The sequence below is a fragment of the Tasmannia lanceolata genome, unplaced genomic scaffold (genome assembly GCF_043159265.1).
Source record: "Tasmannia lanceolata isolate RefF3 unplaced genomic scaffold, GAP_Taslan_0.1 ptg000019l, whole genome shotgun sequence".
NCBI classification, from domain to species: domain Eukaryota; kingdom Viridiplantae; phylum Streptophyta; class Magnoliopsida; order Canellales; family Winteraceae; genus Tasmannia; species Tasmannia lanceolata.
Genome location: NW_027518696.1, coordinates 1,221,581 through 1,331,610, shown reverse-complemented (window position 1 = coordinate 1,331,610; position 110,030 = coordinate 1,221,581). Strand labels below are relative to the sequence as shown.

General features: G+C 38.7%; 9 protein-coding genes and 1 pseudogene across 13 annotated transcripts; 2 read left to right on the top strand and 8 right to left on the bottom strand.

Annotated features, from left to right (window-relative positions):
* Positions 1-17,154: 17,154 nt before the first annotated feature.
* LOC143853522 (S-adenosylmethionine synthase 2) lies at positions 17,155-20,861 on the bottom strand. Its single transcript, XM_077363320.1, has 2 exons — positions 20,704-20,861; positions 17,155-18,668 (listed from the first exon to the last, which is right to left on the bottom strand). The coding sequence occupies exon 2, from the start codon at positions 18,656-18,658 to the stop codon at positions 17,477-17,479; it is 1,182 nt and encodes a 393-aa protein (XP_077219435.1). The 5' UTR covers positions 18,659-18,668; positions 20,704-20,861; the 3' UTR covers positions 17,155-17,476.
* Positions 20,862-28,368: 7,507 nt separating this feature from the next.
* Positions 28,369-33,767, top strand: LOC143853179 (uncharacterized). The gene is made up of 2 exons (XM_077362915.1): positions 28,369-29,251; positions 33,523-33,767. The coding sequence occupies exons 1-2, from the start codon at positions 28,369-28,371 to the stop codon at positions 33,765-33,767; spliced, it is 1,128 nt and encodes a 375-aa protein (XP_077219030.1).
* A 6,819-nt stretch (positions 33,768-40,586) lies between these two features.
* LOC143852949 (uncharacterized) lies at positions 40,587-47,287 on the bottom strand. Of its 2 annotated transcripts, XM_077362621.1 has the most exons (8): positions 46,971-47,287; positions 45,736-46,041; positions 43,388-43,596; positions 43,241-43,289; positions 43,068-43,157; positions 42,872-42,934; positions 41,175-42,622; positions 40,961-41,097 (listed from the first exon to the last, which is right to left on the bottom strand). In XM_077362621.1, the coding sequence occupies exons 1-8, from the start codon at positions 47,136-47,138 to the stop codon at positions 41,088-41,090; spliced, it is 2,343 nt and encodes a 780-aa protein (XP_077218736.1). In that variant the 5' UTR covers positions 47,139-47,287; the 3' UTR covers positions 40,961-41,087. The 2 variants fall into 2 exon arrangements, with proteins under 2 accessions (XP_077218735.1, XP_077218736.1); XM_077362620.1 differs by having other exon boundaries at positions 40,587-42,622; positions 46,971-47,282.
* A 2,480-nt stretch (positions 47,288-49,767) lies between these two features.
* Positions 49,768-55,823, bottom strand: LOC143852838 (small ribosomal subunit protein uS11y). Its single transcript, XM_077362460.1, has 6 exons — positions 55,668-55,823; positions 53,892-54,014; positions 53,716-53,761; positions 52,320-52,405; positions 52,088-52,217; positions 49,768-50,114 (listed from the first exon to the last, which is right to left on the bottom strand). The coding sequence occupies exons 1-6, from the start codon at positions 55,668-55,670 to the stop codon at positions 50,047-50,049; spliced, it is 456 nt and encodes a 151-aa protein (XP_077218575.1). The 5' UTR covers positions 55,671-55,823; the 3' UTR covers positions 49,768-50,046.
* Positions 55,824-57,380: 1,557 nt separating this feature from the next.
* Positions 57,381-60,036, bottom strand: LOC143852676 (pentatricopeptide repeat-containing protein At5g66520 pseudogene; annotated as a pseudogene).
* A 1,348-nt stretch (positions 60,037-61,384) lies between these two features.
* On the bottom strand, positions 61,385-68,776 carry LOC143852710 (ATP-citrate synthase alpha chain protein 2). The gene is made up of 12 exons (XM_077362269.1): positions 68,531-68,776; positions 67,346-67,522; positions 67,065-67,226; positions 66,896-66,976; positions 66,566-66,617; positions 65,928-66,042; positions 65,736-65,817; positions 63,597-63,692; positions 63,297-63,398; positions 63,062-63,178; positions 62,849-62,965; positions 61,385-61,638 (listed from the first exon to the last, which is right to left on the bottom strand). The coding sequence occupies exons 1-12, from the start codon at positions 68,627-68,629 to the stop codon at positions 61,567-61,569; spliced, it is 1,272 nt and encodes a 423-aa protein (XP_077218384.1). The 5' UTR covers positions 68,630-68,776; the 3' UTR covers positions 61,385-61,566.
* A 5,328-nt stretch (positions 68,777-74,104) lies between these two features.
* Positions 74,105-82,848, top strand: LOC143852867 (S-adenosyl-L-methionine-dependent methyltransferases superfamily protein). 2 transcript variants are annotated; one of them, XM_077362500.1, is made up of 10 exons: positions 74,105-74,408; positions 75,983-76,096; positions 76,190-76,258; positions 76,422-76,441; positions 76,516-76,568; positions 76,670-76,700; positions 76,823-76,894; positions 77,566-77,692; positions 81,628-81,767; positions 82,553-82,848. In XM_077362500.1, exons 1-10 carry the CDS (start codon positions 74,234-74,236, stop codon positions 82,580-82,582), a joined length of 831 nt encoding a protein of 276 aa, XP_077218615.1. In that variant the 5' UTR covers positions 74,105-74,233; the 3' UTR covers positions 82,583-82,848. The 2 variants fall into 2 exon arrangements, with proteins under 2 accessions (XP_077218615.1, XP_077218616.1); XM_077362501.1 differs by lacking the exon at positions 77,566-77,692 and having other exon boundaries at positions 74,111-74,408; positions 76,823-76,901.
* A 1,736-nt stretch (positions 82,849-84,584) lies between these two features.
* Positions 84,585-86,682, bottom strand: LOC143853317 (wall-associated receptor kinase carboxy-terminal protein). 2 transcript variants are annotated; one of them, XM_077363038.1, is made up of 2 exons: positions 85,755-86,682; positions 84,585-84,817 (listed from the first exon to the last, which is right to left on the bottom strand). In XM_077363038.1, exons 1-2 carry the CDS (start codon positions 86,527-86,529, stop codon positions 84,708-84,710), a joined length of 885 nt encoding a protein of 294 aa, XP_077219153.1. In that variant the 5' UTR covers positions 86,530-86,682; the 3' UTR covers positions 84,585-84,707. The 2 variants fall into 2 exon arrangements, with proteins under 2 accessions (XP_077219153.1, XP_077219154.1); XM_077363039.1 differs by having other exon boundaries at positions 84,585-84,814; positions 85,755-86,680.
* Positions 86,683-87,618: 936 nt separating this feature from the next.
* Positions 87,619-98,348, bottom strand: LOC143853434 (methyltransferase). 2 transcript variants are annotated; one of them, XM_077363196.1, is made up of 9 exons: positions 98,150-98,348; positions 97,977-98,042; positions 97,122-97,490; positions 94,742-95,009; positions 93,137-93,194; positions 91,579-91,662; positions 91,273-91,407; positions 88,609-88,747; positions 87,619-88,003 (listed from the first exon to the last, which is right to left on the bottom strand). In XM_077363196.1, the coding sequence occupies exons 1-9, from the start codon at positions 98,221-98,223 to the stop codon at positions 87,775-87,777; spliced, it is 1,422 nt and encodes a 473-aa protein (XP_077219311.1). In that variant the 5' UTR covers positions 98,224-98,348; the 3' UTR covers positions 87,619-87,774. The 2 variants fall into 2 exon arrangements, with proteins under 2 accessions (XP_077219311.1, XP_077219310.1); XM_077363195.1 differs by having other exon boundaries at positions 87,621-88,003; positions 91,579-91,665; positions 98,150-98,346.
* An 8,280-nt stretch (positions 98,349-106,628) lies between these two features.
* Positions 106,629-107,807, bottom strand: LOC143853178 (F-box protein SKIP23-like). The gene has a single exon (XM_077362913.1). It carries the CDS (start codon positions 107,805-107,807, stop codon positions 106,629-106,631), a length of 1,179 nt encoding a protein of 392 aa, XP_077219028.1.
* Between the last annotated feature and the right edge of the window lie 2,223 nt (positions 107,808-110,030).

Genomic DNA, 110,030 nt, shown 5'->3' with positions numbered 1-110,030 from the left:
ATACTTTTTTTTATTCTTTTTCCATCCTCTTTTTTCTCTTTCGAGTTGCAGCGATGGAGTGGAGATCTATGTGACAAAAGGCAGCACACTCAACTCAACTAAGTCTTCGTTCCAAAACTGGTTGGGGTCAGCATGTCACAAAAAGCAAGAAATTGAAAATATTGTGGAAAAAATCGTGAGATTTGATTAAATGATAAAAAATGAATTTATCGCAATATTTTTAATTTCTTGCAAGATATTGATTTCCTCATGACTTTATCACGAATTATCACAACAATTTTGTGACTGGACTCAAAAAAAAAAAAAATAAATCATCTTCTCAATCTAGTAGCTAGGGGATGATGAACAATGATACTATAACTGCTCACCTTTCCGCTATCTGCCTTTAAGTGGTAAGGGATTTAAACAGAAAGGCTTATAGGAGGGATGGAACTTTCGATTAGACGGCTCCCCTTAAAAGATTCAGAGGGAGGGTTGATCTCTTCTCTTTTGATCTTAAAGCTGTGACCGAAACTTAGCTTGTATGAGCCTATACTAATTAGGTAGGGGCGGGGAATGCTGGCTGGATTGTTTGATTGAGATTTTGCCAATCATGTAATTAATTCTTAGAGAGTGTGATATCACCCATTGAACACTAAGGATCAGTATCGTTGTTGGTGTCAGAAATAAAATATCATATGAAAGATCTGACCTATGATACTTGCCTCGGATCATGACAGTACCCCTTTTCCAAGGATTGTCATGGTCACCAACATGGGAAGCAATGCCAGGCGACCCTCTCATTAAAGGTGCTTTTGTCAGACGGAAGCGTTTAGCAACTGACCGACCACATATGAGCGAGAGCCGCCCCCACGAATTGATTGGGCGAGCCGCTCATATAAGCAAGTCGACCAAATCGAAATTGAGCAAACAAAAGACTCTATCTTTGGTTAGATCTTCCTTATGAATCTGGTCTTCTCTCCATAGGGGCTGCTCAGTCGACTGTTTTCACTCTAAAATCATGATTTTAGGAAACAAATCCCAAACATCAACAAACCTTCGACCTAAACCTAATTCCGGGTTAAAAAGTGTGTACATGTTATATTTTTAAATAATTTTACATTTACTGTCTTTCATATATAAATCCAAAAAAATAAAATAAAATTTAAAATATCCCAAGATTTTCCCTGGCTGAGAAATTCCTGAGAATGATATCTGTGAGAGATAGGTGCAGATGAAAAAATAAATAAAAATAATAATAATAATGAAGAGGAAAAGGGCATTTTGGTCTTTTGGACCGCGGGGGAGTAAAAACAAATATTGTTGCCATTCACAAGTTCTTTCCAAAATAAAATGCAATATTTTCGTATTTAACCCTAGAATTTTACCGTATTAAGATAGCCTGGCGGGGTTGCTCCTTCAAACAGTCTCTCTCTCTTCCAAGCCCTCGTCTATTTGCCCCCAAAGCTGCGGTGATCACTGTGGTTCGATCTTCTGGATTTAGGGCAGATCGATCACCTGCATTCCTCCATCAATTCTATAAAGAAACAGGTGATTTCTCTACCTTGCCCTTATATTTTCCTTTCCTTTTCTGTTTTTCTAGATCGAACTATGTAACGTACGACTTGATTTTTATTTGATGAAGAATCGATCTAGGGTTAATCTTTATCTTTATGTAACAGCATGGTCAGCCTACAAAATAAACCCTAAACTCTTCTTCTTCTCCGCCTCTTTTTTTCATTCTCCATGTAAAAATAGGGTAAAACCTATTCCTGTTTTTACAGGGTTCTTGAAAAGGGCATTTTCACTATCCCTATGATGGTTAAATGTACTTTGGTAACCACGAGATGTTCCACATTTTTCTCTTCTCAGTCTGAAAACTATGATTTATGCTGTGCTCTCTGATTCATCATCTTGCTTGATCCACCCAAATTTTGTGAACCATTATAGAATTTTTTACATCACATTGTTGGGTGTTCTGTTTGGATAAGTTCATCTTGAAATCTTGTCTGTTATTCGCCTATTTTTTTTCTGGTAATATTTTTATCTACGAATAAAGGTCGACATGAACGAAGGATAGCATTTTAGACGTAGAGACTTGATTAAATACTATTAAAGATGGATGGTCATGATGAGTCAGAGGAAATGATTTTAAAATCAGCAGCTATAGTAACTGCATCTGCAGGAGCTTTACTATTGATGGGGAGAAAACGCCGTGACCAAGACCGGAAGGGTCCTCCTTATGAGAACAACTACCTCACTCCTCGTACGTTTGTGAGTCATGTGGTGAAGTCAGACAAGGATTGTTTTAATCTTGTTAAGATGAACGTGGAATGCTTTCGACGCTTCGTCCAAATATTTAGGGATACGGGTCGGCTTGAAGACACTATCCATTGTAGTGTTGAAGAACAGGTGGCAATCTTCTTGCATAAAATAACACATAATCAGAGGGTGCGTAATCTTAGAGCATACACTAAACGATCGGGAGAAACTGTTGCTCGTTATTTCAACAAGGTTTTGGATGTCATTATTGATATGCAAGATTTGTTTATAAAACCTCCATCAACTGATACACCACGCCAAATTCTTGAGAATCCGAGTTGGATGCCATATTTCAAGGTAGACTCATAATACCCTTAACTATCTTCAATATTGGAGTAATAGGGAATGCTACATATATTTTTTAAGTTGTTGACTGATTTTTCGACGCTCATAATTTAGGATTGCATCGGTGCAATAGACGGAACACACATCCCTGTTAAAGTTGCATCACAATATGAAGCAAGGTTTCGGGGTCATAAGCAATGGCCGTCCCAGAATGTGTTGGCGGCATGTGATTTTGATTTAAAATTCACATACGTCCAAGCTGGATGGGAAGGATCAGCACCTGACTCTAGGATATTAGAAGATGCAATCACGAGGGAGAATGGGATTATCTGCCCTCCAGGTATTATATTTGTTCATAGGTCACTGTCTGTAATCAAATGTTCACCGCTCATTGTTGGTAGTCACATGTGTATATTCTTTAATTTTATAGGAAAGTATTATCTCGCTGATGATGGATACCCTCTACTGCGCCATTTCATCACCCCATATCAAAGCACGAGTTACCGCCTTAATGAAATTCAAGGCCTCACACCACAAACTCAGAATGAATTGTTCAATTTTAGGCATTCATTGCTCCGCAATGCAATTGAGTGCGCTTTCGGTGTTCTGAAGAAGCGTTTCAGCATACTCAACGAAGAACCCATGTATTCATTCGACAAGCAAATTGATATAGTGTTTGCTTGTTGTTGCGTCCACAACCATATTAGAGAAGCAATGCCAGATGATTCAATGGTAGATGACGTTGAGCGGGAGTTATTCTCACAAGTCGTAGAACCCGATGACCATGTTCTTGAACCACCTCAGGGTAGAGTTGAAGATGAAAGCGAAGGGAGTATAATTAGAGCAACAATTACGACGGAGATGTGGAATGACTTTCGACAAGATCTCGAGGATCATTGATTATAATTTGTTTGGTTTTTAGGTTGTCCTTGTTGTTTAGATTTTATGTTTCCTTTTCATTTGAGTTTTGAATTGTTGCCTGCTCCATATTTGAAGTTATGCTGTTTATGTGTATGACTATATTGTTCTTTGTACTTTAGCTCACATGTATTGATTAGTTGAAAGTAATCACTATGTCATACTGCTTTATTTATTACACCAAAGATGCTTGTGTTGATATATGGGATGCCTAATTTTTAATAATACTTAAGTGAATGAGTACTCAAGACATTCTGATTGCGTGAAACTACTTTATATAGTTCGTATGCATTGTAGGAAATGGATGGTGTGAGACCTAACATGATGGTGTGGGGTCTGCCACATGTGGGACCTGCTTCAGGTGTGGGTCCAAGTAGTTTGGGGGCCACCATGTATGGGCCCCTCATTATGTATTGGATCCACCATATGTGCACTTCACTTCACTCTTCACTTGCCCTCTACTTTCTCTGTATATCCAACCAAATGCACTTACTTCACTTCACTGTTTTTTTAAATGGCAGCCAATTTTAACTTCACTTCACTATTTTTCTGAAACTTTCCTTTGAAAACTGCAAGCTCGATCTAAAGTTCACTTTTTATCAACTTCACTTGACTTATATAGTTCACTTTCTCCCCTAAGCTCCGTCTGATTGAAATTCCACCGTGGAAATGAGAAGAAATCCCTAGCATATGATGTGACATCAAAGTGTAATAGTGGTGAAGTGAGGAAAAGTATAAAGTATGGTGTTTGGTTGCCATGGAATGTATAAGTAGATGGTGATGCATTTGGTTGGATGGAAAGGGGGAGTAGATTAGGTCAAGAGCACACTTGCTCGATACATAATTTGGGGCACACATATGGCCATCTACACACACCCTTGTGGGAGCCACATGCGTGCACCCATAACTATTGTGGGGCTAAATGGACCTTCAGCTAAAGTGAGCACCACATGTGATGTACTCTTAATTAAAGTGGGCTCCGCAATTGATAGGCAATGTATCACGGGACACACACACATAGTACACCTCACACCACATGTGAGGCCTTTTTCAGAAGTGACTAAGAAACTTTTTGGACCCATCACTAGGGTGGTCAATTGGCTGCTTCCGGACCTTACTTTTGGAAATGATCGATCACACTGAAACTTTTTGGACCCATCACTAGGGTGGTCAATTGGCTGCTTCCGGACCTTACTTTTGGAAATGATCGATCACACCCGATGAAGTGGTGAAAATTAACGCCAATCATCATGTGTTTAAAATGTTCTCTCACTTCATGGAAATGACTTCACTAGGGTTGCCTTACTCCACCCAAGGTTTTAAATTTCGGTTTCAGTTTTGGTTTCAGTCTCCACTGAAATGGAAACGCTTTGGTTTCGGTTGGAAATTTTGGTGGAAATACTGAAACGTATAGAAGCATATGCAGATGATAGGATTTTAAAATGAAACTTTAGGAAGTGCTAGAATAAGCATAGATACACACTAAGAAACTGTCACGTAAGCAAGACAGATATCTATAATTGTTTAATAACATTGAACGCCTAGTGACGTTATAGTTCAGTACATTCTGCATTTCACATGTGATTCATGTAAATATTTATACATAATGCATATATCACATTTCACATTGACTCCCTGGTCATCTTGAATGTGCAAGAGCATCGGCCTCTGAATCCAATTTCTAACAAGAATTAGCTCACCACCAAATGTGGTTGAAACACAACTTGATGACTCTCTAGTATGTCCTGAATCTTCTCAATGAGTCTGCAAATCGCCACAAATCTACCACATCGTTTCTTAGCCACTCGATCATATTGAGTGAGTCTCCTTCAACGATTGTCTGATCAAGCTTTGATAGATCCAAAATCTTAACTCCATGTAGAATTGCATGTATCTCCGCTTCATTTGCATAATTTAGATCTAATATGACCCGAGAAAGCCTACTTCTTGGAGCCAGTCCTTTCTCAGAAGACCCCCAACGCTAGCTAGCACTGGGTTGCTGAAACTCAAACCATCGAAGTTCATTGGAGCGAGAGGCTCCCACCTAGACCGCGGGCCAACCTTGGTGCTTCTACTCATTTTTCGTTTCCTCCTAAGATCTATATAATGAAGTTACATGAATTCTCCTAAAAGAAGATTTGTTGTCTGTTGTACTACCATCGAGAACATCTGCCTTTGTAAACTACGAACACCCTTTGAGGTGCTTTTGAACACGTTTGTTTGTTTTTCAAACCAGCCAGAGGATAGTAGCAAAAAGGAGGCTTCATTGTAAAGCTACAATGAAGAAATAGATGATCGACATACTCAGCTTCCGCAAGACACAACGAGCAATGGTTCTTGACAATTATTTTATGTCTGAGACGAAGATAGTCAAACAGAAGGATCCTATTGAGACTGGTTGTCCAGCAAAATGCAAGCACTCATGGCTATGCGAGAAATCCCAGATCGTACTAACTAATGATGGGAGATCTGGAATGACCCAGACGAAGATGGTCATCCTTGAGAGTTTTGTTGTCACACCAAATGTCAAGCTACTATCTAACTGTGCCCCCCTGCACCCAGTCAGAAATGAGTTCCTTTTTAGGAGGCAGGCTGCAGGTTCAGGACATCTCTCTAAATCATTACTCCTTTAGGCCTGTACTCATCAGCGGGAGTGCTCTTTTAGCTTCCAGCTCTAATCTCTAGAGGTGCCCCCTCACTTCCCCATACCTCCATAAGCATTTGCCCAAATGTGCACGATACATTAAATCCAACTTCATTAAACTCAGCTTCTGAATCCTTAATCCTCCCTTTATAGGTTTACACACTTCATGCGTATTGACTAGATGTTATTTCTTTTTGTTTTCTCTGTCATTCCGCATGAATTTCTCCAAAGTTGCTTTATCCTTTGGTTGACAAAGATCAGGCACTAGAATATCAACAGAAAGTATAGCGGGGAGGTTGGCCAAGACAGCCTTAATAAGTGTGATTCTGCCTCCAAGAGAGAGCAGGCTTTCTTCCACGACACCAATTTCCTTTCCATTCTGTTTTTTTTTTGTGGCTTTCCTTTCCATTCTCTCAAGTACTAGGTCCCATAGACTTCTTGAGGGTCTCCCTATTAAGAGAAGAAGCCCCATATAGGAATTTGGTAGGTCCCCCTTTTGCATCTCAGAAGTTTAGCGAAATCCTCAATCTCCTGATCATTCATATTCACCTCCATTAACTATCGATTTGTTAAAGTTAACTCTTTGACCCGACATCGCTTCAAAGCATTTGACGACTGCCTTGAGGTTCTTTACTTTTCAAACATTGGGGCTACTGAAAAGCAAGGTGTCATCAACATATTGGAGATGAAAACTTTTGACCCAAGCTTGGTCTATTTTGAAGCGTTCAATCAGACCATTTTATCTAGGCCTGTCCAACATTTTGCTTAGACCCTCAACTAGGATAGTGAAAAGGAGGAAAGGGGATCACCCTCTCTAAGGCACCTCGAGGTTTTAAAGAAACCAAGGGTGATCCATTGGTAAGGATCGAGCACCATGCGGAGGAGATTCAAATCATCATTCAATTCCTCCACTTTCTACTAATGCCCAATCGACTCATAATGGCATCCGCACAGCTCCAATCCACTCTATCATAAGCTTATTTTCATGTCCTCCTTGCATAATATTCCAAACTTGCTAGCTATGTGGTAGTATTCTAAGCATTCACTTGCACGGGGCCCTCCATCTAAGATTTGCCTTTAACAAAAGCGCTCTGGACTTTGAAAATTACCCCACCCGGCACCCTCCTGTCTGCCAAAACTTTGGCAATGATCTTGTATATGCTGCCAACCAGGCTCTTTTTAGGATTTAAGGCAATAAATGTGGCACCTATGGGCCTGCTTAGAGCCCTACCTGCAAAACACTCAAATAGATCCTTGATATCTTTTCATCCGATCCTATCCAACTTGGAAGAAAGCTAAGCAAAAGCCATTTGGTCCAGCATCCCTCTTTAAATAGAAAATAGCTTCCCTATCTTCCTCCTCCAAGAATGGTCTTTCAAGTCAAATCTTTGACTCATCCAATGCTGCGAATTGCGCGTTTTCTGGGAATGGATAGAATCAATTCTTTGAAACGTATATTTTTTTGGAAAAGGAAACAACTTGGGAGGATGTGGAGGCTTTATCCTCAACTCTCGTCTCATTGATCCTTAAGGCCATGATTCTGTTGCTATGTCTTCTTTAGCTAGTAAAGTTGTGGAAATATGCCATGTTCTTCTTATCTCTCCTTGAGCCAAAGGAAATGTACTCTGTTTCCACTTTAGCTCTTCCTGCAAAATGGTTCGGTTGTACTTTTCCTAGAGCCTGATTTTCTCCAAGGATTCTTGGGGGGAGAGCAGTCTCTTTTCACTTATGCCTTCAGGGACTGCGGGGTCACTTAGGGTAGAGGATTTTCTCATATCCACTTCTCCATGGACCTCCATGGCCTATATTTCTAGTTTTGAATTTACAAATTTTAGTTTGTGTCCTAAGTCCTAACCGAGTATCAATTGTTCCACTCGGTGCGACTACCCATGTGCATTGGTCGTATTGATTGGGTCATGTCTAGTCATAAACAAGATGATGATGTTTACAGCTAGTGTTTGCAAAAGACCAATAGATGTTTGTGATGATGACAAATGGGTGAAGACACCAATAGAAAATTTTTCAAGATGGATGGAAAACAAGCCAAGGCAATGGTGGGGATGACAACAAATAGGTGGAGACATCAATAGAAAATTCTTCAAGATGGCTGGAAAACAAGCCAAGGAAACGGTGGGATTTCTCGTGTTTCCATTTCTCAGAGAGAGAGAGAGAGAGAGAGAGAGAGAGAGAGAGAGAGAGAGAGAGAGAGAGAGTTGCCTGTGGATGGAGGAATGGTTGTTGAACTTATATTCTCTTTGCTTGTTCTTTTCTTGTTTCTTTTGTGCACTGCCGGATCATGTTGTGCTCATCAATTTTCTACAAAGTAGTGTCATATTGCAAGTGGAGTGTTGTTTCTTTTCATTTTTTGTGTTTAGAAATGAGAGGAGATCATTTGGAGGAGCTTCCAATCGGTAAGATGCCTATTTCTCATAGTGAAAGGATCGGATCATTGCCTGTTGATGGAGGAAAGGTTGTCAAACTTATATTCTCTTTGCTTGTTGTTTTCTTGTTTCTTTTGTGCACTGCCGGATCATGTTATGCTCATCAATTTTCTACAAAGTAGTGTCATATTGCAAGTGGAATATTGTTTCTTTTCATTTTTTGTGTTTAGAAATGAGAGGAGATCTTTGGAGGATGCGGTAAGAGGTGGTTTGAATATGGCTTTATACGAACCGGATCATGTTTGTGGTTTTCTAGAAAATTGGCAGCCATACAACATTGGATGGCATGTCAGATATGATCAACAATTATGATTGGTGCAGACCGGCATTGGTTAGACAATTAGTAGGGTTTAACAAGCGATCAAAAGATTCAAAACTCTTGAGGTTATGTTGGCTTTTTAATCATCAGAAGGTTGCCTCTTTGGCCAATGCTCAAATCTGACGATCGATGTGTTGACTTGTGTTGGATTTTGCAATTGGTGCAAATATCAGTAGGTGAACCAATGATTAACAATCTTAGGATGCCAATCATCATAAAGCCATATGCATTGACCGTATTGATCAAGTCAGGCAGATTTAATCACGTCTGACAGATTCAAGACTGATGATTCGATGATTTATGCAGCTAGTGATTGCAGAAGGCCAATAGATGTTTGTGATAATGGCAAACAGGTGGAGACACTGAAGAAAAAACTTCTCAAGGGTAACAGAGAAATAAGCCAAGATGAAGATTGTTGGCATTGGTGTCTTGATTCCACCCAAGTGGAGACTCTCATGCGGTTTCCTTATTTAAATAAGAAAAAAGAGGAGAGAGAGTCTTGAACTGTTTGGAAAATCATGAAATTTCTAGTGTTTCCTGGTTAAACTGGGAGAGAGAGCAACTAGTGTTAGGTTTAGGAGAAAACCTACGTATATGAGGGGTTTTTGTTATAACCTTATGTGTGTGGTAAGTGAGATCTTCTAAGGGAGAGAGATGAAGGAGAGGATTGCAGGTTGTGAGATTGTGATTAATCTCTTGTACGCTTCATTTTTGTGTTTCTTACTGTAAAAAAGCATAAAACCCCCCCTTTTATTAACCCGCTTTCCTTTAATTTTATATGTATTTCAGTTTTCATAGGGTTCTTGAAAAGGCCATTTTGACTATGCCTATGAAGGGCAAATGTACTTTTTACCATGAAAAGAAATTGATCTGAGGCCTTTGGGTTTTGCATTTTACTAACATTTTGTTTTTAGGGATATTTGCTTCTTTTCAGTGCTTCTCCTTTTTAAAATTTTTCTTTGAGCATTTTATCATCGACTGGTGGACTGATGTTACAGTTCTGCCTTCTTGAAAAACCATTGCTTCCTTCCCAGATAAACCGCCATTTTTTTACCCTTTTTCTTTCAATTGTTTACGGATTTTGGTTTTCATAGGGTACTTGAAAAATCCAGTTTTACAATGCCTATGATGATTACCATGAAAAATCCAGTCTTTAGATAAACTTTTGAGTGGTTACCATGAAGAAATTGTTAGGAGGCATTTGGGTTTTGCATTTTACTAAAATTTTGCCCTTCAGAGATGTTTGCTGGTTTTCAATGCTGCTTAGCTAGATTTCTTTGAACAACTCATCTTCAATTGATGGATTGAAGTTAGAGTTCTGCCTTGTTTAAAAAAAAATACTGTTTGCTTCTCAGAAAAGCCAATTTTTTTACCCTTTTTCTTTTAATTGTATATGGATTTCGGTATTCATTATGTTGTTGAAAAGGCCAGTTTTACTATGCCTGTGATGGGTTTAAATACTTCAAGTAATTGCCATTGAAAGAAATTGATCTGATTTAATTGGGTTATGCATTTTACTCTTAACATTTTGCTTTTTTTTGGGGATGATTGCTCGATTTCATCTACAGTTTCATTTAGTTGTGGTTGGTGATATAAGTACTCCAGTTCTTCCTATAGAAAGTAATGTTAGCCATATTGCTGTCTTTTCTCACAGTTTTCCAAGGCCTTTTGTGTTGGGTTTGTAGTTTGTGTTAGTTTGTGTTATAGTGTTGAACTTGCAAAACTTAATTAAATCAATTCTATTGCACCTATGACCTAATTCTATGTCTAGTATTTGTATTCCTAAAGCTTTTTTTTTTTTTTTTTGCACTTGCTGTTTCTTCCATTTGTCTCGCGCATTTTTGGTAACCACTGTGGTCAATTTTTTAAAATGAGATGTGCCACATTCTGTTTTTCTGAGTCTGAAAACTATGATTTATATTGTGCTCTGTAATTCATCAAATGATTTATATTGTGGTCTCTGATTCATCAAAATCCCTGATCCAACCAAATTTTTTGAACCATTATAGAATTTTTACATCACCCCATGCTGAGAAGCCCGCTTGGATATCCTGTTGGAATGAGTTCATCTTGAAATCTTGTCTGCTATTCCTATTTTGTTCTGGTAATATTTTATACCAGAATACGAGTCTATCCAATAATAGTGGGGATGTCAACGTGATCTGTATGTGTACCATGCGGTACATCGATACCTTCTCTTGTCATCCTTTGGAGTTTCTACTAGCGTATAATGCTATTAAGAATATTACAACTCAACTCAACTCAACTCAACTCAACTCAACTAAGCCTTTGTCCCAAACTAGTTGGGGTCGGCTAATGAATCCCTTAGAAAATTTTCATGAAGGTGATATTAGGAATATTACATATTTGATTTTTTATTTCCCTTAGCATATAATGCTTTACATAATTTTTGTTTATTGTGCGCATAATTATGGATACATGTACTGGGGAATAAATCATTAATCTATTTCTTACTTATTTTAGACCTAGAGACTTGATTAAATACTATTAAAGATGGATAATCATGATGAATAAAAGGAAATGATTTTAAAATCAGCAGCTCTAGTGACTGCATCTACAGGAGCTTTACTATTGATGGGGAGAAAATACCGTGAACAACACCGGAAGAGGGCTCCTTATGTAAACAGCTACCTCACTCCTCGTACGTTTGTGAGTCGTGTGGTGAAGTCAGACGAGCATTGTCTTAATCTTGTTAAGATGAATGTGGAATGCTTTAGAAGCTTCGTTCAGATATTGAAGGATACAGGTCATCTTAAAGACACTATCCACTGTCGTGTTGAAGAACAGGTGGCTATCTTTTTGCATAAAATAACACATAATCAGAGGGTGCGTAATATTAAAGCATCCACTAAACGATCGGGAGCAACGGTTGTTCATTATTTCAACAAAGTTTTGGATGCCATTATTAATATGCAAGATGTATTTATAAAACCTCCATCAACCGATACACCACGTCAAATTCTTGAGAATCCGAGATGGATGCCATACTTCAAGGTAGACTCTTAATATCTTTAACTATCTTCGATGTTTGAGTAATTGGGAATGTTAAATATATTTTTAAGTTGTGGATTGATACTTTAACACCCGTAATTTAGGATTGCATCGGTGCAATAGATGGAACACACATCCCTGTTAAAGTCGCATCGCAATTTGAAGCAAGGTTTCGGGGTCCAAAGCAATGGCCGTCCCAGAATGTGTTGGCAGCATGTGATTTTGATCTAAAATTCACATACGTACAAGCAGGATGGGAGGGATCAGCATCCGACTCTAGGATATTAGAAGATGCAACCACGAGGGAGAATGGGATTATCTGCCTTCCAGGTATAGTATTTATTCATAGACCACCGTCAATAGTGAGATATTCGCCACTCATTGTTGTTAGTTACATATGTATGTTTAATTTTATAGGCAAGTATTTTCTCGCTGATGCTGATTACCCTCTAATGCGTCATTTCATCACCCCGTATCGAAACACGAGTTACCACCTTAATGAAATTCGAGGCTTCACGCCACAAACCCAGAATGAGTTGTTCAATCATATGCATTCATTGCTCCGGAACTCAATCGAGTGTGCCTTTGGTGTTTTGAAGAAGCGGTTCAGCATACTTAACGAAGAACCCATATACCCATTTGACAAGCAAATTGATATAGTTTTTGCTTGTTGTTGCGTCCACAATCACATCAGAGAAGTGATGCCAAATGATTTAATGGTTGATGATGTTGTGAGGGAGTTGTTCTCACAAGTTGTAGAACCTGTTGACCATGTTCTTGAGCCACCTCTAGGCAGAGTTGAAGATGAAAGTGAAGGGAGTAGAATTAGAGAAACAATCACAACAGAGATGTGGGATGACTTTTGACAGCAACATCCTGATTGTCATTGATTGTAATTTGTTTGGTCATTAGGTGATGCGTCTTGTGTACATTTTATGATTTCCATTTTATGAGTTTTGAATTGTTGCATGCTCCATATCTGAAGTTTTGTTGTTTATGTGCATTTCTATGTTGTTCATTGCACTTAATTAACTCTCATGTATTGATTAGTTGAACGTATTCATTATGTGGTGCTGCTTTTATTTATTACACTACGAATGCATATGTTGATATATGGGTTGTCCAAATCTTGATAATGCTCAATTGAATGAGTACTTGAGACTAGTAATTCCAGTTCATATCCATTGCAGAAAATGGATGGTTTAGGATCTAGCATTCATTTATTGAAACCTTGCATACCAGGTGTGCGTCTACTGCTGCATGTGGTACCTACTTCAGTTTTGGGTCCATTATTTTGGGGCTCCACATTATTTATGGGTTCACCAATGTGTCCTCCTCAACTATCTTATTTCTTACAGCTACCTTTGTCAACCAAAAAGCAAAAACCCCATGTAAAGTTCACTTTCCTCCACCTTCACAGCCCTGCCACTTAAAATTCTCACCTATCCTCCATCTGATTTAAATCTCACTCTGGAAACGAGGAAATCCATTGGATATGATGTGGCATCTAGTGAAATAGAGATGAAGTGAAGGAAAAAGTATGGTGTTTGGTTGTGAAGTATAGGAATGAGCAGATGGTGATGCATCTGGTTGGATGGAACGGGGAGTAGAATAGAATATCAGGAGCACACTTGATACATACGTAATTTGGGGCATGCAATATGTGGCCGTATACTCTTGTGGGACCCACTCACAATGCGCCAATACCAACTGTGGTACTAAATAGAGCCTCAACTAAAGTGAGCCCCACAATTGATGGACACCGTACATAATTTGGGCAGCCCTTATGTGGGGCATTTTCCGAAGTGACGAAGGACCTTATTTGGACTCATTGGTGCTCGGTTTTCCGAATAGAATGAGAAGAGGAAATTGGACCTGCTAAAACTTAAGCTGTAAAATTGCCAAAAAATGAAAGAAATAAGTGAAGTCTGCATTCGGTTTTTTCTCTCATAATCATTTTCATTGAAATTACTACCTAAACATTCTCATGTTTAGGTAGTAATTTCAATCCCAGGCATGAAGAAAGGAGGATGGTTGGAGGACTGGCAGGTGAGGGAGGATGGTCGGAGGACTGGCAGTGCTACTACTGCTCCTACCACAACTTTAGTTGGCGGCAAAGATGTCCAAGGTGCATGCAAAATAAAGCAGAACCGAACCCTTCTTCTTTAATGCTTTCTGGGGGTGGGAAAAATTCCATTAGGAAAATTAAACTAAGGAATAGACCTGGTGTTTGGTTCTGCTCCCCCCCTGTAAATATCTTAATCTCAGGTGGCGGGATAAGTGTCGTTGGTGTCAACGGTCTGAATTCCCCTCAAAATGGGTTGCCCGTGGTAATTCAGAGCCTCGTCTAGAAGCTAACTGTGGGGTGGACAGCCGATGGCCCGATTCAGGTAATATCCATATACTTGAGGGTAAAGGGAGCTCAGCCCTTTCCATTTCCGGCAAGGAAATGCTAACATGTATGGACACCCTAAAAGCTTGCCTTATAGAAAAACAGAAAGAAACGTGGCTCTGGAGGATCTTTAGTTTTGGGCACAAAAAACTTGGGATTTTCCATCCATACATTGTCCTTGTATTTTGGCGGAGGACGAGACCCTCTTTATGTTTGAATCTGAAACCCAGGCATCAAGGATTCTTGCGATGGGATCTGAAGCACTAGGTAATCAATTGGTTTCTCTCTCATCGTGGAATAGGGAGTTCCTTCAAGGTGAGGAAGCCCTTTGGGTTAATTTTTATGGTATCCCATTGCATGCATGGGTTGTTTCAACGGTAGAAGCTATAAGGAATCTCTTTGGTCAAGTATTGGAAACCAAAATGGAAGGCAACCACCAGCATTGTATAAGCTTTGTCTCGGCCAAAATTCTAGCCCTCCGGTAGCATTTCCATGGTTCTTGTGTTAGAATTAGAATTCTTGACAAGGTTTACTCCATTTGGATTGATTTTCAGAAAAAAAACATGATCATAAAAATTGTGGCTACTTTTTTGAGTACCCTAGTTTCTTGGGATGTGTTGGGGTGGGCATTATGTCGTCGATTGGGGGTTCCCCGCCGATTGAGGATCGGATTCCTGGTGAGCCGTTGGTTCCCCTTGACTAATTCAAAATTCAAATCCAATGATGGCGTTGACAAAGGGCTCGAAAAAGGTGCGAAGGGGCCTGCCGCTAGGAGTGTTGGTCAGTCATGTGGGCCCCAGGTGAGGCTCGAAAAGAGTAAGCTGTTTGACTCTGCTGCCCCTAAACGGAAAGTTGCTTGGTCGGACTTATCCAACATGGATAGAAATAAGGGCGCTTTCCCTCGAAAAGTAAGGAACACCTTCGTTTCCCGAGCTGCTAACGGCATTAATCATGGCCTAAATCTTAATGCTATGGTGGCAAGATCAAGAAATAACCTCCTCGCACATATTGTTGAGAAACTTTTGGATGCATCTTTGCTAGGGTCAAGAAGGAAAAATAGTAGACTTTCAAATCTCCTCAAATTTTATTCCCGGTCGCCCAGGGTAGGATTTGCTTCTGGATAAATTATTATTACTAGTTATTCCAGTTAGTAATTAGTAGCTCTTGGGTTTGGGGGGCCTCCTATTTGTTGTGAGTTTTCTTCCTTTTCTGGTAATCAAAGCTTTGGCTACCCTTGGGGCTTTTGGTGCTAGAGAATGTCATGTAGCAGTTGAGAAAGATGATTGTTGATGAAGATATGGTCTTGTTGGGAGATCGCCTTCGGAAGCAATGGAAAGACTTCAACTTTGAGTCTCGAGCTAGGATCCTTACATGGCTGAGCCTCTGTGGCTGGATTTCTTGTTCCTCCATGATTATGGCGAAGGGGAGTGCGCATTCAAATTGAATGACTATCTAGATGGTGATGACAAGCCTGTTTTGATGAATGCCCTAGACCATTGGGTATTGGAAAGGATAGGAAAATGTATGATGAAGGCTTTTTTGGTTGCGGTAGTAGAAGAAGATCTCGAAAGGAAAGTGATATAGCTATTTGGCAGTGTGGGAGTGCATGGAAGTGTTGACCTATCTGCAGCGTTTTGACCTAGAAGATTTTTTGGTTTTACTGGCCCAGGAATATACTCCTAGCCACTCTTAATTGATTCTATGTAATGCAAAAGTTGGGACCTCTGGTCCCCAATGTAATCTTTATAGCATCAATGAAATTGTCAATTAAAAAAAAAAACATGGAAATGGGAAACAGTTTTTGTAGGCTTAGTTAGAGAAACCGTGTATACTTTGATCATTAAGCAAAGTGGCCCCGTGTTTTACTGAAATAGCTTTGATCATTAAGCTAAAGTGGCCCCGCGTATGCTCGAGTTACAATGTGACATTATCAGAACAAGAAGGCATGTCACATTATTATGCTTATAATAAAGAAAGGGAAATGATATCTCCCAAAAGAAAAGGGCTTAGTACTGTTCCAAAACAAAGTAACCTGAAAATCAGCACACAAGTTGTGTAGGAAAAGCAACAAATATTTCATATAAGAATGCAAGAGCTGTGAGCACTTCCCAACACATTTCCAACTTACCTGAATGTATGATTCTCACGTGTAGTGGCCCCGTATCAGAAAGCGACCAGGACTAAGCCCTATCAACCAACAACCACTAATACAACAACTCCACATGGCTACATTTTGAGTCGTTTTCAAAAGGAAAATATCACACAGCCAAGTTATCTCAATGTACAAGCCACCATACCAACCTACCAAACATTTCTTATAAAAGGAGCTTTTCCACAAATGAGCGAGACAAAGACATCAGCCCTTCATTTGCAAGCCCCCTTCATAACCAGAAAATGGCACTCGTACCAGATGATCCCAACTGTCCGATCAACAGGTTGCTAATAGAAGTCAAGGAAAACTTAGGTGCTGTTCCCCAACCTTCTCCTCTCTCATTCGGTGAAAGAAAAATCCTACGACTTGCATTTCCCAGTCAGCACTCGTAGGCTCTTTCTTTCTTGTTTGAGTTTGTTTTCCTTTCTTTTTCTAATACACTAGTAGGGGTCCGCCTAACCCCAGCTTACCCACCAAAAAAACAAATAAGAAGAAAAATCTCGTTCGGCATAGTCCGTTTCAACGAATGCGGCTGGAACGATCCTGAGGGAGAGAATCTGCAGAAGAAGAAGCATACGTAAACTTTAACAAGAATAAAATCACACATCACCTTTTTTTTAAGGCATAGAATATCATTCAAGCATATAATGAGAAATAGATTGAGGCACCCACAAACTAGTCAACCACAAGTTGAAGGCACAAAAGAACATAAATTGTTCATTCATCCATTACTAGAAGTAGTCAACCACAGCACAGTACACTGCCTCTCTCCTCCACAACTCACCTGAGAGGCTCCCCACATTTCTCCCTTTTTTTCCTTCTTTCATTCAACTAGAACAAAAATCTCAATCTTCATCTGAACACCACAGATAACAGAAACAAAAGAACAAGAAAACAAACATATGAAAGATAGTAGAACAGACGATCTCTTCCGTTAAGAGAGTAGCAGCAACCGCAGACTAGAATCATTGTCGGCCGATTTAAATGGAAGTGATAACAAAGGACTGGTATTTTAAGCAGCAGTCTTCTCCCACTTGAGGGGCTTGACCACCTCCCATGTGAAGTCAGGGTCATCCCTACCAAAGTGCCCATAGGCTGCTGTCTTGAGGAACCTGCCATTGCCTCCCCTCTTGAGGTCAAGGTTGATGGAGATCATCCCTGGCCGGAAATCAAAGTTCTCCTTCACGATATTCAGGATCTCCCTGTCAGGGATCTTCCCAGTGCCATAGGTGTCAACAAAGACCGACAGAGGCTCGGGCACACCGATAGCATATGAGACCTGCACAATGCATCGCCGGGCAAGCCCATTGGCAACAATGCTCTTGGCTGCCTGTCTCACAATGTAGGCACCGCTCCTGTCCACCTTGGTGGGGTCCTTCCCGGAGAAGGCACCACCTCCATGGGCTCCCCAGCCACCATAGGTGTCAATGATGATCTTGCGACCAGTGAGTCCAGCATCACCATGAGGACCACCAATGACGAATCGGCCTGAGGGGTTAAGGTGGAAGATGGTCTTCTCATCGAGGTACTTTTCAGGGATGATGGGCTTAATGACATGCTCCTTGAGGTCAGCGGCGATCTCGTCATTGGTGACGGTTTCATCGTGCTGGGTGGAGATGAGGACAGTGTGGACACGGATGGGAACCATGGCACCCTTGTCGTTGTGGTACTCAATAGTGACCTGGGTCTTGCCATCGGGTCTCAGCCACGGGCAGGTTCCGTTCTTGCGGACTTCAGTGAGGCGGGCACCGAGCTTGGTGGCAAGGACATGGGTGAGGGGCATTAGCTCAGGAGTCTCATCGGTGGCATAGCCAAACATGTGGCCCTGGTCACCAGCTCCGATCTCCTCGGGGCGCTTGGTGAGGTGACCATGAACACCCTGGGCAATGTCGGGGCTCTGCTGCTCAATGTTAACAAGGACCTTGCAGTTATCAGCATCAAGGCCAACATCATCCGACACGAAGCCAATTTCGCGGCAAGTGTCGCGGACAATCTTCTCATAGTCTATATTAGCCTTGGTGGTGATCTCGCCGAAGATCATGACCATGTTGGTCTTGGTGCAGCTCTCACAGGCAACCTTGCTATCGGGGTCTTGAGCAAGGCAAGCATCGAGGACAGCATCAGAGATCTGGTCGCAGAGCTTGTCAGGGTGGCCCTCGTTCACGGACTCAGAAGTATATAGGAAGGTGTCCATTTCTATCGAGCTGCACAACACCCAGATACACAATCAGCAAATCCGGTATAAAGCACCCTAAGTAGCTGAACAGGGACAATTCTATTCCGAGTTTCTCTCAGAACTCGGCTGACTCGTTCAGCGGACAAGTCCTAATATGTGCATCTCAATGATTTTGGGTAAATACAATTAACATGGACAGAAAAAAAAAGGACCAGATTCCAAAAGATAAATTATAGAAAAGAATATTCCAAATATGAAAAGAAAACAAATTCTTTAATACGTGGTAAAAGGGGAAAGGAAGTCCCAAGACCCCAAAGCGAACACTACAAAGAAAGAACAAAACTTGGCTCTAGAGGGGCCCATCTACCTGCCATTCGATTTGTTCATCAGACTGAAATTGGCATCTCACCCTCTTAAGAGGACTACTCTATGTTATTCCCTGTACTCCGTTTTAGGGAACATCTTGTCCCCGCTCTGTAACTGCTTGTTTTGATCTTTCTATCAATAAAAGTAAATTTAAAAAAAAAAAAAATTGGCTCTAGAGGTACTTCCTCCAACCCCTCTAATAGCAAGGGGTGTGGAAATATCAATTCAATGCTTACTTTTATTTCCACACCCCTTGCAATTAGTGGAGGAAGTTCCTCCAAACTGTTATGGAGGTCAAAGTTTTTTTCATAAAGAATAAAATTCAATCCGGCAGGGGATGGGTGGGGGGGGGGGGGGGGGGGGGGGGGTGTTCTTTTTTAAATTCATTTTTTCCCTTCAGAAAAAACGGAATAAGAAGCCCTAAACGGCATGAAAGCTGTAAGGCCAATTTTAGTTTCTAGAAGCTACTAAAGAGAACAAAGATTTGCGAAGGATAAAAAGCAGATCTAGATAACTAAAAAATCCGGAAGGCCAATTTTATTGATGAGGAGACTAAACAGAGCACTTCAAGTATAAACAAATTAAGCAAAAAGAAAACCATAATAAAGTAAACCTTTCATATAAAATCGAGTTCTCAGACCATATTTAACAGATCAATTTGAAAAGAAAGAGCAGAAGCATTACTAGTTCTATCTCAAAACCAGAAATTCTACTCTAGGCAGAGAAAAGCTCTGTTCAGCTCCAGATCTCCAGAAAACAACAGATCAGCAAACCATCCAAATTACTTCTCCCAAAATTCAACAAATGGAACTCAAATATAGTGGAGAAAGGCATTAACCATCCAAATAATTCAACCAGAACGAAATCCATATCAAAAGAAAAGATTAACAAACCAGATCCGAAATATATTATCAAGAAAATTCGAAACAATTTTATCTCTTCCCTTACAATACAAAAGGCACTGTCCAAATACAGGAAACAACAGATCTTCAAGCCCCATACCATTTCTTCCAAAATCACCACATAACAACAAAACATCGACGATGAAAGAAACCATCACTTACCTAAATCATGTCATCAACAAAAAAAAATCCACAAACGAAAAGAGATAAAAACAGATCTATAATGTTTTCTCAGAATTTTCCTGCAAAGAGATAAATCAGCAGAGAGGAGTCAAAACGCAAACAAGCATTAGGCATCCTAATTTCACAACCGAAAGTTTCACAGATCTTCAAACACAATAAACACTTCTTCCAGGACTCAACACATGCATCAACTACAACTATCCGCCTAGTTTCACAATAAATCTACTCAAAGCAAGTAGAAACCCTAACTCATCCAAGCTATGCATAAAAAAACGCATTCAAATCAGGTCAAAATTCCAGATCTGCAACTTTCCGAAAGCATTTCCTCAAAAACTCCAGAGAAAAACCTAATCTAGAGCCTATGTTACCAATACGAAACCTAATAATACGTAGAAAACGAAGAATCCGACCAGATCCGGCCTTACAAATCATCAAAACACGTTTCTAGGTCCATAGACAAAGAAAAAAAGACATTTTCTTCAAACCGAAAATCTCTAGAGAGAAGAAAAAGGGAAAAAAAAGGAGAAACAAGAGAGATAGGAGAAAAACACGTAATTTCCTACAAATCGCAGAGAGAGAGAGAGAGAGAGAGAGAGAGAGAGAGAGCGAAACCTTGAAGAGTAGGCCTCGCTGCTTCAGATCTGATCTTGGAGAAAGTGAACGCGGTTCTACCTTTCCCCTGGTATGCTTCGACTCTTAAATGAAATCAATAACCCCATATTTATAGAGTTCTCTGTCTTGGGGCGATCTAGATCTAACAGCTGGTATTTGAGATGTGATTCGATTTGAACCGTTGGATTATAAAACATCGTGCGGCTAAGATTCTTCGGAGTCGGTGGGCGAGAGCGACCCTCACTTCGGGTTCGGGTCTTAGATTTTACCCGCAAAAGTCCGTAGTCCACCAACCCCTCGTGGGCAGCGTTACCGGCTCGGCTGCTGACGAGAACGGCTTGGCTCCGTCTTTAAAAGTTGTTGAGCGACTTAGGGTACGTTCCTCATTTTCTTTCTTATCTTTCATTGGGTGACCGTAAATGGGGAAAAAGGTAAGTACTTTAGTTTGCCAAAGGCAAAAGGGCAGTGATATATTGGTAACTGTTTTTTTACCTGGTACAGCCCATCTTGTGTAACGGGGTGTTCCAAGAAAAAAAAAGAGGGACGAATTTATCATTTGCTATGCCTAAATTGATAGTTCTACCACGTTTCCACATCGCACATGTGTGTTAGGGGATGGGTATAGAGTATTTCTGTTCAGTTTACATTTAAGCAGAAATATCATTTCCTATGCCAAAATTGGTGGTTCTACTACGTTTCCACATGGCACATGTGTGTTGGGGGCGGGGATAGGGTATTTGTTTGTTCGATAAAGTTTACAATGTTACATATTAACAGATTTCGTCTCCACCGTCCATTTGCAAGATTTTACTATATGGTTTGGATCCTCCAACTGATTATCTGATGAGGAATGCTAGACTCACATGCGGCCTTGCAAAAATCGATTAAAAGGTCGCCTCCATTGTTCAATATCCACTTAGGACGACATAGAAAATTACGATCATTAATGTGCTAAATGGATATTGACCTATGGGGACCCCCTTCTACCCCATTTTTGCAAGGACACCCGTTAGTCTAGCATTCCTATTATCTAATGTATAACAAATTATCTTCGCATCTATATAAGGGCGACTAATTGGACAATTTCTCGAGGACTTGGTCATTTTTTGGTTTGTGTTTATTTCTATTATTCATTTATTTGTGCATGATCAGGTTGGATTTGTCCCGTGAATTTTTTTCAATAAAGTGGCATCACAACTCAGGTTGAAGCGATCGTTGTAGCTCAGTAAATCGATCCTCGGTGTTGCGGTTGGATCGCGATTAAAGTGATATTTGAGGATAGAAAGATTGTCCGAGAAATTCTTGTTTGAAGAGGAACTTTGCATTGAGGGTGATTTGGGAATTTGAGAGAGCACTAGAATTGAGTTTTACTCACTTCAACGTCGACATGTTCGGTGGAAATGAGAGTTTCATTGTATGACATATGAGATTGAAGGACATTCTTGTTCAATAGGGCCTAGATAGGGCATTGAAGGAAAATGATGTGAAGCTGAAGAAGAAGATGATAGATACCGAGGTGTGGAAGATTATATCGTCTGGTCGGGGAGACAATGACTGGTGTTCATAAGATATCCATGGCTAGTTAGAAATAGAGAAGCGATGTGAGCATCCCCTAGAGTCTCTTTCAAAGTTAGTACAGAAATAGTTTCAATGTTGTAGACAATGGTGAGTTGGCGGTACCTACAATGGGAAGGACGGATCGAGATCCCTCTCTTGAGTTGATTAGGTGAGTCAACGGATTAGCAACTACACATGTGCATCGGCCGTATTCATCGAGTCAAGTGGAGTTAGAACTAAGATGATTCGAGGGTGTGTAGCTGGTACTAAAGACCAATAGTAGGTTGTGGTGACGGTGTACTGGTGGCAACATCAACGAAAAATCCTCGGTGGATGGGAAACAAGCCAATGTGGAGATTGCTGGGAAAGTCGCCCTGTTTCCCATGGTTTGTGGAAACCAAAATATATATTGGAAAGTTTTAAGGTTTTGGGTAAAACCTAAAAAGAAGAAAACGGACATATGTTTTTCTCGGGCGGGGGAGGCGCTTTGTGTGGTGGCTGCAAAGAGGTGGCAAGAGATAGAGAGAAAGGACAAGGTAGAAGAGAGAAAGAGAAAAAGGGAGAGAGAAGAATGCTTACTCTTGGGTTTTTCTCGGCTTTCTCTTGCATACGGTTTTGGTTGAGAGGGTGAGGAAGGGATTGTGGTTTATGGGTTTGAGGTTTTGTACGTTAATCTTGTTGTAATCTTTGTTATACCTCATGAGAGAGAATGAGAGACTTTTTTTTTTTACTTAGAATGGGCGTTTTTTAGGACGCCTTTTTGTTTCTATTTCTTTATAAGGAGAGAGAGAGAGAGAGAGAGAGAGAGACTTTCTTTCTATTTCTTTGTAAAAAAATCTTGAGAGAGAGGAACAAAGAGACTTTCTTTTGCGTGCAAAGGGCTTTTCTAAGAAAGCCTTTTTCTTTCTATTTCTTTGTAAAAAAATCTTTTTATTCTTGCTAGAGTGGGTGGGAGTCTAAAGAGATAGAGTGGAGGTTTTCGCTTTTCTTCCTCCCCAAAGAAGGTTTGACTGTATTCATTTTACGAAGAAATTATATGGTGCCCGACCGTCAGGTCCCTTGTTGGTAATACATCAAAAGTGCCACCCTTGATGTTTGATCCAACAGCAGCCTCTTAAAAAGTGGTCTACTGTTGGATCAATCATCAAGGGTGGTATCACTCCCAAGGTTTTAAATTTTGACCAAAATCCGAAGGTTTCGGTCGAGACCGAAATCAAAATTGGGTGAAATTGAAACGTTACAAAATTTGGATTGAAATTTTGTTTTCCCCAAAATTATCTCCACAAAAACTATTTTTTATTTATTATTTAATATTATTCCGAAATTTCAGCCGAAATTTTTTCTTTCAGTGATTTCGACGAAATTTTGTATGGGATAAAATATTACCTAATTTGATTCCGATAGATTTCGAACGAAATTTCAAAATTTTGGCTGAAATTTCGGTTTCTGTAAGGACCGAAAGGCATTCCGAAACCGAAATTAAAAACCTTGCCGAAGATCCGGCACTATATAAGAACCAAGGTTATAAATTTTGGTTTTGGAATCCGTTTCGGTCCTCACTGAAAGCAAAATTTCAGACCAAATCCATCGAAATTAAATAAGGTAATATTTTAAACCATACTAAATTTCGACAAAATCCCCAAAATTTCGATCGAAATTTCGGTCGAACTATTGCAACGTTTCGACTTTACCCCATTTCGGTTCCTGTCTCGACGAAAACTGAAATTTCGGAATTCGGTCGAAATTTAAAACCTTATATTAAGAACTCAATTTTACGTAGGTTTCCTTTTTATTTGCTTGTATTTCCTTGCTCCACCAGTCTTGGTCAGCAGGTCAGGTAAGCTTGCCTTTCTTTGCTTTTTAATAAATCTTCTACCATTCAAAAAAAAAAATTTATTGGTTTGGTCCACCAAACATGAAAAGGATTGCCGTTTCCTAGACATTTTGTGTGACGTGCACGCGTGAAGTCACAGTATTATTCTGTTTTCCAGGGTCATATTCGTCAACTCAAAAAGTAACACTCGGAATCTTAGTCAATCCGTTGACAAGTAAGCACACCATTTTTTACTACAAGGATCTTTGCGTACGAAAAGGGCATTTTGGGAATTCCCCGATAAGCAGAGCTTCGAAACTCTAATGACGCGGATACATGCAAGCAAAAGAACGGGGTTCCCAAAAGGTTGGGAAACCGACACGTGTCGGTCACTGCGTTTGGTACAGCTGGCAAGACTTCAAAATGCCAGAGTCCAATAGATGTAAGAATTGCTGTGTATGAGTTGGTGAACTTTAGTTAGCTCTACACGTAGGGGTGTAAACGAGCCGAGCCGAGGCGAGCTCGGCCAGGCTCGGCTCAGCTCGTTAAGCTCAAAAGCTCGGCTCGGGCTCGAACCAGGCTCGGGCTCGGTCAGGCTCGCGAGCCTTACCGAGCTCGGGTTATATTAAGTTCACACCCCTAATCTTCCCTGGACAGCCCTATCTAGTGTAATTTGACCACTTTTTTTACACTATGGGGGTGGTCCAAGTAACAAATGGGGTTCCAAAAATGAAGTGACATATTTTGCCTCCCCCTTTCACTCCCTAAACAACCCTTTTAGTGTATATATTAATATAATATATATATATATTTAAATATATTAAATTCTTAACGAGCCGAGCCGAGCCGAGCCTGGCCTGGCCTAAATCGGGCTCGGCTCGTTAAGCTTAACGAGCCTGACAAGCCGGCTCGGCTCGGCTCGTTAAGGATTCGAGCCGAGCCCGAGCGAGCTTCCGAGCCCGAGCCAAAATTGACACCCTTATCTACACGTAAACAAAACTACAGAAAACAAAGACTAAATTAAGGGAGATGATATTTTCACCCCCTCCATTACGAACACACCCCCCTTATAACCTGATTTGACGTGGAAAAGTGGACAACTATATGTCAAATCACATTCTCAGAGGGGTGTGCAAGTACTGCAGGCGGTGAAAATATCATCACCCTAGACTAAACATACAAAATTTCAACATCACCCAACTAACTTAGATTCAACTTTCTTATTTTAATCTCACATTCGTGAGATGTTGGAATCCACCAACTCCCATTTCAGAGTGGAAACACCCTTTTTCCACCATTTCTCCCTCTTTTGTTCATCTTCTTCGTAACAAAAAGGGGTGGAAATGATGATAAAGAGGGTGGAAATATCATTCGCCCGATTGAAAATTCACGTGTTCCCTTTTCATATCATAGAGATTAGCTTATGGGTGTGTAGATCTTTAAAAAAAACACGTGGGTCAAATGTTTGGTTGGTTCAGAGTATTAACCTTGTGGGGTCTATCTTAGGTCTTCAATGGGTTAAGATGTTTGCTGATTGGATGATCCTTAGCTGTTTGGTTGAGAACATACAGATGGATCATGGATCATTAGAAACTACTTGTAGGCCTCAAATGAAATTTAACAACTAGAAATGCATGATCCAGTTGTTTGATGAAGAAACCCATGGACAGATGATAAAAAAGTTATGTAGAGAGGTCATTGTTCCCTATTAATTGAGTAGACCAAGTCACGCCACTCATTCTTAGAGTAGGGCCTATCAAGTGTACAGTCTGGATTAACCAAAAGTGGGGACCTACTGAACATATTACAATGAGTTTCACGCCCTACTCTAAGCTTTCCTTGTAGTTGTGTGATGGGAAAAGTCGTGGAAAAGTAAAAAATAGTGATTAGTTACCAATTTGTTTTGTGAAATGAGAAATGGGTTTTGTTTCTAATAATTAAATTAACAAATCGGCTAGCAAGAATTCTCCAGTCTTGAAGAAGGGAAACAATTATGACTGATTGCACACGTGGCATATTTTCTTGTTGATCGGGACCGTTGATCTGACAGAGCAAGCAAAATTACCGAATTCGGAGCGGATATGGCTATATCCGAATTCGATCCGTTGATCTAGGTCTGATGTTGAGGGAAGATCTAAATCGCAAGATTGAGCAAGCAAAATTCAATGGCTAAGATATATATTAAAGGATGCCGTCTTCTTCATGCTTTATGAATAGTCTAGCATAACTCGATGAGGGTGGGACCAAGGGCAATAGACCGGACTTGTGAGGACTGGTAACCACCAAAATTGTTGACTCTGGTGACCCAATCACCGTACAAGTGGTTCTTCTTGTAACTAAATTAAGGGATTTGCTAGGGACCATAACAGAAGGCATTTCACAGACAGGCTGTTGCATGAGAGAGCAGCCACATAGGCTCAGTTTTCAACAGAGTTTAGCTTATTCATCTATTGTGTGGCTCAATTTTCAACAGATTTTGGCTTTTTTATTGAATTCATCTAGAGAGGATGCACTCTCTTGTGCGATGGTCCCTAGCAAATCCCTTAAATTAAATTACTTAGCTTGAAACTCATCACTTAGTGATCAGGATCTACCCTAAAATCATGTGTGTGAGAAGAGCAGCCATTAGTCGTTTTGGTATTAGATAGAAAAGTAGAATTAGAATAATGACATGTTTCTGGTGGGATTCTGACGCAAAAGCTTATATTTTGAAACGGCATGATTCGCGTGGGGAAAGGATTTGAAATGCTATTGTAATCTCTAGTTCACACACATCAATTGCCACCAATCATTTTGTCAATGCAATCTTAAACCCAAAGATTCAATACAAATTTGCTAATTAATTTGCCAATGTCCTATTTCCTGAGATTTCATCTACTGTATGGGCGTAAAATCGAGTTTCTTTTTTTTCTTTGTTTTAAAAATGTACAGTAGGAAGCACTTCATAGGATGATCCAAACCGCCCATTTGTTGCCCAAAAATCATTTCAAAGGATGATCCTAACCCTACAGTCTGTAGAGGTGGAAACTTCTATAGTTCGGATCATCTTATAGAGATGACTTACCGGGTACAGCTTGCGGGGGTGGGGGTTGGATCATCCTATTAAGTGGGCCATACTGTACCTTTCGAAAAAATATTGGACTTCACGTCCATACACCATATAAATTCTCCGTCTTTGGATAACACCACAAACTATTTGCGTATAATCTTACAAGAAAATAATGCATGATTTTTCAGGACGACTATCTTAATCTCGTTAATACAGTGGAAAGTAGGGGTGCAATTTGGGTCGGGTCGGTCTGAGATTTTTGCTGAAAAATGAATTGAAATCAACCCGAACCCGACCTGAATATGGCAATAGCTCAACTAAATTTTTCAAAAATCAACCCTAGTTGCACCCCTAAAGGAAACCATGATATGAACCGTATCGTCCTTGTTCCATGCATATCTCAGTAGCAAGATCACGTCTAAAAAAGATTAGTAACTTGACCTCATGATGCATTTCTTACTGGCATCGCAAGTGTAGTCTCAATTTGGGCGAATTCGGGCATTCAACCGAATTGTAATTTGGTTCCTTTTAGATTACATTTTAGAATTAGTTAGATCATTTAGGGTGCATCCTGACCCTCCAATTTGTATTCACGGTTGGTCGGTTGAAAATAAAAGGCAAAGGTCCACATTCATAAAAAAACTTCTACACAAATTGAAGGGTTTAAGATAATCTAATTGCAGAGTCGTGGCCCCTTCATTGAGTATACGAACGGTCTCGGCTCATCAAATATGTGGGCTCCACTTGTAATGTGGCTAATTGATATACATGTGCACTTACCATGTAGTCATGTACCAGCTCCAAAGAGACTTCTAATTCCCTTCTACACATTTTTGTCAGTATATGTTCTTCATATAGCTCCTCCTTTCACGTCTTGCTGCTGTTTGAGGGGCAGTGCATGTGGCTTGCTCAATATTCTTAATGAAACTCATTGACTCCCGATATGTAGTAAATTTGAGGAGCTTCAGGGGGCATCTTGGTGGCTTGGGATTCAGTCTTGTGGGACAGCACGGATGTTTGGCGTGGAGTTTTCTCTCTCTCCGTTGCTTTCCGAAAATACAATGATAATTCAGTCTGGTTCTTCTCAGGCGTCTATGGTCCTTTGTCATCCTCTGAGAAGTGTCTTTTTTGGGAAGAATTAAATCAGACGCGACGCCTATGTTCCGCTCCTTGGTGTATCGGGGGGGATTTCAATGAAGTTCTAGGATCAAGAGATCGACTTGGGGGTCAGCGAGTCACTGCGGGCATGAGATCTTTCGCTGATTTCATCGCAATCAACGAGCTCGCAGATTTACCTTTGGGTGGCTCCTCTTTCACCTGGGCCAGAGGTTCGAACCGGAGTCGGCTTGACCGATTTCTTCTCTCGGGTGACTGGTTGGCAATTCTTTCTGAAGTCTATCAGCAGGCTTTACCCCATTCAGTTTCCGACCATTGCCCTCTCCTTTTGTCTCCTAAAATGGAGTTCTGGGGCCCGCCCCCCTTCAGATTTGAATTAGCTTGGCTGGAAAATCCCCAAATGGAGGCTCTCTTAGTCCGATGGTGGTCTGAAAGCGTCTTTGAAGGTCCAGGGGACGTAGTTATAGGCAAAAAATTACGCTTCATTAAGGGAAAATTAAAAGAGTGGGATAAGGAGCAGAAAGAAGTGGACCAAGGCAGGAAGAGGATTCTTGAGGACAGATTGATGGAGATAAATACATTGGCAGATAGTGGTTTGGCCTCGGCGGAGGATTATGAGCAACAAGGAAGATTAATTCAAGAGCATAAAGAGTTGTTGATGCTTAAAAAAATCTCTTGGCGCCAAAGATCTCGAGTCAAGTGGTTGTTGGAGGGAGATAAAAACACAGCCTTCTTCCATGCCATGGCTAGTGCTCGCAGAAGAAGGAACAGAATTGAATCCTTAGAAGTGGAGGGGGAGATTGTATCTGACAAGGAGCGAATTATTGAAGAAATTATTGAATTCTACAGATCTTTATACTCAGCTGATGGGATGTTACGCCCAATTCCTCAAGACATTTGTTTTGCTAGCTTAAGCCTGGAAGCCTCAGCCGGATTGGAAATCCCTTTCTCTGAGGTGGAAATCCGATCAGCACTATTTTCTCTGGAAAAAGATAAAGCCCCTGGACCCGATGGTTTTTGTTTGGCTTTCTTTCAAACTTGCTGGGAAACAGTAAAATCGGACATTCTTCGATTCTTCATAGAATTTTTTGAGGGAGCCATCCTTGACAAAGGGACAGGTGCAACTTTTCTCGTCCTCATTCCAAAAATTGAAGGAGCAACAAAAAGCTAGGATTTTCGCCCGATTAGCTTGGTGGGCAGCCTTTACAAAGTCCTCGCAAAGGTTCTGGCGGATCGTATCAAAGTGGTTCTTCCTTCAATTATATCGGTCTGTCAAAGTGCCTTTATAAGCAACCGGCAAATTCTTGATTGTTCTTTAACAGCCAATGAAGCCATTGACTATTATCGGAGGAAGGGGGAAGGTGGCATTCTATGCAAGCTTGACATGGAGAAGGCATATGACCGAGTGGATTGGGCAGCATTAGATTTTCTCATGGGTCGTATGGGCTTTGGGGGTCGGTGGAGAGGGTGGATCCGGAACTGCTTATCGTCCGCCTGGTTTTCTGTCCTCATCAACGGATCAGCAAAATGATTCTTCAAATCTTCTAGAGGATTGCGGCAGGGCGATCCTCTCTCTCATTTTCTTTTCCTGATTGTGGCCGAATCACTGTGCAGACTGCTGAAAAAAGGAAGTGAGTTGGGGCTATATCAAGGGTTCCTTATTGGCGAGAGTAAGGTGGAAGTATCGCTTCTTCAGTTTGCGGATGACACTCTTCTGTTCTGTTCTCCGGTCATATCCCAGATTCTTAACCTTAAAGCTATGCTTCGTTGTTATGAGATGGTTTCGGGTCAAAGATCTAATTTCGCAAAATCTCGGTTGTTCGCGATCAACGTTTCTGAGAGCGATGCATCATTTTTCGCCGGAATTTTGGGGTGTGGTTTAGATGTCTTTCCAGCAACCTATCTGGGTCTTCCTCTTGGTGTGGGTCAACCGAAACACAACCTATGGGCTCCTATTATTCAAAGGATTGAGCGACGTTTGGCCACCTGGAAGCGCCGGTTGGTTTCCAAATGAGGTAGATTAGTGCTTATAAAGGCCGTTCTATCCAATATGCCGATATATTTTCTATCTCTTTTTCAATGTCCCGCCTCGGTTGCTAAACGCATCGAACAAATTCAGAGACGCTTCCTGTGGGGCGGATCAAGGTCTTCCAAGGGGGTCTCCCTGATTAAATGGAGTATGGTCTGCTTGCCTACTAAAAATGGAGGTTTGGGTATCAGGAGGGTTCAGAGTTTTAACCAGGCCCTTATGGGCAAGTGGCTGTGGAGATTTGGCGAAGAACAATCCTCTTTGTGGGTCCGGGTCATTGGAAGTAAGTATGGTTTAGATCATGGGCATTGGGACTCTGTTGATAATTTTAAACTCAAAGGTCTCACGGTTTGGAGGGACATCTTGAAGTTGGAGTCGTTATTTGCTCCTGGCGTCCGATTCAGAGTATATAGGGGGGATCGGATTCGGTTCTGGCAGGATCCTTGGTGTTCGGACGATCCTCTTCAAGTGATGTTTCCTGACTTATTCATCGTTTCATCTCAGAAAGAGGCCTGGGTATCAGAATATTTTGCAAGGGAACATGGGAAGGTGGCTTGGTCTCCTAAGTTTCGCAGAGACTTCTTTGTTAGGGAGTTAAACTCTTACAGCGCCCTCCTCTCCTTATTGGATTCTTGCTTCATCAAGTCTTCGGGCGTAGATCGTCGGATTTGGATTTGGAATCCTTCGGGGATATTTTCAGTCAAATCTTTTTATAACCATCTGATCCCTTCTTTAGTGGAGCATGTGTCCTCCTCGGTTTGGAGACAATCTTGCCCTCCGAGAGTTGCTTTCTTTGGGTGGTCGGTTAGCTGGGGCCGCATTCAAACTATGGATTTTTTGAGGAAACGAGGAATGTGGTTGGTAGATCACTGTCCTCTATGTTTATCCGCTGGGGAATCCATTGACCACCTTTTCATACACTGTAAGGTTGCTCGCCATATTTGGGGTCTTATTTTTTCTCGTTTTGGAATCAGTTGGGTCCCCTCCAACTCCATGGCTGAATTCATTCAGAGTTGGGCCTGGACTCCTTGGAAAAGGAAAGGCAGAACGCTGTGGAAGATGTGTCTCCTGGCCTCATGGTGGTTCTTGTGGAAAGAGAGGAATGCTCGTATCTTTGAAGGGAAGGCTAGATCTCCCTATTGGATTTATATTCAGTTGATAGCTGCGGTCATATCCTGGGCTCGAAGCCTTCCCCTGTTTCGTTTTGTTTCAGCTTTCGACCTCTGGGAAGGATGGTCAATCATATGCTTGGAATCGGCTACCAAAGTGAAAATCCTCCCCTCCTGGATTCCTCCTCCTCCGGGGTCCCTGAAACTTAACTTTGACGGATTGTCTATCGGCAATCCAGGAATGGCAGGAGTAGGGGGGTTATGTAGAAACCACAAAGGGGAAGTCCTCTGGGCCTACTCGGGGCCTATCAGAGTGGCAGACTCAAACGAGGCAGAGGTCCGAGCCGTTCATAGCGGGCTTCTCTCGATGCCTCGTCTAGAGTGCGACAAAATTATCGTCGAAGGGGATTCCTTAAATGTTATTCGCTGGCTTTCGGGTAACGCTTCTCCCTCTTGGCGATTTTTGCATCTCTTAGAGGAAATAGAGGACAGAGCTAAGGGCTCCTCAACAGTTTTTCGTCATGTCAGGAGATCAGCCAATGCGGAAGCAGACACCCTTGCCAAGAAAGGAGTCTTTCGGGCCGCGTTTGAGTGCTTTGACTATCTACCTCCTTGAATTATTGTACTGCTATCTTTGTATTATCTTTGTTCCTTCAGGACCACCTCGGTTCTGTTTTTACATATATATATATACATATATATATATATATACATATATATATATATATACATATATATATACTGTTGCCCTTTTCAAAAAAAAAAAATTTGAAATTTCAAATGAATGTTCTAGGCTCCATGTTCTATGATTATTTTAAGCAAATGATATTCTCACTCCTTGTTTTGATAAAGGCACTCCTTACAATGGGGGCCATTGATCTTAGTCACCTACCTAGTGGATTGCTAAATAGTGACAATAAAAAAGAGAGTCAGAGGTTCCATTGACAGGGCAAAAGGCTTTTTCGTTTTCAGCTACTTTAGTTTGGACGTGTATGTTGCAAGTATGAGCATCTGATCAAAGGAAGAAGAGTCCATTCTCCTAGCTTTCTTCTTCTCCCACTCTTGTTTTTGTTTTAATACTTGTTACCAAGTTTACAGTTATAAGATACTAGTATTCGGGGCCATGCTGTGCATGATGTAAAATGGTCGGCCCCGCACCATCAAAACATGAGGTGTAAAATGGTGGGCCCCACCATAATGAATAGTAGAGATGGCAGGCCCTCATCAATAACATCAAGGGTGATTGTAGTGTCATCGGACTCATACAAAATTGGCCCTTAGCCAATACAGTCCAAAACTTCTGGATCTTGTGAAAATTTTACGGGTATGCTTGTGAAAAAATTTCCGATTGTTTTGAATCGATTTCAATTAATTGCGCTTCTTAAACTAATTGTAATACAATGAAGTGCGCCCACTATGGCATAGTAGGTCCCACCTTAGATTTATCTGAACCATTCATTTTATAGGCCTTGGTTTTGATTACCTACTGACCAAACATCCTATATGGAGTTTCTCATTGTAATCATGGTTTTAAATTTCAACCGAAATCCAAAATTTCGGTCAGGACCGAAATGAAATTGCACCGAAACCGAAATTTCCGAAATGTACCAAATTTCGGTCAAAACGGCGAAATACTAGATAAAATAATATTGTTTTAATCCTTTACTAAATTTCAGCCGAAATTTTGGTAATTTCGGTCGAAATTTCGGCCTAAAAAATGATATCTCGAGAGCTTTTACCAAAATTTCGTGAATTCGGCTGAAATTTCGGTTACGGAAAGGACCGAAACTTCGCCCTGAAACCGAAATTTAAAACCTTGATTGTAACACAATGCGGTCGCGCATCATTGAAGGATTACTCCTATATGAAGTTTTCCTCTTAATATGGCATCATTGTCTGACATATATTGATCCTATAAATGATAAAGATAAAACAGTTTGTAGTTATTGGCACTTATCAATATGGCAACGAATTACGTATCTTTTAATGATACAAGTATTTCGTAGTTATCACTTTCTCGGTGGTAATATAATACTTACTACAGCTCATAATTTAGAAAGTCTACTTACACTTCTTTTTTCCTCAATGGCGACCAATACTTATAGAATTCTTCTTCTTTCATTTGCTCTAACGTTTTTTGTTACAGAATCAAGAAATGTTTTTGAAGCTCCTTCTCCATCCCCTTCACCTCAGTCTTCTCATTTATTCAATGGAGCTCCTTCTCCATCACCATCTCAAGTTCAAAACTATACCTACATTTGTAACCCCCAGCGTTTTGCTGACTTGGGTTTAGATATTTCAACTTTCGCATTTTGCGACAAATCACTTTCGTTTGATGTTAGGGCGAAAGACTTGATTGATAGAATGATAGTCTCAGAGAAGGTGACATAACTTAGGCGCAAGGCGTGCCCAGGCCAGGGATTCCCAAGTACATTTGGTGGAAATATAAAGTTACTGATATTAAAAATCATTTAAAATGGTAGAAAAAGTAGAGTACATAGAAGAGCTGAGAAAATATATTATAGATGGGAAATGAGAGAAATATAAAGTTGGCTGGTATTAAGAATCATTTAAAATGGTGGAAAAAGTAGAGTACATATATGAGATGAGAAATATATTATAGGTAGGACTGTCAATCGGGATGGGCAACCTCGAAGTCCGCCTGTTCGGCCCGTTAAAAGCCCGCCCATAATTAAAATGAGAACAAGCCAAACCAAGCTTGGTCAAAAGTTGAAGCCCAAACTCTAATTTGGGCTGAGCTTGATCAAGGGTCGTCCAGCCCGTTGTAGGCCGGGCCCGATAATATATTTATTATATAATTTTTCAAGATTTTTATGCCCTTAAAAATCAGTAGATATTAATTAAATAGGTTACTTAAACATTAATATCCTATAGGCTATAGTTCGACATTAAATAGGTTTTTTTTCTTTCTTTATTTTGCCCCTCTTCAGCCCACTCCATATGAACGGTTTGGATCATCATATCCTATAAGCTATAATACGACCTCAGATTTACTAAATGAATAAGACAAAATTTGGCAAAAAATCAATCGGAGTGGCTTTTCTCACATGCCAAAGCCAACAAGTTTAATGACTTTCTATGAAATTGGTTTTTCTGTGCTTGGCTTAGTCTTTTCTCGTGCAGAAAATAAGAGGTAATGAGCAAGCCCGAACTCGGCCCGAAGCCCGTTGTAGAGTTTGGGCTGAGTTTGGGCAAGTAAATTTCTAATTTAGTCAGGCCCGAGAACTCGGCACGAAGCCCGTTGTATAGACATGGGATGAGCTTGAGCACCTCAGGCCCGCCCAAGCTCGGCCCGATTGACAGTCCTAATTATAGGTGGGACACTCATATTTAAATCTATCTCTAAAGAGGGAAAGTAACACTCTGGTCAATTTATTCTAATTAATTGCTTTAGACACCATCAATTATACAGCTAAGAATCAACCCAACAAATTATATTCAATAGCTATTTATCCAAGTTTGCCCAATATATTTTAGCTTACTTTTGTGTCTACAATCCTTGTGTTACTTCTTACCATGGTTTTAAATTTCGACCGAAATCCGAAATTCGGTGGAGACCGACACCGAAACCGACCAAAACCAAAACGGTCATTTATTTCGGTCGAAATTTTGGTTTTTCCTAAATTTGACCAAAAAAAAACTGTTTTTTTATATTAATTTAATATTTTACCGAAGTTTCGGTAATTTCGGCCGAAATTTAATATTAAATAAAATATTGGTTTCAGGTTATGTACCAGATTTCGACCGAAATTCTGAAATTTCGTTCGAAATTTCGAAATTCCAAGTCGGACGAAATTTTAAACCTTGCTTCTTACACAATGAAAAGTTGCATGAGAGGCGATCTCCGGCGGAAGGGGGAGGCCGGCACAACATGTCCCGTTAGCGTAACTGACATTCATAGCCAAGTTTTTGTCAGGTAACACCACGTGAATTGTCCCCAGCCCGTTGAACACAACGGCTATTGATTCTTTGAATCTATGACCCAAAAAAGTAAAAAAAAAGAAGCATACTCTTGCCTTAATGTTATAATAATAATCCTACATATCCACCTCATGAATAAGATATACAATGACCACGAGAAGACAAAGAAGGAACAAAACTGTGAAATTTTCCAAAATTTTGAAGCCGTAAGAAAATGAGGAATACAACATTAAAAACCCAAAAAAATTGCCAAATTAATGACAAATTATATGGTGCCGGACCGTCAAGTCCCCTACGGGGGTACAACAAAAGTACCACCTTTGATATTTGATCCAACAGTTAACAATTAATTGGAACTAAAACAATACGCAAGCAACCTTCTACAAAACAAAGTTTGAAATAAGAGTTGATGGAAACAAAAAACAAATATCGTCACAAATCACAAACCACTTTCATGTATGCTAAGAGTTGGGATTATACCAAGTAAAGATATGGGTAAAAGCTTTCTTCTGTTTTGCAAACATCTACACGATACATCTAAAAAATGTTGTAGTGGCTCTTTAAACTACATGGTCGTCAACTTTTTTAGGAATCTGCAACTATGTAACCAATTTTGTTCTAAAAAAATATAATTCTAACTCATTCACTGAAATTAGGAATACTTTTTACATGGAACGCCTGTTGAAGCAAGAGATAGAAATAGAAGGTATCAAATATCAACACCACTTGGTATACTGCATGTGGAGTTACAGTCTTAGCCTTCGAATTGTTTTTGAAATAGTAACAATTTATTAATGAAAAAAGAAAAGCTCAGTCACAACCGAGAGGATTTAGAGCGCACAGAAATCGTACACATCAATTTAAAAAGAAAAAAATCCGAACAAACAATATCAAGGGCGAAGAAAATCAAATATTTCTAATGTTATCCGGTGGCTGAGGGGTGGGGTGGCTCCACCTTGGAGGTTTTTGGATCTCTTTGACGAAATGGAAGATATATTGGCGGAATCAGATATTGAGTTGATTCATGTTAGAAGGTCTGCTAACGAGAAGGCGGACGCTTTGGCTAGAAGAGGGGTAGTATGCATCTCGATGAATTGGTCTGATCAATTTCCTATATGATGGCCTAGTCATTTTGTAATTAGTTTTTATTATTTATTTTTTGTTCTGTATCTAATCCAATAAATACAGTCATTCTCACTATTTATAGTAGTTTTGACTCCATAGCTATTTCAATCTCACAATTTAGACTCTCGGAACGGAACAAGTATTAGGCCATCTAAACTATGAACCACGATAAGATCTGACTGTTTAGACAACTATTTAACTCATTGTTCATACATTCATTACAACTTTGACATCCACTGAAGTAATATTAGATTGTGTGAAGCAATATTTCTACCTTGGAACCACTATTTATACATTGGAACCACTAAATACTGGTGAATAGTGGTTCCTAGGTATAATTATTGGTTCCTAGGTCTAATTAGTGGTTGAGTGTTTAAAATCCAATAAATACAGTAATTCTCACTATTTATAGTAGTTTTGATTGCATAGCTATTTCAATCTCACAATTTAAACTCTCAGAACGGAACAAGTATTAGGCCATTTAAACTATGAACCACGATAAGATCTGACTGTTTAGACAACTATTTAACCCATTGTTCATACATTCATTACAATTTTGACATCCACTGAAGTAATATTAGATTGTGTGAACCACTATTTATACCTTGGAACCACTAAATACTGGTAAATAGTGGTTCCTATGTATAATTAGTGGTTCCTATGTATAATTAGTGGTTCCTAGTGTTTAAAATTCAATAAATACAGTCATTCTCACTATTTATAGTAGTTTTGACTGCATAGCTATTTCAATTTCACAATTTAAACTCTTGGAACGGAACAAGTATTAGGCCATCTAAACTATGAACCACGATAAGATCTGACTGTTTAGACAACTATTTAACCCATTGTTCATACATTCATTACAACTTTGACATTCAGTGAAGTAATATTAGATTGTGTGAACCACTATTTATATCTTGGAACTACTAAATACTGGTAAATAGTGTTTCCTAGGTATAATTAGTGGTTTCTAAGTCTAATTAGTGGTTCTGAGTGTTTAAAATCCAATAAATACAGTCATTCTCACTATTTATAGTAGTTGTAATTGTATAGACATGAGTTTCATCTTGGTTTACTCTAAATAGAAACATAGAGGGCAATAGAGAGATAGAGAGATTATAACAATACACCATAGCATTGGAAAGATGATGATGACAATAACAAATGCCTAACACAATCATAACAAATCCCTAACAAGTAAACAAGATGACAATACACCATAGCAGTGTAAGGACCATGTTAAATGTATGCACAATGGACCTACTTGAGAAGCTTAGGTTTGATAGCTAAAGAAAAGATCCAATAAAATCTACATTTTAGGAGAGGGGAGTTTCACCTCTCTGCAATGAATTTTCGTTTGGGATTTTTACAGCAGCCAATGGAGTTTGATTTTGGCGTGGGAAGAAGAAGGTAAAAAAGTCAAATTGGCAGGTGAAATGTATTGGGATTTGTTGCTCATTTTCTTGGAGGGAAAGACAACATAAGGGCATTTTAGTCCTAAAACACTCATTGGGATGCGTTTCACCCTTTTTTGAGAAATTAGCAAACTTCACCATTTTTTGAGATTTTAAGATAAAAATCACAATTTTTTGAGAATTTTTCCTTAATTATATTACGTTTTTATGTTGATATATCGTTTATTATTTTACAATTTATTGGAGGTAAAGGTGACATTGCTCAGGCCACGGATCAAGACATGGTAGAGACATTCCAACGCCCCTTTGAGATGTGTGTTAAGGAAGGCCATAAATGGCTTGACGACACAGAAGAGGATGCAGTTTCACAAGTTCTCAAAGGTGGTAAGATCTTCAACTCATTAATCTGTATTTTTTTATTTTTAATTAAAAAATGGTTTTCTTTACTCAATTTAATTTTGCAAAAAATTTAGGATTGGATTTGGATTGTGGAATTTACTACACCAACTTCACCGAGCCGGCCGTCAAGAAGGGAAAAGTCCGAGAGAGCGAAGTGGACAGTGCACTGATGAATTTATACAGGGTTCTAATGATACTTCGATGGGAACTCTGCTTACTCGTCGCTTGGAAAAGATGTTGTCTGTTTGGAATCAAGTATTGAGTTGGCGGCTGAGGCAGCAATAGAAGGAATTGTATTGCTAAGAACATTAACACTTTGTTGCCTTTGAGTTCCCATGATTACCACAAGCTGGTTGTGGTGGGCCCTCATGCTAATGCCACAAAAGTCATGATTGGAAACTATGCACGTAAGATCACTTTTTAAAACTATGACATTACTACATTCATATTGTTCTATTAAATCATTGAATACTTCTTCCTAGTCTATATGACTCATAGCTAGAATCTCTCTCTCTCTCTCTCAACTGGTTTTTTCTCCTCTAACTTAGTGTCATATGTTCAGAATTGTTATACATTTTATCAGACAAAATACACCCTTCATCAGGAGTGTTGTTTTGAAATGGTCCCTTCATTAGGAGTGTTACCCCAAAAAAATGACTAAAGATAGAATCTTGCCCACAAAACTAAATTATTTCTGAAGATAATGATTTTTATAAGCACCGTATAGAATTACTAGATTATGATTTTAGAAGTGAGCTGATATTTCCATCCTGAAAGCAAGCAATGCGTTACCTTTTGTAAGGCCGGCAAGGCACTATTGTTGGGCCTCACCTGATAAAAGTTATTTATTTTTTATTTTTTTTGTATAATAAAAGGTATTACACAGTGGATACACACACAAATATGAGGAAATGAAATCGACACTCAATGATGGTGGATATGGTAGGGACAGGAGAAGTCATGGATTGACTTGAGAAGATGAACCAAGTGGAATGTGTTCAGGATAAATTCCCCATATGGTTTTGTTTTTTTTTTTTGAATGATTCCATATGGGTTTGGTACGACAAAAATGGTATGGTGTAAAATGAAATTATGGAGATGCAACGAATCAAAATAGGAAATACACAACCCCCCATATGTGATGAAGTATAGAAGCTTTATTTTAAAGATATTTTTCCCCACATATGCAGGTGGCTACATGAAATAAAGTCCAACTCTACTACCTCACTCTAAGTAGGGATTATTGATCATTGTGCATTATGTGTGGAGGTGGGGGAGTCACTCGATCATATGTTCATTCATTGCAAGATAACTAGGTACATGTGGTGCAATGTCCTTGGTAGATTCAGTATTGCATCGATGTTCCCCTCTAAACTCTCAGAGATCTTGGAGAGTTGGTCATTTGCCCCTTGGTGGCGAAAAGGTAAGATTCTATGGAATGTAATTTTACTCTCTACAGTATGTGAGCTTTGAAAAGAGTGGAAGCCAAGGTGTTCAGAGGTTTTGTAAAGACCGCTCATTCCCTCTTCATTAAGGTGCTAGCACTTACCCTCTCATGGGTTAGGGCCCTTACATGCTCCAGATTTGTCTCAATGCACGATTTATGGAGTGGTTAGGTAGAGATATGCTTTAGCAAGTGACTGGAACAGGCTTGGGGCCCTCCTAATAGGAGACTCTTTAAGCTGAACTTCGATAGCCCAAGCTTGGAAAATCCTAGGCCGGCCGGAATAAAAAGACTCCTTCGTGATCAGAAGACTACTTTGATAGGGTAACTGTGGAAGGTGGCTCCTTTAATGTAATAAAATGGCTAAAGCAGAAGCGTCTCATCCATGGATGTTTGCATAGTAGGTTGATGAGATTTTTGTGTGAATAATATAGGGAAAAATACACATAAACCCCCTCAACTTTCTGACATTTTCAACGATAACTCCGACTTTTCAAATTCATCAACGACACCCCCTGACTTTTCACCGTCCATGAAGTATACCCCCTAACTTTTCACCCCATAGTTCAAAATTCATCAAAGACACCCATGACAATTTCTTCGTTCCAGTCCACCCTGCCACGTAACAAGCATTATTGAAAACTAAGGGGGTGTCGTTGATGACTTTGAGAAGTCAGGGTTATCGTTGAAAATGTCATAAAGTTGAGTGGGTGTATCTAGTTTTTTCCCTAATATGAAACAAAAACGCAAACCCAAAAATCCTACAACTTCAATTTTATTCCACTGTTTTAATAATAGCATTCCTGTCTTCTTAGTTTACACTATACTTAAATAATTGGTCTGAAGAGCAATTTTTATGTGGATAACAACTCAAACAAACAAAAATGCAAACCCCAAAATACTGCAACTTCAATTTTCCTCAGCAACCCAATTCAAATCTCTCAGTCCTGATGCTATTTATACACAATTCACCTGTATCAACTCTCCGGTAAGCACGTCACTGCACAAAATATTCCCCTCTATTCCTATGGGAATTGAGTGGCAAGCATGGTGCCAAAAAATAAATATATAAAACCCCACAGAAGATTTCATTCCACTGAATTCCCAAGCCTAGCTATAAAACCAGGCTGCTATCTACAGAATCGCAGTAAAAAAAAAAAGGGGGGATCTCATTCTTAGGCTTTCCTCTGAGTCCTTGCCACTAGTCTCTGTCCACCACCATTCCGCCAAACACCACGAACCGGCAAACCATCAGAAGAGTTCTGATTCTCTGTTGTTTCTTCTGCATTATCGGGATCAGCATCTGAATGTTTAAGGTCGAGAAGGGCTGCCGCTGAATCATCACCAAGACGGACCCTATGGAACTTAGATGTTTTCCGCTTTTGCTTACTGTTTCCTGCACCACCCATATTTTGATTAGAACCATTACCATTTGGATGAGATTCATTGATGTTGTTTGAATCAGTCAGCAACCCTTTCGCAGTCGCAGAACTCAATTCTGATTGCCCTTCTGTCCATGATAACTTTGGTTTTCCCTTGGCACTTCGATACCCGTCCCTCGATAATACCTCCACCTCCTCTAAAGGCTTGTAGCTTGCTTGTAGTTTCCTTACTGTGTCTATAACACTATCTGCCAAGGTATCCTTCGTGGAACTACCCACACCATCAACACGTTTACCCTTTCCTTTGATAGAACCACTACTCTCTTTTTTGCTAGCACTGTTGGCACCACCATTCTCTCTCAAGGAACCACTCTCTTTTTTTCTCTGTCTGTTGCCTCCACCATTTTTTCGTGGACCATTGCTCAGGAAATTAGCGTTATAGGTTTCAATGAGCTCTCTTTGTTTCTGAGCATCAGGACAGAGTCGAGCAAGCTCAAGAACAAGATGTAACAGACCAAACTGCTCGACATATGCCAGATATTCCCACGTACCAATTATACCTTGACGGTACTCCAATGAGATTTCCTTAAAAGCTGCATATTTGTTCTCATCCATTCCTAAATCATCACGAATCTTCTCCACTAAAGTCTTGTTTGCAGTTTTAACGTCTTCCATCTTTAGCCGAGGTTGGCTGCTCGTGGGCAACATTTGGTTCTCAATTCCAGTGCCAGTGACCATACCAGACTTGGAGTTTGAAGACCCACCATCACCCAGGTTAGGAGCCGACACAGAGTGGCTAACCCTGCCAATTCTACTTAAATTCGATGAAGAACTTGCAGAACCGGGGGGTACAAGGCCATGATTATTTGTCTCCCTAGCCTTCACAGAACTCAATGAACTAGATGACGCCAGTAAATGGTTTGTTCCTGGCTTACACAGGGCAGAACTTGGAGAACCAGAAGATGGCACTCTATGATTAATTGCTGGCCAACTCTGAGCAGGACTTGAAGAACTAGATGAAACAAGTCCAGAATTCTCTGTAGGCCTAGAACTAGATGATACAATTCTATGATTTGCCCTTGGTCTGGTCTGAGTAGGATTGAGAACTGTTACCTTGTTGCGCAAACGAAGGCGGGCAGCCATTGTGTTCTTTCCCAGGCCTTTTGATTCATGACTTGGATTCTGATTACTGCTGCTTTGTGCCGCAGGGAGTGGAGGAAAGGAAGATTCTTCCAGACGGGCTGTCCTTGAGCTGTGGCTAACCGCCTGGCGGTACCTTGAGGATGCCTCAATGTCTTGTGCAATAGCTAACGATTCAAAAGGGTTGATGGCTGCATCATATTCACTTGTCTCCCCATGATCAGAAACTAGAGTATTGGATGAGGTGTCATTGATTGTGTTATCAATGTTGGCCATTTCAAAACTGGCTTGGATGGCTACGGAAAGTTGATTGTCGGATGAATCAGGACGGAATCCCCGTCCTCTTCCTCGGCGCTGATCATTTTCGTTACTATGCCGATACCGGAAGCTAGTTGGTATCTGGATAAAAATAGATAAAAAGTAGGGGCTATGAGCATGGACAGAAGGGTAGGTGACCAAAAATGGAAAATATATTGTTTTGAATGCAAAACTTCATAACAAATGTCTAAAATGTGCATAATACATTATGAATGCTTAACACTGACAACTTTCCCTATTGGAAAGAATGAAAAAACACTCAAAGCAAAATTTGTAAGAACAGACAGCACCTTATCATATGTATAAACGAATTATGCACTTCATACATACCTGAAGTGCAGCATTGCGCTTAGAACGAGACATGTGGCCCCCATGCTCAATAGTATTATGCCTCTAACAAATGAGAAAAAAAAAATTACTTCAGAAAATTTCCACAACATAGGAGAAGAAAGTGACAATAATACGTACTACAAAACAAAAAAAATGAATAATAAAATCACCATATTCATTTGGATTAAGAAATCACCTTCATTTCAGATTCAGATTGAAAAACAACAAACTTTTTGGCAAGGCATGCCTCATCTTCACATAGGATATGTACTTGACGGAAATGGATCTGTGACAGGATAACCAGATTTAAAACTCAAAACATATTGACAAAGCATAAGCAACAGCTGAAAGAATTGAAAAATGTCTTGCCTCTAAGTCATCATAATTTTTATAATAATCGTATTGTCCCGGATGCTGCCTGCATTGTCGAAAATAAATCAACTTTATGTGAGCTATGTAGTCCTCTTAAATTGAGAAGTGTATATGGCCTTCTTAAAAACAGAAATCAGTGTGTACCTTTGACATATATGACAAGTGTAATGTTCTGTAGACATATGCATGTAAAGTTCATTATCCCCGTAGAATGGGTTTTTGCAGAATTCACACAAGGGATGCCCCATGAAGCCACCCCGTTCACTCTCACTGCCGTCCACCTCTGAATCGCCAGTGTTTATGTGTTGATTCAACTGTTCTCTAGTATAGAGCTTTTGCTCGCAAATAAATATCTGCTTCAACATCCTAAGAGGGGTCAGTGCCATCACTAAACAGATGGTAAGTATATGTGTGCAATTAATGACAATCTATTGAGAACCATGAAAATCATCTTCTTTACTCGTTGTAACACAAAAGAAAAATATAAAAGTATACGCGAAAGACTCCAAATGGCTGGCTATTAAAACATAAAATAAAGAACCTTCTAGTACTGAAAAAAAACACCTTCAGAAGTGATAAAGGTGGTTCATGGTTTTGAGAGCTTGTTCATCATCCTCAATCAACAACTCGTAAATTTTCATTTATTGAAAAGAAAGTTATTAATCTTTCCATAAATGGCCAAAATTCATCAATCCAGGAGAATATAATAGAATGTAATTTATGAGCTCCAATATCGAAATCAAAATATGAATTTCATCTAGAGCGCCAAGTGGTTAATAAATGCATTATGCCAAAATGATAAATGCAGGGTTTTTGCAAGCGGGCAAATGAAGGAGAAATGCATTGAGAAATGGAAGGAAGTACATGAGACACTAAGGAAAATGCTGCAGAAAATATTTTGTGTGTGAGGTTGGCATTTGTTTCCCTAACTTGTTTCATGGGGAACGTGAGGAACTCTATCGGGAGAGTAAAATGTGTTTCCCATGCTTGCTTCATGGGGAACACGAGGAAACATGTTTCACATTTTTGGGCAAACCATGATTTTTACTAGGAAGTGTCTCCCACTAATGGAAACAGTTTCCATGATGTTAACCATCACATTTACTAGGAAATTTAACATAGTTAACCCAATATTTTGGAAGAGGTCAAGCAGGACGCCGGGGAGACAACAGGTCCAGAACAGCCACAACTCCCTGCACGCTACATGCACGGTCAGCAGTCTGGCCCAAGTGCACGGCACACAGGGAATGGCCATTACGGCCCTGAAACCCTCCCTGATATGGAAAATGAAGTTGACCAGCCTACCAGAGAATTTAATTTATACGTGCGTATGCAATGATTCTATACATTTCTCTTATTTTTGGTAAGGTTGATATAATTTTGTATCAAGCACTTTAATATCAGCCCACAAATGCATAGCAGTGCCAGTATTTCAAAAGCCAAAGCCAGTATTCCAAATGGATTGTGTTTGTGGCAAATTGAGGCCAGCTCTTCTAATTAAATCTAAAATCCACTTTGGGGTAATATACCCTGAACCAAGAGGTTTATGAAATGTATTTTGTTATTACAAGTTGATGCTAATATTCAATAATGTTTTGAGTCGGGGTACTACACCCTGAACCAAGCGGTTTATGAAATGTACATGCTTTCTTTTTGCAAAATCTCTTCCAATAATAGCATAGCTTATAGAGAAGAGAAGGAACAGCTTTCACATGTTGTGTGTTCTCTCCAATATGATTTTTTTTTAAAAAACATCCCAGGAAAAGAAATGATCAACGAGAAGAAGAGCCAAGTCTCCATGTAAATTCCTAAAATGTCTTAAGAAATTAGGGGGAAAAAAAGATATTGTTACTGTAAATGAATTAAGTCTAACCGACATAGGGCAGCTCTAATATTTCAGAAAAAAGGATAATAGCAAAACCAAAAAAACCCATATTGGGCAAGACCCTCTTTGATTCATTCTGACACCTCTACCTAGATATATGCATGTATACTTGACAATGGACCATCTTTGACTTATTCTGACACCTCTACCTTGATATATACAGGTATACTTGACACTATTTTTTCAATGAAGAAGAGTATGTGATAGTATCCCTTTGACTGAAAAAGAAAAAACATGAAGGCAAATCCTTAGAATGAAGATATATGTTTTAAAATCATACTCAGGTATTAATGATGCAAATTTTTGGATACAGAGTCTTTAAGAGTTCAAAGATACTTATTCCTGAGAAAATGAAACATGCTTGGAGAACTTGTATATTTAGTTTCAGACATCATAAAAAATTCTTCAGCTCAATGATTTTAAAACATTCTACAAAAGGGATATTCTTTAGGAAGCAGAACCTAACAGATTGTTAGGTAATGAAAGAGAAAGGAATATCAGTAATTCATTGTTTTGCATATGATTATTACAGGCCATTTATATTAAACCAAGGAAACCCCAAAATATTTGAGCATGGGATCGTATTTAAGTTGTAAATGGATCTTACTTTTCTTCCTTCCAAACATAGAGTGCACATGAACATTTTATGCCTGTGGAATAAATGACTCCTTAGTTGCTCAATATTCCTAAACTTGCCCTTTCTCTTTGCACCATCATTTCCTTGCTCCTCTCCATATTTGTCGCATATACTGCATGACAGTCTACACATTGCCTTAATCATCTTGTAGTGATCCACATCATCAAAATATGATTGTGTGTCCTCATGGTACCAATATTCTCCAACTTTACCCTCCGTCCCACCAGTTGGGAAGATGGAAAAGTCGTTTATCACCCTCGTATAATCTCCTAGAGCCTGTCAAATCCAGCAAAATACACATTTCAAAAATCAATAAGCAACCATTACATTAGTTAAAGAAAAGAGCCCCCTTCTCCTACCACTACCACCACCACTACCAAAGTTATAGAACTCAATGAATAGCCATAGTTGTTGCCACGGTATTCTCTATGGATTCAACGACTTACAGAAAGTTTTCTTTAAAATAAAAAAAAATTATGTTTCTCATAATGATATACAGCTATAACAACTTCCATGGAAACCAGTAAAGCTATGGTTCCTCCAAAATGTATAAAAAAAAAATCGAAGATCCACAATGTGAATGTCCCATAGTAGTCCCAGTAGTATTGTAATTCAAAAGTAAAACCCGATGAGCACAGATGAACATAAGGAACTAGAATGTACAACCATATGAATTATTGGTTTCCAAGTCACTAATGATTGATTCAAAGAGTAAAAAAGATCTCACTTTCAAAGACAACATTAAGGTCAAAAAAATCCAAAACAACCCAATAAAGCTATATACAATTCATCGATTATCTCTAGATTCCCATGAATCAAGTGTAGTAAAATTTGTTTTATGTTGTAAAAATGAAAATAAAGCAAATTTTATGTCCAATTTTACGTCGAAAGAAACGGAGCTTTATAAAATCCAATACAAGAAGAAAAAATAAATTTGAAAACAACATAACTCTCTTAACAAAATGAAACATGCATCCATTGAATCCATTAAATCCGTAAACTTTACATTTCCAAAACGAATATCAAAGGAATACAATAAGCATTAATTCCGTAAAATCGACAATTCTAAAACAAAGATTTGAAATCAATAACCCTAACCACACAGATGAGCACAAAACTGGACAAATTGTGTTATGGAAGACGAAAACCCTAAAAAAAAAAGAAGGAATTGGGGAGAAGTGAGGAAATTATAAAGAAAGCCTAACCTTGGTAACAAAAATAGAGGAGGATTCTGTCTTGCAGAGGCAACAGCGGCAGTCTTGGAGAACGAAGCGGAGGCGAGCCACGCAGGTCGAACACACCTCCCGGTGGCCACAAGGCCCAGAGGCCACCCATTCAAGGGGCTCTGCACACACAACACAACTATCATCCATGCCACAAATCTCTAGGGTTTCTGAGAGAGAGTTGGGAAAGGGGGAGGGCTAAAAATCTGCTTTTTATTTAACACCTGATATCATGATTGAAGCTCAGCATATCTGAGTTTTTATACGATGAAAGGCCTTATATAGTCCATTATTTTTCAACAAGTATGGTACGGCCCACACTATAAGATGAGCCAAACCGTCCATTAGATGAGAGCCACAACTTAAATAGGTTGTGCCCAAAAATCATTTCCATAGGTTGATCCTAACCATCTGATCTATAAGGGGTTAGGACTTAGGATCAGCCATCTAATGTGCGGTCCCTCTATAGATCCTTCTCCCTTCATGACCTGTGATGAAGAGAGGTAGAATAACAGCAAGGAATAGTAATATCTTGCTTCGCCTCTCCATTTTCTCTATCCTTCTCCCTTCATGGCCTATGATGAAGAAAGATAGAATAACATTCCTGTCCCTGCCGGAAGGAAAATTCCCCGTCCCCGCTTGGGGGTGGAGAGGAATCCCCACCCCGCGGGGAATTTCTAATCCCCATCCCCTTCCGCACAAAAAATCCCGCCTCAAAAAAATGCTTTTTAACTTCCATGAAAAAGAAAAGACAAGCCATTTTTGTGTACTTATCAAAATATAGTAGTGCCAATATCACTAACCTAAAAGAAATGTTTGTTGTTCACAAAAAAAACCACTAAAACAGTACTAAAATAAGAGGATATTGATAATGGCTTGCATATTGAAACGGGACGGGGCGGCCCATCCCCATCCCCGCCCAAATCGGGAAATCCCCACCCTCTAGCGGGGCGGGGCGGATCCCGCCCTAAAGGAACTTAGTCATGCCAGCCTCCACATCTTATATCAAGCTCTAACAATGACAAGGTTTTAAATTACGACCGAAATTCCAGGTTTCGGTCGAGAATGAAAGCTTGGATTTCGCCCGAAATTTGGCCAAAATTTTCGGTTTCGGCGAGGACCGAAATGCTTTACGAAACCAAAATTTAAAACCTTGCAGTGAAGGAATTTGCTTCGTTCGCTAATTGGGTTAGTGCTAGTGTAGGGGACTGGCTATGGGGTTTTCCACAATTGGGATGGTCATTATCATCATTGATGAGGCATTCAAGAGGACTCACCTAATGAGATAAAGAACCTTTGAAGATACTTGAATGAGCACTCTATAGAACTGAATTTTATCTTCATTACCACTACGGGGTAGGTGGGCTCGCTTCAATCAATTGGAAATGAAGAGAAGGTGAACTCATTTGTTTTTCTTTTCTTTGTTAAACGGCTGCTGAGTGCTTTTTGGGAATTGTAATAGCCTTTGATAGTTGGTTAAATTATGAAAGACAAGGTTTGCAACTTTGCATATTATCAAAGAGAAAAGTATTCCTGTGCAGCTGCGCATGGATCTCTACGCTTTAAGTGGCTTATAAAGCCTCCCATTGGGCTTAAGTGGCTTATAAAGCCTCCTTTGGTCACTTTTGTGGACCCGCTAAACGAACCAATGGAGGCTTTTTAAGCCACTTGAGCTTCCCTGCGCAGCCGTGCAGGAACACTTTCCTCATTATCAAAACATCGTAGTGCAAATATCAGTAGCCTAATTTTTTCCATGTTTAATAAAAAATGGAAAAGCATGACATATTGGAAAAGTAAGCATAATCAACTAACGACGAGGAGAAAAAAGATTATTATTCATTCTCTATACAAGCGCCCTCCGATCAAGTAAGGGGCACATTCATCTACCCAACCACATCATAAATAGAAAATATATTCAATTGTTACCCACACCACCTTTTAATAATGCCGCTTCACTTTGTTGAATGCTTTTTTATGTTAGAAAATTCTAACATCATTTAACAGCGAAATAGAGAAGTACAAATTAACATAAGTTCAATGATATCATCTGCCCATAAAATATAATAAAAACTAGGGGTGCAATTCGGATCGGGCCGGTCAGGAGGGTCAGGTTTTGAAGAACCTTACCCTATCTAAGAAATATCTCGGGTCAGGCCGGGTTGGGTTCTTTTCCAGAAAACCCACGATTCCCAAACCCGGCCCTACCCTTGATAATTCTGGGGTCGGTTCGAGTCGGGTCGGGTTTTTTCATGTTGACAGGTAGAAAAAAAAAACAAATCTTCACACCAAAAATCTCTAAATTTATGTAATCGAGTGTATAAATTTAAGAAGGAAACTATATTGCCACATCACAAACATGATCACCTCAGTGAAAACAATTCTATCAATATATTGAAAAACAATTTGTTATGTTATTCAAGAGATAATTAAAAATGTCATCGTACACCTACATAAGTCAGGTTGGGTTTTGGGCTTTTTCTCTTCAAACCCGACCCTACCCAAGATTGAGACGGGTTTTTAAACTAAAACCTGACCCTACCCAAGACTCATGATTTCTAAACCCGACCCATGCTATTTTCGGGTCCAGTCGATGCAGGTCGGGTAAAACACGACCCGAGTTGCACCCCTACTAAAAACCAATCACACCAAACAGACAGCCCAACCATCCAAAGTGACGAGTTTATTCATCAAAGAAGGCCTTAGTTGACCAAATTTTATATCCATCTTGCCAGGACAGTGAAATTTCATTGAGAACTTCAACATTGGATATCACCAAAAGAAGACTAAAATAACTCCATGCATTGACTAATTTTTGGGGATCATTCAACTATGCTTCTTAAACGTTTAGAGAGTTTACTAAGATATTGTGACCTAGTCTCATTGGAATGACCTGGTTTTTTTAGACACCATACAGAAGAAATATAGTCCATAATAGTTTGACGAGCTTAGAAAAACAGACCAAAATCATCAATCAAAACTACAAAACTAAAAGGCCACTAAACCTTCATTTGCACTTGAAAAACCAAAATGATAGACGGATGGATGGATGGATAGCCAATTACAGCCTCCTTCCTCTTCTCCCACCCTTTCTGCGGGTGCTGTCGGTGGGGATGGGGGTCACATCCTCTGCAACATACAACAGATAATGCCAGATTAGAGATCAGCACCAGTACATCCAATAAAACTTCCATTTTTTTTCCAAATCAAACACAATAAAAAAAGGGAGATGATATTTTCACTCACGTTGCATTACATGCACGCTCCCCCCTTATAACGTGATATGACGTCAAAAAGCGTTAAAGTTGCCCACTTTTCACGTCAAATCACGTTATAAGGGGAGCATGCGCGTAATGCAGGGGGACTGAAAATATCATCGCCCTAAAAGAAAAAAGCTTAAACACTAGCAAATTATAGTAATAAAGCTGCTAGGAAAAACTGCAAGGTATGGGAATTTCCCCAAACAGCATCCATCATGAACAATAAGTCCAACAGAACATAAATAACTGTTTTTATGGCAAAAATGCCCTGCTATCTCAACAAAATGATAAGTACTCTTATTTTGTTGGTAGGAAACGAAAATATTGGGACAAAGGTTTGGGCAAAATCTAAACCAACTGGTACTTGTATCTTTATTCTAACAACAATAATAAAAGTATTGATCAACACAGCCAAACGAATTCAAAACTACACATGATGTTCAAGCTTCAATGTTAGGTAAGAAAGCAACAGTCACTCAAGCATTTATCTATGCATTCATGGAGACATCCATTGTACAGGTTATTGCCATTATGGAACTGGTAAAATCATCCAAATTCACAAATGGGAGGAGAGCGTTTACTTCTAAGATCACAACACTTAATCTTGACAAATGAATGGCATTGAGCAAAGAATGTGCCTACATTTTGGGTAAGGAAAAGCTTGGATTGAACCCCACAACCTTGTGGTTCTAACATCAAACACATATAGCTCAAGCCATTATCACACCATTCAGTTAAAAGATCACAGATCATGCCAGTAGCATTTTTCGAAACATGAGTTCTCTTCACACCATTCAGTTAAAAGAAACTATACAGCTCTTACCAGCCAATCTAGCGATGAAAATCATATAATATATACGTAAAACGGAATCCTGGAAGCTGCCAGTGCGCCACTTGCCATCCTGTTTTTTTAATTTTTCTGCATCCCGTTTTATCACCACTACATATTCAGTATTTATCACCCCGGTTTTGTTTCCCAATTTTCCAATAAAATCTCCTTATATCCCTTCTAAAATTGTTCGCAATTGCGCCCCCCCCCCCCCCCCGTCCTCTTCTCAAAATACGAAAATCGCTCTTAAGTCGTTAAATCTACAGAATTTTCGCAAAAGTCCATATATTTGCCTCCCATGAAAATAGGAGATTTTCCCTCATTCAATAAGCTATACATCTTTTTTTTGCCAAAATCCATATACTTGACCCTCTCCAAAATAGGAATTTGTTGGTAAATGGATAGATTCTGGAGTTCAGTCCCTACATTATAGCTACCTAGATAAATGCTCTCTCTCTCTCTCTCTCTCTCTCATCGCACACACTTCACAAAAATTTTTATTCTTAGGAAAAGTTTAGTTAGCGTCTCTCTCTCCAAAAAAATTTAAAATGTAATGTAGGCCTACAGCCCACTTCATAGGATGATCCAAAATTTGTTCATTTCTTAGGGCACAATGTAAATTGGCTGCACTTGGTAAACCATCTCCATAGGATGATCCTAATCGCCGGATCTACAATGGGATTGCCTGTTATAGAAACCTCCATAGATTGGAGGGTTAGGATCATCCTATGGAGATGATTAATGCAGTGAAGCCTATTTACGGTGTTGCCCAACAAATGAATGATTCGGATCATCCTATGAAGTGGGCCGTACTTTTTGAAAAATATTTGACTACACGCACACAACATATATAATAGTGGGCCCCACTCATCATAACATTCGTCGCCCCATGCATCGCACAGGTCTGCAACTAGTTAATATAATAGTTGATAGCATTCAAACTCTAAAATTAGCAAACCCCATATGAACATAATAGCACAATAAATACACATTTAGATAAGTAAAAGCCTTACCAATGCGACCAATACGCATTCCAGACCGAGCAAGAGCCCTCAGAGCAGACTGTGCACCAGGTCCGGGAGTCTTTGTTTTGTTCCCTCCAGTTGCACGAAGTTTAATATGCAGAGCCGTAATTCCGAGCTCCTACATAGAATCAAACAAGAAACAAGTAGTTCCAGTAGCTGTTTACGTGTTTTACTTATGTGAAGACGGGATACATAAATAAGTGGAATTGACTGTACACACCTTGCATCGTTGCGCAACGTCTTGAGCTGCAAGCATGGCAGCATAAGGTGAAGATTCATCCCTATCTGCTTTAACTTTCATTCCACCTAAACGGAGAAGTAAAAGATACCCATGTCACAGATCAAATGTAGTGTTTCTTTCTTGTTTGGTCCAAAGTTAAAGTCAAGTTAAAAATGACTAATAATATCTCCGGTGGAACACATCAAAAATAAATAAATAAATAATATCGCTGGTGGGGTGCAAATCTGGATCTTGTTGAGATTTTACGGGAAAAAAGAGAGAAAGAAATGGGTTCAACAGAAACTCAACCCAATTTAAAAGTAAATCTCAACCCAAAATCCCAAAATTGACCCAAAATTTTAAGGTAACCCTCTTCCAAAGACACTAGCACCCTCTTCCATTACCCAAGAGACCACATCCAAATCCATAAGGTCTATTCAACACATTCATGTTACCATTAAAAAAATCATAATTTTGACAAGAAAATTAGGAGCAGCAAAACAAAATTTCAAATTTATGGCATGTGAAACTTCAACTTCCACCAGCCTTGATACTTGCGGTGTCGGAAAGACACCCTCTTCCACCTGTTACTCATCACCAACTTCAACCTCCATGTTCTAGGCTTAAAAAACATCATAATTTTGACAAGAAAATAAAGTAAGAATAGAGAAACTAGATTTCAAATCTATGGTCTATAAAACTTCGATTTCCACTAGCCTTACGGAAAGCCACTCTCTATTCCACCTCTTTGACATCACCAACTTCGACCAACATGTCATCTTCCTAGAACTTGTCAGTCCAGATTTAGTTTGTAAAAAAAATACCAACAACGAACTTTTTTGCAATCTGAAAGTCCATTTATTTTCTCCATTTTGTGTTTGAGTAAATATTACAATGATGTGAAGACGCAATGTAAAACATGTACAAAGATATAAAGAAGATTTATTGGTTATTCAGATAATTTATATTGGTATAAAAGCTCTGCCATTGCATGAAAAAGTTCTGAGGCTAGACTTGATGAAGAAATTCTTATCTTAGTAGGCTATTTATTTGTTTTCAAAAAACTAAACTACCCACTACTAAACTGTTTGAAGATACTTACAGTAGCTATTTATAAGGACATCTTCAGATAAGCTGTTCTATATGAAGTTTGACAGATTGTTTCATCTCCTAAAGGTGTCACAATCGCAGTTGCATATGACAATATTTACATGACAGTAAAAATGCATGTCACTTGTCAAGAGAAAATTCACTAAGCTGCAATTACTTGCTTTCTGGATAACAGAAAATCACTTAAATCAGCATGAACAATGCAACTGCTCATTTCAAATTCAAACATGAGATCTCTCATCCACCAAAAAAAATTCAAAAAAGAAGAAGAAAGGATTTCTCATACCAGTAATGCGAACCATTGTTTCTCTTCCAGATAAATCAGTCACATGCTGCGATTTAAAAGAAAACATATAAAACCATCAGTAAAAGGCAACCCAGAAATATGAATGATGCAAAAAAGTGAGCGAGAAAATTAGTAACTTACAATACGAGATGTAGAACGAGAAAATAGTAACTTACAATAAAAGTATCATTGAATGATGCAAAAATGTGAGCTACACCAAAGACATGCTCCCCCTCACGTACAGTGGGTCCAAGGGTCACATTTTCCTCTTTGACCTCCCTGGTCTTTCTTCTTCCTGACTGTAAACACTCACCATATAGGAAGTAGAAACCACAAGTTAAATGCAGGGTATTCCAAGAGATTGGGGGAAAAAAATCTAAAAATGGATGTCTACTTTCAAGTGTGTCTCTACTAAAAATCCACATTGCAACATATTTGATGAAAAATATCTAACATTTCAATATATATTTGATGAAGACATTAAATAAAAATAGTTGGGTATTTTCATAACAAAATTTTTAAAAAAAATTCACTAAGATAGGTTAATAACTGTTACTGTTTCATAAAGAGTGGTCAGAGGAAAGTATAAAATTAAAACGCTAATTTCGAAAGACAACAAATTTCAATGGTATCAATTAAATGACATCAACAGATGCTTCCTATCCACAAGACAAACAAAGCCAAAGACTCTTAGAATAATGATTAGAAATTATGAGACCTTCTCATCTAAAATATTTACCCATTCCCAAAATGCAATCCAACAGGCCAGTGGTGATTATACTTTTATTGTAAGGCTTATGGATCCATACAAAAAGAATCATTACCTTAAGAAATAAATAGAGATTTCCTTTTACAAACATTCAAAATGCAAATAAGATATGATCTATTCACTACACAGCATGACAATTGATGATACATTTCTTTCACAGATCTATTCGCTAGACAGCATGACAACACCTTTGTTGAGTAATGAGGAGCTATTTTCAATCCACGATACATTTTCCTGTTTCTTCATCTTTCATAAAATTTCATCAAATCATCACAAGATAAAGAACTAACAAATTAAAAACTGAGATATCAGATACCGCAAGTAGAAGGACAGTGAGGCTGCCTGTAGACACCATGAGGCTTTTACAGTAAAACAGTATAAATGGATCATGAAGTTATAGCTATTAGCTAGCATGAAGATAACATCTATAACTGGCACCTATGTTGGAGGGAAGCAGACAGAGAGGCAGATTATCTTGCTAAACAAGCTTCAATAATACAGACGACATGTTTGATTGTAGATCAGCTTTTCATGGATAAGACCTTAATCCTTGGTTGCTTGTATTCTAGGATGGTTAATCACACGAAAAGGGGAAAATAGAAAAAAGAGGTAGTATCTGATCATTATGACATACTGAGATGAGTTTTCCTACCCATACCCAACTAAGTGTGACTATAATAAAGTTGGGCAATCGACGGCAGACCTTACCGTGGAAGGACCTTTGGCTAAAAATTAAATCAATTATACAATCCTACCCATCCAATCAATCGTCATTGGCCAATTGAATGCTATAAGTTGTCATTATTCCTTTCAACCATCCGTTTGATTGAGAAAGATCAGAACTCAATTCAGTTCAACGCAGTTAACATTATTGTGTCCAAAGCATAGATAAAGCAGCTAAATAGTCGATTAAACTCAAAACCCATGGAAGATTTAGCAATACCCAGATGGTGTTTTGGGTCTATAAACTTTAGATGCGACATGAAGATCTATCTCAGATCCTCATGCGATGAAAAAAAAAAAAAAAAAAACCATCTGTTTGTTGTGCGTTTTCTCATTTGCTACTGACTATATAAACATGCATTTGTTTAAGAAAGGACTGATTCATAGATGAAAAAAAAAAACAGAGATCGAGAAAGAAGAAAAAAAAAATCAACTGAGAATCAAAAGATAGAGAGATTACCATGATTGGTGCGGAGGGTATGAAAGCTAGGGTTTCAGAGAATAAAAGAAGGCGACTGTCTCCCTCTCCTCAGTCGTCTCACCCTAACGATATGAACAAAACCCTAGCTCCCCTTTTATAGCGTTTGCCGAATGACCCTAAACCAAACTAGCATTCTTGGCGTGTATAGTGATATATTCGCCCCCTTTTCTTACTTGTACCACCCCCTGGTAGTGTATTTATGACTACTCTTTTAGGCTAGAAGGGGCTGGATGGGGAAAGAAAGAGGGGAGGAAATATCATTTCCCAAACAGCTGTAAATTGATGGGCCATAGTTATGGGCTTGGGTGGAGATTACTGGGCCTACCATATCCCAATAGCCTGTGTAAAATAATGGGTGACATCCCACACATGAGGGGTACAATGGTGGGCCACACCGTACGCATAGGCTTCGGTGGAGATCATGGGAACCACCCCATCAAAACATGATAAATAAAATGGTGGGCCACGCACACTACACATGGGCTTGGGTGGAGATCTTTGGGCCCACCATAGGCCTCTTTGCATGGGTACAAAATAATAAGCCCTACCCATGAAAAATTCAAGACATGAGGTGTAAAATGGTGGGCCACTCACATTGCCCGGGCTTAGGTGGAGATCATTGTGCCCACCATAGCCCTACATGCATGGTTACAAAAAAATAAAGCCCCGCCCATCAAAAATTCAAAACATGAGGTGTAAATGGTGGGCCACACGCTATGCTGAGGTTTATGTGGAGATCATTGGGCCCACCATATGCATGGCTATAAAATAATAAACCCCACCAATCAAAAATTCAAAGCATGAGGTTTAAATGGCGGGCCACACACTATGCAGGGGCTTAGGTGGAGATTGTGGGACTTACCCTATCAAAACATGAGGTAAAATGGTGAGCCACACTAGACGCATGGGTTTGAATAGAGTTGGTGTGATCAACATGGTAGAAATCTACTAGGATGGATGCAATGGTGTGTAAAGGGTCCTCGTACAGCTTAGTGGCAGCACATCTCACACCTTGTTTCTATTATCCTCCCAATAATGCACACTAATGCTCTGTTTGCAGATTCAACTTGCTCCAATTTTCGGAGGACAATAGGGAGAAGAACTAGGGTGTTTTTTTTCCCTTTACTACCTTCGCATTTGGGTCAGAACAGGCGTTTTAATCATCGATACAAAAGTTATATGTGTGTCAACAAACTGATTTTCGCTAAGACCCTGTTTGTTTTGGATCTTGAGAGCAGATTGTGAGTCCCAAACTAATTATTGAACTCAAAATTAATTGTAAATTTGAGTCCAATAAATTCAAACAAACAGGGCTTAGGAGAGTATGTGAAGGTAATTTCTTCAAATTCTATCCTTACTAACTAGTACTATTTCATGATGACTGAGATTAACCCCCTTAATCTTCACATCTTATTCAAAATGATGACTGAGATTAACCCCCTTAATATTCACATCTTATTCAAAATGATGACTGAGATTAACCAATTTTGATATTCCTACGGTTTCGTTAAGATAGGAGTCTCTTGTGATAATGGGGAATTCATGAGGGTAAGCAAGAAAATGGTGAGGGTATTTTTAGAGTTGTTGAGTATTTTTGAAAAGTAGAGTCCACCTCAATCTCAATGTGGGAGATTCGAAGATCAGAAAGTGAAGCACTCCCTTCGGTTTCATTCAAGTTTGCAGCACCTAATAGGCCAGAAAACACTTTCAATTTTTCACTTACATCATCCTAAAGACTCCTCCAACCCCATTGGATATTGATTTCTCAAAATAAAAACTGCCATCAAATTGAGATTGATTGTATAGGGAAGAGATGGCTTCTGAATTGTGCTTCCTCCCTCATTTTCATGACAATCATAGTGAGAACCTCTCATTCTCAATAAAGGTGTTGGACAACAGCTCCAAAGACTCTTTTCTAGCTTACATCCAACAAATTATTTATTTCTTAGCTTCCCTATAATTCTTCCAATAAAATATAACTTATTTTCAAAAATCCTTCCATCTGTCTCTGCTCAAATTTCCAAGTATAACAAACTGCAAGATGGATAAAACAAGTTGACCTTTGTTTCCAAATTGACCCACTGTCCATCCATGAAGAGATCGAAAGAGAATCATGGAACATCCAAAGAATGCTAAGTTATTTTGAGTATCACATTCCAGACATCGCTCTCGTCCATTTTGCCTTAGTCCAACCAAATGAATCTCCAAGTTTCTCTTCTTGTTTAGTTGAAGTTCTTGAAATCTCCCAAAGTTCACCAGTAATCCATGCATGAACACATCCCATTTTTGAAACAATGAAAGCGACTTTGATCCCTCATTATTATCTCTCGATTATATATTTTGGAGATGAGCTTAGTAGCAGAATGACAGTCATTACAAACACGGAGATTCTTCATTACCCGAATGGGTGACCCACGACTCGTCTTAATGAGTGCAAAGGCAATGGCCAACTTTTCACTGTGATCACCCAATATAAGCCTCTTCTTTTTTTGTTCCACATGTATTGACACCTCAGACGTATCTGTTCCATATTGTTCCATCACTATCCGTCTTTCCATCTCATCCACCATAGAACTAATCTCTTCACTTTGATGGTGAAATCTCTCTCCACCCATCAAAAATTCATGAACAACTCCATCCACATCTACCCAACTGCAACCAGCAACCTTCTTCACCTTCAAATCATTCATCTCTTTCCTCACCTTCCCAGCATCATCCCAACGCCCAGCCTCAGCAAAGATGTTAGATACCAGCACATAAAATCCACTATCTTGAGGATCCGATTGGACTGCAATTCTCGATATGTACTCTGCGAGTCTAAAATCCTTACGTATCCGGCAAGCGCTGAGTATAGTCTTCCAGATAACAGAATTAGGCTTGACAGGCATACTCTCTATGAGATCTTTCGCCTCTTCTAAAAGCCCAGCCCGCCCAAGAAGATCAACCATGCACCCGTAGTGTCTGACATTAGGAGTTATCTTATAAACATTAAGGAGATGATCGAAGATTAGTCGACCGTCTTCCACCAAACCCGAGTGGCTACAAGCACTTAGAACGGCAACAAACGTGATGTCATTTGGAACCACCGAAGAATTCTCTTGCATCCTTGAGAAAACACAAAGAGCATCCTTTCCACGACCTTGAGCCGCAAGCCCTAAGATGATCGAGTTCCAAGCCGATAACTCCTTATGCTTGAGCTTCTCAAACACCTCAAGAGCTTCCTCTATACACCCACATTTAGAGTACATATCTACAACAGCTGAACCAAGAATACCATCCAATTCAATCCCTCTCTTGTTCATATAAGTATGAATCCACCTTCCTTGAGTCAGCGCACCCAATTGAGCTATGGCTGGTAGAATGCTCACAAGTGTGATTCCATTTGGCTCCACACCTTCAATTTGCATTTGTAGGAACAAATCCAAAGCCTCCTTAAACAAACAATTCTGAGCATAACCCGAAATCATAACTGTCCAAGCAACAACGTCTCTCTCCAGCATCCGATCAAACAGTTGCCGAGCGTTTTCCACATACCCAAATTTCAAATACCCAGACATCAACGAATTCCACGAAAACTGATTTCTCTCAGGCATTTTATCAAACAACTGCTGAGCAATCTCCACCTTCCCAATTTTCACATACCCATCAACCATTATGCTCCAAGAAACCACATTCTTCTCAGCCATTTCATCAAAAACCCTATGCGCAGCCTCTAATTCCCCATTTCTAACATACCCACTAATCAAATCGTTTTGAGAAACAACATCCGGTTCAGGACATCTAACAAACACATTCGAAGCATCCAAGCATTCACCACATTTCGCATACATTCGTACCAAAGCCCTCTGAACAAAAACATCGCTATGTAAGCCTCTTTTACTTGCTTGTGCATGGATCTGCCTACCCTCTTCAATGGCCGATAATCTACGACAAGTTTTGAATAAAAAGGGAAAAGTAAGATGATTTGGGGTAAAATTTCCATCACATAAGAGTTGACAAAACACGAAAATGGAGTCTTGGGGAGAGCTGCTATTTGAATACTGTCTGATTAACGCATTCCATGGTTTTTCTTCTTTGGACGAATCAAGCTTGGTAGAGAGAGATGAGGCATTGAGTTGATGGAAAAAGAGTTGAGAGGGTTCTCTTTGTTTTCTCCTTGCAAGATTTCTATTGAAGACTAGAGACCCTGGCACTGGCTGTTGGCAAGAAGCTAACATGATGCAACTCAATCACACCATATTATGATGCAACTTCTGTATATTAATTGCATTCTTCAAGACCTTGAATACAGAAAGGAGTTTAAGGCTGTTTTACTCAATTTTCATATCTCACTACAACAAATAAACTTTTATAAGGCAATGATACCCTCACTCGTTTGAATCAAGGTTTTAAATTTCGGTTTCGGTACCTATTTCGGACCCACCGAAATCCGAAATTTGGTATTAAGCTTCGAAATTTGGGACTGAAATTTCGGACCGAAGTTTTGTAACATTTATTATTTCTTTTAAAAATGCTATCTTCTTGAAATTTCGGACCGAAATTACCAAAATTTTGGACCGAAATTTGGTATTAAGCGAAATATCAAATTTAAGGAAATTTCAGTTTTCGGTCCCCCGAAATCCAAAATTTAAAACCATGGTTTGAATAAGGAAAAATTGCCAATGAGAGACATCAAAATATGAGAATTGCCAATGGGGAACACAGTTTTGAAAAATTGTTAGAGAGGGAAGAAATTGGGGTTATCAAGTCTTTAAAATAGGTTATCAACCCTCTAAATGGGGTTATCAAACTCTCAAAAGGGGGGTTATCAACCCTCTTTAACAATTTTTCAAAAGTGTGTCCCCCGTTGGCAATTCTCGTATTTTGATGTCCGCCATTGACAATTTTTCTTTGAATAATGTTACTCCTATCCTCGTAATACATCTTTCTAAGAATTATTCTAAGAACTAAGAAGAGCTTTTACACGCATTTTTAGAACAAAGGCATTGCCTTTTGGGGCCCAACTTTGCATTGTTCAAGTGATCAAATCTTTTGACATGTACAGCAATCATAAAACCAACCAATTATCATTGAGTTCACCTTGATCGGATGATTCTAGGCGCTTAATCCATGAAGTATTGATCATTTGCAACAGCTAGATTGTAAAAATGACTTTCTGCAGTCATTCTCCTTTTCTAGGAAAGGAAGAATTGAAAATGAGTGCCAATTTTGCCATTTCCATAGGTTTTTGGGCATTGGTAGGGGGATTGGAGCTCTCTTCTTTGTTTGCTCGTGCACATATCACGATGGAGGATCCCTTTTTTTTAGCTTGTTAAAAGTTGTAACAATTCACCCAAAAGTTTTAACAACCAATTAAAATAAGTTTATTTGCTTCCAACCAGTTTAGGGCAATGGTGTCAATGAATCCAAGCCTGGTCCAATTACAGATTTGGCCAAAAAAAGAATAGCCAGAATCTAGGCCTGGTCTTATTACAAGAAAAAATTCGGTACCAATTAGCCACTGAATCTGACCCATTGACACCCTTGTTTAGCACTCATTTGAAGCGCACAGTTTCACTATGAGCAGACAGAGCATGGAGCATCATTCATGGAGGCTTTTTTTTTTTAACACTCATTCATGGCGGTTTAAACATACGAATCACATATAAATGTAATTTACTGATCCTGAAGCAAAATGTTTAGGAGAGAAACTGCTCTGGAAAGGAACTGGCTTGTAACATTGAATAGAAATGTTTCAGTTCTTACAGCAACTCAGCCTTCATTAAAGGAACAACAGCATCACGTTCAACTACTTTCTTGACGTGAAAAGGAAAATAAAAAAAGCAAAAAACTAGAACCATAGAAGGCAAGAAGAAGGAGAAGACAAAAGGAAGAGAACTCATGCGGCAGACATGACACAGTCAATTGCTTGCTTGCAAATTCCAGTCATTGTAGCCTCAGGACCATAAACCTGCAATAAGAGATTGAAATCAGGGATCAGTCAATCAGCTTCATAAACTAAGAAAGTTCTCAAACTTTCAATCGGGAAGAAATAAAAGCCTCTGATAAATAGAAGGAAACAAAGAATAAGAACTTGATTCTGAGAAAATGAAATTGAGGTTAAACTTTCTAAGGTTAAGCAAATGTTATGGTTAAAATCAGTTGGGTAAGACAATTTTTAAACCTCCTTTAAAATCTGTTAGCAGGAGACTGCTAGAGAAAGAAAAACATCAACCAAGATAAGCCACGGATGGACATCAGCATTTCCAGATTAGAAAAAGAACAGTTTTTTTCCCTTCCCCAAGGTAAACTTCTATTACTGTTTTTTTAATAGCATACTTCTATAACTGTGTTACTCCCTCAGATTTTGAATACTTGTAACATCAACTTGATTCTGTTTATTGGAGAAGGAAATACTTAAGAGAGAGAGAGAGAGAGAGAGAGAGATTTTTGTCACGGGTAAGTCCATATTTTGCTACTTCGGAAAACAATGATGTAAGCTGAACATTACCCCAACAACCAAAAAAATACCCCCTTTTTTGCAATGAATAACAAAGGCAAATGCTAATTTAAGCAAAATTCCATTTTATAAATCACATAAAAACAAACATGCATTTGGAAAGAGATCAAAAGAAACAAGAAAACTTTGCCGTTCAAATGAAACAGGGATAGTTTTCCTTTGATATTAGTTAATTATTTGGAGGAGATTTTTTATTTGGTCGAGATGGTTACGATTGTTGCTAGACATGGGTGGAGGTACACTAATGGTGAATTGGATCGTTTGGCTACGGAAGTTTTAGGCAGAGATCGGATTACTTTCTTTGATTTTCTCCCACCATAAGGTCGAGGTGTTTTTTCTTGTTGCTTAGGCCCTGTTTGCTTGATATTATGCCAACTATTGTGAGTCCAAACAATTATTGGGCACAAAATTAAACGTACATTTGAGTCCAATAATTGGCTTTGGACTCACAATCAGTCGGCAAAATCTTAAACAAACAGGGCCTTAGTTTTCTGTGTTGTCATTTCTGTTTTTTGTGGAGTCCGAGAAATCTCTTATTGAGGCTTTAGGCACTCTATGGAATTTTTATTATTCAAAAGAAAAAATGAAATGAGGATAGGGGTGATTTAATAATATCTGTAACTGTATATTAATTATCACAACAACAGGATCCATATGTTACCTCAAGAGGAACCCCCAGTTCTACCCCCAAAGCCCGCATTTTTTTCAAGCCAGTTTGATAGTTTGGACCACCTCTTCGAACATAGATGTGCATTCTTGATGCCTTGAGTTTGGACTCCTGAAAAATCAGGAAGATATACGATTAAGTCTTTAAGTAGAAAAGCAAACAATTAGCAAAAAAACCCGCAATTGGGATATCATAGTTGAACCCCACCTTCTCCCTTAGTGCCCGAATAATTCCATTGAAAGTAGCTGCAACATCAGTAAAATTAGCTATGCCACCTCCAATGAGAAGGGCTCTCTTATGACCATCAGGATCTGCAGTAGCACACTGAACAACATAGAGGGAAAAATAAGTTATATAGTTAATAAGATGTGTCATGTGTAACTGTAGCCCAGCCAAAGAAGAATGAGGCCCCAACATCGACCTAAAATTAATGAGCTCTTACATCAATAACAACTCTAGCATACTGCAGCACCTCGTCTTCATTCGGAGCTCCACTATACTCTGCATAATTCCCGAGCTCCGATGCATAGCCCAAGTCACCAACCTAAATAAACAATAAGCGAGTTACATAAAATGCCTTTACACCAATTTTTATGCCTTCCAGGGACTTCAATGTCTTATGTACCCAAAAAAATAAGTGGAATGACACTAAGCTAAGTAAAAGAGTATGATATTAGAGACCAAACAAGACAAGAAAACTAGGGCGCATGAACATTAAGACACAGGATTTGGGCACACTCACGGTATCAGCATATATGACGCTAGCACCCCCTCCAGCTACCATAGTCCAGATGTGGCCTTTAGGGTTTAGCACTGTGAATTTCAGAGAAGCACTGGTCTGCAATAAAACAATAAACATCAGCATGCCACTGAAATTTTCATAGTAGAAATATCTCTTTCATATCCAAGGAATGAATTGTTCTAAATTAAGTTTTTGAATTAGATTGAGAAGACCAAAAACTAAAAACTATGATGGTACTGATCGAGCATACCTAAAATGAAAAATATGTAGTGAAGGACATGGAAAATAAAAGGATACTCATAAAAAACAAAAAGCAGGCGAAATACAGGCGGGATACAGCTGAGACTTGAGGATCTAACATGCCATTACGATACCACACATATGCTAGCAGGATCTTCGTAAGTTCAACAGATAACTTTACACCCTGAACTTATGAGATGAAGTATTAAAGCTGGCAATATCTTTTCAATACAAAGTTTAATATAAATTTAAACATTTCTTCGTTTTTTTCATTTGACATCTTGTGAGCCTATGACACCTATACGTCCAGTAACACTGTGCCTAAGGAACTTGATTGTTGATGGGTTGGTGTGCTCGCACATGTGCATATATTGGGGAATCATTCACCAAACCTAAGGCTGCTGTCGTCCTTCATGCCAGTTTCCCGTTGCCTAGAAGACTTAATTGAATTTCACTTTGCAATATGTTAGAATGAGGACAGCTTACATGTAAGGGAAAATCTCAATTCATGTATAGTGGACAATAAGATTAGGGCCCTGGAAGAGTACTACATAAATGTCAGGGAGTATGAATCCTGGGATACTTATTACAATAAATGTTGGTGAATACGGCAGGGAGTATGATCATAATGTTTATTAAAACGATGAGCACATGTGCTTCCACATGTCTGGGACGACATTCTGACTGGATAACCCATCCCTACTACCGCTGTTAACAATGTACATTCCAGGTTTGAGCATACAGCCAACAAGCATGCATCATATGGGGAAATAAGGTACGGGCAATATCTGTATATATGTTGGAAATTTGGAATGGTGTACATTGCATAACAACTTTAACAGCCATTGTACAAGACAAAGAGTTAGCGTGGAACCATACAGTATGAGGCAGGGCAGGTTTACAACAGTTTTCAACTGCTCTTAATTTTTTCCCCTAAAATGTAATTGCTTAAATTTGACTCAAGCAAAGGTCCAAGTCCTGCATTGAATCATAGGATTTAAAATTTGCACAGAAAACCTTTACCTGATGAGAACTGTTTCCAAATTCAACGGAGAGCCCTCCAATTGGAAGTTTGCTTTCCTATTAATGTCAAAAAGTTTTTTGAAATTCTGACTCCTAATCTAGATAACACTAATAGTGGAATTTACTGAATGCTACCATGAAGAACTCAATCAAATGACTATTGCTGGAAATTTTAGGAATGAATCTTTACTTCAATCTCTCAAATGAATACTCCTAAGAATTTGTTGTCAGTCCCACTTTTTTTTAAACAATTGAAGTCTAGATGATATATGCAGAGTGCTTGCAACATATCCTCGTTTAAGAAGGTAGACATATAGAAGCTATGAAAAGCTACAGTTCTCTTCAGAATCAAGATAAATCTGTCTCCACATTTTTCACGCTTCACACTACAACAGAGTTAGTGTATCCTTTGCCCATGAAATATTCAACATAGACAGAAATTTGAATAATTGGATTCTATAAATCAAGATAATGAAGCAATGTCAATATGAACTTTGAATGTCCAAGACGTCAAGAATAAAAATTGATGATTTTTCATCACAATAAATGGCATATATAACAAATTCTTGCGTTCAGTTCAAGACAAGATAGACAATGAGGAAAAAAAGTCTCCCGACCATTTGTGTGGTTGTTGTGTCAGCTAAATTCTACTTCTTTGAACAGATGATTCATTTCTGCTCTATTTTTGGTGATCAAGATCTCCATTAACTAGTGCAACTGGTATTAGCATCAAACTCAAACCATTTCCTTGATATTTTCGTTGAAAGTCAATAACAGAAAGTACTCATACAACAACGGCCATAAGCAAGTGTACAGTGACTGATCAGTCAACAAAAACTCAACTAAAATACGCATAAGCTAATATATAAAAGGTACCTTTTCATCCAATCCGTGAATAAAGCCTTCTGTAGAACTCATGACTCTACCGAAAGGCAGTGGAAACTCTACATTTCCCCACCTGCACAGTGTAAGAATACTTATTTAAGAGCTGCAGCATTGTACCATATTTCTTGAATAGAAGCAGCTTTCATATAACACTCGTGAAAGTATGGAGAAATAAATGTTTACTTTTTGAAGTTTTTGAAGGCAGCCGTGTCATCCAATTCTCCCCGCATATCCAGTGGATATGGCTCCCCATTTACCAATGTAAATGGATTCATCTCTAGGAAAGTGAAGTCCACATCTGTGGTGGATAGATTCAATCATTTCAGAGCCAAGCTTGTTAAGAAGCAAGAGAACTAAAGAACATTCAACCTAAACAATAAACACATGTAGGCCTACTAAAATATATGCCAAATCTCCAAATTTACACATGATAGAGATATTAAACATAAAGGATAAACACTAGATATGTGATGCTAAACAGCAGATGTGGATATATGTCGGTTAAAATTGACCACATAACGCTGGCCCTGTGAGAACCAAAACATAGGGCTGCGTTATGTGGCCAGTTAGAAATAGAAATGTTGGATGCCGCATGGCCTGCATCCAACACAATCTACTACCTTCCAACTTCTGCAAAATATGTCAAGATCTCTAATCTTTTGTATCAATACAAATCAGTGCTACATATAAGCTCTTTTGAAGATAAATCTCAAATGAAAACTTGAGACAGCTTTGAATTCTTTTACAAAAGGTTTATGTATACTTTTCAAAAAGATGGCAAGTATCTGATTATCAGCGTTCATCTCTGAACATAATCATACCCTGAAATACGGCAAAAACTCCTCTAATGAAGTCCTCAAGTTTTCCTCGAACCTGAGCCAATAGAAATATATAATAAGCACATGCCATTGAAACCATAAAATAATCCAACCCAAGATAATTAAGCTCACAAGAATTGAAATGAACATAAAATGCGTGGGATTGAAGAAAGCAAGTCTTTAATTTTTTTTTCTCTACCATATTTGGGGTCAATAAAGATTAAAAAAGGATTGGGGAATATAAGAATATCCAATGAAAGCTGAGCAAAATAATTTTCATTTAAATACCTTCTACGCAAAATGCTGAAAACTCATTGAAGAAACAGGCCTTACCTCCAAGGGAATTGTAGCGATCAGTGGAGCACATGTCTCAGATGTCAAAGGTTTCTCAGTTGGGAGAAATATGGTCTTAACCTGCATGACCCAAAATCCAATAAGTACCACGAGACAGCTAGAGTTGGAGAAACCAATCCACAAATCCAAATTTCATTTCAAAATTTACCTTGTCCCAGTTCTCTTCAATATCAATCCCCCCACATTCTGAAAAGCTAATGGTGCAACCGAGCCTCTCAGAGACAATATTGAGGTAATATTCTTGGTCATGGGGGACAAATGGTTCGACGATGAAAGTGGTTATGGGTGCCTTGCAACCACCCATCTCAACCTAAGAAAATTAAACAACTATGAATGGGAACTTGACGATATAAAAAGATTTCATCATATTATCAAAAGCACGGCACAAATAGAAACAGAGATTTCCACTTAAAATGAATGTGAAATTACCTCCACACCAAGTCGTTCTTTTACAAATGCGGCAACCTGAGCCAGATCTAAGTTGAGAGCTACCAAACCACTCTTCCCACGCTTCCCGAACAACATGTCAGGTTTCACGACCAATTTCGTGGATGAAAGCCATGGTTCCTTGTCAACTAATTCAGTGAAGTCCGTTGATTCTGTTACCTATGAAACAGAAACCATTTTGATCAAATCCATCAGTTTCCATCAAGAAGGAATCAATCCCCCAATCTTAAAACCAAAAAGGAAAAAAAAAAAACAATGTATAGCATCTGAAAATTTACATTATATAATTAAACAAGCATTCCATAGTCCATACGCATCATTCAATTCCCCTAGACAAAAATTATCATTTTCCTATAAAACAACAAATCTCTTATTCCACAAAAGAGATATGCATAAATTCCACACAAATTGCAGAATATAAATTCAATAATTTCTACAAAATTATAGAATATAGCCACACCTGAAAAACAAATAAATCTGATAAAAGAATATCAGTTTTCCTGACAAAACAAATATATCGGACAAAAATTTCATCATTTTCCAATAAAACAACAAATCTATTATTCCACGAAAGAGATATCAGATATGCACGAATTTCACGAAATTTCACAGCAAATAAATTAATGATTTTCACAAAGATTATAGAACATAACGAGATCTTAAAAGCAAATAAATCAGATAGAAATCATCAGTTTCCTCCAAAACTTCCACAAACAGAAATGCATAAGTTCCACGAGAAGCAAAGCAATGTCATTTCGTCAAGAATCCAATGAAAACAATCAAATTTTCCGAAAAAAATTAAAATCAATCAACCTAGAGAACTCAATCTGGAAAGAGCAGATCCGTACGTGAGGGTAATACACAACAAAACCACATCATTTCCTCAAGATTTAAAGAGAAACAATAAAATCCAATGAAAAAAAATCAATCGATCAACGAAAAACCGCACAAATAAGACAATTGTCATAGAAACCTAAAGAACTCAATTTGAAAAGAGCAGATCGATACGTGAGCCAAATACACAACCAAAACCACATCATTTCCTCAAGATTCCAAGAGAAACAATCAAATCCAACGAAAAACATCAATCAATCAACAAAAACCGCACAAATGCGACAATTCGCCTAGAAAACTCAAGAACCGAAGCTTGAAAGAACAGAACTGTACCTGAGCCGAGCGGATCTCGAGTCCGATCCCAGCGAGTCGCTTCAAATGCTCTTTCAAGATCCGCTTTGAATCGTATTCTCGGATCTTCTTCCTGGCCATGTTAATTGAGCAGATCTAAATCTCCTGAGTTTTCGGGGGTTTTCAAATGGGAGAAACAATGAAAATGCAAGGATAGGTGAGTTAGGTGCCGAACCGTCGCTGTTATATTGAAGAAGAGGGAGAGGGGTTAGTTGGTCAGATCAGTTGTTTGGAGTGAGAAAATGTGAGGAAAACGTTGGCCCTTAGACGCCTTTGTTGTCCAAGACTGGAGTGAGTTGAAAGACTGGTGCGGGTGACGGAAGACAGGGAATTGGTTCGTGGCACATGGGAGTATGGGACCATTCCTAATTCTGGCTCTCTCCCCCAAATAATTATAGGAGATGATAAATTAGCACCCCTATAGGATAATTCGCACCACTGTTAACGTTAATTGTGGCAGACAGTGGGTGCGAATTTATCATCACCCAACTACCATTGATTTATCTGAGCCGTCCGTTTGACAGGCCTAGGGAAGGTGTTTAGTACGTGAGCAGATAGTCCAAAATTGTGTTTCGCCCTCGCCCACTACAATTTGTGGGTCCCATCATTGATTGATCTGAACCGTCCATCACATAGATCCTCAATCTTATCAAAATGGACAATCATAATTGGCTTAATAAAATACACGCATCTGCTCACCTACCCATAAATACACGTGCAGTCGCGCGCGCGTTTATTGACTAATCAAAAAATTGCAAAGAAGATGTTAAAAAAACAAAATTGAAACAGTCTGTGGGTCCCACGTTATCTTGGTAGGACAAAACTACAAAACTTACTACAATGAATTAAAAAAGCAAAAAGTAAAGAAAAAAAACACGGCACGCTTTCCATAGGCTGGACAGCTGAGATCAGATCGCTCGGACAAGGTATGTAATTATAATTAGGATGTGGCCCACTAAATGAAGGGTTTAGATCATGCAATTATCTTATTAATATTTTAAAAAGGGAAATGTTATCAGCACTACTGTATTTTGATAAGGGCACTCCTCACTTTATTATAAGTACAGTATGGCCCACACCATAGTATGATCCAAACCGTACATTAGATGGGACATAGCCTAAATAGGTTGTGCCCCAAAAATTATTTCTATAGGTTGATTCTAACCCTCCGATCTATAGAGGGTTAGGATCAACCCTCAAACATTCAGAGGGTTAGGATCAGCCTATGGAAATGATTTTTGGGGCACAAACTATTTAGGATGTGGCCCATCTAATGGACGGTTTCGATCATCCTATGGTGCTGGCCATACCGTACTTTTAATAAAGTGAGAGTGCCCTCGTCAAAATACAGTAGTGCTGATAACATTTCCCTTTAAAAAAATCTAAGAATATTTTTGACTCTGTCGTGAAATCTGTGACTGCTAACTAAAAAAAGGAGGAGCATGAATCTCAGGGTCTTGGTGTGCTAGATCATTGCTATTTTAATGTTTGACACATGTGACGAGTATGTGGTGGGCTTTTAGTGTAAGACAAGGGCACTTTGAATAATCAATAATGAGGTGCACATGATACTGGTCATGCCAATAGTAGTAGATATGTTCTTGGTTAGGTAGGGATGATATTAGGGTGAGGGATTTGGTAGGCAATCCCTCATTTCACGGCTCACTTTTGAAAAAGAGCACAGCCACGTTAGGTTACTTGTTAGCTGATTTTGTCTGATTCATTTTTTTAGCCACTTCTCACCCTCTACTCATTCATGCCCTCTCAAGTCTCTCCTCCTCCCACTCTCCCTGCCTCACTTGAGAAAGTAATTTATTATGGGAAAATAATTTATTGCTCCCAAACATGGCCCAAAGGACGACACCTATAAAGGATATGTCATGTACAAAAATCGAACGGATGTAACAATCTTAGAGTCCGATTAATGAAGTTTTGCCTCTTGGATATTCATGGTTCATCATTTTCATCTCTTGCCAACATCTATTATCGAGTTTTTATATGGTGCCCGACCTTCAAGTACCGTGAAAGCGGTACCACTCTTGATATTTGATCCAGCAGCAGCGCACTATTTAAGAGGCTGCTGCTGGATCAAAAATCAAGGGTGGTATTTCCATCTTACCACATTCATGGGACTTGATGGTGGGGCACCATATAATTTCTCGTCTCTTATCATCCAATCATCATGATCTCTGTACCAGTTGATATAGCATGAGTACCAAGTGTGATAAATATCACTCTCTCAGCTTAAAAAATGAAGATGGATTGAAATGTGTCAATGGGACCGGAGTGCTGGTATGGAGATCGAGAGGGTAACCTAACAAATCCCCACATGCCAAAGGGGTAGTTTTGCCTTTTTCATGGAGAAAAAGGCCAAAAATCAAGGGAAAGATTGCTAATGTGTTTAAGAGGCTATTTATTCGGTTCCACTCTTGGTCCCCGAATTGGTTACCCTATCATTATTCAAATGGATATGGGGATTTTAGTTAGGTTGTAGGATGACCCGTTCCCATAGTGTATGAGACAATTGTATGTATTTGAATTAGGCACGTCTGAAATTAGAGTATGAAAACATGTAGGCTGGGTGTTGCACAGGGTGTCTTATTGAGGTTGTATGAAGATTGTTGGCAGCTGCTAGATTAAAGGTGTAAATGCTAGTGCTTGTTTTGAGAGGATTTGGTAGAAAATGGAGTATTAGCTCTCAGAGTAAAGCTAATGATAAGATAGTTTTCAGCAAGGATATTGCTTTCATTAGAGGATTTGAATGAGGGTGTTTTCAGTAAATTTTGTCAATTTATTGTTGGAAGATTGCAATGACTAATAATGTGAATTGAATTGGGTGATCTAAAGGTCAATTTTGTCATTTAACGCCTTCATATAAGCCTCAAAGTGAACTATAAGTATTAACGTTTCTCAAAGTGGACAGTCAGTGACAAAGTATTCCTAATTGGTACATTATGTACATAGTATTAAATATGGGATGATCACTTGCTTCTTTGTTTTCCAATCCCATCGCATGCTCTCCTCACTCATGCCCTCTCATTTTCTTCTTTTTATTTTTTGAAGTCACCATTAATTAAGGGGAGTGATAAATCGACTCCCATGTGTCTTTCTCTCTCCTCTAGGTTAGAGAGAGAAAGAAGAGAAAGATAGACACATGGGGAGTCGATTTATCCATTTGGGGAGTCGATTTATCACTGCCCTTAATAAAATACGAGAAGAGTACAAGTGCACTCCAGGAGTAGAGACTCCTCCTTATGCAAGTAAGCTCAAGAAGTTCCCGATTTGGTACGAGCATCATGCATCCAAATATCTTTTATCTCATCCAGTAGATTGGCGAGCTTCCACGGACCGGCGTTATTCACTTTGACCTACCAGCCGAGCAACTATTTCAATGATACATTTACTAAGAAAAATTACTAAACAACTCTTACGGTTAGAGAAGGAATTATCATTTAGTTGTCTATTGATTGCTCCACAAAATAAATGGTCTTGATTTTAGTCGTATCTACCCCTCTCCCACCATCCCTCACCATTGGGTAACCCAATATTCCTGGAAAAAAAAAATTCATCATAGCCAAACGTGAGAGCATGAGAAATCCCTAAATAAAAATTCCTTACTTTAAATTGTGGTTTAAATAGGAAAGATAAGGAGAGGTTTTAAAATTTTCATTATCATAATCCAAAGATTGTTAGTGATTTTGGATTTTCAAAATCATGTATTTTGCATGTTTTAGTGTTTTGGAAAATGTTTTATCAAAAGCGTTTGGGAAAAAAAATGTTTTCTTGGAAAGATTTGCTTTTACAAAAGGATGTAGAAGTGTAGTTGAAAAGATAGTCCCCGTACCGGATGAGAGAAAGGAAAGAGAAGGGCTTATAAAGCACTACACTTTTCTATTACTTGTTGATTGCACATTGGGTTGAACCCATGGTTGGACTCGCGGGACGGTGCAACGCACCGTTAGCACACGCGCCGCGCGTGGCGTGGGCAATGGGCTATAGGGCGCATAGTGGCGCTCTTTTAGGCGCACTTTGCACGTACGCAACGTCGCGATGAGCGATTGGAGCCTTTAATTTTTTTCAGATTTGATCTGCACCGTTGGATCAAGATGAAGGTGGACCGGTCGGATGAGTAGGTCAAATGGTTCGTAGGCCCATCAAGCCGAATGGTTTGGTTGGGCTTCGGTTTGGGCCTAATGGTCAGCCCAACGGGCCCATAACTCCAACGGTCAAAGAGTGTGATCAAATGGGTTGTATCCCTTCACACTGAAAAGACACCAGGTGGTCTACAAAATGTGCAGAATTCAGTCATTTCAAACATAGAAAAACGAATTGGCAATTCTGACAGACTTTACACTCTCTTCTACACTCCTACAAAATCCCCAAGTATTTCTACATATTGTTTTTCCTTTGTTTACTGTTCTAGATAATGTTTTTCCTTTGTTTACTGTTTTAGAAACTGTTTTTCTGCAGAAACAGTATCTAGAAATTTCTCTAAGGCTTGAAATTTGGGAAGGGCATTTCGAGTTTGATTCCGCTAGTGCTACGCGTCATCAAACATTAGTAGGGCTTCCCTACTAGGCTTCATTGTAACTTGGAGGCAATTCGCGGATCCTCTTTGCACACTACTAGCGGGGGCGAATCTTGTCTTAAGGAAAGTGATATCACGCCTTGAAGCAACAAGTTTCTGTTTTCTATAAACAACAGTACCCTCAACTTTTTCTAACAAAGATAATGTTGGTGGAAAACATTAATAATTTTATGAGGAGTGCTAAACTGAAGGGCGCCCTTACAAAATCCAACTACGAGAGCGCCCCCATTGGACCATCTCACCGAAGTGCATTTATAGTGGCCCCTGTTGGATCATCTTAAGGAATTGTATTTATTTTGGTACAAAAAAGCCACGGTTGGATCACCTTGGTTGCACAAAAGCTTGGCAGCCATTGGAATTTGGTTTGGATTTGGCATGCTATTCCACGTTTGGTTGCCAAAATGCACTGAACTCCCATTGATTCCCTTGGATTTCTCTCATGTAATGATTGCTTGTCTCTTTCTTGTCTCCTTATTCCAAAAGCAAAGAATTATGGTTGAACTTTCTAGAGAATGATGTTCTCTCTTCGTCTCTCTTTTCCCTCTCCCTCCTCTCTCCATATATTAGTAATGACACCCTCTACTTTTTCTCCTACTCTCCCATTATTTGCCGCGCAATCAAACATTACTACACAACTCTCCAGGTAATTCTAGGCAAATCAAACTTCTTGTCTCTTCCCTTTGACGTCCTATTCCACTACTCTCCGATCTCGTCCAAGCAACCAAACGTAGTAACGAATTGCATTTATATTTGTACAAAAAATTATAAATGCACTCCGGTGAGATGGTCAAATGGGGGCGCCCTTGTAGCTTTTTTATAGGGTGCCCTTCAATTTAACACCCCTCTTTATTTAAACTAATTTTCACGGGCGATGATAAATTCGCACCCCCTGTAGAATGATTCACTCCCTTGTTATATGTAAAACAGCGTTAAGAAGTCTGGCACCACAATTCACATTAAAACTTACAAGTGGTGCGAATCATCCCACAAGGGGTGCGAATCCAATCTGAAAAAGTTGGCTATCGTTGGAGATCCTTCTTTCTGTTTTTTCCCACTATAAAAATAGAAATTACGCAGAGAGACAAACAGTGGGAGAGATGAGGGTTGGAACCACGAGTCAGGCGTACGGGGAGGCTTCGTACTGGGACAGGAGATATAGCCAAGATGAAGGCCCCTTCGATTGGTACCAGAAATACCCTGCCCTAGCTCCCTTGTTCCATCTCTACATGCATCGTCACCATCGAATCCTCATGGTTGGATGCGGCAACTCAGGTCTTATCTCATCCCATTTCACTTTCCATCTTCTATCTAGAGAAAGAAAGCAATAACTAAAATTTTCTCAAAGAAAGAAATTAGGTTTTATTGGATTGATCTGGAATTATAGCTTCTGATCTGTAGATCAGACGGTATAATTAGGTACTGAGAGTGTTCATCAGTATAGATCGGAAAAATGGCCACTGGAGCCCAACAATGGCAGATGTATTATTTGCCATAGCATTGTACTCTACCTTGCATTGACCACATTTTGTGCCTCTTTAGATTGTGGTTTTGTGTGAATTCCTATGTAAAATGACCCAAATTGCAATTTGGATGTACATCCAAACGCACCTTAATTTAGAGGGGAATGATATGAATATGGTTAATTTAGAGTGATATTATAATAAATTGAAGGTCCCTCCTAAGTAGAATTTGATTAGGGTTGGTTGAAGTCATCTTTTTACACAGGTAAAAAAAAAGAAATATTTAGAAATATTTTCCTTTCCAAACTTTTCCATAAAATTCCTGCAATCCAGACAGAAGCCAGTAATAGATGTCTGGTTTTAATTTCTAAACATCAGTTGCCCAATTAGCATTAATATTGCCCTGCAACTTAAAACATGGAGGATGGTGGTAGTAATAATGCACTGGAAACATAGGCCTACAGCCTAAACATGGAGGATGATGGTAGTAATATTGCACTGGAACCAATGACCCCCCAATGTATACTATCCTTAGAAATGGCTGAGCTGAGTGAGGGTCGGCTGAGCTGAGTGAGGGTCGGCTGAGCTAAGTTTCTCTTTCACCACCGTTCCCAAATTACTCCCACAACGTACACCTCTTCAGGCTAAACCTAGTGCCGGATGAGAAATTTGATTTGTATTTACAAATGGACCCCTAGGTGATCCGCTACCCATATCTTTGCATTTCATCTCCTAACTCCCTACACATACCTGTCAGTTATGCCATTCCTCCAAAGCACCTCCTCTCCACGTCTTCTCATACCAATCTGTTATTGGTGAAGCCTGATCTCACTCTAATCTGGAAAGTACTGTACACTTTACTCTGACTGCGGCGGTCCCGCTCCCTCCGACCCGAGTTTTTAAGGTATTTTTATACTGGGGGTAGTTTTGTACTTTCATGAATTAGGGTTTTTCTTTATTGTAACGCGTTTCTGAACGCCATATAAAAGGGATGTGATATCAGGAGTCACTATGGAGAGGCGTGAGGGTTTGTAATCTTTTCTTCAGAATAGTGGAATCGTTGGCTTGTCGCTCTGCCGTGGACGTAGCCCATACCAAACTGGTTGGGTGAACCACGTAAATCTGTGTGTTCTGTGTGTGATTCTTTCGTTTATCTTTGCATCGTTATTCTGCTGCGTTGTTAATTCCTAACACAATCAATATTGAATCTTTTTTTTAAATGGTTTATACTTAATAGTCTATGTTCATTGTTTAATATCACCATATGGTATCTCTGTCTGTATTTGTAAGCACGATTGCTGCCCTTATTGTGGCCGAGTTTTATGCATTGGAAGTGTATATAGACAGCAGTTCATACATATCAATGTGTTTCTGAAATGTTAACAGAACTTGGTGAAGACATGATCAATGATGGTTACCAGGATGTTGTTAACATCGATATTTCGTCGGTGGTGATTGAAGCTATGCAAAAGAAATACCGGGATCGTCCAGAGCTCAAGTGTATCCTATTTTGTAGTTTTAATACTGTGCTGACTGATGGTTTCATGATGAGATATTTTAGTCCCTATTTTGTTCCCCTGAATATGTGGACAGATATTAAAATGGATGTTCGAGACATGAGTTCTTTCGAATCTGGTTCATTTGACACTGTTATTGATAAAGGTAATGTCACTCGTCATAGTTCTGTTCCACCTATTCTACCCATTCCAATTGTTCTTTTTCTTTTTTCTTTTGCAATTTCCAAAAATCTTTTTTGTTGGAAAAGCATATGATTTGTGAGATTAGGGGCTTACTTTTGTTTTCTCATGTCACTTTTTGTATTCAGGAACTCTAGACTCTCTTATGGTAAGTGCTGTGTCCTTTGGATAGCTTCTATCATTGCAGAAAGATGATTACTTACAACAATTTTTGGTGTGCAGTGTGGACATAATGCGCAACAAAATGCAAGGATGATGCTAGAGGAAGTTGGGAGGTAAGAGTAACTATTATTGACTGAATGAAATAGTTTCTTACATTTTATTTTCATATTTGGTCTGCATTCCATATGTTGAACCAGTTTAACCAAACTAGCAGGGTCCTCAAGAGCACAGGAGTCTATATTCTGGTACCATTTCCATATTCTCAAGCCTTTTGAGTTCAAGATCTTTCAGCTGTAATTTTTACTTAATGCAGCTTATATAAAATGTATCTTTGTGATATGCTAACAATTGTTTTTTGGAAATGCAGATCACATATGGTGCTCTGAATTTTCGACTACCTTTGTTGAGAGAGACATGCTTGTGGACAATAAAGCTCCATGTAATGGGTTAGCACATACCTTTTTTTAGTATGATGGGCACAATATGTATGCATTCAGTGTCATGAGACTTTTCTCACCAAAGTCATGTTTTTGGGTCTGATTCGTCATTTAGGTTTGTTGCTGCTATATTCCATGAAATATCTGCCTTGTTATGGGGCAAAGATGTCTGTTTAATTGTTACTCCCATAGTTCAATATATGATGTTATGAATCTGACTCCTATAGGACCGTACCTTTCAAATTGCTCTTTCTTTGTATTTACCAATAATGTTCGGCTGCTAAGGATTAATTGCTTGACAGCAAATGATCAGCTTTGTCACCCATACACTCCATGATTGGTGTTTTACTGTTGTCGAGGACTTTCAGTTTAAGAAGAAAACCCACCCTCACGTTCTTTCATTATAGCGCCTGGCAAAACTATTTTTGCGCTTTAAAGCCTTGATATAATTTGTCTTTGCATAACATGCCTGATTCTCACAGTTGCACTGGCCCATAAATTATGCTATCAAATTATTATTATTATTATTGTTGTTGTTGTTGTTGCCCATTCTTTTAATTGTAACATGATCTTTATTGAGAAACCCGAACTTACAGAGGACACGCTTATTAGATTGCTGGATGGCAACCATTCTCATTCATGGAGATTTGACCATTTGCTGGATGGGATTCAGGATCGATTGGCCAGTCATCTTACCTCATTCAAGCACGTTAGAAGATCGGCTAACAATGATGTGAACAGGTTAGCTCGGATGTTGTGGCTAGGGATAGCTGGAGATATTAGACTTCCTCCCCCCTCAAGTTATGTTTCTTCTTTACATCCTTTTCTTTTGTATTTGACTATCTCGGTCTCAGGGTTCCTCCCTTTCTCTTCTTAATAAAATCTTTTATCATTCATACACGCAAAAGGGAAAACAGAGGGTGCACCAAGACCAAGATGGTCTTAAGCATAAAAATAAGAACAGCAAAGAAGAATAGAAAACAGGAAGGGCTCATATAATGTCCACATTGAGGAAGGAAAATAGGAAGGACTCATTTGACGTCCATAATGAGAAGGACTCAAAACTAGAAGTGGAGGCTCTGGGGCCACCTCCCCAAGCTAGCGAGGCCACTACCTCACTTAACTGACCAAAGAATATTGAAAAAAGAAATCCTATGACCTAAAGATCCATTCACAATCCACTGACCTGCGACCAACCACATTAAGTCAGTAACAACCCAAAGAGCACCCAAAGAGCAATGTAGATCAAATTTCAAAGTATCCGAGAAGGGATTAATAACCATGACCCACTGGGGTCCTATAAGACCCCTTGGATGGCTGGCTCCAATGAGGAGGAGATATGGGGCCTACCACACTAAGTTGGTAATAACCCAAAGAGCGATGGAGATCAAATCTCGGAAGTATCCGAGAAGGGATTAGTAACCATGACCCATTGGGGTCTTATAAGACCCCTTGGATGGCTGGCTCCAACGAGGAGGAGATATGGGGCCGATCACACTAAGTCGGTAATAACCCAAAGAGCGATGGAGATCAAATCTCGAAGTATCTAAGAAGAGATTAGCAACCATAACCCATTGGGTGACAAAGCTGCAAACAATGCTTTTTTAACAACTGTTTAAAATTTCGCCGAGATCCAGTTGTCGACTCACCTGAGTTGACTCCCGTATACCTTGGTAATTCTGAGTTTCTCCCTACCAAGTCAATCAAAACTCCTTTGACTCGCTCGAGCTAATGAAAAATTCATTCCGACTATCATTGGATCACCCGAGTCGACTTCCTTTTACCTTGGCCGAGTTCTCTTATGAGTTTGAGTTTTGAAACATTGTTTTTAACATCCCAGTTGTTTTACTTTTCTTGTTGAAAATCCTTCAATTTCTTTCTTTCAAAATATTCCAAAAAATAGCAAGAAGGCAAAGGGGCCATAGGAGCTTGCTTCTCTCCGGCGAAGGCGCGGAAGCCCACTCCCCAACATGATCTACGATCGACTTGGGTAAAGCCCATGATGCATAGAGACAAAAAAAAAAAATCTTTCATGGAGAGGAGGCCACCTAACAATGAATCAAAAGGTAGTCGACCGATTCTGCATCAACATTACACATTGAGCACTTGTTGGTGATAATGCACCAACGATGAATAAATTGGTCCATTATTAAGATCTTATCTAGACATGTTTTGTAATGAATTGCAACCACTCGGGGGTATGGGTGGGGAATATACCAAAGCCTGTCTGATGGATTGTCCCACCATTAGATCTTGTAAGATGGATATGAAAGAGCTATCAGAGAACACCCCAAGGGTACACCATCTCCGAATGCAACTATCCTTACCAATATGTCAAATGCCACCATCCCCACCTCCTTGTTAAAGAAATTCATACAAAAGTAGTATCTCACTCAACGTTCCAATCTGGGACCACGTAAGGTCAACCACCCTCTCCTCCTTTTCCACAATCACCTTGAAAATGCATTGAAATCAAGGAAGCAGGATTCTTCCCTGGGAGCCTTCGATTCCCGCTTCGATTCCCGTTTCGATTCCCGCTTTCGATTCCCGCTCTGGCAACCTTGAGTAGGATTTTTCCTTGGGAGCCTTCGATTCCCGTTTCGACTCCCGCTTTCGATTCCCGCTTTGGCAACCTTGATTGAAATTCCTCCTTAAAAAGCCTATCACCAACCCATTATGCCAGAATTTCCCTCAGTTTCCTGCTCTAACTATATATCTTGTACTGTTATTGAATTCATTCTTCAACTGTGGTATGTCTCTCCAAGCTGAGGCTCCCATTATTCTATGTGAGAGAGAAGGGACCCACCTCCCCTGATTATTATCATTTATTATTATTATTATTTTTGAATGGTAACTGAATATATTAAAAAGGGAGAGACCGAAAAAGTCCCCCTGCACGCCCCACTAAAACAGAATTACACAAAAGAGAAAATGAAAAAGAAAAACAAAACAAAAAGAAATTATCATTTATTATTATTATTGTCATTATTTATTTAAAATGTATATTACTACACGTCATCCTGCAATGTAGTTCATTATATTAATTGTTATTAATGAGGCATTCTATTCCTACTTGCCTCATTGAGTGTAGTTGGACTTGTGCGTTGTGGTGTACGATGGGAACATTTTACCTGTTGTCATAGGATGTGCTTTATGCTAAAAAGTTGCCCTCATGAAAAGAAGAAACAGTTATCTTTTTCTTCATTGTAGACTCAGTAGGAACTATGGCATAAAGTTTTAAGTTGGTTTGGGGGTTCAATGTATCGTTCCAAATTTCACCAAGAATTTTTTTGAGAGCTAGAATCCTATAGATTGGGTTTTTGAAACTTGAAACCTATGAGGACAACTGTTCCTTATGCCACTTTATGGATAATATGGAACGACAAAAATGTCTAAGTTTTCAATGAGAAGAAGAAAGGGTTTTCTTATCTTGCTGTGAAGATCAAAACTTGTTTGCTGAGTGGACCACCTGCAGAAAAGAAGTTTGTGGTAATTCGATCACCAAGCTATTTAGATTTGGGAAAATAAATGTGGTTGAAAACCCTCAAAAGGTAGGTGATGGTGAACTGGTCTCTTCCTCCCAAAGGGAATGCCAAATTAAATTTCGACAGCTGCTGGAATTGACTGTGCGTTCAGACAGTTTTATTGGCAAGCCCTATTATATTATTTTGACCCTGTCTGTAAAACTGATTCTAATGAAGCCAAGGCTCATGCTTTGCTTGAGGGGTTGCATGTTTTTTATATTTCCTTCACTGGCAGCCTTGTGATGGAGGGGACTTCCTCTAGCACGAATGCTTGGGCTAAAAGGGGCCAGCGACAGTCCTTGGAGGCTTTCCTCAATTATTGGAGAAATTGCAGATAGGTGTAGGGGTCAGGAGTTTACAATCAGCCACATCCAAATAAGTGCTAATGATTGGCTGATAGGCTTTCTAAGAGTGGTTTAAGTAGACAGTCCTTATTATTGGGGCAATCTTTGCCGGATGACTCATTGTAATCTTTTTCCTTTCTTTTTTCCTTAATTGTCTTTTCAAAATAAAAATGGACGCACTTGTCTCATGTCGTACTCTGTTATTATGGACTATCTCTAGTGATTAGTGACTGTAATCAATGAATTTATGGTAGTGTCAGTTCTAATCAGACTCAAAAAGCCTTTCTAATATCCACATTTTCATCACTTGTGTTGCCACTAATGCTCTGACCTACTACTAAAATTGAGTTTCAATGTGCTTGCTAGGGATTTCTAGATTTCTTCCCACTCATCTACTACTACTGTGGCTCTATTCTATTGGCCACCTTCTTCCAATAACTTTTTCAAGTTCAAGTCACTTCCTTTCTCTTTGACATGTAAGAGAAGGCTGTTCTCAGGGCCATCATTAAGAGAGCTTGAATTACTCGTATGATCTGTCCATTGATAACCTACTGAACGATAATAAATATGTTAGACATTGGTGTGGGTCATGTAGCCTTTCAGTAATTTCTGGGAAAGTTACCTGTATTTCATGTTTTCACCCCGTTTTTAGCTGTTCACAAATAAAACTGAATAAAGTTTACATTAATAGAAATTTTGTTCTTTTTTCTGTTTGTTTTCATCATCTTTGACAACGAAGTAATCTTGCTTCAAATTGTATCTCGTGATTCCCTAGATTTTCGTCATAAGCCCATGGATCCCAAAGAGTAAGAATTGGCCTTTTTTTAGCTTCATCGGTCTTGATCTTTTCAAGTTTGTCATTTGCAGAAAAGCTTGGATTTGAGAGAGGTTCTGAGCATAAACTACGTGAGCTGACGGATCCCATTCCATTGAATAAGGATGGTAGCTCAGCCATTGCAGTCCTTGGTGAAAATCCTGAGGTTCATTACATCTATGTTTGTATCAAGGTCAGTAGCGATGTTTTCCAGTCTCAATAGCAACTCATTTTCTTTAAATCCCAATTTCCGTGATTTATCACTTCGACTTTCCTCAGGGGTTATGCACAGGGTTGAACTATTTCAGCACATTGACCTCAGAGTTGTCTGAGTTTATGCAAACGGGCCCAAATCTGTATTGGATCCCCCCCTTGAAACATTCCCTGCAGACGATGCCATTAAGTCACCTGCATTAAATTGTTCATATACAGATCGTTTGATTAAACAGAAAGTTTGTATAGGACAAGATTTTTAACTTCCTGTGGAAACCATCACATGAGCAAGAGATCATTTGACTCACTGGGTGTAGGATGTTCTAATAGCTTATCTTTCTTTTTTAGAGAGAAAGGGAAGAGAAATCAGAATGAAAGGAAAACATTTTGAAGAAAAGAGATATCAAAGAAAGAAGAAAGTGTTTTTCTTTTTCTTTGATATTATAATTTCGAATTTGTTTTCAATTATTTTTGCTAAAGATGCAATGGTATTTTATTTTATTTTTGTAAATATGGAATAATAAGAAGAAAATTCTTTTGTCCCCTTTATTATTCTTATTTCTTATAAGACAACAACCTTTGTTTTGAGCGTGGTTTTCTTTAGGAGCTGAAAGTGTTATCCTCTTATTTGGTACCATACACTGGATCATTCTGCTCGATTTTATTTTGGCCTTCTAGCAGTCTGATTTTGATTCTCAAATATTAAAACCTTCGAATATAAAACTATGGTTCATTATTTGCTTAAGCTTATAATTCCCATTGCAGGATGAAGAGTCTTCAAGGCAACAGCATTGAAGCAAGGAAAACCAGCTCTGCCGAGGTGGAGGTGAAGAGTCCTGCCTGATTTTTTTTTCATTTTGAGTTCTCCCTTGTCACTCATATTCATGTATTCATGTTAACTACGGACTAATTTATCTTGCCATGTAGAAATTTCTCCTCAATATCTGTATTTTAATGGGGAGAAAACATTAACTTTCTCATGAAAATTGTATCTTGAACAGTTCATTCTGTAATGACTATATTTAAACTCTCTTCAATTCAAAGATACCGTGTTTTTTTAATTTTTTTTTTAAAATTTTGAAATGGAATTCAAAGATGCCGTGTTACAATTATTTTCTTCTACTTCTGCCCTGTTTTTTTCTTGTAGTACACATTGCAATCAACTTCAAGATACGAGTAGAAAGAGAACAGGTCTTACCTTCCAATTAGTAACTTTCAAATGATGGCTAAAAAGAATAAAATTTCGTAAACATGGAACAATTACATTCAACAGGCAAAATGATCCCCACATCAACCTAGCAAGCAAGGGTTTATTTTAACCTTGGATAGACTTGCTATCTTGTGTAAATGTCGACCCTTGTCCTCGGATAAAATATAATTAGAACAAAATTGGTGAAGAGGGGACAACTAATTTTAAGATAAACTCATCTAAGCAGGATCAAAGGATTTCTATTCCAATTGTGAATAGGTCCATTACTTGGATAATTTTGATTTTCAATGAACAACCGGATTGGATACACTGCTTGTATGGTATACATTATCGACTCGAACAGAAGATGGCAAACCTATCCAAGGATAAAATAAATCCCGGGTTGCTATCCCCATAGAGAACAGCCCCATTAGGATATTGTTAAATCATTATGATATTTATGGCCTATGCACATGATGCCAGCAATCAACAGTTCCTCTGGACCAGAAGCAAGGCTACATTTTCCATGATCCTCTTGCTAATGAGGAAGTGATATCTGCACTCCCCTATTTTAAAAATCCCAATTAAAAAAGCATAAAGGAGGGTGTAGGGTTGAAAATATGTGGCTTTAATTGGTGCCTTTGTTAAAAAGCATGAACGATGGCGTAGGATTGAAAATATGTGGGTTGAATGGGTGCCTTTGTTAAAAAAAGTCGAAAAAAGTGATGTGTAATTCTATTAGAATTTTGGGAGAAATTCAAATAATTCTCTCATTTTCTCTTCTGCAATATATATATATATATATATATATATATATATATATATATATATATATATATATATATATATATATATATAATGTTCCTGCGCAGCTGCTCAGATAGCTTATTTGAGTAGCCGCTTCAAAAACTCATGTGGCCTACATTTTTGGGGTGATCCAAAGCATTCATTTGAAAGGCTCTTCTATGGATAGGGTGTGCACAAAAAATCAGCACTATAGGATCATCCTAACCCAATCAAAGGTGGAGGGGAAAATGGACAGACACTGTTTCTGAGCATTTTTTCCCTCCACAAATGGCAGGGTTAGGATGATCCTAAAGGGCTCATTTTTGGTACACACCTATTCATGGAAGGGCCTTCCAAATGAATGTTTTTGATCATCCAAAAAATATGGAGCCACATGAGTTTTTGAAGCAGCTGCTCAGATAGCAGGAACACTTAATATAAAAAAGCCTTTATATATATATATATATATATATATATATATATATTAAATGGCAGCAGAGACCAACATCTTATTCATAGAAAAAAGCCTCCTGGTGTTCCATCTGCAATAGAACTTAACTTAATCTATTTAACCAAGTACATTATCTAGAAAGACTTAGCTGATGTAGTTGAAATGGGCTACGATAACCATCCATATCTCAATAGGGATGAGATGCACTTGTATTACTCTTATACCATTTATTGATCATTATGGTCAATGGGTAACTCCATAATTTCATTCTTAATCTCAATCTTCAATTGAGACCATAGATTATAGATCAATGATTGCCCCCATAAGATCTTACTTGCCAAATCATTTTATTAGTGTATGCAAACAGGCCCTTTATTAGAAATGACTAACCTCTTAGGTCAAATTTCCAAGGAGTTATATACATACCTCAAAAATGGTATAAAAGTACATAAGATAATCCAATCCATTTTATGTATGGGATAACATATTAGACCTCACAAGATCACAATGAGAAATACTCTCAAAACCAAAACAAGTACTTGGAGTAGTGTTGAGTTGATTACTGCTTGTCCATGTGCTGTTCTGCTTCCTACTGCATTACCTGCTATCGAAAACCAAATGTTAGGTAATTAATATTTCGTATTATCATAAAAAAAATCCCCTGCTAAGTTATGTCATTCACAAAAGCATTTACATATAACAATCTTAAATTGGGCAAATTAAAACCTGCATTCTAGGTAATTTTCTGATTGGATGCCCAGTAAATGCATCTACATCTGTGTCATTTTTTTATTTTTTTTATTTTTTGGTTTTGCACGTAAGTTAATCGTGGGATTGTTTAACTGTTATAAGATTTTGGGACCCCAAAATGAATAGCTTGAGTAATCTAACACTATGTTGGGTATCTGGAAAAGGTTTCTGAGGTATATCGCTCACCCTGAGCAGCCCTCTAAATACCCCATCTCCCATAGTTGGTTGAGTCATCCAACCCATTGGTTCTGTAGGTTATAGGTAGGATTATGATTATGGTTAAGGTTAGGGTTAGGGTTATGGGTTATGATTAGCGGAGGTTTTCAAATGGATGGCTACAAATTAAACTCCTATAAATTGAATGGTTAGGATTATGATATGGAGGTGGTTTCTTAGGGACACCCTATCTATGTGAGGTCCTATAGAATGAATGGGTAGGATGAGTCAAACAACATGTATGTTAGTATTATATAGAGGCTTGCTCACCCTGCTCGATACCTTAGAAACCTCGCCCCCATATATATAATGTATTAACTGTTAACATAATAGTCTCTGAACGAACTCGTCATGGTGGAACTCATTTGGATTGCAATGAACAAAAAATTTCATTTGGATTGCCAAAGAGGCTCACTTTCAGCAGATTTTGTCGTCATTCATGAGGTGGCTGCTCTGCTATGCAACAGACCATCCACGAAATGACTTCTGCGATGGTCGCTAGCAAATCCCGCACATAATTTTTAGAGTTATCCCGAAAGACATTAACTCATAATCAATAGAAGGCCAATACGTACCACATTGTCTGGTTGAATTCAGGAAGCTAGAGCACATACAGAGCATCCCTTCCGTCTCCGTGTTGAACCCGCACGTGCCGCCCGACCGCTTACAACTATCACACCCGGTATTTGGAACAATGTACGAGAGTTTGATCCCATACGACCAATCCAACGGTCCAACACCGCTCAGATCATCCACGTTATACATTGTGGTGTAATGGGTGCAGTCAAGAATGTTCATGCTCATGAACTTCAGCGTATTATAATTCGTGAAGCAACATGGTGGATACCCACCCATGGCTAGATGGAAAAGTCGAAATGATGTGCACCCACTATAGAGCTCTTCGCACGAATGGCCGGAGAAATTGAAACAGAGAGATCGGTAATGGTTGAGGACGGGAGAGTCAATTGAGCAATTGAGAAGGGCGAAGATGGAATCTGGTGAGGGAGGGATCACGATGGACTGGATTTCCGACATGGAAAAGTCGTGTCGGGGTTGTAATGTGGTACATGTAGACATGCCGGGGTCATAGATCATGACTGCCTTCTCGTCATAATCGATGGATCGGACTCTATAGGAGCCAGAGGGGGTTTGAAAGAGTAATTCCCCAGTGCAGTTCAACATGTTACGGTACTCGGGTGCGCCACACCCATCGTCAAGGCCGAATGGATAGTCGATGGTGATGCCGCCGCACCCATTGCGACAGATGGGGAGAGTGTATATTGGCTTTAGGAGTGATGTTGAGATTATTACTAACTTAATGAGGATAAACAATGAGATAGGTGGGTGCATTGTGTTCTAATTTTCTTCCTATTCTTTCCTGTGAGTAAGGTGGAAGAGAAGGAAGAAGATGGGTTTTGTGGTGGCAAAGCCAGAAAGAAAAGGAGTATCCAATGTTAGATCTTTATTCTATTTCCCTAATCCTTGTTTGAATTGTAGGAATTACCTGGAGAAGTTTGAAGAGGAAAAACTTTTACAAATTTTCTGTTTTACCATTATTTAACTAGGCTAAAAATGGTTACACACCCAATATCCAATAGTCAAAAAGAAGAAAAGGTGTGTTATATTTAAAGCATTCAAGACAGATTGTCATGGCCGAAATCACATTTTCGGGCCTGTCGGGGCCCTACCACTAGTGAAAAAAGTCTTTAAAGCAGATTTGTTTACAAATGAATTGAAAACTTTCAAGATTCTTTTACACCTCCTTTTTGCTTTATTGATCAAACGGTAAGTGTAAAAAACTTTAAGGGAAGGTTTAAAATTTTTTTTAGTTATTTTCGGATTTACATCAGAAAAAAAAAAATACTTAAAATATAATTTAAAATATGTATAAAATAATAAAAATACCGTACAAAATACTGTGATATTTTTCACGGCAAAAGATAAAATAAAAATTTTGCAATATTTTTTAGAGGAAAATGATATAGGAACAGCCAAACATATAAGACAGGGAGAGTTGAATCTTATCAAAACATGGTTGTGCTGATATCATTTCATTTTTTAAAATCTCAAGATTACTTTGGGATTTTGTCATTTTATCTAAAAATGGATGTTATCAAAATGTCGGAGGCATGCATGACTATGGTTCATAACCTTTTTTTTTAAATGTAATTGTTCAGATTGAACTCACAACATAAGGCTGAGGGCTTGATAAAAACAGAAGAAGAAGACAGAGTTAGGCATATTGGTTAGGCACCTAATAGTTCACTAGATCAATGGCCCAGAAACACCAAACTGGTGCGTGGTGTATGGTGGGAAGGGCCATCTGCCAGAAGTGCAGATGGGACATAGTGATCAATTTTGTAACCGAAAGCTGCTATTTGATTTCATGGAAACATCAAGTGCAGAACAAACACCCCCATCAGTAAGCATTTGGTTATTTGGAGAAAAACTAAATTATGATGGAAGCTCATTTAAGTGTTGTTCTGGTATTCCATTTCAAAAAGCTTTGTTCTTCTATAATCTTGTATTTAAATCATCATTCAGGCATTTTCAGAAGACTAAGTCACAATTTTAAAGAAGAAATTCCTTACAACTTTACAAGTGATTACTGCACTTTGCAAGCATTAAATGGTTCTCAGGAGATATGTTAGACGGGACATATTTCACTAGCTGTGCTTCTAATCCGTAATCTTTGAGCCACATGAGCCTCCCTACATCAATTATCTCTTTGCAAACAAATCCCAACACTGCCCTGTCCACTGCCTTCATATTCCTCACAATTTCTTCAACACGATTGACACCCACACCAGATTCGTTCACCTTGCTGTGTTGCACCAGGAAAAAAATAGCCGCGTTAGAAGATCAGATCATGAATATATACCTTTAAGAAGGAAATCAGAAGAACATGTCCAACTTCGTGAAAATCGGCCACAACTGGAATTTTGGGAGTGCCAAGGCTACTTTTCTCAGGTATCAGGTCCCTCTAAATGCAACAATGCTAAACAGATAGGCCCTATCTACAGAATGACAAAACTCTACATGGTATATGTGTGTGTACGAGAAAAATTAATTAGTCAAGTGAAAAATGTGGCATGTAATACCAGAACATAGGCGAGCTCCGATAAAACAAATATGGTATACAGAAGGGATGTCGACATGATGGTGGTGGTCATATGTGAAAAATTTCTGATAAACATGACGATCAATTCCTGAAGTTTTGAAGTCATTTCGCTATACAAAACCAATACAATATCTGTTTATAAATCGGCATTTAGTCTTCTTTTTGGAAGATTCTATTAGTTTTGATTTTCGTAAGAACTCGGGCATTTCTGCTGTTTCAGAAGAAAAAAAAAGTTCACAATTTTCTTATGAAATACGCATCATCTAGAATATGTTTGGATTCACATGAAATAAGGAAAGTACAATTACATGTCGCAGAGATGTAATCCCCAATCGACTGATTCAGAAAGGTTGGAACCATGATCAGCATCTACTGCCCAGCTGGTAAACCACGTAATAGCATGGAATTCTTCCTTCGTAATCGCCAGACTTGATAAAAATCTCTTATCTGTACAATAGCAGAATTAGAACTATCAGATAGGGCGCAGCGCACACATTGTAAATCAAACTAAGTTATATAGAAAAAAGTTGTCAACACAGAGACAACACTAGTCAGCTGCCTCCAGCTAAAGGATTAAGCTCAACAAGCAAGGACGTTATGAAACTGTTGTATAGATCAAGGTTGCCAGAGTGGGAATCGAAGGCTCCCAGGGAAGAATCCTACTCAAGGTTGCCAGAGCGGGAATCGAAGGCTCCCAGGGAAGAATCCTGCTTCCTTTGTATAGATAAGGAGCTGGAATTTTGCGCCCCCCCCCCCCCCCCCCCCCCCCCCCCCGGGTGACTATAGTGTGAGGGGGACAGAGCTTCCATTTCCAGGTGATAATAAAGGAAATGATAAAGAAGAAACGCTTGTCAGGGTTGTCCCAAACAGCCCACCTACTATTGCCATGTGTATATAAAGTAGGGGTATGTTTGGTAATCATGCCATAAAAATTAAATATAATGCGAACCTATTCATCTTGTTTAAGGTTTCTCCCAAATACTAATTCCCAACATTCCCCCTTTCTCTTTTGTAATGAACCATTTCATCTTATTTAAGGTTTCTCCCAAATACTAATTCCAACATTTCCCCTTTCTATTTTGTAACAATCCTTAATCCTCGCTCCTCCATGGTTCATTGGACCGTATAGGCTTGGATAAGCATGGTACAAGAAAGACAACCTACCTATAATTCCTACCAAAACCTAATTCCCTCCCCATCCCACCCCAAAATTGAATCTTTGAATTCTACGTACCTTACGTCACAATGCACCAAGCATCATCCTATAGAAGGGACCCTATGTTCTCACCTACTCGAACTCGATGCGTATTCAATCCTCAATAATATTTTGACAAGGGGCATCTTTTACTCTATGAATCTCCATAACCATTTCCTCAATAATGACAAATTCCTTATTTTAAATCTTATACCAAAAACCCTTATTCCACTTGAATTTACAAACATCCACTCAACCTAGTAATGCTTACCTTCCTCGCCTCACAACAAGAAATCCTTTGACCTTTCTCCAACTTTCGACCTATTTTACCGGATATTGAACATGACATAAATTAGATAGGGATGTTTTAATAAGAGTTAAATCTACCACTTGAAGTTCAAGAATTCATTTTATAAGATGCTAACATTCTCTACCTGTTTCGCCTCACAACCCAATCTTTTGGCAAGCATCCCAACTCTTTTAATTTCCATATTTGCCCCTGCCACCAAACTATTCCCGGAATTCACCCTTAACTTGGTGCCACTTAAAACCATCTAAAATAACTGGTAGCCTACGTTACTGATCTTATTCTCATTATCGTTCCCAAAATGAATATGTCATCTGCAAATTGAAGATGTGAGATTTGGACACATTATTAGTAGCTTTAAGACCTTTCATTAGACAGCTCCCTACCACTACAATTAACATTTAGTTTAGTGCTTTGGCGGTTATGGTCATTAAGATAAAATAAGATAGAGAAAATTAAGAAACTTCATTTAAACATATATGCATAACCACCATGATTTCTTACCTTATCTTTTTGTTTCTTTTTTTCAGTACAGTAGCCTGTAAATTAAGTAAATAAATTTAAAAAAAATGTTCTAAAAACTTTTAGAAGATTTACCCTAGACCAATGCTTTCCATCATAAAAAGCAAATATGACAAAAGAGGGCATGAAATTATCATAAAAAGAAAATATGGTAAAAGAAGTCATGAAATTAGGCAAATTAAACACTGAAAGAGGAAAGAGGTGTTGCTCACAAACGGTCAAGAATCTGTCGAACAACCACAACAGTTGTGAGATAACGTGGCCTTATAACAGATAATAAGACAATATCTATAGACCTGTCAGAATGTAGACTAAAATCTAAATCCCACAATAATTCATTAACTCTGGTCCACTAGGAAGCAGCAAGGTGTTGGGATCAAGAAATTACTATTGTAATTCTGGCAAGGTGTTGCAAAGGAATATATATATATATATATATATATATATATGAGGAAAAGGATTGTAAGCTCGAGTGTACCAACCTTATGGTACGCTCGAGTGCCCAATCACATGGGTCCCACATTTTTTTGTGGTGATCCAAAGCATTCATTTGCAAGGCCCTATCATAGATAGGGTGTGTACCAAAAATCAGCTCCATTGAATCATCCTAACCCCTCCAAAGTGGAGGGCAAAAATGGGCAAATTTGTGGACAAACAGTGTCTGTCCATTTTGACCTCCACAAATGGATGGGTTAGGATGATCCTATGGAGCTGATTTTTGGTACACACCCCATCTATATAAGGGCCTTTCAAATGAATGCTTTGGATCATCCTAAAAATGTGGGCCCACATGTGATTGGGCACTCAAGCGTACCATAAGGTTGGTACACTCGAGCGTACAATCATTTTCCTCTCTCTCTCTCTCTCTCTATATATATATATATATATATATATAGCATGTTAACTCATTACATGATAACTAATAAGGTGTTAGGATAAGGAAATTACTTATGTAATGCTTCCATTGGCAAAGATGATGGCAACACGTTGCAAGGGCAATGCCTTTGAGATTACAATTGATGCTCAAACCAGAAACTTTACTCTGGCTATATTGTTCAGGAAGGCAACACCTTAATGTCAAATCTGCAGGCAATGATGTGTAAATTACGATAAGATATTAAGATCCAAATGAATAAAATAAATTCCTCAATATAATATCATCTTAAAGATTGTTTGAAAGGGACTATGCCCCAATGGATATGCAGCAACATGTTAGCTTTCGGGTAAAGTTAAGTATGCCAGTAACTAGGTCACCTGTCGCAGGTCCACAGAGATGCTTTCCAATTGCCAGATATGGAATTCCACTCAATGACGCTATGGCATTCAAGTTCAAATCCTCTACTGCAGAGGGTTGAAACCTCATTATTAAAGCATGAAACAAGATTTTTACCATAAAATAAGAAAAAAAAACACATAATGAGCTAATGTATCATTCAACCATTCTACATATGTTGGAATGTAAAAAACATAATACCTACTGGATATTCAACAGGAATTAAAATTATGCAATAAGGTAGAAATCTAATGGTGGTGGAGTCACAAAAGAGGCTGACTTAGAGGCTTCAGCTTGTTTTAGAAATGCAGTCATTTGGCCTTGTTATGTAAGTGGGTAATGAGGTTGTCTGATCAGAATCATCGTTGGAAATGTTGACTGGTTTAAATATTTGCTGGGAAGTCTTCATGTGGGTAGATCTGCAAATGGGTGAGAGGAATTTTCTTTTTAGAAAGCCAACATGAAAGGTAGGGAGCATAGTTGCATGAAGATGTTTACTATTCAAAAAAAAAAAAAAAAGTTGCATGAAACAGGCCGGTGTTAGAGTAGATAACCAGTAATTTCCATTAATTAAGGAAGCTGGGACATCTAATAAGCATACCTCTAGAAGCAGCCATTCAAAAATAAGTAAATAAATATATAAGGGTTACCTCTAGAAGCATGTTAAAGATAGAGATTTATATGTATAAAAATGTAAGCCTTTTTTCTTTATTGATTATACACTTTCTAGATTAAAAAAATGTTCTGCAGGATTAGAGGTAGAGTTGAAATATATTGTGACAAGAAGATAAGAACTAGGGGCGGACAGGTTCTAAACATATCATTCTTGTCCTAATTTCTGTTGTGTAATTTCAGGTTGGCTATTCTTCAGGGGCTTTGACGTAAAGCAATTATGAAGACGTCACCTTTTCTTTTCAGTAATTATGACTTTATGAGGTCCTTATCATTAAAAAAATGACCTTATAAGGTCCTTTTAATAATTGTGAAGGGGAATGATAAATCTACACCATTATTTACCAAGGCTGCCCCTTACTAGTGGTTTTATAACTAAAGATAATTGTCACAAAAACACTAAAGCAGGGTGGACATGGTTAAAACAGGGGCTTTTATCACCAGCCTTAAAGAAGTTACAACATCTTTGAGGGCACATTTTTATTTGATCAAACTGAGATAGCAAGTTTATTTAGACTTGGAGCCAAATGGGAATGTTTTTTAGTGTTGAATTAAAAATTGAATGGAAATCTTCTTTAAAAAAAAGTTGAATGGAAATCTAGAGTAGGGTCCTTCTATTACCGTATTTGGGATTCGGCTGTTGGATGATGTAACTTTGTCTTGATGCAAAACTGCATATTGATTAAAATCTCTTTTGACTGTGTTAACTGAGATTAGTGAATTATGCTTAATATCATAATTCATAACATTAATTGGTAATTTCCAGTAAAAACCACCCTCAACTGATAAGGACATAAAACATAAAAGCTATTATGATTAAAACTATATCGGGCATTACTGATAAACATAAGATTGTGAAAGGCTTACTGTCAATTCGCAAACGCTCAATAGTCATCCGCTCTTTCTGCCTCAGACTTCGATCAGCCTATGGGTCACATTAGCATATCACAAACAGTTAAAAGAGTTAAACTATTAAACAAGCTGGGAACAGATTACAAGTCTAAAATTACATATATTATAATGGAGCCAGAGTATAGTTTTGTCTTTAGTTTTTTATTCAATATGAAAGAGCACAAAAACAATAAGGTGGGCATCTTCAGTAAAGAATATTTCATGAGTCAGTGATTTCACAGAAGTCCATTTGACCCTGGCCACTGATTTTGAGTCCATGGCCAATGCTAAACGAAGTTGCAACACATAAATCGTAGTCTTAAAGTTACAAAGCCCATAATTCTGAACCCTAACTTGCTATTGCTGGAAAACTTTTAATGATGGACACAATGTGAAACATATCTAAGTTGCTTCCAAACAAAGAAAACCTTTTTTCTGACCTAAAGCATCTAAGCTGAAAAAGGATCCTAAGGGCATTGCCTGAATTAGGTTTTGTAGAAGGCATACTCCACAAAGCATGATTGTTATGGCTTTAGATTGTAGTCCAGAAAAACATTGCATTGGCATGAGTAGAGAACCTACTGCTTAAATATGCATATTAGAAGTTTCAATCCTTCAACATCCTTCAATTTCCACAGGAAGCATATGGTTCCCCCCCAAATGGATGCCTGGAACCCAAGCTTCAAGTGCACATGCACACTCTCAGCTCCATACCAACCTTTTATCCGGCACCCAAAGGATACTGATCACATAACTGACTCCACAGGTCAACTTGTGCCTCTTTTTTTGTCCTTGAATTGTCCCTGGCAGGGCCTGCCTAGGGCAGCAGTCTCACCATAAGATTCAAAAGAAAGAAGCTTAGTTCTTGACATTCTCATCTGAATCAAGAATGGGCTCATATGTTACGGAAACACAAATCTAAAACATATTTGGTTGAGGCTCCAACAAGTGCAAGGAACCAGATTCAGCATACCTTTTCAGTTTTCATGGTTCATAAAAATATATTCTAAAGTTGGGATCATGCTTCGTGCATAGGCTTTATACACATCAAATTTTCACATACATTCCAAGACCAGACCCTGCTGCTCCTAAAAGATGCTGGCATGATAAGAGCCACAAGCAGTAGTTTATAAGGTTTATTACAGTAAGAAGCTAAGACAGCTGCTCGAATACTCTAATAGGTCCAAAGCCATTTCAACATGTCCTTGTTCATGATGCATAGATCTACATCTGCCCTTGAGTTTCTGTTCATGTTTTGAAAAGTTCTCCTCTCTTTCACGTAGAGACTGAGGAGAACTCAATGCTACTAGAAGGATTATAAGGTGAGATTACCTTGGAGGTTTGCAGTCCAAATGGGGGAAATATTAGACATGCGCAGCTCTCTATAGATGCCCTTCAATCTTGTTCATTGAGAGGGAACTCCGAGGCTGATTTGCTAGCTAGGGAGGGCATTTTTATTTATTAGTTGTGTATGGATCACATTTTCCCTTGTTCTAATGTACTATAACATATATTTGCACTTTTCTTATTTCAACCAAATCTTATGTTATTGAAAAGAGAAAAAAGAAAAACAGAACTAACCTTCAACTTGTAAGACTTGCGTTCAACTAAAAACACTTTCTTGATCCCATAGCAGTCTACAAGCATGTGTGTCAAATATCCTCTCCCTGCTCCAAACTCAACTACTGCAGGGCTACCAATCTTGTCTCTAGATGAATCATCACTGCATAAATGAACCTCTGATTCTGGATCAATTAAGTCCATAGGCCTCTGCAATATTCCAAATGCTTCCAAGTTCCCAAGAATGGATGCCTGCTGCAGAATGTGTTTTTCTTGAAAGGGTAATTTTCTGCAAGAAGAGTCATAATATTCATGGCTTGTCAAGCAATGAAAAATTACTTTAGCTACACAAAATGCCCACCGACAAAAAGAAAACTATCATAAACATTAGTTTCACATGCAGTGAACTCCATTTTACAGCAAAAATCAATAGTTTATGGAGAAGGACTGTAGAAGCAAAAAAGAAGTTAACCTTTGACAACAAATCTCCATTCTATCGAATATGCAAATTGTTTCCATGTCTAGTCAATTAGATGTTAAAGGGTTTCACTCTTGATATGAATAGATGAGAGGTAAAGAATGAATAAACATACAAGTACAAATTGCTGAGGTGTTTGCTAATTCATGTGAGCATAAATTCTTTGCTAATTCATGTTCTCTGTAAACAAGCGGAGGAGACATTAAACCACATCCTGTTACATTGCCTGTTCTCCTATAACCTTTGGATGAATGCACTGAGATCGTCTGGTGTGCCATGGGTATCCCCAAGAAGCATAAGTCGGCGGTTGGTGAGTTGGTATGGTGTTGCTTTTGGTAAAATAGGTACTGCAATGTGGAAAATCCTTCCATATGTAATCATTTGGAACATCTGGAAGGAAAGAAACAACAGGATCTTTGAAGACAAATCAAAAAGATGGAATAGGATTATGTTGGAGATAAAAATAGACCTCATTGCATGGATCAGAGACAAGATGAGGATTACCTATGGTGTTGGTGACATCTTAAGAAATTGGAATGCTGTGATGTGGGAGAGAAAAGTCAAGGACAAGATTATGCCAAAGTGGATTTCACCGCCTAATGGCGGAAAGGCTGGGTGCTATTGGAAATCCCGGAAAGGCTGGGATCAAGGGTGCATTTCGCGATTCTAATGAGATGGTCGTGATGTCCTATTCAGGCCAGGTAGGCATATGTGACACAAATGAGGCAGAAGTACGAGCACACTTTTTTTTTTTTTTTGAAACAAAAGTACGAGCACTCTTATTTGGCCTCAAATGGTTCACTTCGAACAGACTTGGACCGCTTATGGTGGAGGGTGATTCAATGAACGCAATCTCGTGGGCGACCAACCAACTGTGGACAATCCAACATCTCATTGCTGAAATCAGGGATTTGGTTCGTGAAATCCAGCCACAAATTGAACACAGGAGGATCCACCAACGAGATGGCTGACCGTCTAGCCAAGGAGGGTGTTATGTAGGAATCTATGTCTATTTTTATTGTACCTCAGCCTGTGAGGATTGGCAATTAACTGGATGTAATTCCGCTCGGTTGTAAATGCAGCGTGTGGGGACAACTTGTCCCCTACTAGGTTCTGCTTTTTGGTAATAAAAGTCAAATTTTCAAAAAAAAAAAATTCTTTGAGAATTAATAGACAATGACTCGGATCAACTTTGTATTTCATTGGCTTATAGAAACAAAAAGTCCAAATTACAAAGCAATCCCAAAGGAGCACAACATTTACATAATATTACTCCTCTCGACTCCCTGGATAACCAAATGAGCAGTCACATGGTTTCCTCTCTACGCAAATCGGATGATATAATGACCCCAAGAACTTGTGTAAATTAAGATGGCAATGACTTGTGTCATGCCCATCCAGCCACATGCAAGTGATTAACTTATGCATACATGGGAGACATTATATAAGCACTTTGGCCTCCACTCTTGTGGCATCTGCAAACCAACACTGGAAATATGGGCATCAGGAAAGACCCTGGCAATTTTTAAAAAGAAATTGCAAAATTTTCTACATAACAACATTGGTTCCTAAAGGACCTGGATTGCAAAGAAGAGTGCAGACAATGACTTGATGATGCATTGAATGCTCAACTCAAACAGTTTGACTAAGCATTCTGCTGCTAATTTTTGCCAAATTCCAACTAAAATTAAACTAATAAGACAGTGCAAGAAATAACTCAAATGAGTAATGTGTCATTATGCATACAACCAGCATCTGATTCGGTTTCTAAACATGACTTGTGCTTTTGCTTTAAAAGGAATAAATAGTAAAGCATTCATAATGAACTTGCAAGGCCTGCCATTCTATAATCTATAATAAAATTTATTATAAATTAACGACAAAAATATCTAAATTTCATTGAGGAAGTAACAAAATGCATACCTATCTACTTGTGTCTTGATCCATATACTACAAGCTTCAGGTATTGCATAGGAATCTTGCATACTTGAAGTGATTGAAGTATGAATAGATTTGATCTTTGTAAGAAGCTCGGTAAATTCTGGTACACTCATCTTATAAATCGCATTCCTTTTCATCTCCGAACTGATATCTGAAGATTCAGAACATGACTTGGTAAATTTTGAAGAGGGGTGTTCTTCGACTTTGTCTGAAGTAATCAACTCTGAAGAGTCCTCATCTCTGCCGCCATTAACACCCTTCTTATAGAATGGCTGCATTTGCAATTGATGAACTTGTTTTTGCAGTGGGCATCTTTTAACATGCGCATCCAGATTTTCTCGTAGTATAGAGCTTGAAAATTGGTCGAAGAAGAGAGCAAAAGAAAAATATCAGCAGAGAATAAGTGCATAACACAAGGTAATGACTATAGAGTAAGAGTTTGTTTTCTATTCAGTGTGGCTGACAGAAACTATCCAATAGAAGACAACACCATAGAGCAAAAGAAGATTCAGAATTAGATTTAACATCTCACACAACATAGATGCAGAAATTAAAGTAGTTTTCAATCAATTAAAGAAACAACTATAATCTAGAACAGTTGGCCCAAGCAAGGCTGATGCTATTAAAAGTATTGTCAAATGGAAAAGGAAGAGGGGGACAAATAAAAGTAACTACAGATACAGTACTAGGAAAAAAATAGAACAAAACGTCCATGAATCGGTGTAGAACAGAAAATTGTACAATACACATAAACAAACACTATTCTAAACCAGTAATAACATAAATTACTTGCCCAATCACCCAGAATGACGATAAAAAAAAAAAAAAAAAACTTACTGAGAGGGGTCGATTGGGCAAGGAATCCTGAGTTGTTCCCATCCTGGCTTGTGGTTTCCGCAGAACCTAGGGAAAGATTATGGGAATGTTGAGTTAGTTGGGAGTGATAGAGACTAGAGATAGAAAACCCAATTGAAGAAAAGAGAGGGAGATTTAGAAAAAACGGGAATTACTCAGATTCTTGGAGAGGGGCATTTGCACAGAAACGGTTCTTCTTAGGGAGCCAGAACTTACAACGTCTGTCCATCTGCTTTCCTTCGTAATCTCAGTAGACCCAAAAACCCCTTTGATATTGGGGCAAATATATCACTTCCCTATTTTATCCTTGGATAGATTTGTTATTCATTATTCATGTTGATCTTTGTTCACCATGGGATAGCAAGGGGGGTTTTATTTTATATTGGATAGACATGCTATGCTATTATTTGTTCTCAATCAACCTTTGTTCTTGAGACAGCTTATTTGAAGAATTTGTGGGCCTGCTTGATTGCACGCAATGGATGTTGTCATCTATAGTTCATCCTGATTTGGAATTGGAATTATCTTTGGGCTATCTTTTTGTTTCTTGAAATTATTTTCTAACCAGGAAGGACTTTTTTGTTGTTGTTTGTTTAGAGTTGTACAATCTTAAAATTAGTTTTGTCCATTCTTTGATTAATATTGCTATATTGGAGGGACCCATTGGTTGCTAGGAAGTCTCTTCACTAGGGCTGCAACTCGAGCCGGGTTTTACCCGACCCGACCCGAAAATAGCCTGGGTTGGGTTCAAGTTTCATGGGTTTCGGGTCGAGCCGGGTAGAGCATTCAAAAGCCCGCATGCATGAATCTCGGGTCGAGCCGGGTTTGAAGGGGCCCGACCCGACCCGACCCGAGTTACATAAGTTATAGTATGTACATTTTTTTCTATTGTTAGTTAAAAGTTAAAAGTGAAAACCCACGCACCCACTGTTACTGTATGTGAGTGTAATTTCTGCTTCTATGAGTTGAGTTGATTCAAGTATTTGATTAAGCATTGTTTGATTGTAATTACAACATTGTTTGATTACAGCATTGTGTGATTCAAGTGTGATGTGAGTGTAATTACATCATTGTTTGATTCAAGTGTAATGTGAGTGTAATTTCTGCTTCTATGAGTTGAGTTGCCCTGCCAAACAAGAATTTTCCTTAAAAAATTGCGTCAACGTGAAAAAACCCGACCCGAGATTTATCATGGGTAGGGCCGGGTTTGGGAATCGTGGATTTTCCGAAAAAAAACCCGACCCGACCCAACCTGAGATATTTCTCGGGTAGGGTTGGGTTCTCCAAAACCTGACCCGCCCGACCCGAGTTGCAGCCTACTCTTCACCACTTCACCCTTAGTTTTTCCTACACTTTATACACTATAGATAGAAATATCACCCAAAAAAAAAAAGGGAAATGATTTTCGCACTCCACTCTTTGATACCTCGGGGAAAGTCACATATCATTAGTTTTGTTTTTAATTGCCCCTGTAAGAGCTTTTTGGGAAATGTAAATAACCTTTTAACAGCCCTTTAAACACTAAAAGACAGGAAGCTTTCGTCACTTATCAAAAAAGTGGAGTGCTAAAATCATTTCCCAAAAAAATAAAAAATAAAATTCTATGAATTGTTTTCTTGTCGTATTCCTAACCATCCATTGAAGAGAATCATCGTACACAAATTATATAATCAATATTTATTAGAAATTGTTACCACTGACCACTAATTTACTTTCTCCTCTCTCCATACAACATTTTCTTTGTAGGATCAAAGAATTCAATAATAAGTACCTGTAACAAAACTTAGAAGATGATGTCCTCTTTTACCTTTGACACCACCTGCGTGTGATTTTGTGGTATCTTTAGAGTATCTGGATGCACGTTGTTAGGAGAGTGAGCTTTCAACAACTTGTAAATTAAGCTCTCTAAACCAGTGCTTGAGTTCCTTAAAAGTGTAACTCATGGAGAGTGAGCTTTCAAAGGATGTGTTTAGTTGTCATAAGTGCCAGGAAAGTAAGGGCAGGGAAAGGAGGTGCCAGAATCAAAAGTTAATTTAAACTAGAGTGCTAATATCAAACTTGATTGACGATAGGGTGCTTACAGAATAAAAGCTGCGTTCTTAATTTTCAGCCCATAAAGGGCCTTAGCCATCGTCTTTTAGGTCTTGAAAAACCTAAGGGGCCGTTTGGATACGCGGATTTTAGAATCTAGGTTTTTAGTTTGAAAACAATGTAAAAGAGAGTTCATGATCAAGCTGTTGCCGCTGTTGTGGCAGTGTTTCATGGATTTTAAGCGAGAAAATCAGGTTTTAAAAATCTCTCTTTCTAATACCTGGAAATATGGGAGGATCTGCTTCTCTCTTGCTTATGGGAGGAAGGGCAAGAAGTAAAAAACGAGTAAAAAAAGACGGCTGATCCACTTCTTCTCTTGTCTCTTAGCTACAATTTTGAAGAAATCCCAGATTCTAAAATCCGCGTATCCAAACTGCCCCTAAGAGTTTATGCTCATAATGGTTGATGAAAGAAATTTAGATTTGAAGGGTGGCTAAGAATTGATATTAATTTCATAATTATGGAAAAGAACCATAGTTATTTTGGGAAGAAAATACTACAATAAAAGTTATGGAAAAACTAAAAAATATAGTTCGTGAAGAAGCATTAAACAAGGTTGCTGCATGTGTGCAGGTTCAAATCTACGAAGTGATTTTAATAGTCGATTTTTAGTAGACTATGATAAATGCAAACAAAAAAAGGCTACGGACATTCCCACTACCACAGTACCATCTATTGATAATGAGATGAACTCACCTTGTCTTTTATTATTTAACCAGCCGCCAAAAGCTATTAAAATTCCCAAAAAAACTCTTAGCAGCCAATTACTAATAAAAAGGAAAAGACAAGGCGAGTATCTCTCATTATCAAAACATGGTAGTGCAAACATAAGTAGAAAAATAAAAAAAGAGCAAGCTTTAATATTCAGTTTTCTTCCCAAACATTAATTTTGAGTCCAACACTCGTTTTGGACTCACAATTGGTCTCAAAATCCCAAGGCCCTGCTTGTGTAATGAAAAATGATTTTTAAAACTAAGGGGAACGATATCCCCCCCCTCCTCTGATGGATAAAATTCCCCCTTTAATGTTATTCGTTAAGTTTTATAAAAAAAAAATGTTAAAGGATGTGAATTTATCCTCAAGCAGTGAGCCATTCTCACAGAAACTGTTAAAGGGGAGGATTTTATCCGTTTAGGGGGATGTGTGTGTGTGTGTGTTTGGGGGGTGGGGGTGGGGGGGGGGGGGGGGAGAGGATATCATTTCCCAAAACTAATTATTAAACTAAATATTAAATATAATTTTGAGTCCAATAATTGGTTTTGGAGTCACAATTAGTTGTCATAATCTTAAACAAACAGGGGCAATATCAAATATCAAATTGTACACAAACAAACAGGGCCTTGGGAGATTCAAACCATCTATCTACAAATTTGGGATGAAATTGGAACTTTATAAATGGGCTGTTTTATCAGTTGATAAATGAACCATCAGCTCTGCGGCATTATGATAATTGAAGAACCACGATTCCAAACAACATCACCAGCATAGAAAAAATAAAATAAAATGAGAGACTCTTCCCCAATGGAAAATATACCACCTTCTTGATCATGGGATTCTAAACAATATTACCAGGCTGAAGGATGTAATCTTTAAAATGTACTCTTTAAAATTGAACTAAAATCTTGCTTCCTCAGAAAAAGCCCTTGGATTCTTCCTCAGAGGCAAGTGTACCATCATTAAAAACTAAAAAAAATAAGACACATTTCAGCTTCAACTTATGTCTTCAACCAAACACTACCTAAAGATGAAACTAATGAAGAACTTACGCTCCTTAACGGGGAGCATCAGAAATGGAAGTTGGAGGTGTGAGAGAAACCACCGGCGATTCTCCACCATTGCCCGATGCCATGAGGAGCATACACAACCGAACCGGATATGATCAAAGATTAGAGGTAGACGTTTCAATACCAGCACTAAGAGCTCAATCAGAAGTTCGGACCACTCCCTGTGCATCTTCTTGCCTTTCATGGGATTGGAAGCTGACAAAAGGGAAAAGGCATTATGAAAACAAGTAGAGCATATAAGGAATATATGTAAATACATTTGTAATATATGTAAGTACTAGTGGAGGCTGAAAGCTATTTTAGATTGAAAAGGAAGAGAAAACAACCCTACGATTTATCTCTCCTTAACAAAGAACTAAGTAGTAAAAAGAAAGTATAAAACAGTCAAAATTATATAGATAATGACTTCCAAAGACGCCTAATGTCTATTTAACAAAGTAGTGAGTAGTACTCAACTCAACTCAACTGAGCCTTTGTCCCAAACTAGTTGGGGTCGGCTAATGAATTCTTTAGAAATTTTTTATGAAGAAGGTGGAAGGATCTAACCGTCTCAAAGCAGTGAGTAGTAATGTATAAAAAATAAAGCAAAAGGCAGTCCAAAATCGAAATTGTAGTTGCAGAGAGAGAGAGAGAGAAGAAGAAGAAAGTTACTAACCTTAATAAACGTAAGAAAGGAGTTTGATAGGGAAGAAGAGTCTTATGTTATAAGTAATTGTTTATCTAATAGGATTGTTAAAGACAGGGAAGAAATAAAAAGAGTTGTATAATCAAATCCGAAGCGTCCATCTGGTCCTTATCCTACGTGTCTCTTAAAATTCCGCGAAATCCTCGCCTGCACGAAACTAAGGTGAAACCCTATCCTCATGGTTGTATCTTGACGGATTGGTGCTCTACATGTGGTGGTCCCAAATATGGATCTGCCATGTACAAAAAACCACATGGATCGGACATATCCTAACTCTATACTGGAATGATGGTCCATGAATGTTTCCTTCTAGGAAAGGAAAATAGTCAATCGTCCATATAAGCAATAGATAGAAGTCCCTCAGTAGGATGGCTAGGTTTGTTTAGTATTAGTCCTCTTTTGAGTTATATTGGCCTCCATATGGAGGGTCCTACTGTAGAGGTGTACATATTTATTAAGGCTCTATTCCAATCGAAGTAAAACGATTAGGCCCTTACGGATATTGTTATGTCCCAAATGTGGTAAAAGTTTTGTTGCCCTTGAATTCCTTTTCCAAGCACACCCTATTACCCTATTTAATGGTTGAGGGCCATATATGTTTTTTAATTCAATTCCAAAAGCCACGTTTGGGTCTTCTCACTCATCCCTCTCTTCTTCATCTCTGTAGGAAATGGTAAATCAAAATAAATATGTGCATGGTTATGTGAAAAGCCATTGTAGTGAATTTAGGAATAGAGTTTCCCTTACTATCACTTCTAATAGTCTTTTGTCCCTTGTTGATAATTTTTGAAAAGTATGGGTCTGTTGATAATTTCACCTAATGTTTGTCCCCCATTGGTAATTGTTCCTTCATTTTATAACATAACGGTTGTCAAACACGCCCTCAGTTTATTTGTTTCGTAGGTTTTTATGTTTAAGGGACGTAGCGTTTATTTGTTTCGGGTTTTGTTTGTTTATTGCTTCCCGAAGATCCAGAGTTTCTCTTTTTGTAGGGCTCTCTTCTTCTTCTTTTATTAGCTGGGTATTCTTCTTTTCTTGCATAGCCCAATGCCATTTTTTCATTGATTTATAAGAGGTAAGGTCTCGGGTTCGTTGTGGTTCTTTCATGGCTGTCTCTCAAGCTGGGGTTCAGATTTTTTTTTTTTTTTGGGAAGATCTCCTAGAGTCTGGAAGAAGAAATCACTCTCCTCCCCAAAGTTTTTTTTTTTAAACAAATGATTCTGGTCTTAATCCTAAACATTGGTAAAAACAAATGGGATCTTCATCGATTGGAATTAGAGGTTTTGGAAGATATCCTGGAATCCGGGAAGACGAAGATAATTGAATTTTCATTTACTGATGTTAGAGTTAGAAAATGATGTGATTTTTCTTCGAACAGATGAGAAAAAACTGGCTTTCAGAGGGGTTTTCTTTTTTCATACAAAAAAATTGCAATATTTTTTACTGGGCATTCGGGGTCCTCTTCAAGAACAGGAGAACCGAAATAAATGTCTCAGAAAAGGTGTTCTTTTCAGAAACAGGGGCATCGGGAAGCCAAAGATGTTGGATATTTTCAAGGTGACTCTTGGTCGTCCCTTTTCCCCGTGAGGATTCCTAATATGGTTGGCATGAGAACCCCGTGTAGGGGATTTTGTATGATGTATCTTCTATTTGCCTCACATCACCAGCCAGTGCCCTGTCACCTCCTTTTCACAAGGGCACGCTTGATTTTAGACTTTCTCTCTCTCTCTTTTTTTTATAAAGGCACTTTTGTCTCTGGATTAAGAAATGCATAGTTGACTGGGTGTCAGTGTTTACCATCTCATCAAATAATCATGCTAGCCGGGAAAAACTATGATTCAATTGCTATATAGAGTGCATGTATCTCCAAGGTTCTAAATTCCGGTTTCGCAATGCATTTCGTTCCTCAAATAAACCGAAATTTCAGGGCGAAATCAAACGAAATTAGATAAGAAAGGATTTTTTTGTCGAAAAAAATTTCAACGAAATTACAGAAATTTAGGCTCAGATTTCAAATAATTTTGGCTGGGCTGAAATTTCGGGATAAAATTAAATAATATATAAAGTCGAGATTTTTTTGGGATTTTCCAGACCAAAAACAAAATTTCAAAATTTTGCTCGAAATTTTATACAGTTTCGAGTTTATATGACTTCGATTTCGGTCTCAACGGAAACCCTACCTAAATTTCGGATTTCGGTCGAAATTTCAAACCTTGTCTCCGTAGAGGTTGAGTAACTTGGGAGTTGAACAATTACAACTTCCTACATCAGCCTATGCATTTTACAGTGACTAAAGAAAACATAATATGGCATGAAGAACTTCTGCAAAGGTTCTGAATGTTAAAGTGTAAAAGATTGAATGACGCCTTCTCCAACAGCTTAAGCTTTTGGAGTAACTGGTTGTTTCAATTGGTATCGGAGCAAATGTCCTTAGTTCAAACCTTCTTGATATAAAAAATCCACAAGTAATGGTCAACCAAAAAGTGGGGCCACAAGGGCCACGTGTAGGCCAGCCCAAAGAAAGAGGGGCCACACGTGAAGGGGAGCGTTAAAGTGGGGATGCTATGCTTACTGTGTTAATCAGATTCAAGTGAATGTCCCCATTTCTAAAAAGAAAGCTATTTTTATTCTCTTTGTTAAAGAAACTTATGGGCCCCACTCCTATCTCTTCTATAGGATCAGATCCATTGATCCAAACATTCAATTTCCATTGAGAACACTTTGATCCATCAAGGCCCATTTATTTTACTGCTAAGAAAAGCTAAACAATTGATTTTTTCAGTCCCTTTGTCTTGCAAAATGGATGTCTACAGTTTTGATTTCACATAATGTCCTTATATGCTCCCTTTAAGACCTAACAGTATTTACCATTGATGGTAAAAGTGCATTCTCTTTTTCAGTGCAAGTTCTGAACGTAATCAAAATGTCAAGCCTACACAATCCACCCAAATGAAGAATCCACTTTTCCTAGTACAATGCTCTACCAAACTGTATAGATAAACAAACCCGCATTGGATTGGACTTTAAAAAAGAAATGAGAAAAAGCCTGGTCCCCTGGTTGGAAATAAGACAACATTGGATTGGACTTAAAACAAAATAGAGGCAAGTAACTTGGTTGGATACAAAAATTCACAAGAATTTTCTTCCTCTTTCACTTTGACTATTATTTTGTGATTTTTGATCTACTTTTGATTCTTTTTTTTTTTTTTTCTTTCTTTCTTCTTTTTTGTTTTTTGAATGGTTACTTTTTGGGCTGATTTGTTGTCCAAATAGAAGTAATGGAGCTCGAATGGTATTTTGTTGCTTCTCACCTAGAGCAGTTCATATTTCATCAAATTTCTGACAGAACGTTCTTTGATTTTTATGGACAATCGAATCTGAAAGCATGTGTGCTATGGTTTCATGACTCGATGACATAGGTTGTCTGAGGCAGATGAAAATAATTTATAGATTAATATAGGGCAGCGATACCCCCCGCCTGAACAGAAGTCTGCTTTTGGTGTTAACGGTTGCTTCTCCACCCCTTCATAAAAGTTAACGAAAACTGTTAAAAGGGGGGGAGGGATATCCATCGGGGAGGGAGGGGGGGGGGGGGGGGGGGGGGGGGGGGAGGAATATCACTGCCCTTAATATATAGTGACAGAGTCAATATTATAGTTTCATGACAAATTAGAAACTAGGATTGGAAAACATCTATGAAGTCAATTTTAATGAAGAAGGTGAAAAAGAGAGATTAGAAAAGTTGGATTTTAAGTAAGGTGGGTTGGACACTGACGGGAGAGCTTGCAGAGAGACCTATAACCACCATGACCTCAGAGAGACCTAATGATGTGATTCTAAGCAATATTACTAGTTGAAATATGTAATCTCTAAAAGTTAAAATTTAAAATCAAACCAATATCCTGCTTCTTCAGAAAAAAACAGTTGCATTCTTCCTCAGAGGCAAGTGTACCATCATTAAAAGGTTAAAAAAAAAGAAAAAGAAAAGAAAAGAAAAGAAATTTCAGCTGCAAATTATGTCTATAACCTAACACTACCTAAAGAGGAAACCAATGGCAGTTAAAATGAAAATCACTAACACAAATTTGGCTCTATCCAAATAGGCTCTGTAATCCAACTCGGAGAGTTTGGATAACATGGTTTTACACTTACATCCTTCATGTCGAAGACACCATTATCAAGACACCCCGACGCATCCTCATTATCGTCTGTAAAGTAGATGCAGTTACCCTTACACTGGGAAAAGTCGTTAGCTGAAAGAGACATGGAGGAATTATAGCCCAAGAACAACATCTGATCATCTAAGCTTTCAGCCTTGATCCACTTTCTTGTGTTTTGGTCCAATTGAAATACATTGAACATAACTGTCTTATAAAACCATTCTGGAGGAGGGTTCTCTTGCCCTCCATAATCTCTGATTATATACCCACCATCTTCATCTTCATCCTCATAATCCAGTCCATAGTATCTATCAAGCTCAGGATTCCAATCATATAACCTGATAACCTTCAACAGCTCCCCGGCTGACTCGAGCAGGTAAATCTTATCATTCCTTTCCCAAAATGGAGGTGCAGGCATAATTTCTGTAAACTTGGGCAAATCACTCGAAGCAAAGTTGCAAATTACAACAGCACCACGATGATTGATGGCATAGAATTGGCCTTTGTAATATATGACATCTTTGAATGGGTCCCATTGAGTTTCCAAAGTAGTCCATGTCTCATCCCCAGGTTTATAGAAGGACAATCTCAACATTGTAGTGACTATCGCGACAACAATGTAGTTTGGTGTTGAGATTGGACTAGCCGATAAAACAGCCTTGAATATATATGCATAGTCGCTAGGCAAATCAGGATCTGTATGGTATTGGTGATACGTGAATTTATCGAGTGAGGGAAGTTGGATTTGGATTCTTGATAAGGGGTTTAATAGATGAACATTGGAGCGCTCATCAACTGTAATCAACCATCCCATGCAAGACCCACAACACCATTTCCCATTGAACAATGGTAATTGAATATTGTAAAGCTTGTTTTCAGAGACACTGAAGAACTGGCGAATTCGACTACGCTCTTTATCGGGGAGCATCAGTAAGGGAAGTTGGCGTGGCGAGAGCAAACACCCGCAATTCTCCACCATAGCCTGCTGCCATGATGAGCATACAAAACTGAACCGGATATGATCAAAGATTAGAGGTAGACGTTTCAAGACCAGCATTAAGATGTCATTTGGAAGTTCTGACCACTTGCTCATGGTGCTGCTTATGTGTATCTTCTTGCTTTTCTTTCTTTTCATTGGATTGGAAGCTGATTAACGGAAAAAGGCATTATGAAAAACAAGTAGACCATATAAGAAGGGAATGATATAAACATAACCATGTTTTGATATTTTCCTTTCACTACTAATGCATCTTGTCTTTTAGTACTCAAACAGCTGTTAAAAGGTTATTAAAGTTCCTAAGAGCCCTCAAAAGGCAATTAAAAAGAAAAGACAGGCTGGGTCTGTACAATTATTAAAACACGGTTGTGCTGATATCATTTCCCAAATAAGGAATGTATATAAATACGATATTTTATATGATATGTGGCTTTACTATAAACCCGTATTCTTTAAAAAGTATGGTAGGGTCACACCATAGGATGATCCAAACCATCCATTTGTTGGGCCACACGGTAGCGAGGTTGTAACCCAAATATAATTTCCATAGGATGATCCTAACCCTCTGATCTATAGAAGTTTCCATAATGGGCAGTCCCTCGATAGATCATAGGGGGTTAGGATCATCCAATGGAAATGATTTTTGGGGCACAACCTATTTATCGTGCCCAACAAATGGACGGTTTCAATCATTCTATGATGTGGGTCGTACCATACTTTTTGGTACGTACATATCAGGTTTATAAGGCCACACATCATATAAATTCTCATAAGAAATATATGTAAATACATTTGTTATATATGTAAATAGGGATTTGCGAGGGACCATCGCAGAAGGCATTTCACGGTTGCATGAGAGAGCAGCCACATAGGCTCACTATTCAAGACAAAATCTATTGAAAAGTGAGCTCATGTGGCTGTTCTCTCATGCGACAGCCAGCCGGGAAAACGCTTTCTGCGATGGTCCCTAGCAAATCCCATGTGTATAATGCAGAGATTTGACCTGATCATGAGCTATCACATTATATACTATATATACGAAGACAGGTTACAGTTGTGGATGGCCCTCCATGGACGTGCAGCCCATAAATACAGTGGGCCCACATTGTATAGGTGATCCAAACCATTCATTTGCTGGGCCCTGACATAGATAGGAGGTGCCCTAGAAATTATTGTCCGGAGGACGATATTAACCCTCCGATCCATTGAGATTTCTATACTGTGCCGTCCATTTTAAACCTCCACAAATCAGAGGGTTAGGATCATCCCGTGGAGAAGATTTTCTAGGCACACTCTATCTACGACCAGGGCCCAAAAATGAATGGTTTGGATCACCCAAACAATGTGTGCCCCACTGTATTTTTAAGTGCACGTGCATCCACGGCCGCACACCATATAATTTATCATATTAGAGAATAGAGAAATTATACGATGAAAGGGCGTACAAACAAGTACTCATCAACCCATCCTTGATATTTGATGTTCAATCAAGTATCAAGGGTGGTACTTCCATCTACCACCTTTACGTGTTTGGAGACCCTTTCATCATATAATTTCTCTAGTAGAATATTTATTTCAAAAGAAAAAAGATTGATTTTAAGTACATGGCATAAAAAGTTAAGAAATTACTCTAGGAGAAGTTCCCAATCAATAAATGATCCGAAAAACATATCATCAAAAGATCCTTTGAATGAGTCGGATGATCACATTGAGTCAGTAAGTCACAACAAAAGGAGTCCAAAGAAAACAGTTGTACTTCTTACATGGAAGATGATTTCATATTAAGAAAAAGGAGGAGGGACCAAAGCACTTACAACAAGTGTTACCTTTCAGTAGCCGGATATCCTGAGCAAGAAAAAGGGTGTTTTGATTTGTAAAGGGATGGAGGTGAGTTTTAAGAGGAAGAGAGCAGTGAGGGCGAGGGGAGAGGGAAGATGAGGGTTTGTGAGATCTGCGAGCTAGGTTACGGTTTTGGGGGCCTTGAAGGAGAGAAAAGAGGGAGCCGTGTTTCAAGTGTCCATTTGGGTCTCCTAACATGGTAAATATATAATGTAGAGAGAGAGAGAGAGAGTTTAGTATTTTAACACATTATCTCAACTCATCTCACCAAAACATATGTACTTTTGTGCTAAAACTGGTGTATCAATATTTAAAGGCTACTTATATTTGAACTAGTATGTTTTGATAATGACAGAGACTCACCTTGTCTTTTTTCCCTAAAGACTCTCAGTAGCCACTTAAAATGAAAAGACAACGTGAGTTTGTGTCATTATTAAAACATGGTAGTCCAAATATCAATAGCCATTATAAAAATATGAT

What these genes read in the sequence shown, in the direction of transcription:
- LOC143853522 (XM_077363320.1), bottom strand. Translation starts at nt 18,658, where the DNA reads ATGGACACCTTCCTATATACTTCTGAGTCCGTGAACGAGGGCCACCCT.
- LOC143853179 (XM_077362915.1), top strand. Translation starts at nt 28,369, where the DNA reads ATGAGATCTTTCGCTGATTTCATCGCAATCAACGAGCTCGCAGATTTA. An exon ending in TAAAGCCCCTGGACCCGATG is followed by an intron (nt 29,252 to 33,522) that starts GTTTTTGTTTGG and finishes TTTTTGTTACAG; the next exon opens with AATCAAGAAATGTTTTTGAA.
- LOC143852949 (XM_077362620.1), bottom strand. Translation starts at nt 47,138, where the DNA reads ATGGATGATAGTTGTGTTGTGTGTGCAGAGCCCCTTGAATGGGTGGCC. An exon ending in CCTCTATTTTTGTTACCAAG is followed by an intron (nt 46,042 to 46,970) that starts GTTAGGCTTTCT and finishes TGGATTTGACAG; the next exon opens with GCTCTAGGAGATTATACGAG. An exon ending in AGCGCAATGCTGCACTTCAG is followed by an intron (nt 42,623 to 42,871) that starts GTATGTATGAAG and finishes ATTTTTATCCAG; the next exon opens with ATACCAACTAGCTTCCGGTA.
- LOC143852838 (XM_077362460.1), bottom strand. An exon ending in CATTCAATGATACTTTTATT is followed by an intron (nt 53,762 to 53,891) that starts GTAAGTTACTAT and finishes TTTAAATCGCAG; the next exon opens with CATGTGACTGATTTATCTGG. An exon ending in AACAATGGTTCGCATTACTG is followed by an intron (nt 52,406 to 53,715) that starts GTATGAGAAATC and finishes TTCTCCGTTTAG; the next exon opens with GTGGAATGAAAGTTAAAGCA.
- LOC143852710 (XM_077362269.1), bottom strand. Translation starts at nt 68,629, where the DNA reads ATGGCCAGGAAGAAGATCCGAGAATACGATTCAAAGCGGATCTTGAAA. An exon ending in GCCTTCAAAAACTTCAAAAA is followed by an intron (nt 65,818 to 65,927) that starts GTAAACATTTAT and finishes TACACTGTGCAG; the next exon opens with GTGGGGAAATGTAGAGTTTC. An exon ending in ATGCTAGAGTTGTTATTGAT is followed by an intron (nt 63,179 to 63,296) that starts GTAAGAGCTCAT and finishes TATGTTGTTCAG; the next exon opens with TGTGCTACTGCAGATCCTGA.
- LOC143852867 (XM_077362500.1), top strand. Translation starts at nt 74,234, where the DNA reads ATGAGGGTTGGAACCACGAGTCAGGCGTACGGGGAGGCTTCGTACTGG. An exon ending in GGTTGGATGCGGCAACTCAG is followed by an intron (nt 74,409 to 75,982) that starts GTCTTATCTCAT and finishes AAATGTTAACAG; the next exon opens with AACTTGGTGAAGACATGATC. An exon ending in ATGCTAGAGGAAGTTGGGAG is followed by an intron (nt 76,569 to 76,669) that starts GTAAGAGTAACT and finishes CCAAACTAGCAG; the next exon opens with GGTCCTCAAGAGCACAGGAG.
- LOC143853317 (XM_077363038.1), bottom strand. Translation starts at nt 86,529, where the DNA reads ATGCACCCACCTATCTCATTGTTTATCCTCATTAAGTTAGTAATAATC. An exon ending in GAATTCAACCAGACAATGTG is followed by an intron (nt 84,818 to 85,754) that starts GTACGTATTGGC and finishes GGTTTTCGATAG; the next exon opens with CAGGTAATGCAGTAGGAAGC.
- LOC143853434 (XM_077363195.1), bottom strand. Translation starts at nt 98,223, where the DNA reads ATGGACAGACGTTGTAAGTTCTGGCTCCCTAAGAAGAACCGTTTCTGT. An exon ending in TGCCCAATCGACCCCTCTCA is followed by an intron (nt 97,491 to 97,976) that starts GTAAGTTTTTTT and finishes CCAATTTTCAAG; the next exon opens with CTCTATACTACGAGAAAATC. An exon ending in TGAGCGTTTGCGAATTGACA is followed by an intron (nt 91,666 to 93,136) that starts GTAAGCCTTTCA and finishes AACCCTCTGCAG; the next exon opens with TAGAGGATTTGAACTTGAAT.
- LOC143853178 (XM_077362913.1), bottom strand. Translation starts at nt 107,807, where the DNA reads ATGAGCAAGTGGTCAGAACTTCCAAATGACATCTTAATGCTGGTCTTG.